We start from the raw sequence: 119,414 nt of genomic DNA, 5'->3' as shown, positions 1-119,414 counted from the left end.
GAATAGTAATGTTAGAGCCGCCCGGACGATCGAATAGTAATGTTAGAGCCGCCCGGACGATCGAATAGTAATGTTAGAGCCGCCCGGACGATCGAATAGTAATGTTAGAGCCGCCCGGACGATCGAATAGTAATGTTAGAGCCGCCCGGACGATCGAATAGTAATGTTAGAGCCGCCCGGACGATCGAATAGTAATGTTAGAGCCGCCCGGACGATCGAATAGTAATGTTAGAGCCGCCCGGACGATCGAATAGTAATGTTAGAGCCGCCCGGACGATCGAATAGTAATGTTAGAGCCGCCCGGACGATCGAATAGTAATGTTAGAGCCGCCCGGACGATCGAATAGTAATGTTAGAGCCGCCCGGACGATCGAATAGTAATGTTAGAGCCGCCCGGACGATCGAATAGTAATGTTAGAGCCGCCCGGACGATCGAATAGTAATGCTAGAGCCGCCCGGACGATCGAATTGTAATGTTAGAGCCGCCCGGACGATCGAATTGTAATGCTAGAGCCGCCCGGACGATCGAATAGTAATGCTAGAGCCGCCCGGACGATCGAATAGTAATGCTAGAGCCGCCCGGACGATCGAATAGTAATGCTAGAGCCGCCCGGACGATCGAATAGTAATGCTAGAGCCGCCCGGACGATCGAATAGTAATGCTAGAGCCGCCCGGACGATCAAATAGTAATGCTAGAGCCGCCCGGACGATCGAATAGTAATGCTAGAGCCGCCCGGACAATCGAATAGTAATGCTAGAGCCGCCCGGACGATCGAATAGTAATGCTAGAGCCGCCCGGACGATCGAATAGTAATGCTAGAGCCGCCCGGACGATCGAATAGTAATGCTAGAGCCGCCCGGACGATCGAATAGTAATGCTAGAGCCGCCCGGACGATCGAATAGTAATGCTAGAGCCGCCCGGACGATCGAATAGTAATGCTAGAGCCGCCCGGACGATCGAATAGTAATGCTAGAGCCGCCCGGACGATCGAATAGTAATGTTAGAGCCGCCCGGACGATCGAATAGTAATGTTAGAGCCGCCCGGACGATCGAATAGTAATGTTAGAGCCGCCCGAAGGATCGAATAGTAATGTTAGAGCCGCCCGGACGATCGAATAGTAATGTTAGAGCCGCCCGGACGATCGAATAGTAATGTTAGAGCCGCCCGGAGGATCGAATAGTAATGTAAGAGCCGCCCGGACGATCGAATAGTAATGTTAGAGCCGCCCGGAGGATCGAATAGTAATGTTAGAGCCGCCCGGACGATCGAATAGTGTGAAACAGTTGAGCTACGAATTGCTACGTTGATGCTACGTTCACGCTACGAAATAATTAAATTGTATAGTTGTATGGAAATACTAAATGGACAGATTTTCGTCAACTCCAGTATCGCTCTGCAACGTGTCTTATCACGTGTCAGCTGTGGGTACATTCGTAGATAGAGTAATAAAGGTAGATACAGGAAGTTTTGCTTTCTCATTCGCACTAAAAAGAGAGCACAAATAAAGTTACTAATGTGATAAACAGAGACGCAGCTAACCTATTTTTTGTCCCTTATCGTGTACCTGGTTTTTTTTCAAGAATACATACAAGAAGTTGCAAAACAAACTTTGAGAATTCGTGGCATAATTGTATTTCTCATTAGTTATTTACTTGTTTTCACATAAAAAACGTTTAATACAAATATTGTTGATCGGTTAATACAAATATTGACTACTAAACAATGGTAATAATTGTCGTGTTATTCATCGTTACGTCGTGCTATTACTGATTTATTTGATTTTATTTGATGAATTTACTGATTGTGGTCGTAATAAAACACATTAACTCAATTACTATATAAAGTGTATTGGAAAGACTAATAAATTTAACAATGATTTTACTAGATTTTAAACACGTCACCACCGATTTGAAAAAGTCACAGAGAAGAAGAAAAAAACATCGTCAACAGATTATAAACCTAGGGTTGCATTCCTTTACAACACCCACCCTGAATGCAAGCCCATACCTCTAGTACAAAACAAATGTTTATTACATATAGTCCCTTTTGTTAGTATATCAGCAATCATTAGGGTTCCTTTAACATAACAAAACATTATCGCATTATTATTGACATGGTTCTTTAAAAAATGAAATCTTATATCTATATGTTTTGTCCGAGGTAAATAACAATCATTGGTAGTTAGTCTTATAGCACTTTGGTTATCACTGTAGATTGGTAGAGCACTTTCTTGAGCCTGGCCCAGTTCTTTCTGCAGCTGCCTCAGCCATAGAGCCTCTTGTGCTGCCGAAGCCATGGCCATATACTCAGCCTCAGCAGTGGACAAGGCTACGGTTTGCTGTTTGCGCGAACACCATGAAACAGCACCTCCCTGCAACATAAACACATAGCCAGTGCACGACTTCCTGTCATGAATGTCGCTGGCCCAGTCAGCATCACAGTAGCCGGAGATTCCGGTTTCGCCATCTCTGGTATAGGTCAGCTTCAAATCTTTAGTACCTTTTAAATATCTCAGCACCCTTTTTACTGCCACCCAGTGCTCTAATTTAGGATTTTTATTAAATCTACTCAGTGTATTCACTGCATACGATATATCTGGACGAGTTCCTTGAGCAATATAGAGAAGACAGCCAATAGCTTGCTGATAGGGAAAATCTATTTCAGTTTCATCTTCAGAAATTGTTTCAAATTTTGCTGACACTTCTATAGGTGTTCTGACAGGTTTACACTCTAGCATTCCAAACTTACTTAATGTTTCTTTTATATATTTTTGTTGATCTAACATTATTTTGCCATCAGCTCTAGTAATGTTAAGCCCAATACATTGACTCACTTCACCTAGATCTTTCATTTTGAAATGTAATTTTAATTTTTCTTTTATCATGTCTTTGTCTTCCTTTTGAGATGTGAACAAAATGAGATCATCCACATAAACAGCAATGTATATACTTTTAACACTATCATAATAAATGCAGGGATCAGTCTGTGAACGTTGCAATCCAATATCCTTTAGAGATTTATCCAATTTAATGTTCCACAGCCTGCTGGCTTGTTTGAGCCCATATAGCGACTTGTGTAAGTGGCATACCTGTGAGCCCTCTTCATACAGCTGTGGCTGTGTCATATAGATTTCAGCATCAATTTCTCCCTGCAAAAATGCTGAGACAGCATCCATTTGATCAATATGTAGATTTAGTTTAACTGCCAAAGCAAATAGGTAACGTACTGAAGAATATTTCACAACTGGAGAATATATTTCTCCATAATCTATTCCTGATTTTTGAGCATAGCCTTTAATCACAAGTCTAGCTTTAAATTTTATAATATTGCCTTGTTGATCAGTTTTTGATTTAAACACCCACTTGCATGGTAAAGTCTTTTTATTGTCTGGAAGATCTGCCAAGCTCCATGTATTATTTTCTATCAATGATTCATACTCTTCATCCATAGCCTTTTTCCACTCGGACGCATTCACTGAGGATAAGGCCTCTTCGACAGTTTGTGGGTCAGTGAGGTTTGTCATAAGACATAAAAGGCTAGATTTACCCTTTTCATCGTTAGACCTATTTCTTGGCCTTAGAGTGATGTTTCTGTGTATCACTGGTCCAACAGGGGGTGAAGGGTAATATGTCTGATCATAGTCGCCTGTATCTGTTTCATACTCACTTGAGCCCGGACCATCCTTTTCTACTGAGGTACTCGGCGAGTCTGAAATATCAGGAACCTGGTTCTCTATGGATTTCTCTGACAGATTATCTTGTAACAAATTGCCTGTGCTGCATGTGCTCTGCTTATTAATCTCAGGCTTGGACTTTTCACACAGAGGCACAGTGTAACATTCATTTAATTTTTCTAAAAACACAACGTCTCTACTTTTAATTACTTTATGTGTCTTAGGGTCCATTAATCGGTAACCCTTTGAATTCTCACAATAGCCTACAAATATCATTTTATGTGACTTACTGTCCCACTTAAGGCGCCTTTCCTTAGGGACATGTACCATGGCCTCACAACCAAATATTCTTACATGAGACAGGTTTGGCTTTTTACCACTCCACATTTCATATGGTGTTTTATCACCTAGTGACCGTGTTGGTGAACGGTTCACAATATATGCAGCTGTGGCAACACTCTCAGCCCAATACCGTTTATCCAAATTTGCATAGCAGAGCATACTTCTTGCTCTTTCTACCAATGTACGGTTCATCCTCTCTGCCAGTCCATTTTGCTGAGGAGTGTAGGGGGTACTTGTTTGATGAGTTATGCCACAACTGGACAGATACTTTTGTAATGTACTGTTACAGTATTCCATGCCATGAATTATCTTAATCTTATTATCCATCTCATTTTCCACCTTCATTTTAAAATCTTTAAATATTTCAAGCACACTCATCTTATCTTTCATGAAGTATACGTACACCTTTCGTGTAAAGTCATCAATAAAAGTTATAAAGTATTTCATACCTCCATAAGAGAGATTCTCCATTGGGCCGCACAGATCAGAATGTATCAGTTCTAATGGCTTCGATGCTCTAGTACCAAGATTGTTAAAAGGCTGTCTTGTTTGTTTTCCTTCCAGGCAACTGGGGCAGATGGTGGTGACATTGCTTTTCTTCTGAGCCAGAGTCACACCTTCGGTGCATTCGGGCAACTTATTTAAATCTGAAAAATTAAGATGACCCATTCGAGTATGCCATAGAATACAATTATTATTAGCGGCTTCATCTGTGGAGGTTAGGTGGACAGAGAGTTCTTCTACATTTAGACTGTATAATTTATTGGAAAGTGTCGCTGAACATAAATACTTCCCGCTGCAGTCACATATTTCACAGCCTTTATTATTGAAGGTTATTTTAAACCCATTGTTTACAATAGTGCTCACTGAGAGTAAATTAGCTGCCAGACCAGGTACATACAGAACATTTCTCACCTGAATGTTTTTATTACCGGGTAAACTAATATTTACATCTCCCATAGCTTTCACTGCCATCTGCTTCTTGTTGGCTGCTGTCCATAGGTGGCTCGGTGACGTTGTACAACCAATTCTTCCTGTTCGTCATATGCATGGATGCACCAGAGTCTATGTACCACTTGTTGCTGCTCTCACCGATGGTTGCTGAAAAAGATAATCTTCTACACTAGTGCTTGATTCCAGATTTGTATTAATTAAATCCCTTAAGAGACCCACTCTCCGTGTCAAACCACTGTCGTCAAAGGCCTTTTCTAGGCTTAGCCACACTTCCCTCGCAGTCTTACAATCCTGCACATGTATATAGTTCTGAGGATCTAGTAACAATATCAATTTTGCTCTGGCTTTGATATCTTTGTTAGCATCGAAAGGTTTCGTCGCATCAATGCAATGCCATAAGTCTTCGTGCTCAAGGTATGTGCGGACACTAAACTTCCAAGTAGCAAAATTGTCACGCCCCGTCAATTTCTGTATGTTGAACATATTATTACTGTTGTTACTATTCATTTTCAATGTTGCGCAGCCACGTTGTAATTACATGTAACCTCAAATCAAAGTTCGGATGTGTCAATTATTTTTCCGTAACTCAACCACGCTCTGCTACCATGAAAGAATTTACTGATTGTGGTCGTAATAAAACACATTAACTCAATTACTATATAAAGTGTATTGGAAAGACTAATAAATTTAACAATGATTTTACTAGATTTTAAACACGTCACCACCGATTTGAAAAAGTCACAGAGAAGAAGAAAAAAACATCGTCAACAGATTATAAACCTAGGGTTGCATTCCTTTACAACACTATCACTATCTCATACGCAGTTACACAGTACTTAAATGTACCTATTATTCTATCTACGGGTACATTGCACTGGTCGTCCGGATTAGGAAATAGGAAGTGATTCGCGCCGTGTCACGCCGTGCCTCACTCGGTGCGACACGGCGCGACACGGCGCAACACGGCGCGACACGGCGCAACACGGCGCGACGCAACCGACGCGCCTCCAGGCTGACACGACAATACGAGTTGTACCGACTGTTGGATCAGAGCTCTGCACTGCGTTTAATGGCTCCTGCATTATTCTAATAAGATTAATTTGTATTAACTGATGGTCAAGACTTCTTCTTTCACAAAATTGGTCAAAATTGGTGTTTACGATCTTTGGTCACAATTAGTCATCCGCTTAGCCATACAAAACTTTTTGAATTTATCAAATTAATATCAGTTCTTTTTGATTTTAAAAAACATAAACTCAATAGAAAAGTATAGGATTTTTTATCGTTAAGGAATCCCAAATTGTTGCATGTAAGTTATCGTGTTTTTTTTTTTTCATATTATGTAAAACCGTAGATAGTTAAATTTTATAACATTCAACAAGCTATGTAAATAACTAATTCACAGTTAAATGTAAGTTGTATAAACGACAAATTGTTTAAATTCGTTAGTTTCGTGTATAACTGCATACAAACAAGTTACCCAGCCTCCTCATCAACACAGAACACAGCTGCTATATGTTAGCTACTAAATACAAATTTAAACTCATTTCCAAACAAAACGACCTAAAACTGTACTAAATTTGAGTCCAAAGTTCATGATTTTGATCAAAACGGTATAAATTGTAGTACAGAAGCTTTCATCCAGTTTTTTGGTGCTCCTGTAAAATGTTATGCCATTCCATTTCACTGTTTCGTTCACCAGCTCATCAATTTTAGCCGTCACCATTGATGTATAAATATGAGGCCCATGATGCTTTTTATTGGTAAAAGTAGAACGCTAACCGTAACGGAAGTTTAACCGCCTGTCATGCAACTGGTCCGCAGTCAGTCACGTCCAGTTAGGCCCCGCGCCGCGATCTAAGCTCGTGACTCGTTGGCAGTTCGCGGCAACTCGCCGTCGTATCACAGCGCCGCTGTTGGGACAACAACAACAACAACAACAACAACAACAACAACAACAACTACCGACAGTAATTACTTTGTACAAGGAGTCATTGTAGTTGAGTAACTCAACGGTTAAGGAGCGGACTGAATTCCGAAAGGTCGCCGGTTCAAACCCCATCCGTTGCACTATTGTCGTACCCAATCCTAGCACAAGCTTTTCGCTTAATTGAAGGGAATATTAGTCAATTGACATGGCTAATATTCTTTAAAAAAAAGTAGTTTACACTCATCGAGTAATCAAGTCTTTACCTACGGGACACTCGAACACGAGCGGACGGACCCCTCACTGCGATAACTTGCTGCGATAAAACCTTTAGTTACGTGTTAAAAGTTCATTTCTAAAGGAAGAAAAAATATTCACGATCTATGTTTTGTACATAGTCGCTAACTATAGGCCTCAAAAGAAAGCTCAGAGCCACTCAGCGGGCGATGGAGAGAGCACCGGAGTGCTCTGACATTATTACGATACTACCAGAGGAACAGCTTATATAAAACAAAACTTAGTACATCACTGACTGAATGTTTCTGTACATATTTTAACAAGTTTTGTCGGTGGCGTCGCCCATGGGTGTCGCGGTCGGTAAAGTTGTCATCAACCTCAGAACGTGAACTTATTAAACTCAAGGTTTAGAGATATAAAAGAGGTAATAGATCTGAGCTCGACTTTATACATAGCATTTCTATTGGAGGAAGATTGAAAGAAAGAAAATCGCTATTTAGTTTAAATTCCCCTCGAGCGGCGGCGTGTGAGAGGGGTTCCAACCGCTTCATTTGATTTGTTACGGAGCTCCCCCGGTGGGGGGGGGGGGGGGGGGGCGGTACGAACCGGTATACTACCCCAGTGATAGATAAAGAAATTAAACGTTCGAACACAGTTCAATTTAAGATGAGAAGATTAAATTTATGCATAAATTCGCATCAAAAAATCGTTTTAAATTAGGTAATTATTTCCATACGAGTAAACATGTTCTAAACTAAACTGCACTCTACATTTGTAAGTGTTTGGAGCCTGCGCCGCCGCCGTGACCCGCTGACACGTCAGCCGCGCCGCGCCGCCGTGACCCGCTGACACGTCAGCCGTGTCACACAGCACACTACACTGCAGAGCGCAAGCTGCCACTTTGTGACCCTAGCCCTACACTAATAAGTATGTAACGTAGTGGAAGGCGCCTGGGCCTCAGCGCGTCTTCACTACCTACATTAAAATAGGGTTCGAACCTATATTCGAGGTTTTCCCTACTTTGTGGGGAGATTAGAAATTGTCTCATGAGGATGCATTCTTTTAGTGCATTTGCAACTGTTTTCGATGTTGCGGTCCGTAATGGTTTTATTTCCGACCATTTTGTGAATTTATCATGGAAGACTATTATCCACTGGAATCCTTTGGTGGATCTGGGCAGTGGTCCTATGAGGTCAGTCGTTACTACTTCCCAGGGTTCTCCTGCGTTCTTGATGTGCATTAGTCCTGGTTTTTTTTCCTGTGAGGTTTTATGTTTTTGACAGATCTGGCATTTGTTTATGTATGTGGCTACGTCTCTGAACGATCCTGGCCAGTAGTATCGTTGTGCTACCTTATTAAATGTCTTGTATATTCCTAGGTGTCCTGCATTTGGCTCATCGTGATTTTGTGCTAGGACTCTGTGTTTATCTGTGTTTTTTACGCATAGCTTCCATTCTGTCGCTGGGTCTAATTTTCCCCCATATTTTGGGTTGCTTATTCTCCTGTAGAGTTTTCCTTCTTCAATCCGGTAGTCTTGGTCTGTTTCGGGGTTGTTCTTTATTTTGCTGAATTTTTGTGTGTACCAGTCTCTGTCTTCGATCGTTGTTGCACAAACTGGGTTCCTTGACAGTTCGTCGGCTATTACGTTTTGTTTCCCTGGTCTGTACACTATATCAAAGTTATACTGTTGTAGCTCCAATGCCCATCTTGCTAACCTGCCTGATGGATTTTTCAGGGTGTTTAACCACCTAAGAGCTTGGTGGTCTGTTATCACCGTGAAGTGGTATCCTTCTAGGAACGGTCTCATTTTCCTTATTCCCCATATAACTGCGAGGCATTCCTTTTCTGTAGTTGTATATCTGGTTTCCGGTGGTTGTAATGTTCGGCTCGCGTACATTACTATCTTATGTTCTCCTTCGTTTTCTTGCATAAGTACTGCTCCCAGGCCTGTGTCGCTCGCGTCTGTCTGTAGTACGAATGGTTTGGAAAAGTCTGCTCGTGTCAGTATTGGGTCTTCCATTAATAAGGTTTTTATTCTCTCGAATTGATTTTGCTGTTCTTCTCCCCAGTCGAACTTTGTGTCTTTCTTTAATAATTTTACCAACGGTGCTGTCACCTCTGCATATTTCGGTATGAACTTCCTATACCATGAAGTCATTCCGATGAATCGTCTGACGTCTTTGGTGTTACTAGGGGCTTTTAGTTCCTTAATTGCCTGGATTTTTCCCTCGTTCATTTTTAGTCCTTCTTTTGTAACTATGTGACCCAGATATTCTACTTGGTGTTTGCAGAACTCGCATTTTTCTTTATTAATTCTTAGGCCTGCTTCTCGAATTCTTCGGAATATTTCCTTTACGTGTAATATGTGCTCTTCGAACGTCTTACTACATACTATTATGTCGTCTAAGTACACATATGCGTTTGGTTCTAGTTCTGGGCCTATTACCCTGTCTAGTAGTCTTTGAAATGTTGCGCCGCTCGAGTGTAGTCCAAAAGGCATTACTTTGAATTGGAATAGTCCTTTTCCCGGGACTGTGAATGCTGTGAGTGGTTTGCTCGCGTCGTCTAGTTTGACGTTCCAATACCCGTTCTTTAGGTCGAATTTGGAGAAGTATTTTCCCTTGTTCAATTTCTCAAGTGTGTTATCTATCTGGGGTAGTGGGTACGCGTCTTTTTCCGTGATTTCGTTCAGTTTTCTGAAGTCTATACAAAATCGATATTCGCCGTTGTCTTTCTTTGCCATGACTATCGGTGAACTGTATGGACTGTCTGATCTTTCTATGATTCCTTCTGTTAACATTTTGTTCACGTGTTCGTTTATTTTTTCTTGCATTTTCGGATTTCTCGGATAGTATTTTTGTTTAATGGGTTCTTTGTGTTTTAATTTTATTTTATGTTTTATCCAGTTGTTTCCTTTTGGGCTTTTATCGGCCTTTTCAAATTCTTCTTGTAATACGTTTTGTAGTTCTTTGTATTGTTTTGTTGTTAGGTTCGTCTCTGTGTCGACCTTAGTTTCTGTTTTTTCTATGTTTGTTTGTTCGCATGTTGTCTCGGTCCAGTTTATTGCGAGTCCTAGTCTGGATAGGAGGTCCATGCCTATGATCATTACCGTCGTCGATGGTAGGTAGATTACTTGGTGTGTTATGGGCCGTCCTTTTATGTCTATTTCCACGTTTAGAGCTGCTTTTGTTTCTATTTTTGATCCATCTGCCAATTTGATTGTGTGTGTTTTATTTATTGTTCCTTTTACCCTGTCTTTGATGGTGTCCATTATTTCTTTGTTGATGTATGAGTTAGTTGAGCCCGTGTCTATCAATGCTCTGAAAGGTTTTCCGTATATTTTCACGTCTATGAATATTCTATTGTCCTTCTTGTCTTTGGTTTTTGTTGTGTAATTTTCTGTTTTTCCTTTTTCTTTTGCATTGCAACAATCTCGGGTCAGTTTTCCTAGCAGTCCACATCGGGTGCAGAAGATCACTTGCTTCGCTTGGCATTCTCGCCTTGTGTGGTTTCTTCTTCCGCACTTGTAGCAGCATGTCTCTGGATCGTAGTTAGCATGGATTTTTTTTCCTTCTGTCTTGTGTTCCTCCGGTCCTTGGTATTTCGTATAATTGTTGGTATTTCCTGCTCGATTTTCTCTTCTTGTGTATCCGGATCTTCTATATGTGTCCCTGTATCGGTCTACATTTATTCTCTCGTAATCCCCTGTCAGTTGTATTAGTTCCGCCATTGTATTGAAGTCCTTCCTCTTTATGTAGTATTGGTAGTTTGGTTTCATGTTGTCATAAATCCTTTCTAACTGTTCGGTTGGAGTTAATTTCCCGTACCTCCGTATCAGTGTTTGTATCTCGGTTAGGTAGTTTACGAATTTTTCTTGCATTCGTTGTCTTCTGTTGATGATTGTTTCTAATAGATTCCTTTCATAATTACTTGGGTAATAGTAAAGTTTGAAGGCGTTTGTGAAGTCGTCCCAGTTTTCCCAATGTTGTTTATTATTTCGGTACCACTGTGATGCTTTTCCGTGAAGACATCTCGGTATTACTTGTACTATTTTGTTTTTATTGACCCCTAGGGTCTCGGCCAGTTCTTCCACTCTTTCTAGGAATTCTACGGCGTCCCATGTCGTGTCAAATTGTATTTTCCATCGAGATATTGCTTTGTCGAATTCTTTTATTTCGCTTTCGCTCGACATGTTACTCTCTTGAGATGTTTCGTCCTCGGTCTTGATTATCTGTGACCACTGTTTGCGTAGTTCCTCTACTGTACTTGTGGTTGGGACTTCGATATTCCTGGTTTCTAATTCTTCGGTCAGTTCTTGTTTGTTAAGTTTGTATATCCAAGCTGTGGGCATGTTTTTGTTCTTGTTTGTTTGTTAGTAATTACTATCTACTTTATTTATACTATCTTGGGTTTTTATTGTATTTTCTTACTCGGCTTACTAAGTACTATATCTTGTTAAAAAAAATCTTCTTCCTAGTTATCTGTTTAACTTATTTCTACTATTTTAGAGTTTATTCTACTGTCTACGTTTCTTCTATGTTTCCAATTCGCGGACTGTATTATTTATTTTTATTTATTAGCGCCTACGCGCTGCTAACGGTTTGCCTTTGGGGCGCTCCCGGTCCCTAATTCTTCCCCTCTGAATTTTCGAGCGCTTTTGTTTATCTCGACGGGATGTCTATCCTTTTTCTTTAAGAATAGGTATCCTGTGTGCGGGTATCAATTTCCTATTCGCGTGGTTACTTTATTTTTAATACTCCCGGCCGGATATTTACCCTTATGACCAACCCTGAACAACCGGTGAAGCTAGTCGTCCCCTTCGGGGCGGCTAGTGTCTCCAGTGTCTGCGAGTTCCCACTCAGTATCGGCACCCCGATTACGATCAGGCCGAGCTTCCTGAGTGGTCACTAGCTGACTTTGTTGACAGGGTTTTTTCCAGCGTCCACAGGTACCACCTGGTGTCGACCCTCGATTACGATCAGGCCGAGCTCCCCAGATAGTCGCGAGTGGACCACTTGGAGGGTTTATATCCGTTTCTAAGTAGTGCCACGAAAAATCTACGGTATTTAAGCGTGCTATGCTTTCTAGATGGTTCGCCCTATACCGGTGACACCACTGCGTACGTTCAGTGCGTGCCTATTTATTTTATACGGGTTACAGACGTGGCGCGATCTAGCTTTCCGCGTCCCGAAACCCCAAACGGATGGGTTTTTTTGGTTGGGCGCCAAATGTAACGTAGTGGAAGGCGCCTGGGCCTCAGCGCGTCTTCACTACCTACATTAAAATAGGGTTCGAACCTATATTCGAGGTTTTCCCTACTTTGTGGGGAGATTAGAAATTAAACATTGGTAACACGGACAATAACTATGTTTTATTCCCTTAACAACTAACGTACATATTCTATCCTTATCTGCTACCGCACCGGCTCTGAGGGAGCCGGGGAGATTTTCCCCTGGCAGCGGGCAACACTGCCAGGTTTGATGCGCGAGCTGTCAGCCGCCGTCGGCTGCTTACGCGGTACGCGGGGTGTGCGCGGAAGGCACCTACGAGGGGACGAGGGGGAGTGGCGGACGGTGTTGCTACGCAAGCCTGGCTTCTGAAGCCGAGGTATGACTAGCACCCCCAGTGCCCACGAGAACTGTCTGGTATCGACCCGCGATTAAGATCAGGCCGAGCGCCCCAGACAGTCACGAGTGGACTGCCTGTCCGTGGACGGGCTCAGCTATTTATAGCCGGCTGCAGGCAGGCAAGCCGGCGCGGTGACGGTGGTGTGCTAGGCGCGCGCGGGGCGTACGCGCGGCGCGGGTAGCGGGGCAGTGAAGCTTCTCGAAGTTTCTCGCAGCGATGACGCGCGGCCCGTCCCGTCGGCCGCCTCGTTACGTCATCGTTGCAAGTAGGTGTGTTCCTTCTTGTCCACGTCAACATCCGCACAGCAAGTACTTAAGTGCAAGTTAACAGCAAGTAAGTGCAAGTCGACAGCTATTTGATCGTGTCAACACAATCCAAGCTGTCGCCGTGTCGCGTGTCGCGTGTCGCGTGTCGCGTGTCGCGTGGTATGGCTGCGAAGTCAGATGCGGAGTTATCCATGGTAATTTATTCCACTTCATTGGAATACCTACCTCTCCCGCCGTCGAAGTATTCCAATATCCACTTTGTGCGGCGCTGTGCGGTGTTGTGCGGCGCTGTGCGGTGTTGTGCGGCGCTGTGCGGTGTTGTGCGGCGCGGATTACAATAATATTATTAGGTGTATTGTATACAAATAAATAAGATAATAAGGAGAGTACCATTGTAGAAGAGCAATCTTTTCAAAGTTGGAACCGATGTAGAATATTGAGAGATTGATTGTAAAGAGCTAAATCCATAGACTTACCTACTTAGGTATTCTCACTTTATTCAGCATTATTATAAACATTTGCTAAGTATTGTAATGTTTTGTTCAGATCAGATTGGAATCAAACTTAAAAGTCAAAAGTCAAAAGTCAAAAGTCAAATGATTTATTCAAAATAGGTAATAAATTACTCTTATTGATTGTCTGGTATAGTGTTAGATTTGTAAGATAATATAGTGGTGATAATTATAACGCAAACTTAAAACTAAAGCTACGAGGGCTACTACTACTAAAGCTTATGAGAATGAAATAGCGATGGTGCCCTAATTAGCAAAAAGTGAAACATTACGCGGCGATGAAACCTCGTTGGCGGCCGATCGTTGTCCAATGTCCAATGTCCAATGTCCAATGTCCAATGTCCATACCCCTCAGAGTCAAAACTAAATACAGACAAAGTGCAACAGGCAGCGCACCTTACTATACCTAGCTATGCCACAGTTTCGCTTCTACAAGGTGTTCCACGATGTACCTCGCAATACCTCGCGGGTCTTTGTACTTGCGATGTATCCCCACGCCCCAGTGTGTAACGAGTCCGTACCCTCGCTCCGCGACGTTGTACTTGCGATGTATCCCCACGCCCCAGTGTGTAACGAGTCCGTACCCTCGCTCCGCGACGTTGTACTTGCGATGTATCCCCACGCCCCAGTGTGTAACGAGTCCGTACCCTCGCTCCGCGAACTTGCGATGTATCCCCACGCCCCAGTGTGTAACGAGTCCGTACCCTCGCTCCGCGAACTTGTGATGTATCCCCACGCCCCAGTGTGTAACGAGTCCGTACCCTCGCTCCGCGAACTTGCGATGTATCCCCACGCCCCAGTGTGTAACGAGTCCGTACCCTCGCTCCGCGAACTTGCGATGTATCCCCACGCCCCAGTGTGTAACGAGTCCGTACCCTCGCTCCGCGAACTTGCGATGTATCCCCACGCCCCAGTGTGTAACGAGTCCGTACCCTCGCTCCGCGACGTTGTACTTGCGATGTATCCCCACGCCCCAGTGTGTAACGAGTCCGTACCCTCGCTCCGCGACGTTGTACTTGCGATGTATCCCCACGCCCCAGTGTGTAACGAGTCCGTACCCTCGCTCCGCGAACTTGCGATGTATCCCCACGCCCCAGTGTGTAACGAGTCCGTACCCTCGCTCCGCGAATTTGCGATGTATCCCCACGCCCCAGTGTGTAACGAGTCCGTACCCTCGCTCCGCGAACTTGCGATGTATCCCCACGCCCCAGTGTGTAACGAGTCCGTACCCTCGCTCCGCGAACTTGTGATGTATCCCCACGCCCCAGTGTGTAACGAGTCCGTACCCTCGCTCCGCGAACTTGCGATGTATCCCCACGCCCCAGTGTGTAACGAGTCCGTACCCTCGCTCCGCGAACTTGCGATGTATCCCCACGCCCCAGTGTGTAACGAGTCCGTACCCTCGCTCCGCGAACTTGCGATGTATCCCCACGCCCCAGTGTGTAACGAGTCCGTACCCTCGCTCCGCGAACTTGCGATGTATCCCCACGCCCCAGTGTGTAACGAGTCCGTACCCTCGCTCCGCGAACTTGCGATGTATCCCCACGCCCCAGTGTGTAACGAGTCCGTACCCTCGCTCCGCGACGTTGTACTTGCGATGTATCCCCACGCCCCAGTGTGTAACGAGTCCGTACCCTCGCTCCGCGACGTTGTACTTGCGATGTATCCCCACGCCCCAGTGTGTAACGAGTCCGTACCCTCGCTCCGCGAACTTGCGATGTATCCCCACGCCCCAGTGTGTAACGAGTCCGTACCCTCGCTCCGCGAACTTGCGATGTATCCCCACGCCCCAGTGTGTAACGAGTCCGTACCCTCGCTCCGCGAACTTGCGATGTATCCCCACGCCCCAGTGTGTAACGGAGTCCGTGCCCTCGCTCCGCGAACTTGCGATGTATCCCCACGCCCCAGTGTGTAACGAGTCCGTACCCTCGCTCCGCGAACTTGCGATGTATCCCCACGCCCCAGTGTGTAACGGAGTCCGTACCCTCGCTCCGCGAACTTGCGATGTATCCCCACGCCCCAGTGTGTAACGAGTCCGTACCCTCGCTCCGCGAACTTGCGATGTATCCCCACGCCCCAGTGTGTAACGGAGTCCGTACCCTCGCTCCGCGAACTTGCGATGTATCCCCACGCCCCAGTGTGTAACGAGTCCGTACCCTCGCTCCGCGAACTTGCGATGTATCCCCACGCCCCAGTGTGTAACGAGTCCGTACCCTCGCTCCGCGAACTTGGCCGCGAGCTTCCTCCACCAACAGCTTAACCGAAGCTACTTAGTAAACTTGTCTTCATTCATCGTCGGGCTCTCGCTCGGGGAGTACTTGCCTTCACACACTACACTCACTGCATCCTTTATTTCACAATTTGTTTTATTTTTGTAAACGTAGATTTCTTTTAAATAAATGAATAGGTAAGTAACTTTAATAAAATTGACGGCCAGCAATGAAGGTAAGAGCTTTAGGAAGTGCCAAATGGCGACAAATCAGGTACTCTATTTATTTATTTTATATTATTTTACACAGTATTTTTTAAGTTTCGGTCTAAATGTTTTTTGTACTTTTATTTCTAGGTAGCTATGGTGAACTGCACGCGGCCAGCAGGGTGAACTGCACGCGGCTAGCAGGATGAACTGCACGCGGCCAGCAGGGTGAACTGCACGCGGCCAGCAGGGTGATCTGCACGCGGCCAGCAGGGTGAACTGCACGCGGCCAGCAGGGTGAACTGCACGCGGCCAGCAGGGTGAACTGCACGCGGCCAGCAGGGTGAACTGCACGCGGCCAGCAGGGTGAACTGCACGCGGCCAGCAGGGTGAACTGCACGCGGCCAGCAGGGTGAACTGCACGCGGCCAGCAGGGTGAACTGCACGCGGCCAGCAGGGTGAACTGCACGCGGCCAGCAGGGTGACCTGCACGCGGCCAGCAGGGTGAACTGCACGCGGCCAGCAGGGTGAACTGCACGCGGCCAGCAGGGTGAACTGCACGCGGCCAGCAGGGTGAACTGCACGCGGCCAGCAGGGTGAACTGCACGCGGCCAGCAGGGTGAACTGCACGCGGCCAGCAGGGTGAACTGCACGCGGCCAGCAGGGTGAACTGCACGCGGCCAGCAGGGTGAACTGCACGCGGCCAGCAGGGTGAACTACTGGCGTTTGACCACTCGCTAGTTGTACTGCACTTAGCTTACCAAGTTATATTCTAGTTATATTCTAAACACAATGAACCTTATAAGTATATGAAAATAAAGGTTTTTGCGTGGAGCCTGGTGGTCTTGCTTTTGTTACAAATCATTAGTCAAATCAAATTAGAAACACATTGTATGAGAGAGAAAAAACATAATTTTTATTTTCACTTTACTAAAATTTCATCTAAGTAATGAAAACTGATGATAAGGCCGAAGGTTGGGCACGCTTGTTAAGAATTCACAGTTATGATACCCGGGTTACAAGAGTAGACAAGAGAACACTAGTCTATACCCGGGTCACAAGAGTAGACAAGTGAACACTAGTCTATACCCGGGTCACAAGAGTAGACAAGAGAACACTAGTCTATACCCGGGTCACAAGAGTAGACAAGTGAACACTAGTCTATACCCGGGTCACAAGAGTAGACAAGAGAACACTAGTCTATACCCGGGTCACAAGAGTAGACAAGAGAACACTAGTCTATACCCGGGTCACAAGAGTAGACAAGAGAACACTAGTCTATACCCGGGTCACAAGAGTAGACAAGTGAACACTAGTCTATACCCGGGTCACAAGAGTAGACAAGAGAACACTAGTCTATACCCGGGTCACAAGAGTAGACAAGAGAACACTAGTCTATACCCGGGTCACAAGAGTAGACAAGAGAACACTAGTCTATACCCGGGTCACAAGAGTAGACAAGAGAACACTAGTCTATACCCGGGTCACAAGAGTAGACAAGAGAACACTAGTCTATACCCGGGTCACAAGAGTAGACAAGAGAACACTAGTCTATACCCGGGTCACAAGAGTAGACAAGAGAACACTAGTCTATACCCGGGTCACAAGAGTAGACAAGTGAACACTAGTCTCGAAAGTGTGTGCAACCGCCGAGTTTCTTGCTGGTTCTTCTCGGTAGGAACGGCATTCCGAACCAGTGGTAAATTAAAACTACCTGACTATTCATAAGTACTTGTAAAAAGTTTACATGAATAAAAAAACATTCTATTCTATTCTATTCTGTGCGGAAAGTAGCCAAGCTAAATCCATCAAGTGACAAATTATAAAGATACGTGACGTCATGTATCCATACGTTCATAGAATTCATTCTCCATACTGATATAATATTATAAATGCAAAATGTATCTGACTGTTTATTACGTTTTATCGACTCAAGCGCTGAACCATTTTGATGAAAACTGGCATTCAGACGAAGACATGATATATCCCGGGAAATTAAAAAGCTCCCGCAGAACTTTCAAAACAAAAATCGAAGTCGCAGGCATTAGCTATTAAGTCCATAAGTACTGAGGCATTGTGCTCCGCTAATACAAACTAAGTATTGTATCGAGCTGATCGCCGAACAGCGCTGGGACCGGAGGAGAGGATTACGAAGAAAGCTCGTCGAAACATTCACAAAAGTTTGTATTATCTCGGATATCGGCTTTCGTTCGCGATTCCATTTCGCGCAAACGATAATTCCACTATAATCATACGAGTATTATGATTTCGCTGCGTCTCGCCCGCTCCCGCCCGCCCCCGCCCGCCCTCGACCCCGGCTTCCCGTCCGTGTTGCTGTGGCCTTATATACAATAATGTGTTGCCAGGAATTCCAGACTTGAAAATATCTTCCAAAATTTTTACTTACTAGAGTATTCCTTGAAAGTGGACCTTATTGTCTTTTGCTCTATTTAGAGAATGTGTTTGATTTGAAGCTTCTTATTAAAAACCTGACCCTCGAGCCATTTATGAGTTCAATTCAACTATTGACATTCAAAAAGTATGCAGTGTTAGTCACGTTAGATAAACACTGACTTTGCCGACTTGGCGTGGAGTAATTGCTCTTGCTCTTCGATATAAAATGACAGATTTTCGTCACGCTCATATCACGTTTAGCTAAACCTGCCTACTCACGTTAACTTCTGATCTGAATGTAAACACTCTGATTGAAATCTGTTACAGATTGCACTTACAGCTTTTATCAAAACCAAGCAAAGAGCAAATTACCGAAAAAATGTTGAATCCTTGCATGATCAGACAGACAGACAGACAGACGCTGGAATACTCGTGAAGTATTTTTCTTACTAAAATTTAAAACGTTTCCAAACCCTGCTTTGGAAATATTGTTCTTGAAAATAATTTATAAACACCTGGTTGGTAATATTAATGATATGCACGGCACCAGCTCCGAGCCGTGAGCCGCGCGTGCCGCATCCCGCACACGCAGCCCATGTCGGCACCTGCACACCTACACACCTGCACACCTGCACACCTGCACACCTGCACACCTGCACACCTGCACTGCCAGGGGAAAGTGATAGCCCTTCTAACTCTTCTAAACTCTGGACGGACTTATGCAACATGGATCCAATCCACCAAATTATACTTTTTAAGCTATAGTCGTAGATCTATTCTCTGTAGAGGGAATAAAAATATATGAATGTTTTAAGAGACCTGGCACATCAAACTAAACAAGTCCTTTTTATTTTACTTAAACATTAATCTTCTTAAAATAATTGGCGCAAATTGGTACAACGACTTTGCACTCTCCACATGACGGCGCCACGCCCGCGCCACGTCCGTCACATCGTAAACACCAGTTTTAATCCATCCATCCAGCGGCTCCCTGCGTCTCGTCTGATGTCGTCCGTCCACCTAGTGTGTAGGTCTTCCAACGCTGCGCCTTCCGGTGCGAGGTCGCCATTCCAGCACCTTGGGACCCCAACGTCTATCGGTTGTACGAAGGTTACTCTAGTTCTCCTACGGATCTCCTCGTTTCTGATTTGATTACGTAAAGAAACTCCCAGCATAGCTCTCTCCATCAGCCGCTGATTCTACTTACAGCCTACTATTATTCTCCCACTGCAGGGCGTAGGTCAATTTCAATTTCAATTTCAATTTTTATTTATTGCATTTCCATAACTCATTACATCATATTAAGCATGTATAAAGTATTATGGATACCCAGTTTGGGTGTCGCAATTTGGTCCTTAGACCTTGGTAGGGAGACCGATATTATTATTTATTTTTATGTTCGTCGTTTAGGAAATCATTTACGGCATAGTAGCCCTTTTCTAATAAAAAGTTTTTTAATATTTTGTTGAATTTATTTTCATTGTTTATGTTACGAATTTTGTCTGGTAAATTATTATATATCTTTATAGACATTACGTAGGGACTCGAGGTATGCAGTACTAATTTTGATTGCGGAAGGTTTAATTTATTTGCATGTCTTTCGGGAAATCGACGGGATTTGATTTCTTTTTTTGTGTATAAGTGTATATTTCTTTTTACAAATTTGCATATTTCGAGGATATATATGGAAGGTAGGGTAAGAATTTTTAATTTTTTGAAATGAGGTGAACATGAGTCTGTAATTTTTATATTGACTAGTATGCGTATGCACTTTTTTTGTAGTATAAACAGATCATGGGCATTTGTGCTGTTTCCCCAGAGAATAACACCGTATCTCAAAAATGCGTAGCCATAAGCGTAATACGCGGCTAGTGCGGTTTTTAAGTTGGTAGTTCTTTTTAGTTCTCTGAGTCCATATATAAATTTAGATAGCTTTGTTTTTGTTTTTTCGATATGGCTCTTCCAATTTAAATTGCTGTCAATTTCAATGCCTAAAAATGTTAGCCTGTCAGTACATTCGATGTCCGTGTGTGACGTTGTAAATTTTGAACTACTAACTAGCGTTTCGCTTTTAATAAAAATCAATTTTGTTCAAAGTATGTTGGTGCCACCTAGCATCAAGGTGCAGAACTACGCGTGGGTCGATGTTCAGAGTTCATTCGAGCCACAATAGATGGCGTTTGCTTCGTTGTCAATTGTCGTAAAAATAAAACAAAATAATTAAATAAAACCATAATATCATTTGTTTATTGTTAAGTCATTAACAAAACGGTTCTTATAATATATCCTTAGGTTCCGCAAACATTCAAAAATGAATTGGCTTCATGATCAAACTAAATGAGAGCGGCCACACTCGGGTTGCGTCTGGCAACACCGATTGGTGAGATTTAGAATTTTTCTGGAGTCAACATGTGAAGACGAATTTTTTCGTTCCAGGAAAATCTCACTCTTTTTCGCCCATGGCTTCGCCTGGGAAAATACAATAGTTATAAATTTAGTCATCCTAACGTATTTCAATGTTTCATCAATTATGGTGAGTGAAAAATCAAGTAATGTGGATTCGACAAAATGGCGGTTTGGTTAGAGAAAATCCTAATTTCATGATTTCCCTTTCAGTTCCAGTTATTTTATCTTCCCAAATAAATGAGGATAATGGGTTGTGGGTGGACTCCTGAAAACCATTGGTGGCCAGGAGTTCAATAGGTGAGTTGTGTTTGATCGGGAAAATTCCACGTGTCGAAATTTTCACACAGCACAAATTATAATCTTGTTTTTCTTTGTTACAGGGTTTTCCGTTTGCGTTTCCGTTTGCGTTTCCGTTTTTAGTTTTCGGTTTTCGTATTTATTTCTTTTGCACATTCACGTTGGCAACTTAATTTCTATGGATAAGACTTGGTGAAAATCTTTGTAATGAAACATTTCGGTTGTGAAGAATCAAATAAATTGAGTTTTGGATCTTGGCCGATGCCGTCCAGCTACCTTGCAGTCTTCGCACCTACAAGTAAGCAAATGTTTGTATCCTGGAACAGTTTAGTGAACCTTCTTAGTGTATGTGTACAGTAAGAACCCTGTCTTTACTACTGAGCTTTTATTTTGAAACAATTTTATGAATTTTACTGTGTCATTGTCTATTCCATGCCAATGGCATCTTAAATTTAAAACATAGATTTTATGTACTATCTACCAAAGGCATTCTAATGTATCTAAATTAAGTCTTGGCATTAAGCTAGAATAACTAAGCATTATTAGCCATCACTATGTATTAAGCGACCCCGGTAAAAGTTACATTAAAAACAATTTTGCCTAACATCTAGCAAATTTCATTTATAACACCTCATATGCATTACAAGGGAGTCGACGGCTAGCTTCTATTCTTTACTAGGTAGATAGATCAAGTAAAGTAAATTAAAATTATTTTTTTTCCTCTAATCTTTGTAAGGTGGTAGATTATTCCGTATCCGGGTATATTTCCATTCCGCCCAATTTACCACCCTTACAAATGGCGCCCGAACGTTTTTTTATATAGTTATTTCAGTATATTTTGAGAAATTTTGTGAATTTTATGAAATGTACTCCGCTGATTGTACAATTTTCTAAGTAGTGACACATTGCAAAGAGCACTAAGCTGTTTTTTATGGTTAACTAACTAAATAATAACTAATAGTTAGAAATTTTGTTTGATAGTTTAAGTAATTTTCTGAGTATAGTCCAACATTGGTTTTTTTTTCTTATCTAATTAACACATTATAAATGGTGCTTATGCCGTTCAATTATGTTATTTGACTTACCTTGGAGGTGTATAAGTGAATGTTTGCCTTCAGTTTAGTAATAAACATTGCTTAACTGAGTTGTTGTTGGGTATTGCTTTCAATAGTAAGTACATCTTATGTTTGAAATTTCCGGTAACTTAGTATAATTAAAGTTTTGAAACGCTATGTGCCGTTAACTAGTTACACACATACATTTATAAATACTAAGAGTTACAACTTGTGAAACTAAATATATAAACTACATTCAGAGATTACATTAAGTTCAAGTATGAAGTTATGAACAATTTTTTTTCAGTGACTTGATACTTCATTATTTTGTTGAAATTTTGTTTAGAGCTGTGTTAAGGTTATGATAAAAGCTACTTCACACACAAAACATGTTAAGTTTAAGTGAATGCTGGTAGTTTAAAGTGACATTTAGAAACAGATTTTGTTGTATTTTAGGTTATGTGTTAAAAGTGTAAAGTAACAGCCATCAAACCATTGCACAATCTCTTTGTTTTTTTTAAAGATAATATGCTATTCAGAGTTCATTGCAACTTTGTTGCCTGTTTACTTTTGTAATTGTAAAGGTTGTAACACACTGTGTACTCATAAAGGTGATACTGCACCTTACAATCATTTATTCAATTTTGGGAAGTTTATTTTGTTATATTTTGTTTACTATAGTAATAATATGTGCTTGTATTATTAACAATATTTTGGAATAGGAACATAATTGATAAAATAGGTTAGGATAGACTTAAGAATATTGTTTTTGTTGTGTATTTTGCTTGTGTATATTTAATAGTTTAAATAACTTCTTTTGTGTTTGTGTTTAACCAATTGGTATAAGGCTAAACATAGACAGTTACACAAGCTCGATATTTTGTTAAATGTGTTTTGACTTAACACAATGGAACAGACTTTTGCCCAGTTTCATTCACTTTTGAAGGACGAATTGTGTTATGAGGTATCCATTCGTTCCGAAACTCCAGCACCTACAGTGCTAGGTTTAAAGAAACAGTTAAAACAATTAATTCAGGAAATTCCTTCTGAATCAATTTTAGAGACAGATTTCTCTTCTGAAAGTGAGTTAGGGGTTATTACTAAAAAACTTCAAGACTTAGAAGATTTATTAAAAAAGTGTTCTGACACTAAAGATAGACATGCCCTCTGTAGGTCTAAAGCTTTAGCTTCACATTTGTACTTTAGAATTTTGAGAATACAGTGTTCCGAACTCAGCTTAATAAGTAGGAAGAGTGAATTACATACAAAGTTGCAGAGTTTGATTTCCAGATTAGATGCTGACAATGAGTCGTCTCACGACGAATCACTGGATTCCGAGAGTACCGCCGTTGACTGCACTGGTGATAAAAATGTTGCCAAGTGGAAGTTAAATTTCAACGGACAGGGTGATCCGCGCAGTTTCATCGAACGCGTTGAGGAATATAAAAGATCTTATGGCGTTTCAGATGGAAAATTATTTGTTTCTGCATTTCATCTTTTTACAGGCCGAGCATTGTTATGGTACAGAGGCAACAAATGTCAAGTTTCGTCTTGGTCAGAATTGAAAACTTTATTTTTAGAGGAATTTGATGCAGTAGATTATGACTACAGGTTGCTAGGTGAAATTCGAGCAAGAACACAAGGCTCTGAAGAACCTGTGTCTATCTATTTCGCTGTAATGTTTTGCATGTTTTCAAGGTTGTCAACACCACTTTCCGAAGAACAAAAGTTACAAATTTTATTACATAATATTCGCCCTTTTTACTCAGAACAATTAGCTCTTGTTGACATTAAGTCTGTCGCAATGTTGAAGGAAAAGTGTCGCAAACTAGAGGCTGCGAGGCAGCGTTCCGCCTTATTTTCTGAGTCTACTAACAGTAAGGCAACTTTAAGTTCAGAGTTTGCTTACAAACAAGTGACAAAACAGATAAACACACTTTCAGTCACACCTGCACCTAAGGTTGATACAAGTAAAGGCACTGATTTTACGAAAACAAATAAACAACTATGTTACAAGTGCGGCAAGGGTAACCATTCCTTTAAATTTTGCAGGACAGTTCCGAAATTTATTAGATGTTTTTCGTGTGGACGTCAGAACTTTACAGTAAAGACATGTCCAAGTTGTAGTAAAAAGGCGATTAGTAAACCCGCTCCGGACAAAAATTCAAAAAACTAATTAGTAAGAACTGTGCAGAGACACAAGTAAAGAACTTGGTCATTAACAACAAAACATCCCTTTTACCTGACACAGTTCTGTATTCAGTGGATAAACGAGACTTTAGGCCACATTTAAAGGTTTTTGTTGACGGTTTTGAGATTACAGGTTTACTAGATTCCGGTGCTTGCGCGTCAATTTTGGGTAACCAGGCGCACAAGGTTTTTTTGAGATTCGGTTATAAATTGCATAGCAGTATTGATACCACATTTTCAGTGGCAAATGGAGACAAACTTGATTGCATGGGTTATATGTTTATTCCGATTACTTATAATTCCGTAACTCACATAATAAAATTTTTTGTAGTACCCTCTATAATAGCGGATGTTATTTTTGGCTGTGACTTTTGGAAAACATTTCAGTTAGCCCCTGGCATTTTTGATAATTTAGAATTAATTAAGGCACCTTCTCAATTTTACAATATTTGTGCGATTGATAATGAACAAATTCATACCATCACTTCTTTTGAAAACTTATCATCTCAACAGAAAGAATTAGCCCAGTCTGTAGTAAATAAATTTTTAGATATTTCTTCAGAGAAAATAGGATTGGGTAGAACAAAATTAATTGAACATGTTATTGACACCGGTGATGCCTTGCCAATAAAAATAAAACAATATCCACTTTCTCCCGAAAAGAAGGAAACTTTAAGTAAAGAGTTAGATAGGATGCTGGAAATGGACGTAGTTACTCCGAGTGAAAGCCCTTGGAATAACCCAGCAATTTTAGTGAAAAAGGCAAATGGAGACTGGAGATTTTGCCTAGATTGCAGGAAATTAAATTCAGTGACAAAGGGGGATTCATACTCAATACCGTACATTCCACAAATTCTAGATAGCTTGAAAGAGGCAAGGTTTTTATCATCGATTGATTTAAGTTCAAGTTTCTGGCAAATTCCATTAGCTAACGACTCTCAGGAAAAAACCAGTTTTACAGTTCCTGGTAGAGGGTTATTCAAATTTAAAGTCATGCCGTTTGGCCTATGCGGTGCACCAGCACGACAGCAGAGGTTAATGGACCAGTTATTTAATCAAAATTTTTGTAGTGATATTGAAAATGGAATAGTATTTTGTTATATAGATGATATTGTTATTTGTTCTGCTGATTTCGAAACCCATTTAATTTTATTAAACAGAGTTCTGGATAAACTAAAAATGGCTCAACTATCCATAAATTTTGATAAATGTAATTTTTTTCGAAACTCTTTGAAATATTTAGGGTATATAGTGGATGAATTTGGTTTACGCACAGATCCTGGAAAAGTTGCCGCAGTTTTGAACTTTCCGACCCCAAAAACTGCACAGGAGGTAAAGATTTTCCTAGGCACTTGTTCTTGGTACAGGCGCTTTATTAGGAATTTTTCAACCATCGCTGCACCACTCAATAAACTAACGAGTAAAGGAAAGAACGCACCTAAATTTGAGTGGAGCGAACAGGCAGAGGTAGCATTTAATACATTGAAGAATGCGTTGGTAACCGCACCTGTTCTTGCGGTACCGAATTTTGAAAAACCATTCAAAATACATTGTGATGCTTCTGCATATGGTGTTGGCGGTATGCTAACGCAAGAAACCGATGGTTGCGATCATCCCATTGCGTATGTCAGTAGGAGCCTAAATAAAACGAAAGGAATTACAGCGCGACGGAACGCGAGGCTCTAGCTGTGATTTTTGCAGTGGAGAAATTTCAGGCTTATTTTGGTTCCAAGCCAGTCACAATTATCACAGACCATGCATCCCTAAAGTGGTTCTTAAATTTAGAAAATCCCTCAGGACGACTCGCCAGATGGGGTTGTAGATTATCACAGTATAATTTTGTTATCGAACATAGGAAGGGTTGTGATAATGTAGTTCCGGATACCTTGTCGAGACTCATACACGTAGATGTAGTTGGTGATCGTAATGATAACTCTAGTCAACAAGTTTTGGTAGATGACTGGTATGACAAAACATTTAATGGCTGTAAAATCAATCCAGCAAATTTTCCGAATTTTAGTATTTTGAACGATAAACTATATCGTTACAGTAAATGTAAATACCAGCTTCTCAGTGAGTTCGACTGGAAAGAGGTAGTCCACAAGAACGACATCCTTAGAATTATGCAACAAAACCATGCAGATGCAACTGCAGGTCATTTTGGTGTGTTCAAAACTCATCGCAGATTATCCCTCAGATATTTTTGGCGTGGTATGTATAAGGACGTGGTTGAGTACGTTAAGAATTGTGATACTTGCTCTGCGTATAAACACACGACATCAGCCACTCCAGGTCTGCTAGGGAAGCCTAAAGTCTGCGAGAGACCTTTTCAGGTCATTTCGGCTGATTTAGTCGGACCTTTGCCTAGGTCTAAATCAGGATTTACATTTCTTTTTGTGGTGACGTGTTGTTTTTCGAAATATACAATGTTGTTTCCGTTACGGCGTGCCACAGGTGCCGCTGTTGTTAAAGCGCTAGAGAATTTTGTATTTTTGAACCATAGTGTTCCAGAGACTGTGATTGTGGACAATGGGTCCCAATTTACAGGATCTGAATTCCGTAATCTCATTAAGCGTTATAATATTCCGAAATTACACTACACACCACTGTACACTCCGCAAGTTAACCTTGTTGAGAGGTACAATAAGGTTGTTATGACTGCTGTAGCCGCTTTTGTGAAAGATAACCACAGGTCCTGGGACGAAAACCTGTACAAGGTCCAGTTCGCCATAAACAGTGCGGTTAATGAATCCACTGGATTCTCCCCGTTCTTCCTTGTCCACGCTAGAGAACCGGTTTTAAATGGTTCCTTCTATAAGGACACGGATAAGGAGTACGAGGCCGGAATTCCAAGGGAGGAATACGCAGGAAAGTTTGGAAATTTGGAGGACATATTTGGTCAGGTTAGGAGAAATTTGTTTCAGGCTCATGCAGAGTATGCAACGCATTACAACTTGAGGCGTAGGTCTGCAAGCTATTCTGTTGGGGATATAGTGTGGAAAAAGACCTATCCACAAAGCGACGCTACAAATTTTTTCGCAGCTAAGCTGGCACCTAAGTATGAAAAGTGCAGGGTTGTCAAGGTTTTGTCACCTTTGGTTTATGAACTAGTTAGAGTAGCTGACAACCACCCAATAGGCACTTGGCATATTAAGGATATTAAGAAGTAGATATTTGCCATTACTTAGTTTGGTCTAAACTGTTTGAATATTTAAGTTATCAATATTCAATTAGGAATTTGAATGAGTGTAGTGATGTTCTGAGTTAACAGTTACATTACCATGGTTCAGTTGAGGAGGAATGTAGTGGATGTATGTAGGGATGAATATGTGATGATTGGAATGCTTGTGGTAGACCAACCGGTTGAGAAAGTAAAAATGCAAATATCGTACTTTGGGGATAACGAAAAGGGGGGGGTTTTGTGTTTTGTTTTCGTTTTCCTTCTAGATAATGGATCATTTCTGTTATTTTTCCGATTCTGTTCCGAGATCTATTTTCTAGGAGAGTTATTTCGTTTTTTTTTTCTCATATTCCGATTTTGATTCGGTTTTATTTTTCCGAATGGGATAGAGAACGGTTGCCATATCAGATGGACCCGTTCACAACCAGATTTTCCGTATTTGTTGAGTAACAAATATTACGATGGTAGTTTAAAAGAGTGAACCACCGTAGGCCTAGACGCATTCTATCAGTCAGCTGAAGAATGATGCCAAGATGTTTCCACTCAAGTGTCTTAGACACCATGAAGTTTTTTGTATATATTCTTTTTAGAAGTCAGGGTTGTGTAGTTAAGTATAATGTATAAAACCTTACACTGTTTTCAGTATATTTATTTTGTTAGACAATTTTCCTTGTTAGTAGTAGATGTGCGTTCACGCGTAACTTCTGTGTTTTTTTTGTTTGTTTCAGGCAAATTGTTAGTAGTTGTTGGATGACGCTGAGGGCAGCGTGGTTCAACCTGTTGAACCTTTTCGTAGGAGGGGAAGTATTGTGACGTTGTAAATTTTGAACTACTAACTAGCGTTTCGCTTTTAATAAAAATCAATTTTGTTCAAAGTATGTTGGTGCCACCTAGCATCAAGGTGCAGAACTACGCGTGGGTCGATGTTCAGAGTTCATTCGAGCCACAATAGATGGCGTTTGCTTCGTTGTCAATTGTCGTAAAAATAAAACAAAATAATTAAATAAAACCATAATATCATTTGTTTATTGTTAAGTCATTAACAAAACGGTTCTTATAATATATCCTTAGGTTCCGCAAACATTCAAAAATGAATTGGCTTCATGATCAAACTAAATGAGAGCGGCCACACTCGGGTTGCGTCTGGCAACACCGATTGGTGAGATTTAGAATTTTTCTGGAGTCAACATGTGAAGACGAATTTTTTCGTTCCAGGAAAATCTCACTCTTTTTCGCCCATGGCTTCGCCTGGGAAAATACAATAGTTATAAATTTAGTCATCCTAACGTATTTCAATGTTTCATCAATTATGGTGAGTGAAAAATCAAGTAATGTGGATTCGACAAAATGGCGGTTTGGTTAGAGAAAATCCTAATTTCATGATTTCCCTTTCAGTTCCAGTTATTTTATCTTCCCAAATAAATGAGGATAATGGGTTGTGGGTGGACTCCTGAAAACCATTGGTGGCCAGGAGTTCAATAGGTGAGTTGTGTTTGATCGGGAAAATTCCACGTGTCGAAATTTTCACACAGCACAAATTATAATCTTGTTTTTCTTTGTTACAGGGTTTTCCGTTTGCGTTTCCGTTTGCGTTTCCGTTTTTAGTTTTCGGTTTTCGTATTTATTTCTTTTGCACATTCACGTTGGCAACTTAATTTCTATGGATAAGACTTGGTGAAAATCTTTGTAATGAAACATTTCGGTTGTGAAGAATCAAATAAATTGAGTTTTGGATCTTGGCCGATGCCGTCCAGCTACCTTGCAGTCTTCGCACCTACAAGTAAGCAAATGTTTGTATCCTGGAACAGTTTAGTGAACCTTCTTAGTGTATGTGTACAGTAAGAACCCTGTCTTTACTACTGAGCTTTTATTTTGAAACAATTTTATGAATTTTACTGTGTCATTGTCTATTCCATGCCAATGGCATCTTAAATTTAAAACATAGATTTTATGTACTATCTACCAAAGGCATTCTAATGTATCTAAATTAAGTCTTGGCATTAAGCTAGAATAACTAAGCATTATTAGCCATCACTATGTATTAAGCGACCCCGGTAAAAGTTACATTAAAAACAATTTTGCCTAACATCTAGCAAATTTCATTTATAACACCTCATATGCATTACAAGGGAGTCGACGGCTAGCTTCTATTCTTTACTAGGTAGATAGATCAAGTAAAGTAAATTAAAATTATTTTTTTTCCTCTAATCTTTGTAAGGTGGTAGATTATTCCGTATCCGGGTATATTTCCATTCCGCCCAATTTACCACCCTTACACGTGTCATTAAAAGTATATTTAATATTTAATGATTCCTTTTGGTACGGTCGAAATTGGATTATTTTTGTTTTATTATAATTTATTTCTAATTTATGGTCATTCATCCAGTCAGTAATGTCACTTAATAGTCTAGTAATTTTTTCATTAAAATTATAATTTTTGGATAAAGGAAATAATAAAGAGATGTCATCCGCAAATAATACACAATATTCGTCAAACGTTTTCGGCAAGTCGTTTATATAAATTAAAAACAAAATACACCCAAGGACACTTCCTTGGGGTATTGAGTTAGTCATGGTTGTCATGTCAGATCTGATGTAGCTTACTAGTCCTGTTTTTTGGTCACAATTTTCAACGTCAACGTACTGTTCGCGGTTTTCTAAATACGATTTAAACCATTCGTGTGGTGTACCTCGTATACCTATGCCGTATAGTTTATTCAATAATATGTCATATTGGACTTTGTCATACGCCTTTGACATGTCCAACATTATCCCTATTGCATATTTTTTGTCATTTAGGGTGTTATATACTTCTTGAATATATTTATAAACGGCTAATGTCGTACTCCGATCTTTTCGAAAGCCGTATTGGCTTTCGTCAAAAATTTTAAACTTTTCACAAAACGAGTTTAGTTGTCGACACATAGCGGTTTCAAAGACTTTTGACGCTGCAGGGAGTAAGGCTATAGGACGATAATTGCTTGGGTCCGTTTTTTCCCCCTTTTTTTTATAAACTGGCCTTATAATGCATTTTTTAAGGAGGTCTGGGAATACGCCATCTGTAAAAGATTGGTTAACAAGTAGGTATAGTGGTAGTGTCAGCTCTTTTGCACATTTTCTTAATAACGAGGGTGGCACTTCGTCAATTCCGCAGCTGTTTTTATTTTTTAGCGAGCGTATGATATCGTACATTTCACGCGGCTCCACTAGGCGCAGGAACATACTATTCGCCACCGGATTGTGAACTGGACGGCCCGCGGTCGAGTGATAAGTCGGGTGGCCGCTGCATGCGCCCCCTCCGACTGAAGCAAAGTAGGTATTGAATGCATTCGCTATCTGCTTTGGATTCGACGTAAGTTTATTGTGGATCTTTAATGTGATGTTTGATCGGGGTTTTATTTTATTTTTATTTGTACTATCTCTTACTATTTGCCACATTGATTTTGTGATGTTTTTTGACCGCGCCATTTTCCTAATATTATCGATCTTTTTGGATTGTATAACTGCTTGTTTGAGTAATTTGGTGTATTTTTTATAGTCCTCTTTAAGGATTTTATTTTTAAAATGTACAACGAGAATATTTAGCAATCTTTTATTTTTACACGAAACTTTTATACCTTTAGTTAAGTAAGTTTTCCTTTTCATATTTATCTTAATTTTTTTGATAGGTATACACCGGTTTAGAAGATCTGTGATAATTGTATTAAATAATTTGTAGTTTTCATTTATTGTTTTTGTAATTGGCAATATTTTATTCCAATCAATTTTAAGTAACTCTGATTTAAAGTAGTTTATGTTATTGTCGTTGTAGATTCTTTTCCTTATAATTTCTTTATTTGTTTCTTTATTTTGTAGCCCTTCTTTTTGATAGATTGTTCCCTTATGATCTGAAAACCCGTAGTCGTGTACATAAATTTTGTTTTCATCTTCGAAGTTTGTAAATATAAGGTCTAAGCAGGTTGAGGTAGTTTTTGTGACACGGGTTGGTTCGTTAATATGTTGGAGGAAGTTATATTCTAACATAAGGTTAATTAAAGTGTTGGATTTATTTGAATTTTCCATGATATTTATGTTAAAATCGCCGCCAAGTATGATTTTCTTTTTAGTATATTTAATAGCAGTTAATTCTAGTATTTTTCTTAATTGCGTTAACATAATATCGGTCTCTCTACCATTACAATACATACATATGTATTGTAATGGTAGAGAGGTCTCGTCCTCATTATATTTTGCTAGAGGAATACAGAAGTTAGGCTGCTGAGAGGCTTCGGATCACGATGCGCTGCGGGATCCCGCGCCTCGCGACCACTGTGCCACGACCACCTCTGCGACGTAGTAGCAACCGTCGCCGCACGCGACACGCGACACGCGACACGCGACACGCGACACGCGACACGCGACATCGGTGTGCACATTGTACATGGCTCGTCACTGCGGCTCCTTCATCTCCCTCAGGCCTCGGCCGTAATGACACGCTGTGCCACTACTGCAGCTTCAGATACATCGTTTACATTTTTTTATTACACGTATAAACATAAAAGTATTTAAAAATTACGTTATATAATAAAGCAGAACTCCGCCAAGTAGATTGTAGCAATTCAAAGCAGTTGTTCATTTTCATTCTATCCTTGATACATTTAGAAAAAATGCTAATAAATAAAAACGTTGCGACGACGACACGGGCACGCCGAAACCCTCTGTCTGACATTTCATAGAATAGAATTAAATATGTTTATTTAAATAAACTTTTACAAGTGTATAGAATTACTAAATGTCTGGTCGGAGAAAATATACGAAGAATATTGTAGAAGGTTTTTGTTTTTATGTTACCCATGTACACTTCCGTAGGTAGGTACTTGTTTAACTTAATTCAGCTTACTGATTTATGTTAAAGCAATTACTTGTGCCTATTTATCTCCATCGCAATCAGTCAAGGTTAAACATTTCCACTCGCCAGTTATTGCCCTCGCGTCACCGCAAGTGGCGCCACTGTCGTGTGACGGTCTCCCCCCGCCCCGCGCCGCCCCGCTCGCCCCCTCAGTAGATATTCACAATGGAGCCTTTGAAGCCGCACTTAATTGACAACCCTCGACGGCCATCCGATGCCTGCCATGTTTGAGCAGATTACCGCCAATATTGATTTGAGGACCTTTTATGCCCCATGCCCAGTGTGCCCTGCCCCATTGCCCCTCCGCTGCCATTGCGATCTAGATCGTCCTACATATTATAATATGAGAACGTGCTTTGTTTCGAGAATCGTTCGAAGTTTGAATTACTTACAAATTACAATTACAATGATACGAAAAGAAATTTGTATTATGAAATAATTTTCGACCGCATTATATTACCCTTTTCCCATTTAACTAAGCGACGAGCACAATACTGTAGACCTAGCCTTAGCATAATACTGTAGACCTAGCCTTAGCATAATACTGTAGACCTAGCCTTAGCATAATACTGTAGACCTAGCCTTAGCACAATACTGCAGACCTAGCCTTAGCATAATACTGTAAACCTAGCCTTAGCATAATACTGTGAACCTAGCCTTAGCTTAGACACGGCGACGCCGCGTCAAACCTAGCCTTAGCTTAGACACGGCGACGCCGCGTCAAACCTAGCCTTACCTTAGACACGGCGACGCCGCGTCAAACCTAGCCTTAGCTTAGACACGGCGACGCCGCGTCAAACCTAGCCTTAGCTTAGACACGGCGACGCCGCGTCAAACCTAGCCTTAGCTTAGACACGGCGACGCCGCGTCAAACCTAGCCTTAGCTTAGACACGGCGACGCCGCGTCAAACCTAGCCTTAGCTTAGACACGGCGACGCCGCGTCAAACCTAGCCTTAGCTTAGACACGGCGACGCCGCGTCAAACCTAGCCTTAGCTTAGACACGGCGACGCCGCGTCAAACCTAGCCTTACCTTAGACACGGCGACGCCGCGTCAAACCTAGCCTTAGCTTAGACACGGCGACGCCGCGTCAAACCTAGCCTTACCTTAGACACGGCGACGCCGCGTCAAACCTAGCCTTAGCTTAGACACGGCGACGCCGCGTCAAACCTAGCCTTAGCTTAGACACGGCGACGCCGCGTCAAACCTAGCCTTAGCTTAGACACGGCGACGCCGCGTCAAACCTAGCCTTAGCTTAGACACGGCGACGCCGCGTCAAACCTAGCCTTAGCTTAGACACGGCGACGCCGCGTCAAACCTAGCCTTAGCTTAGACACGGCGACGCCGCGTCAAACCTAGCCTTAGCTTAGACACGGCGACGCCGCGTCAAACCTAGCCTTAGCTTAGACACGGCGACGCCGCGTCAAACCTAGCCTTAGCTTAGACACGGCGACGCCGCGTCAAACCTAGCCTTACCTTAGACACGGCGACGCCGCGTCAAACCTAGCCTTAGCTTAGACACGGCGACGCCGCGTCAAACCTAGCCTTACCTTAGACACGGCGACGCCGCGTCAAACCTAGCCTTAGCTTAGACACGGCGACGCCGCGTCAAACCTAGCCTTACCTTAGACACGGCGACGCCGCGTCAAACCTAGCCTTAGCTTAGACACGGCGACGCCGCGTCAAACCTAGCCTTACCTTAGACACGGCGACGCCGCGTCAAACCTAGCCTTACCTTAGACACGGCGACGCCGCGTCAAACCTAGCCTTAGCTTAGACACGGCGACGCCGCGTCTAACCTAGCCTTAGCTTAGACACGGCGACGCCGCGTCAAACCTAGCCTTAGCTTAGACACGGCGACGCCGCGTCTAACCTAGCCTTAGCTTAGACACGGCGACGCCGCGTCTAACCTAGCCTTAGCTTAGACACGGCGACGCCGCGTCAAACCTAGCCTTAGCTTAGACACGGCGACGCCGCGTCAAACCTAGCCTTAGCTTAGACACGGCGACGCCGCGTCTAACCTAGCCTTAGCTTAGACACGGCGACGCCGCGTCTAACCTAGCCTTAGCTTAGACACGGCGACGCCGCGTCTAACCTAGCCTTAGCTTAGACACGGCGACGCCGCGTCTAACCTAGCCTTAGCTTAGACACGGCGACGCCGCGTCAAACCTAGCCTTAGCTTAGACACGGCGACGCCGCGTCTAACCTAGCCTTAGCTTGGACACGGCGACGCCGCGTCAAACCTAGCCTTAGCTTAGACACGGCGACGCCGCGTCTAACCTAGCCTTAGCTTAGACACGGCGACGCCGCGTCAAACCTAGCCTTAGCTTAGACACGGCGACGCCGCGTCTAACCTAGCCTTAGCTTAGACACGGCGACGCCGCGTCTAACCTAGCCTTAGCTTAGACACGGCGACGCCGCGTCTAACCTAGCCTTAGCTTAGACACGGCGACGCCGCGTCAAACCTAGCCTTAGCTTAGACACGGCGACGCCGCGTCTAACCTAGCCTTAGCTTAGACACGGCGACGCCGCGTCTAACCTAGCCTTAGCTTAGACACGGCGACGCCGCGTCTAACCTAGCCTTAGCTTAGACACTCCTTTTATAATTGTACAGATAGTATTAATTAGATTTAAAAACTATAGCAGAAGATGTAAGAAAATTCCTAATATAAATTCACGACAGTGCTAATGCCTAGTAGAGCCGGTACTCCGTACTAAGTAGAGTAATAACTACAAAGTTCTCGCGGCGAGTGCTCGGCGTCCTTTGACCCGACGAGCGAGCGCGGTCGCAGTTCAAAATCATAAGAGATCTGGTGAGCCATGAATATTCACGACGCGCTCCGCCACCTAACTAGCGCCCCCCGAGGGGACACCGGCCACTGACTCGCAGAGCACTGAGGACTTGGGAGGTCTAGGGGTAACTTGTGTGGACTTCAGCTCACTAAGTTTCTTGCCGGCTTTCTTAGTAGAACCTGCTTGCTGAACCTGTGGGACAATCCTCACATAAACCATACGAACCATATTAAGACGTTGACCTACATGAAAGTTGACAACAATATCTTTGAAGTCTGAGTCAGATCCAGCACGCTGAATGACATCCGCCGAGCTCATTTCAAATTGGGTGCTTCTGGTACTGCCGCTTTATTTAGTAAAATTGTTTTTTTTAGTTAACCTTCAATGGGTTGGAGTTTGAAAGCAAAAAGAAATGGCACTTAGCAAAGTTGCAGTGCGGCGTTAGCATCGCCAACTAAACCACTGCGCGAGCAGCTCCGCCGGCTACTTACTATCTGCTCACTCTTTCAGAATATAATATCAACAACTTTCAAGATCAATTGCGAGTATAGTTTTATTTATCATCATAGTAGAAGTTCTTCGGCAAAAAATATTAAGTAGATAGTGACTATTAAGTAGACTTATAACATCAACAAAGGTATCATCACACCCTGGGACCCTGAGATACAGGTTTTGCAAACTTACTTCAGGGTCCCTGGCACAATTTTAAAAAGACCTTTTAAAACAAATAAATCATTTTATTTCAAATCATCACAAATTCCGAATCACTCGCAGTTCTAGACTTTAGGTTTAACATAAAAGGATTACGCATCGAATACTGGTACCTACACAATTATCGCCTGACAGCAAAGTGACAGCAAAGTGAGAGCAAAGTGATCGAAACCTATAAAGAAGACCTTTTGCCGCTGGAGCCGACTTCCTCTGCGGCGAGTTGTAAGAAAGTGCGGCCACCATCCACAAAGACGAAGCCATTTGCTTATTAGCCGCGAGCTGCGGCGGTCAGCCACAAAGACGAGTTGCAAACAATGTTGTACTGTACCTACCCACCTACTCGCCACTAGCGGGCGGGGAGCACAAAGGCGCCGCCCTGAGGACGCGCCACAAGTGGGCTCTGCAGTTCACCTTGCGATGCTTGTGCTCGGTAACTTTACTCACCCACCTAAGTTGATACGATAGTTCACGTGGTCTTAACTGTTAACTAAGCTTATTACTGGTAAGAGTATTATTGATTATTTAAATTACTTAAAAACTTTGATAGCATGTTATAAGTGTATTAATTACAGGAGATAAGTACCTACTAGAACGTGTAGGACGTGTTTGCCGCTGGGCGCTGGGCGCTGGGCCCTCGGCGGTGGGCGCTGGGCGCTGGGCGCTGGGCGCTGGGCGCTGGGCGCTGGGCGCTGGGCGCTGGGTGCTGGGCGCTGGGCGCTGAGCGGTGGGCGTTGGGCGGTGGGGTAACTAGCCACGGCTGAAATTTCCGGCCAAAGAAAGAAAAGAACTCTTGCATTTCATTATTTTGGACCCGTTACTTATCTTTCAAATTCCTGAGACACAATATACCTGGGTAAGTAAATGTCGACAACTGAGTTAATGGTCGTGAGGAAAGTTGACTTCCGCGCTGCCACAATGTATCTTAAATAATTTTCAACCGATAAACTAAAATAAAGCCTGTTATTCACGAGACAAACCCCGTCAGGCCGTCACAAACGGCAGGAACATATTCGCTCCAGTTTTATTGCTTTGTGCAGTTCGCAGAGAGCTTTAGCCATTAAAACTACGTTTGACGTTTGTATTTTTTTATCTGTATTCGAGCTTTTCGACTCGTTTTCTTGTCCTGTATCCTGTATCCTGTATCAAAAGCTTGTGAATGAGCAAAACATTACTTCCGAGCGCTGCGACGGAGGACGATTTTAACATTCTCTCTGTCTTTGCTCGACGCCGCGAAAAGAAGTTCGTTTTAAACTTTCATATTCCTGAACCTAAGCTACGTTTTATGTTTACGATCACGACCGTCTTTGTAACTATGTAATTGATTTATTGACCGGCAATACTAATCTCATCGAATTGATCACTTGCCAGCAGAGTTGACGGCAGCCAAGCGCTGGTCGTAAATGGAAAAAAAGATTTTTGTTAACTCAAAAAATCATGCCAGCATTAATGATTATAAAATTGATAAAATTACTTGCAGCGGCACTCAAATTTATGTGAGAGCTATATAGCTCTGTCTCGTTTTAATTAAACTTAAGTAACGATTAAGCGACTCTGAGTGCGGCAGTTAGTGTTTGTTGAGACAAAATTAGCAACTAACCACGCGCGCGTAGCACTGCTACACATGTAGCACCGCTACACACGTAGCAACTTTGTAGCAGATGTAGAGCTGTAGGCTGTAGTACTAGTAGCTATAGCAAGCAATGCTCGCTGTTATGCGTAGAATGTAGATACTATTTTAACTTTTTACTGTATGCAGAACTTTATTGATGTAAAAGATTTAACTATTTATAAGTATAATATATGAAAGGGTAGAATGACTGACTAACATATACATAACATACGTCTCAAACCGCTCGATCTAAGCACTTGAGATAGTACATATAGGAAGATTTTATAACATAGACACTCACTAAGAAAGCTTTTTAAGAAATTCTAACGAAATATTTTTGTTCAGATGAGTAATACAAATACAAAGTAAATAATATATAGTTTTGCTTCAATCATAGATTTACATACAAATTAATGCATCGCAAAAAAGAGGCATTAAATTGTCGAATATTTTAAACTTTATATTATAAATGTCACAGTTAACGACGGCTGCTCGTCGCGCCGCGTGTGCCGCCGCGTGTGCCGCCGCGTGTGCCGCCGCGTGTGCCGCCGACTGTACCGCCATACTAGTGCTTTATGGGCAAGTACAACCCGGAAACTTTGCACTTTTTCCTACTCATCAAACAAAGCTTAGGTATAGTACGCGACAGGTCGAAGTGGCACACACCCGCACAGCCCTCGCGCTGACTCGGTGCGGGATAGTGGGTGACGTGCGGATGTGCGGGACGTCCCCCCGCCTCATACCCCCCAACTATAGGTTAGCTCGTTTCCATCTCATTATTGAGCAAGTCCTGCACGCTACACTACGACATTGAGGCGAGATTGCAGTTAAGGGTAACTTGTATCTGAATAAAATGAAATAAATTGAGGCTAGGCCCGGGCAGCTCAGGTACAGCTGCAAGCTACCGGGACGCGGCGGCGCGCAGACTACCTGCCTAGTGCCTAGTCGCAGCACAACTCATTAACTTTTCATTTCCTCGCCGTTGTTTGCGCCGCACTACGCAAGTACAAATAAAGCTACTACTGTGGGAACTTTTTACGTTTCCAAATTTTCGCTAAGTACTCTAGTAGCTTAAAAAACTACTAGAGTCAACTACATCATAATATTGTAATTGTTGCAAATGTCAATGTTAGAAACTACTTAATTAAGTGTTCATTGTAACGAGATGAATATTAAAGAAGCTTTAATTTTATACAAATTGGTTAAAAACATTAAAACATTTTTTTCAGTCCGAGGTTTTTTCATATTATTACTAGATGATGCCCGCGACTTGGTCCACGTGGACTAAAGTTTTTTAGAAATCCCGCGGGAACCCTTTGATTTTCCGGGATGAAAATTAGCCTATGTTCGTTCCCGGGATGTAAGATAGCTCTGTACCAAATTTAAAACCAGTTGAACTGTTGGGCCGTGAAAAGCTAACAGACAGACAGACAAGATATGGATGTCAAAATGGACTGAAGTAATCGTTTTTGTACAAGATCAAAATATTGAAGATATACTACTTAGATAGTTGCATTACAAAAAAAATTCAGAAAGAAATAAAAACCGACTTCAATAACCACAAACACTGAAAAGTAAAAAATAATTTAATTTATTACCTAATATATTACGTATACAAGAGTTATTGTAGTTCTATAGTAACATTTTTTGGAGCCGGTGCCAATTAGCCGCACAAACCGTTTATCTACTCTTCATTTATTGTTTTATGACTCCACATTGGCACCTCATTGGTGAAGGCGCATCACGTCGGGTTTGGAGTTGTTTCGTGATTTAAAGACTTGAATTACATGGAGATTTGTTTAATTTGCATTAAGTTTGCAACAATTTATAACGAGAATTACATATTATTTCATTTAGCTTCCAACCACTTCCAACAGAGAGAAAAACAAAGAACCGTCAAACGTCAATGTTCGTCACAGAGCGGCGACTGTCTCGCGTCACGTCGCCACAGAGTAAAATGAGCATAGATGGTTTGTGTGCGCGCACAATTGGCACCGACTCCAAAAAATGTTACTAAAAATAGAACTACAATAACTCTTGTACACATAATGGGGCGCTAGAAAGGAAATTAGAACACGCTATCTCGAATAAAATATTCCCAAAAGCACATTATAACATGTAATAAATTTGAAATATCTTGAATGGCTTGTAGCTTGGGAGGGCGGAGGGGGGAGGGGGCTCTCACTGTGAGACCGTCTCGCTTCCTTTCCCTGGCTATTCGATACGAATCATGCAATGTAGGTACCTATTTAGATTAATTAATACTTAGTAATCTCGAGGCGCCAGGGTGGCCTTGAGGTTAGAGAATACAACTAAGGATCAAGGATAGTTGACTCTTCGCCAGGCAATTTAGAGTTTTGTGTGAAAACTTGCACTAAACATTCACGTATCACGTTATTTGCACATCAAATATACTTGTGTACCGTTTATGGTTTTGAACTATGTGTTTCCGGTTTCCGGTTTCCGCCGACACTGAAGCAACAGCGCCACTGCTGCTGCTGCTGCTGCTGCTGCTGCTGCTAGTACATATAGATAGATACCTAAGCTTTGATCGGCAAAACGTGTCCGACAAATGAACGCTCACTCACATTAGTTGTAGGTTTACTTTACGATATACCACGAATGTATTCTTGGTCCATGCGATATACCTACCATTGTGACATGAACGTCTTAGCGTGCTGCAGTGTGATTTAACAACACAATTCATCTAAATATATAAAATTCAAAGTCCTGACTGACTGACTGACATATATATCAACGCACAGCCTAAACCGCTGGTCCTAGAGACATGAAATTTGGAGGGTGTGTTCTTTGTAAAGAGTAGGTATCCACTAAGAACGGATTTTTTGAAATTCCATCCCTAAGTGGGTTAAATAGGCGATGAAAGTTTGTATGGAAGTCCGTCATTTTTCAAGTTATTTGCATGAAAATTGGTTTGTGGGTTTTCGGTCACAATTGAAAAAATACGTGTTTTAGGATTTTAGGAAATTCAATCCCCACCTTGATTTATAAATTCCACCCGAGCGAAGCCGGGCGGGTCAGCTAGTACAGTAATATGAAGTAAATTAATATAATATCAGTACTACCCGTGCGCCACAAGTTGAGACTCGCCTGGAATGCAACCCTCCGCCCTCCGCCCGCTTGCCCTGTAACTTCCCTCAAGCTCCCGTGTTGTACTGTATTGTACAACGCCATTTTTTTAACATCTTAGTCTCGTACTTGCTTACGTCACGCAACGACGACGCGCTCCGATTTTTGTCTACAGTACAACCACGCGTCTGTGGCGTCACCGCCCCCAGGTCTCAACTTATGGCGCACGAGTAGTACCTACCTACCATCCTACTGTCATTTAATGGTTAGTTTGTTTGTCCTCGGATCACGCCGCAACGGAGCAACGGATCGGCGTAATCTTTTGCATCGATAAAATATTATACCTACGTAGATATATAGTTGAAAGGCTGGCGAGTGGCATATATGGCTGTTATTCCGGAAAATCAAACAATTCCCACGGGATTTTACAAAACCTAAAGCGACGCGGACGATGAAACCACGAGGCAACCCTCAGGAGCTGATTCAAGAAACCTAACACGCTGAGAACATCATTACTCGGAGCGGAATAGCAACTCGTAGCGTCGTCATAATGCCGCCATTACGGGATGCTAATTTCCTGCCCTAGAGCCGGTGCTTATCGCGGCGCAGGAGGGCACGCAGCGGAGCGGAGCGGCGCGACACGGAGCGGAGCGGCGCGACACGGAGCGGAGCGATCGGTGACGCGATATTATCCGCCAAATGAGTTTCAAATTGTAACAACAGTCGAGGGCTTGCATCGCGAGTTATCACTGGCTTAGCTACTTACGTCTACCTACTGCTGTGGTAATCGGTCAAATGCGAGTCTGACTCGCACGAAGGGTTCCGCACCATCGTACAACAAATACCTACTTCATACTTTTTATTTCTTTATTTTTATGGCTGCCATTTCTAAATTTTTATTATTTGTTGTTATAGTGACAATAGAAATACATATTCTGTGAAAATTTCAAGTTTCAACTCTACCTATTACGGTTCACGAGATACATCCCGCTGACGGATGGACGGACGGAGGCTCAGTAGCTCAGCTCAATAGCTATAGGGTCCCGTTGGCACCCTTCCGGTACGGAACCATAAGAAGGATCTCAAGTGGACGCTATTTCCATTCTTTTTACTATTGATCTTCGAATCGAAAGAATTCATTCTTTCAAAATCGATATCGATTTGGGCTATAGTTAGGTCAGGTAGGTCAAAACGCCAGCCACAGATAATGTGCCAGGTACGAATACAAACAAAGTTGCACTTCTTTCGCATGTTAGCTATGTAGTGGCGTTGGTGTATCTACGACAGACGACTACACTACACTACACTACACTACACACCAAACATATTTTTGGCAACAGTCATTGGTTAAAAAAAATATGTATATCTATATAGCTATACTATACTAAGTTGAAATAACAATTATTTATTAAGTTATCATTGCTGATTGCTGATTGCTGATTGCTGCAGGCTACAGGTATACGGGCTCGAAGGGTTAAGGGTTAACCTTTAGCTTATTATTATGTCATGAGACAATAATTAGAAATCATGTATATTAGTGTCATTGCTATTATTTTTTAAGGTGTTATTCAGTTTGTTTGAATATATTTAGTAGGCAAGTGTAGGGTACTCACCCGGGCCGGCCTGGCCGCGGCGTGCGCGGCGTGCGCGGCGTGCAGCGCGCGCGCGGGCAGCGTGGCGGACGCGCTGCGCGGCGCCGGCGTGCGACAGCGCCGCGCGCCCGACTCTGCGCACACACACACACACAAGCTATACTCTTCTCTGGCAACTGGAGAGGTTGCATTGATCTGGGCTCATTCCGCTTCTAAATAAACATATTAGTGTGAAATGATCACGAATGAGAAGTAGCGACGAGCAGGTTGTGATGCATTGGATTGGACGGGCCGTCCGCGTCGCGCTGATGCATTGGATTGGACGGGCCGTCCGCGTCGCGCTGATGCATTGGATTGGACGGGCCGTCCGCGTCGCGCTGATGCATTGGATTGGACGGGCCGTCCGCGTCGCGCTGATGCATTGGATTGGACGGGCCGTCCGCGTCGCGCTGATGCATTGGATTGGACGGGCCGTCCGCGTCGCGCTGATGCATTGGATTGGACGGGCCGTCCGCGTCGCGCTGATGCATTGGATTGGACGGGCCGTCCGCGTCGCGCTGATGCATTGGATTGGACGGGCCGTCCGCGTCGCGCTGATGCATTGGATTGGACGGGCCGTCCGCGTCGCGCTGATGCATTGGATTGGACGGGCCGTCCGCGTCGCGCTGATGCATTGGATTGGACGGGCCGTCCGCGTCGCGCTGATGCATTGGATTGGACGGGCCGTCCGCGTCGCGCTGATGCATTGGATTGGACGGGCCGTCCGCGTCGCGCTGATGCATTGGATTGGACGGGCCGTCCGCGTCGCGCTGATGCATTGGATTGGACGGGCCGTCCGCGTCGCGCTGATGCATTGGATTGGACGGGCCGTCCGCATCGCGCTGATGCATTGGATTGGACGGGCCGTCCGCGTCGCGCTGATGCATTGGATTGGACGGGCCGTCCGCGTCGCGCTGATGCATTGGATTGGACGGGCCGTCCGCATCGCGCTGGACGGCTCATCGGTGACGCATCTTAGTTTGTCTATCTATCTGTATTCTGCAGGATATATTTTGGAGAATGTACCCGAGAACTTTTTTCCTAGCCTAGCTTCTCCATCACCTTTCTTTTCTCGTACTGCAGTCTGCAAGGCATCGCAAGATCTGCACCCGTACGTAATCGAAATGGCACGAACACATACGATGTGGTTCGGCTTCGGCTCTTCGGAACGCCGTTCCGGCAGCACTTTTTAGAATTTTAATATAGGTACCTTCGAGTCAAGAGTGAATATGCATCTTCGAGGCGAGCGCTCCATCTTGGGCTGCATCATCACTTGCCAATAAATCTGATTGCAGCCAAGCGCTAACCGCTAGTCTATAAATAATAAAAAACAGTTTTGCAACGCGTCAATCAAAAAGGTGAATATTTGCAAATCGTTTAGATGACAAGTCACGTATCGGCTCGTGCTGACCCGAGGTGCGGACTTCTGCTGCTCATGGTGACGGCTCATCGTGACGGCTCATCGTGACGGCGCGGCGCCTGCAGCTGGCGGTACAGCTGCAGCGACAAGGACGCAGTACGCACCATGTCTGCGGGGCGGCGGCGGGTCGGGCGTGCGGCTGCGGCGCGGCGCCTGCAGCTGGCGGTACAGCTGCAGCGACAAGGACGCAGTACGCACCATGTCTGCGGGGCGGCGGCGGGTCCGGCGTGCGGCTGCGGCGCGGCGCCTGCAGCTGGCGGTACAGCTGCAGCGACAAGGACGCAGTACGCACCATGTCTGCGGGGCGGCGGCGGGTCGGGCGGGCGGCTGCGGCGCGGCGCCTGCAGCTGGCGGTACAGCTGCAGCGACAAGGACGCAGTACGCACCATGTCTGCGGGGCGGCGGCGGGTCGGGCGTGCGGCTGCGGCGCGGCGCCTGCAGCTGGCGGTACAGCTGCAGCGACAAGGACGCAGTACGCACCATGTCTGCGGGGCGGCGGCGGGTCGGGCGTGCGGCTGCGGCGCGGCGCCTGCAGCTGGCGGTACAGCTGCAGCGACAAGGACGCAGTACGCACCATGTCTGCGGGGCGGCGGCGGGTCGGGCGTGCGGCTGCGGCGCGGCGCCTGCAGCTGGCGGTACAGCTGCAGCGACAAGGACGCAGTACGCACCATGTCTGCGGGGCGGCGGCGGGTCGGGCGTGCGGCTGCGGCGCGGCGCCTCGGGCAGCGCCAGCAGCTGGCGGTACAGCTCCAGCTCGTGGTAGAACTCGGGCGACGCGGGCTGCGCGCGCGCTGCGCCCACACCGCCCACACCGCCCACACCGCCCACGTCGGCCGCGCCGCGCGACACCTCCGCCGTGAGCCCGTTGAGCACGAGGCGGCGCGCCGCCATCGCGCGCGCGGCCGCGCATCCGGCCTCCGACTCCGACCACTCCGACCACTCCGACCACTCCGACCACTCCGACCACTCTCACCTATACGTACTTTAACACTTCACTATACTTTTTCGCACTCATCTCTCTACCTTAGTGTTCGCACGTTCAATTTATACACGGTAGGTATCCACCAAAAAAAAAAAAAAAAAAAACCAACAAGACTTCAAAAGTGAATTAAAAATCACAAGTCGACCTACTCACTACTCACTACTCACTACCTACTCTTCTGTTCGTACTTTATACCCGTCAATAGTACAATATTATTCACCATAAATATAAATTACTTATTCATGCATAGATCTACCAAATTATTGAGTCTGAAATGGCCCGTGAAATTTTGGGACAACAGATTTCCTACTCTGGTAGGCCGAGCACTTGGCGCGCCCAATCGAGTCTCATCCAGCACTCCGCCCGCGTGGCGCCACGCCACGCCTAGCCACGCCACGCCACGCCACGCCTAGCCACGCCAGGCTGCGAGTTCCGGACTCCGGTGCTTATCATGAATGAATGAGCAATTACGTGCATGCACCGTTGCTATTATTCTTCTTCAGGCGCATGTTTAGATTTTCCCAAGGGTTTTCCGATACGATGTAAAAGTAAATTATTGAAAATAAATGATTTATTTATGCGTGGATATTTGTTTAAACGCTATATATATAGGTACCTAGATCCTTGCGACTCGTCAACAAACTACAATGCAAGGCCCGAGTAGTACTTACATATATAGGTACCTAGATCCTTGCGACTCGTCAACAAACTACAATGCAAGGCCCGAGTAGTACTTACATATATAGGTACCTAGATCCTTGCGACTCGTCAACAAACTACAATGCAAGGCCCGAGTAGTACTTACATATATAGGTACCTAGATCCTTGCGACTCGTCAACAAACTACAATGCAAGGCCCGAGTAGTACTTACATATTATTATGGTGAAAACTTTAAATGTAGTAACGTCAAACTTATGCTTCATTCATTCATTCGCGCTTCATTTTTGGCACAGCAAAAATTTTTTTTTTTTTTAAATTTTCTGAAATTCTTATATTATTTCAAACTAGCTGATGCCCGCGACTTCATCCGCGTAGAATTAGGTTTACAAATCCCGTGGGAACTCTTGATTTTCCGGGATTAAAAGTAGCCTATGTCACTCTCCAGGTCTTTATCATCTACACCAATGCAAAAAATCACGTCAATCCGTTGCACCGTTGTGACGTGATTAAAGGACAAACCTACAAACCAATAAACAAACACACTTTCGCATTTGTAATATGGGTAGTAACTAGTAATAATATGGGTACCAATTTTATTTTTAAAAAATATTTTTTTAATCTGAAATGTTTAGTAACTAGACGATAAACGAGCCGAGTAGATACCTACCTACTAAAAGTTTTAAACAAAAATTATTATTTAGTAAGTACTTACCTACTTATCGTTTCACAAACTTGTCCAGTGTCGTCTCGTAGGTAACTAATGTAGTACCAATCATTATTAACTATTAGTTACAACATTGAAAAAGTTTGTGAAACTTTTTCATTTTATCATCGAAATACATTTTTATAAACATAAACAACCTTATAATAAATAATACAGCAATAAATAATACGTAATAAATAAAGTTTTCATCAGTAAGTTTTCGTAACGTAAGTGGAACTCCGCGGGTTCCGCCGCGCGCCGCAGCAACGAGCGACGTGTCCTCGGCGGGCGGCGCGACTCGCGACACTGCTGTTCTGCTGTTGCTGCGCGCCGCCGCCGCGCCGCACCGCCGCACGCCGCCGGACGAGTCGTAATTACACCCTGTTGCTTGCAAGCCTTCCGGGGAGTTAGCAGCGCTGTGAGTACTCTGTGTACTACGTATACATAGTGCACTGTGGTGAATTATTTATATTCACATAGGTATAATAAAAATTTCAAAATGACCGCAATGTAAGTACCTAAATTAGCTCAAATGTAAGTACCTCAAGGATCACATCTAGGTCCCACGTTCTTTTTAATTTTTATAAATGATTTGGCACTCAAGTTAAATTCTAAATTCAAAATGTTTGCAGACGATATGAAAATTTACAAAACTATTAACAGCCAAGCTGACGTAACAACACTACAAAATGATATTGATGCTGTTCACTCTTGGTGCACCAATAATGGTATGTCCTTAAATATTGAAAAGTGTTTCCACATTAAATTCACCAGAAGAAAAAATCCGTTAGACTGTGTCTATAAAATAAACGAGGTTATTCTTAAGGAAGTTTACAGTATGAGAGACCTTGGTGTAATTGTAGACTCCGCTTTAAGTTTTCGTCCACATATCGAGCAAATAACATCGAAAGCATCAAAGATATCTGGACTAGTCTTCAGACAAATGAAAATATTTAAGGATCCCAGTTTATCTATTCTCGTCTTCAATAGAATTGTCCGTAGCATCCTTGAATATTGCAGCACGGTATGGAGTCCAGGGTATCAAATTAATTTCGATAGAATAGAACGAATTCAAAAACGGTTTCTATACCATCTGTCTTACAAGGACTTCAAATGTAACAAATTGTTTTCGTATGATTCTCGTCTCTCTTACTATAAAATGAAATCGCTAAAGGATCGTAGAAAGATTGCGGATGTCATTTTTCTGGCAAAGCTAATGAAGGGTCTCATTGATGCACCTGAATTACTTGAACGCTTAAAGTTCGTTGTGCCTCGTGACCGTAGCCGCTTACACAATCGTAAGACTTTCTGTTTGCCTCAAGCCAAGACCAATCTCGGACATCATAGTCCGCTATATAGAATGCAATTCCTTGCAAATTGTTATAGAGATGTTATAGATATCTTCTGTGACAGTATACCCACAATAAAAAATAAATTAAGTACCTTGATAAGTTAGTAAATTGTAATAAATTAAGTACCTACCTTGATAAGTTAGTAAGTTAGGAAATCTGTGAATTGTTAGTTGTAAGTTAACTTTCTTTTTGTTTGTTAGAAACTATTTGTACAAGTTTTGTTCTTGTTTAGTTTGTTTTGATAAGTGTGTTTGTTGCGCTGTAGTTATTGTACCACCTAAACGCATGCCACGTCCACATCTAGTAGACACAATTAACAACTAATATTTCTGTATATCTATTAACTTGTTATTGTTGAGTTTTATTGTATATTAGTTTTTAATTTTACGGATCATTAAAATGAAACCATTTTACTTGGCGTCCAATAGACCACAGACAACTTTATTTTTCTTAAATATCTTAAACTAACTCTTTACTCTATTACCATAGATTCGCTTAGATAGACTAGATATTTTTAAAGGCAAAGGAAATAAATTAATTTCTATCACACTCCCCTAATTTTGTTTCCTTTGTCTTTTACACAATTTTCTTTTTTAACACAAAAACAATTTTTTTCTTTTATACTAAGTTACACAGAAATTACTTATTCAAAATTTTAACAATGTTGGTTTTTTCACTTATTTATTAAATGACAATTATATAAACAAAAAGTTGTTTTATTTTCCTTATACATAGTTTTTAGTTTAGTTACTACATTTACTAAGTTATTACTTATTACTAAAACATTCTTAAGATAAAGTTATACAATTTTAGATTAAAACAAAAGTTATATAGAATTCCTACTTTGAATTAAGTTTTAAGCAATATTTTTAAATTTTAAACACAGAATTTAATTTATACAACAATCTTATTAGCATGATAATTAAATTTGATTCTGGTTAGTACTTTAGTAAAAATGTCAGCTGTTTGTTCACTAGTTGGACAATATTTTATCATCAGATCACTGTTTTTCACTTTTTCATGGATAAATTTGAATCGAACGTCTATGTGTTTGGAACGTCTATTTATAACTCCATTCTCAATTAGTCTAATTGCACTTTGATTGTCTATAAACACTGTCACTTTAACACTAGTTAAGTCCAAGAGTTCTTGAATCACTGATTTTAAGTATAATAGTTCTTTGCAACATTCAGCTGCGGCAATGTATTCAGCCTCAGTGCTAGAAAGTGCTACTATAGGTTGACGTCTCGTGCACCATGTTACTGGGCAGTTGCTCAGGAATATTATATATCCCGTTGTGCTTCTCCTTGTTTCAGAATCTCCAGCATAGTCTGAGTCACAATATGCTGTTAGTTCGATATCTTGTTTCTCTTTCTTGTAAATAAGACCTTTCTCTTTAGATCCTTTGAGATATTTCAATATCTGTTTCAAATTGTGTACATCTTGATCGGTTGGGTTTTCTACTTTTCTGCTGCAGTAGTTAACAGCAAAACTTATGTCGGGTCTAGTTTTATTTGAAATGTATGTTAAACTTCCGAGTAGTTCTCTGTAAGGAAATTTAGTGTTCTTTGGTGATTCTATTACTTTACTCGATTCTATTGGTATCTGTGATATTTTTGTTTCCATCATATTATAATCGTTTAAGAGGTTTTCTATAAAATTTTCTTGTTTTAAGTTTAACTCATCTTCCTTTTGTATTATTTCCATACCAAGGTACTTTTTTGGGTTGTTATCTACTTTAGTTATAAATCTGTTTCCTATTTTTCTTATTATTGTGTCTATTTCTTTTTCATCTTTCCCAATTACTATTCCATCATCTACATGGATGCCTAAAAATATTGAATTTTCCTCATTTTTGAAAATACATGGTTCTGTTTTAAGTTGTAATAAACCTTGACTGTTCAAATAATTTGTAAATGTTTTATTCCACTTAAGAGGAGCTTGTTTCATGCCATACAGGGCTTTCTCTAATTTGCATATACCGTTAATATTCATTCCCTCAGGTGGATACATATAGATTTCTTCATTGTCCAATCTGCCATATAAAAATGCAGTTTTAATATCAAATGTTTTGATTTTTAAATTGTTTAGAGCAGCAATTGCTAAAATCATTCTTAAAGGACTACTGTTTATTACTGGACTGAAAATCTCATTATAGTCAATTCCCTCTCTTTGCTCAAATCCTCTGATCACAAGACGAGCTTTGTATGTGCCATCATCTTTAATCTTTAATACCCATTTATTACTTAGAATCTTTTTTCCTTTAGTCTCTTCTTCACTTACAATTTTCCAAACTTCATTTTTAATCAAAGAATTCTTTTCATCTTCAATAGCCTCTTGCCATTTATGTTTGTCTTTACCACTAATTGCTTCACTATATGTAATCATAACATAATCTTCATATCTTTGCGGTGGTTTTCGTTGTCTTTTACCTTTTGAACTTTCTGTATTGTCATCATCCTGATTTGTATCTGTTATGTCATCGGGTATATTTATTTCTTCTTCATTTGTTTTTGGTTCTTCTTCATATATTTTTTGGATTTCATTGTCTGTTTGTGTCTGTGTTGTTTCATTGTTCTTAGTGTTTTCTTCATTCATAACTTCTTCTATTTCTTTTTCCATATTTTCTTTATTTTGTAATGAGCTATGAGTTAATTCAACTATATCTTCATCATTTTCTAGGTTATTACTTTTTACTTCTTTTTTGCTTTGAACAAATTTGACATCTCTTCTTATTATTATTTCTCTGTTTTCAGAATTCCAGAGTCTATATCCAGTCGGAGCGTATCCAATCATTATAAGTTTTTCACTTCTCTCGTCTAATTTTTTTAGGGGTTTTAATATTTTTGTATAGACTTCTGAACCGAATATTTGAATATTTGTCACATTTGGTTTTTTATTTGACCACATTTCTATTGGAGTTAGTGTTTGATTATCTCGTGGAGTTCTGTTTAACAAGTAGGTTGCTGACAGTACAGCTTCGCCCCACATTTCAAATTCTAGGTTAGATTCATATAGCATAGCTCGTGCTTTCTCCATCAAGGTGCGGTTAAAACGTTCAGCTTTGCCGTTAAGTTGTGGACTGTAGGGTATTGTATAGTCTATTTTTATACCTTTGTTTTTACACCATTCTTTCAGGTTATTACTAGAATATTCTCCACCACCATCGCAGCGTATGATGCTGATTTTTTGGTTTGTGTGTCTTTCCATTTCTTGAACGTATTGTTTTAAATACATAAATACTTCACTTTTATTAGATAATAGATAGACTTGAGTATAATTTGTATAGTCATCAATAAATGTTAATATATATTTCTTTTCATCCCACGTTATGGGTGAAATCGGCCCACACACATCTGTGTGTATTGTATGTAATTTTCTTTCAGATTTTTGTCTAGTATGAAATGGTATTCTTGTTTGTTTTGCCTTCATACATATGTCACAAGTAGAGGTAAGTGTATCTATTTCCTGACTTGTTATATTTATGCCATTTACTGATTTAATAATATTTTTCAATGTTTCTTTTCCAGGATGGCCATATCTACGGTGCCACTCTTCAGCTGTTTCTTTTTTATATGAAATCAAGACATTTTCTTCAGTATTTGTGTTGATATTTATGTTATATAAACCTTTAATATTTTTTTCGCCTTGTAGTATTATTTCATCGTCCTTTTTAATAATAACATTATCTTTTGTGAATATGACAACTCCGTCTTTCTCCGTTATAGCATTAACTGACAGTAAGTTTTTTTCAAGTTTTGGAACATAAAGCACATCATCAAAGTTGCAGTTTTTAGTTTCTATTGTGCCTATATTACTTGCTGTTATTGTGTTATTCTTTTCTGCGGTTTTTATTTCTATTTCACATTGTTTTTTATTATGTAATATTAAGTCGTTATTTGTCATGTGACTGGTACAGCCTGAATCGATTATGAAATTTTCATTGACGGCCAGAAAAGATACTTGTTTCTTTTTCCAGAAGCAATCTTTTTCTTGATGATTGTTCTTCTTACAGACAGTGCAAAAGGTTTCTTGTTTTTATGAAAGCAGTCTTTTTCTAAGTGATTATTTTTATGACAAAATTTGCAAGATTTGAACTTTCTATTGTTATTGTTTTTATTATAGGCTTTAAATGCAACATTTTCAGTATTATTCGTGTTTGACAAGCGCTTTTCTTCAGCTAATATTCTTGAAATTAAATTGTTAATAGTTTTGTCAGAGGTTATAGTTGATTCCCATGCTGTTATGAAGCTATTGTACTGCTCAGGTAATGTGGACAGAATTTTTGAAATGAGCATGTTTTCATTTATTTGTTCACCAAGACAATTCAGTTGGTATGCTATGTTTTCAAGCGAGCTAATATGGAAGGTCATATCATGTTGTTTGTTATAAGAATATTGGAAGAATTCTTGTAAAGTATTACATTTTTGTTGGTCACTTTTCTTTTCGAAGATAAAGCATAGCTTGTTATACATTTGAGATGCAGTACTGCATGATAGTAATAATGGTAGGTGTTTACGGTCAACTGTACTGGTGATAATTTTTTTAGCTTGGGCATCTTTTTTTATTTCTTCTTTGGAGGTGTACGTTTTGTCTGTCGGATCAAGTGTGATTTCATACAAATCAGTACTTCGGAGATGAATATCTATTTGAAATTTCCATAAGGTAAACGTTTTTTCATTTGTAAGCCTTTGTATACGAGAAATTTCGTCTTTTTCCTCCATTTTGGTTTTCACGAGTTTTCACAACTCACAACTTTTTCTTACACAGTTTTATGTTTATTATTTTTACGGTATAGGTGTTTTATTATTTATTTTTACGTTTATCGGAACCACTGGTCTGCTACCATGTTGAGTTTTATTGTATATTAGTTTTTAATTTTACGGATCATTAAAATGAAACCATTTTACTTGGCGTCCAATAGACCACAGACAACTTTATTTTTCTTAAATATCTTAAACTAACTCTTTACTCTATTACCATAGATTCGCTTAGATAGACTAGATATTTTTAAAGGCAAAGGAAATAAATTAATTTCTATCAGTTATCATACAATAATTGTAGTCAGTTTTGTGGACTAATAAAAAAAAAAAAAAAAATGCAGCCCGCTGACAGACAGACGGACGGATGGACGGACGGACAGCGGAGGCTTAGTAATAGGGTCCCATTGGCACCCTTCTGATATGGAACCATAAAAACCTTTAAATGAATGAAGTATATTCTTTTTAATTCTCGTGAATTTTTCATAATTTAAAGAAAATTTCATGATTAATTTTGAATTTAAAAAGTCACTCATTTACTTTGGAGACCGTTTACATTTTTTAGGTTCTAAAGTGGTCCATAAAAGTTTTTAGAAATTGTATTTAATGGGTGTTAGAGGTCAGTAAAATACAGGAACTGAACTTAAACACTTATTTAATTAATTAAAAACTGGAGACAATTCCGGGACACGTCACACCAAACCAACAATAATACGAAGAGAAATGTCCTGTTGTAGAAAAATAGCCAATAAAGTTCTTGCGCTATTGCTCGCACTATTATTGCAGGCGAATGTCTTGAACAGAAATCATGCCATTGGCGCCATTTTTTAATCTTTTTGTCTTGAAGTTTTGTAACTACTGCGCTCGAACAATTATTTTGAACTTTTGATAAAATTTTAGTCATGTTCCATTTAAATCGTAATTTTTAAGGTCATACTTAAGTTCATGGTTACTAATTACCACATAAAAAAATTGTCCAAGAACGTTCTACATAGAGATTAAAAAAAAAAAAATCATAAAAAAATTCATAGCTCCTAAACTACTGAAAATCGCTGAACATACATAGGGGTGATTTAGATACCCCTTAATATAAGGTATTACTTAACAGAAGGGGATGGCGGGGTCTGTAAGACCCCGCCATCCCTTTCGTAGGTTATTTCTTTTTTTACCACCCAGAAAAAAGTCGTCGCCGGGCCCCGATCGACGAGGAGAGACCACCCACTATGGTTAGGGGTCTCTTCCCTCCTCCCAACTCCATTATGTTCATGATATCAAAAAAAATTACAAAAACATAACCTCAAAATAAGATTTTTAAAAATTCATACGGTTACGATTGCAGTAACTATGAGTTACAACAACCTTGCTCGGGATTCGAACTCGGCACGTTTGCTCTCCTGTCGCAACAACAACTGTTGTTGTACGTAGGTACAGCAACAACTGTTGTTGTACGTACAACAACGTAAGCTGCTTAGCATTAAAGGAAGTAAAAAACGAAACGAGCGAATGATTGCAGTTATATTTTATTGTTGTCACAACATAAAATATATTTTTATTTACTTATCATAATCGTACATCGGTAGTACATTATCTATACTATAATACTATCGCCTATCGAGCGTCTGTGAGGATGCGGCGGCTACAGGCGGCGCGGGTCGAGCGCGTGGGGCGCGGCCTGCGCCGGCCAGCGGTGCGCCAGCAGCGCCAGCAGCGCGGTGGCGGCGCACAGCGCGGCGGCCAGCGGCAGCAGCGCGGGAACACGGACAGCGCGTGGTGCGCCGGCAGCAGCTCGCGGTCGGTGTCGTCTGTGAGGATGCGGCGGCTACAGGCGGCGCGGGTCGAGCGCGTGGGGCGCGGCCTGCGCCGGCCAGCGGTGCGCCAGCAGCGCCAGCAGCGCGGTGGCGGCGCACAGCGCGGCGGCCAGCGGCAGCAGCGCGGGAACACGGACAGCGCGTGGTGCGCCGGCAGCAGCTCGCGGTCGGTGGCGTCTGTGAGGATGCGGCGGCTACAGGCGGCGCGGGTCGAGCGCGTGGGGCGCGGCCTGCGCCGGCCAGCGGTGCGCCAGCAGCGCCAGCAGCGCGGTGGCGGCGCACAGCGCGGCGGCCAGCGGCAGCAGCGCGGGAACACGGACAGCGCGTGGTGCGCCGGCAGCAGCTCGCGGTCGGTGTCGTCTGTGAGGATGCGGCGGCTACAGGCGGCGCGGGTCGAGCGCGTGGGGCGCGGCCTGCGCCGGCCAGCGGTGCGCCAGCAGCGCCAGCAGCGCGGTGGCGGCGCACAGCGCGGCGGCCAGCGGCAGCAGCGCGGGAACACGGACAGCGCGTGGTGCGCCGGCAGCAGCTCGCGGTCGGTGTCGTCTGTGAGGATGCGGCGGCTACAGGCGGCGCGGGTCGAGCGCGTGGGGCGCGGCCTGCGCCGGCCAGCGGTGCGCCAGCAGCGCCAGCAGCGCGGTGGCGGCGCACAGCGCGGCGGCCAGCGGCAGCAGCGCGGGAACACGGACAGCGCGTGGTGCGCCGGCAGCAGCTCGCGGTCGGTGTCGTCTGTGAGGATGCGGCGGCTACAGGCGGCGCGGGTCGAGCGCGTGGGGCGCGGCCTGCGCCGGCCAGCGGTGCGCCAGCAGCGCCAGCAGCGCGGTGGCGGCGCACAGCGCGGCGGCCAGCGGCAGCAGCGCGGGCGCGCGGCGGCGCGGGAACACGGACAGCGCGTGGTGCGCCGGCAGCAGCTCGCGGTCGGCGCACTGCGCGCACGCGCCGCCGCGCGCCGCGCCCCACGCGCCGCGCCCGGCCGCGCGCTCGGCCGCCGCCCACGCCACGCCCAGCAGCCTGCACACACACAGTCACCGCTTCACCAAAGCGAAGCAAAACTATTTGAATTTAAGACAACGAATTGGCATAAGTATCTCATTTCATTGGCAGGCGAATTGTTCAGAAGCACGTGCTCGGGCGGGAACGTGAGCACGTCTTACCTGAGCGCGCCGTCGGCCGCGCGCCAGTGGCGCAGGTGCCAGAAGGCGTAGGCCACGGCCTCGCTGTCGCCGCGCCGCAGCACGTGCTCGGGCGGGAACGTGAGCACGTCTTACCTGAGCGCGCCGTCGGCCGCGCGCCAGTGGCGCAGGTGCCAGAAGGCGTAGGCCACGGCCTCGCTGTCGCCGCGCCGCAGCACGTGCTCGGGCGGGAACGTGAGCACGTCTTACCTGAGCGCGCCGTCGGCCGCGCGCCAGTGGCGCAGGTGCCAGAAGGCGTAGGCCACGGCCTCGCTGTCGCCGCGCCGCAGCACGTGCTCGGGCGGGAACGTGAGCGCGCGCAGCTCCAGCAGGTACTCGGGCACGTGCGGGTTGTAGGCGATGGCGCGCCGCAGCGCGTGCAGCGCGTGCGCCTCCGCCGCCGGCGTGCTGGCGCAGCGCGCGCGCAGCAGCGCCGCGCCGTACGCCACGGCGGCCGAGCGCGGCGCGGGCGCGTCGTCCAGGCGCGCCAGCAGCGCGTGCGCGTCTGCCCACGCGCGCTGCTCCAGCAGCACCTCCAGCAGGTTCTCGTGCAGCTGCAGCGCGGCCAGCGCGGGGTGCGCGTCGCGCGCCAGCTCGCGGAACAGACGCGCCGCGTCGCGCAGGCGGCCCAGGCGCCGCGCGCACATGGCGGCGCGCCGCTTCACGTGCGCCAGCACGGCCGCGTCGCGCCGCGCGCCCGCCACGCGCGCCGCCTCGCCCGCGCGCCAGGCACGCCGCAGCACGCGCTCCGCCTCCGCCACCGTGCCCGCCTCCTCCTCGGCCAGCAGCAGCAGCGCGGCGGCGCAGTCGGGGCGCAGCGCCAGCGCCGCGCGCGCGCACGCCACGCGCGCCGCTGGCTCGCGCTCGCGCCACGCGCGCGCCAGCGCCCCGTCCGCGCCCTCGGCCTCCGCGCCCAGCCCGAACCACGCCTGGTGCTCCTGCCCCCCACACACACACACACACACACACACACATCAAGGAAAGGTTTAGAGCCAATGAACCAAACTAGTTTTTGCTCACTGTGAAAAAAGGTGTTTTGAAATTAGAATGCTAGATAGATTGGCAATTCTTCAATTCATTGTCTCAAGAAATGTTCGGTTTGTAAAATAATATTATACAGGGTTACAGGAAAATAGGACACGACTCTGTGAATGGGTTATATATAGTACAGAACATTAGCTATCAAACAACACCTAAAGTGCTTATGCAAAAGTGTATCGTTTTCGAGTTATTCATTTTTTTTTCTTGGTAAAGGGGTGTTTGCCACTTTAAAAATTAATAAAAAAAAGGAACAACGTATTTCATCAGATTTTTTTTTATTTCTTGCTAGTACATATCCTTGTCAATAATAAACAGTTATGAAACAAGAAAAATCTTCAAGCATTTTAAAATTACAGCCCAAAAACTGTATAAGTTTTCGATTTTTAAATTTAATTCTTTGAATAACTTGCATCTGTAAAAATTACTACGGCACTTATCCTGCGGATTATTTTGAAAACATCTACGTTTCGTTAGCGATCCAATGTACAAATAAGTTACAGAAGAAATCATAAAATCAAGAAAAAATTACACAACAAATAGACCTGGTAGAAAATTCTAACAAATGCTATTGCCAAAAAATTTAATCAGAATCTATGTAAAAACGAGTTTAATGCATTCAATCATTGAAGATTATTTTTCAATGAGGTCAAAAGGTAATTTAAAATCAGTCAAGTGCGAGTCAGGCTCGCACACGAAGGGTTCTGTACCATGTCGTGAAGAAAGAAAGAAAAAAATTTACCAAGAAAAAAATAAAAAAATGAATAACTCGAAAACGATACACTTTTGTGTAAGCACTTTAGGGGTCGTTTGATAGCTAATGTCATGTACTATAACCCCTTAACATCAGTACCTGTGCGGACAAGTTCATGTCGTAGTAGGTGAGCGGCGCGCGGCGGGCGGCGCTCCACAGGCGGCCGTACTCTGCGCCGCGCAGCAGCGACATGGGGTTGCGCCACACCTTGCACTCCGCGGCCTCCGCCTCCGCGCCCGCGTCGCCCGCGCCGCTCAGCCACGGGCCCAGGTGCGTCAGCGACACCTGCACCACACCATGGACGTCGTTACAGGGAAACAGCAACACCTGCCACGATACTAACAGTATCCTACCTCGCCCATAATATACAGTATTGTTAATAATCGTCGACGATTCAGATCGTACAGATATAGTAGAATATTAACCAAGGGGATAAAGCAGTGTCTTCTGTTGCTGGTGAAGATTTAAACCGCGAGCGTAACGAAGGACTCGAGGTTTACTCCTGAGCGTAGCGAGGGTGTTAAAAACTTCGCTCGTGAATTTAAGACGAGTCCAGAGTGTAGCGAGGGATTTAAGTTCACCCAAGACTAAGACAGCTTTATCACTGAGGTAAATACTCTACTTTTCGTACCATTTGCGAAAAAATTAACACAATAATAATATGAGATAAGCATTTATTAAACGTATTTCTAGAACATTAACTTATTTATAAAAATAAATTAAAATAAACTTAATGTTTATGTACCTGTTTGAAGAAAACAAGCAATCTCATACGGCCTCGTTGGTTTTCGTAATTTTATTTAATAATCATAACTGCATAATAAATGTGTATTCCTTTTTCAAAAAGATGTATAATGCTTTATATACAAACTCAATGGTGTAAACCAAATGTAGTCTGTCTGTCTGGTGGGAGGCCTCGGCCGTGGCTAGTTACCACCCTACCGGCAAAGCCGTGCCGCCAAGCAATTTAGCGTTCCGGTATGGTAACCAAAGGTGTATGGGTTTAATAAAATCTGCCATACTCCTTCCAGGTTAGCCCGATCCCACCTTAGACTGCATCGTCACTTACCATTAGGTGAGATTGCAGTCAAGGGCTATCTTGTATCTGAATAAATAAATAAAAATGAAATAAAAATGAAATAAAAAGTTTAGTATAAATTTCGCTTGAAATTTCGGTACCTAAGTATTCCAAATTTAAATCACATTCTCTCCCTAGGGGATGAATGAAATTCAGTACAATTTTCTTTCCCTGTTTTTAACAGATTAAAAATGACTATTGTTATGTACGCTTTTTGTGGCATTGAATGTCACTTTTTTGAGCAAGTGGTACGAAAAAATACATTTATCCCTAGTTAAAGGCACACCACCGGTGTCCAAAGTTCCGATAGGAATCATTCTGACAGACTGACCTGTTCGATGAATGAGGTGCCATACTTGCGAAAGTACCACCACTCGAAGATGAGGATGAGGCCGGAGATGAGCGACGAGGTGCCCGTCAGAGCTACGTAGAACTTCGGCGTCAGCGCGCCCAGGAAAGTCGACGAGTCCCACATCGCAGCCACCCGCCGGCCGCCCGTCCAGCAGGTAGGCAGTAGGCACCAGAACAGAACTCTCAATGTATGCGTAAAAACCCAACACAGCCTCTACTAGTTTGTCACTCAATAAACCAGCATTTCAATACATTTTCTCATTCATAAGGTACAATAAACAAAATCAAATTATAAAATATGTTTTGATGGATCCATTAAACATCAATAACACAGCAGTGCGATTGTCTAAAACCTGCATCAATCATTATTACATTCTCAATTGTTCTGATTGGCTGAATTTGTGCGATTCTTGTTGCAACAATGCATTGTGGCCAATAGTGAGCGAGCATTAACCAATCAGAAATGTTTGCGATCGTGACATTGTAGCTGTCAAACAACCGCGGTAGAGCCACAGATTAATAGGGATACTAATCAAGCGAAGCGATTGTGTAGATCATAGATGACAGCTACAATGTCACGATCGCAATCAGCTCGGATTGGTTGATGCTCGCTCACTATTGGCTACAATGCATTGTTACAACAAGAATTGCACAAATTCAGCCAATCGCAATAATTGAGATTGTAATAATGATTTATGGGTTTCCCGCAATCGACAAGAGGTGCCTCTGCTGTCTAATAAAAAATAAAAAATAAAAACCGACTTCGTTACATAAACACTAAAAATTGAAAAATAATTTAATTTATTACCGAATATATTATGTATACAAGAGTTAATATAGTTCCATAATAATACTTTTTGGTGCCGGTGCCAATTAGCTTTAGCTGCGCGAATCGTCTAGACTTCATATTTTTATGGGACTCCACAATGGCACCTCATTGGCACCGACCCCAAAAAATATTATTATGGAACTATATTAACTCTTGTATACATAATATATTCGGTAATAAATTAAATTATTTTTCAATTTTTAGTGTTTATGTAACGAAGTCGGTTTTTATTTTTTTTGTAAAAAATTTTTATTTCACAATTTTTAGTGGCCCCATGGAATTGTGCTATGCCTGGTTAAAAATCTACTGTTTACTAAGCTATTACACTGATCGCGAGCAATTTACTCTTATCCGTTGAGGAGTTCCAGTATCTATCTTCGAAGATGTTCATCAGATCTTCACCAAATTGAAATGGGACCAACTTTGAAGTATACCCTTTCAAACAAAAAAAGAATTTTCAAAATCGGTCCAGGCGTTTTTGAGTAATCGGGGAACATACATAAAAAATAAAAAAAAAAAAAAAAAAAAAAAAAAAGATTCCGACGAATTGAGAACCTCCTCCTTTTTTTGAAGTCGGTTAATAAAAAGAACATTACCTACAGAGTAAAATTTGCAAGAGATTATTATTTTTTAGTCTATAGTACAGTGCGACAAGGCTATCTTGGCGCGTGGCGAAAATCAGAACTAACGTTTTGTTCTTGTTTGAAAGCCTTTGTACTCCACAGATATGTCCAGATTTGCAACTAGCGTGGCCCGCTCAGTCCCTCTCACTCAGCAGATTTTCTTACTTGTGAAATTTCATTCCTTCTATGTTCCTTCTACACTTCACGTTGTTTGTCAAATACTCACGTACCGTACTAAATACATTTTGGCAAACAAAAAAAAGTGGCCACGGTGATAAGGACAAAACATAATCATTTTGTCATTTTGGTCCTCTTAAGGGGCTTCTTCATTAACCGACTCGTCGGTCGCCACCCCTCTTACGAATGGTCTAGTGGGTTTCAAATCTGCTTAGCATTCATTTCGTCTACCCCATCCCTACATACTACCATATTATCCTAATGATACCTACAGCAACCCAAAGGCTCTTGTGAAAGATTTTGAAACATCACTCAGACCGCCAAAAAAGCGGGGGTTGGAAGACGAAGAAGCGCTTAGGAGGTACCCTAAGACGAGCAATCGTTACCAATTCAAAAAAATCTCAACCAATCTTTACACATAGTCAGTTTTGTCACGTTCTAACAAGAGCTTAAATGCATTTAAATATCTCGCTCTAACAGTAAGTGTCACAATACGGCTACTTCTTACATTTCGAGTTGTGGTTGTACTCCAATGACAAAATTAAAATAAATATTTAAAATTGTCAACTTGACATTGACAGTGCGAAGGCAAGTACTTAGTACAACGTAGATAGAGTAATAAAGTTAGATTCAGGAACGTTTGTTATCTCATGCACACTAAAAAGAGAGCACAGATAAAGTTACTAATGTAATAAACAGAGACGCAGCTAACCTATTATTTGTCCCTTGTCGTGTAACCGATTTTTTTCAAGAATACCTACGAGGAATGCAACTTTAGTTGCAAAACAAGCCATGAGAATTCGTGGCATAATTGTATTTCTCATTAGTTATTTACTTTTTTTCACATAAAAAACGTTTAATACAAATATTGTTGATCGGTTAATACAAATATTGACTACTAAACAGTGGAAATAATTGTCATGTTATTCATCGTTACGTCGTGCTATCGCTATCTTATACGGTTACACAGTACTTCATTCTACCTTTATTACTCTATCTACGTAGTACAAGCAAGTTAGCTATATTCAATAATATTCAATGACCAATGTACTCTGTGCAAGTTAGTCTGTGGTCTGTCAGTGTGGTGTGGACATTGAAGGTGAAGGATTTTTTATTCGTGAAATTTTTACGTAATACAAAAAGCGCTTGAAGTTATTCTCAGAACCGAGATGCTGGGCAGACTGGGCAAGAAGCAGATGGAGATCGCGGCGAGCTTCGCCACGTCGGCGGCGGGCTACGGCGGCTGCGCCTTCCTCGCGCTGCTCTACGTGACGGACTGGAAGGTGTTCGTCACCAGGATTCCCTACTACGGCTCCAAGTTCAAGGACCTGCCGCCCGAGGAGTAACCGCCGTGGATCGAGTGATTCTGTTCGTTCGACTAGTGTTTAATATAAGTTATAGATGTACCTCACTGACTTTTCATTTGCTTCCTTTTAGCACACCTTTAAAGTATTTTACATCACGTAGTAGTCATCCTGAAATAAATGACCAATGGGTCACATGCGGGGCATGCTCGGGGGAGTCCGTGGGGTTATTCCTCGTAGAGCAAAACAGGTAAAATGTCAAGTTTCTAAGCTGGAGGACAGGTACGTCGCTGTCGGACAGCTATTAATTATCCTTTTATAATTATTCTGTACAGATAAATAGAAACCTACGTAATAGGTATAGTTTCAATCGATCAAATTCAAAGTGGTCTTTCTGTAAAAGCTTGTTTTAGGATGCGTGTGTGTTGAGTGCCACACGTCGTCATAGCCAGTGAACATGCACTGTTGAACTAAACCCTTCCCTAATAAGCACCACCACCTTCCTCATGCTTTGGGCTATGTTATGTCAGCGACCTCTGCTCTTCTGCTGATCTCCTTTGCGGAAACTCCTAACATAGCCATCTCCATAACTCACTCTGCAACCCCTTTGAAAGAAGCGAGGGTGTGCTTCTGTGTGCACAGTTCAGCACATAAGTAGGTACCTACAAGTCTACACCTTGTAGCTTTAGTTAAGTTTATGTAAGTAAGTAATCAATTATTATCATCTTACAAATTCCACAATAATTGACAATCAAAAGTGTACAATCATTATCATTGACGATGATGATGAACACATTTTAATTTTTAGGGTTACCTCAAAAGGAAAATGGGGCTATTATAGGATCACTTTGTTGTCTGTCTGTCCGTCCGTCAAGAAAATCTATAAGGTAACCATTGACCTAGAATCATGAAATTTGGCAGGTAGGTACCTAGGTCTTTCCTTTCTTACCGTAGAACGTACCACTACCTACCGTACCTACCTTTACGTATTCCGTGCCTTTACGTAGAACACCTAGTAGGTACCTACCTTTACGTATTCTGTGCCTTTACGTAGAACACCTAGTAGGTACCTACCTTTACGTATTCTGTGCCTTTACGTAGAACACCTAGTAGGTACCAAGCTTTACGTATTCTGTGCCTTTACGTAGAACACCTAGTAGGTACCTACCTTTACGTATTCTGTGCCTTTACGTAGAACACCTAGTAGGTACCAACCTTTACGTATTCTGTGCCTTTACGTAGAACACCTAGTAGGTACCAACCTTTACGTATTCTGTGCCTTTACGTAGAACACCTAGTAGGTACCTACCTTTACGTATTCTGTGCCTTTACGTAGAACACCTAGTAGGTACCAACCTTTACGTATTCTGTGCCTTTACGTAGAACACCTAGTAGGTACCAACCTTTACGTATTCTACGGTACCTACATAATATGCAATTTTTTTATAGTACCTATGTATTATGTATCAGCTGCTGTAGGGACCTACTAAGTAGGTATATTGTCAGTCGCGAGAACATAATGAGACACACGTGAATTACTTTATTTATTTATTTAAATTAAACTAGTGAGATTTAAAAAAGTGCAAATAACCTTTGATGTTATCATTTTTACACAAATTTTGTTTTATTAAGTACATCCCTTATTTTACTTAAATAGGCAGTTCAAGTTGCTGAAACTGAATGTGATGCTCAGTGCTGAAGACGAGATGACTTACCACAATATTACGATGTCCTATAGTTAACTACATTACCGACTATATTCATATTGAACATTCATAAGCTTGTTACATACGTTCCTTCTATTGAAGTCATTTACTGTTAGGTATTACAACGTGTTACACTCTATCCTTAACTAATAAAGGCTCCACATGTCTACATAACATTATCCTACCTTACATAATATAACCATTCAACACCAGACACTGCAGCCGGCAGCGAGCGACTCGCTAGTGGTAGGTGGTAGGTGGTAGGTGGTAGGTGGTAGGTAGGTACCACACAAACATCTCCAACTATTCCCAAGTTCATACTAACTATACACACAGGTAATACATAGGTACAACTATTGCCGAACATTTTAATTTCAAAATTTTAATATGAAAATATTCTCCCATAATCTTTTACTTTATCAAAGTTGTAACATTAAATAAAATATCATAGGCCTGTCCGCCTGTACGTCAACGACTTAATTACTTTGACTCTTAGTAATAGTTCAGCTAAAAAACAAAGAAAGTAGGTTCCATAGTAATGTATTCACCTAAGCGACGCGACGTCTAGCCTCAGCCTGCTAGCAGCTAGTTGCTAGTTGCTAGTTGCTAGTAATGCTAGTTGCTACCCACTGAAAGAAACAATTGCTGTCGTTTAGTATTAGTAGACGGGGATCGGCGCAGGCGCCCTCTGCCGGCGCGCGGCGCAAGGCGCGTGCACGAAACGATATCTGCAAAATACGAGACGTTTTCATTAATAGGATATGTCTAGGCACTTAATAATTAAACACTGATTTATTCATAAAGAACATTATTACATAAGGTACCTACCTAAATAAATATTTACCGTTCGATATTAATATGGTTAAATAAATAGACATACTACTATTGTTTTAGAGATAAGTGCTTCTCTGTCCACTTTTACTCTCTTTTTCTCTTTATTGTAAATGTTTTTGGTACAAATTAAATTAAATAAAGTAGAAGAATTTTAATACGTCTGTGTTAGCTCACGGTTCTGTATTTGCGTTTTAACTTTAAGATTCACACTTATTACCGTTAAACCAATAAAACTACGATAACCTTTAAAAACAGTGTGTTATATTTTCTGAAAATCACGTTGTACAAGTCACTGACAGTGTCACATACACTAATGTCAATCGCTGCGAGTTAATATCCTAGATTTCATGGACAGCGACATCTATGAACAACATATCTAAACATTCCGCCCACCAAGGACTTGTCCTTCAATATAACGCTAAACAAAAAGTGAAACTTAACCAAAAAAGAGTGAGCAGAATAGTAATTGTTACAATCTCAAACAAAGTTAAACTGAATCTAAATAAACTTTTAAACAATAATATCAATATTGATAGTAATAGTACAAACAATAGTACAAAAAAGCAACAATAACAAAAGAAAAAGTAAGTAAATCAATTAACAAAATATTTAGCGAAATTAAACGTTTGATAAGAACTTAAACTAAATTATAACTACAGCACCGCCCACCGTGAGAATATATTACATTGCACTTTTAGTGAGAACACAAATCTTATTTAGTGGACGTTTGTAACATCCGTTCTTACATTTGACAGTTACAACACGGGTTAGCATATCACGACCGGGGTGCTTGGCTATGATTTTACCTAATAACCATTTAGATGGTGGCAAAAAATCATCTCTTAATACGACAATATCATTTACATCAGGTTCTGGTTTCTTAGAATTCCATTTATATCTATGACTTAAGTTTAACAAATATTCTTTTGACCATCTCTTCCAAAATTCATTTACCATTTTTTGTGTTACATTCCAACGTTCAATACCAGATATGTTTTTATTACAATAATTAACATCACTAACGTTAAGTAATGGTTCACCTACTAAGAAATGGCCTGGTGTCAAGGGCAGTGGATCATTAGGATCGTCGCTAAGGACAGACAAAGGACGTGAATTTAAGCAAGCTTCGATTTGAGTCAGTGCTGTCGACAGCTCTTCGTAAGTTAATGTGCTATCACCGATAACTTTCTTTAAATGTGTCTTAACTGACCTTACACCAGCCTCCCACAGTCCTCCGAAATTTGGCGATTGAGGGGGTATAAAGTGCCATCGTGTGTTTTCTAAAGTCAATAAATGTGCAATTTCACGTGGAAGTTCAGATTTGGCATCGTTAAGCATAGCTTGTAGCTCCTTGTTTGCCTTGACAAAGTTCGAGCCATTGTCACTGTGTAAATCCTGACAATGGCCGCGCCTCGATGTGAAACGTCGAAAGGCTGCGATAAAACCTTTAGCACTTAGATCAGTAACTGCTTCTAGGTGTATGGCACGTGTTACCATACAAACAAATAAGCAGATGTAGCCTTTATATAATTTTGATCCGCGTCCAGGAGAAAAACGTATATTAATAGGTCCTGCGTAGTCAACGCCTGCTGATTTGAAAGGTTTGCTTGGTTTTAACCTCGCTTCTGGAAGTTGACCCATCAATTGATTTGTAACCTTCGAATGTCTCAAACACACTACGCATTTTCTGAAATGTTTCTTTACTTGGTCTCTTGCTCTAATAATCCAATACTTTGTGCGTAAATGATTAAGCATGAGTTGTGGCCCACCATGCATAGTTTTGGTGTGAGCATCAGCAACTAATAACTGAGTAAGATGACTATTACTCTGCATAATTATAGGGTGTCTCTCATCAAAAGTTGCACTGGCATGTTCAATACGTCCACCAACTCTTACAATCCCGTTTTGATCACAAAAGGGGTGAAGAGTGTAAAGTAAACTCCCTTTTGTTAGATGTCCTTTTGTCTTTAACTTCTTTAACTCATCACCAAACTCTAAATTCTGAACTTGTTTAATACACATTTGTAGCGTTTTCTCTAATTCATTAACTGTAATGTAATTTGGTAATATTTCGCGTTCATTCTTCGGAAGATTATAATTTAAAAATCGTCTGCAATATGAAATCACTCTCAGCATTTTACCTAAACTGGAATATTTAGTCCATACAAAATCTTCTTCTTGATGAGTTAAGGTAGTTAAAGATTTGGTTCTCTCTTCTTCATGTGTTTCTTCAATCTTAATTTTCTCTGTGTTAATAGTTGGTTCTGACAACCAGCTCGGTCCATTCCACCAGAGTGTATGATTTTTTAATTCGTCAGGCTTAAGGCCTCTTGACGCGCAATCTGCGGGATTCGCGTTCGTTGATACATATCTCCACTGATTATACTCCGTCATAGTTAAAATCTCTGATACTCGGTTACTCACGAATGTGGCCCATCGACAAGGTGGTCCTTTTAACCATGCCAGGACAACAGTAGAATCAGTCCAAGCGTGCAAATTTTCTTTTGGGATGTTCATCACCTGTGAGACTTCGTGCAACAACTTAGCTGCGAGGACTGCTCCGCATAACTCCAACCTGGGTATAGATGATTCCTTGTCAATTGGTGCAACTTTTGTTTTAGCCGTCACTAAACTCACTTTAATGTCGTTTTCCTCGTTCTCAACTCTAATATACACCGCAGCTGCATAAGCAACTTGAGATGCATCTGAAAAAGCGTGTAATTCTGTTTTGCAACCTCGTTCGCTATTCAACCATCTTGGAATTAAAATGTCTTTTAAGTTCACTAAATCTTCTCTAAATTTAATCCATTCTGCTAATAAACCATCAGTAATTTCATCGTCCCATTCTAATTTTAATTTCCACAGTTTTTGTATAAAAATCTTGGCAGTAATAACCACTGGTGATATCCATCCAATCGGGTCGTATAGTCTCGCGATATCAGATAATACTTGCCGTTTCGTAATTGGCTGTTTAGATTCAGGTAAATTAACAGTGTATTCAAAATTGTCAGTTTCTCTGTTCCAACCAATGCCTAACACTTTCATCATATTGTCTACTTTAATTGGAACGAGTTGATCACTTCTGTGTTTTTCTTTGTCAATATATTTTAAAAATCTCGAATCATTACTACTCCACTTCTGCAATTGAAAACCACCAGAATTCATCAATTTGTTCATTTGTTCGTATATCTCTACAGCTTCTTCGAAACTGTCGCAGCCAGTCATCAAGTCATCAATATAATAGTCTTTCTTAGTTATTTCGGATGCAATTGGATAGTTTGACTGTTCAACATCCGCTAATTTTTGTAAAGTTTTTACCGCTAAGTAGGGTGCACATGCAGTACCAAAGGTCAAAGTTAATAGTTTAAAATGTTGTATAGGCTCATCAGGATTGTTTCTCCATAAAATTCTTTGGTAGTTAGCGTCTTCCTCAGTAACTCGGACTTGCCTGTACATTTTTACCAAATCAGCAATAATGCATACTCGAAATTTCCGCCATCTCATCAGAAGATGTCTCAGGTCTTGTTGAAGTTTAGGTCCAACTAGAAGGTCGTCATTAAGTGAAACGTTATTTACTCCTTTGGACGAAGCATTGTAAACCACTCGGACCTTCGTAGTGTCTTTATCTTCGCGCACTACCGCGTGATGTGGAAGATACACAGATTTAGGATTTTCAATGTCTTCCCCTTTGATTGGTGACATATGATTCAGAGTCAAATATTCTTGCATGACATTTTGGTACTCAATATATAGTTTCTCATCTTTTAGTAATCTCTTTTCTAAACTCAGTAGTTTTCTTGTAGCTATTTCTTTTGTTTGTCCATACTGGCTTCGTGGTTCTTCGTCTTTAAATGGTAGTTTTACTACGAATCTTCCATCTTCATTTCTTGTTGTAGTTTTCTCATAAAGTTCTTCGCATTTAAGTTCTTCCTCCGTTAGCTTTTTTTCTAGGCTGTTTGGCTCATTCTCCCTATCCCAGAATTTTCTTAAGAACTCGTCTTCTCTAATTTTGATGTGCATACTCGCAATTTCTCTTCTCGCTGAAGTTGTATCATGTGTCGCTCTTCCTGATATGACCCACCCAAGGATTGTATTTTGTGCTATAAGATTTCCTTGTGGATGCTTAATCATGTCATTGAGTAATACCTCTCCATATACCTCAGCTCCTAGCAAAATGTCAATTTTGCCGGGTGTTGCAAATCCTGGATCGGCTAGTGTAAGGTTCTCTAATTCTAACCAATCAGGTGTGTGAATTGTACTTGTCGGTAACAGTGACGCAAGTGAACTCATAACGTACGCATTTACCTGAATTATGTTTTGTGGATTATGAAAGGACTCAATGACTAAAGAAGTCATGTGTTTAATTTTCACCTGTCCGTTCCCTATCCCTGACACCAAACCATTAATAGGTTCTCTTTTTAACCCAAGTAATTGTACCGTGGCTTCTGTTACAAAAGAAGCTCGTGATCCCTGATCAAGTAATGTTCTAAAAACTAATTTTGTTCCGCACTTAGATCTAGATTTAACAATTGCAGTAGCCAGTAAAACGTTATAGCTGTGTAACTCTCCTCTCGCAAAGTTAGCTACTACTCTGTTCTCTAGTGTAGTTGTATCTGAATTTTGTTGTTTGTTCTCCTCTCTCTGTGGCTCAGTCTGTTTGGTTATCGTGTTGTTCGTGTTCCTCTCATGATTTTCTTTCTCAAAATGGAGTAACGAGTGATGTCTCCGTCTGCACCTGTGACGTTGTAAATTTTGAACTACTAACTAGCGTTTCGCTTTTAATAAAAATCAATTTTGTTCAAAGTATGTTGGTGCCACCTAGCATCAAGGTGCAGAACTACGCGTGGGTCGATGTTCAGAGTTCATTCGAGCCACAATAGATGGCGTTTGCTTCGTTGTCAATTGTCGTAAAAATAAAACAAAATAATTAAATAAAACCATAATATCATTTGTTTATTGTTAAGTCATTAACAAAACGGTTCTTATAATATATCCTTAGGTTCCGCAAATATTCAAAAATGAATTGGCTTCATGATCAAACTAAATGAGAGCGGCCACACTCGGGTTGCGTCTGGCAACACCGATTGGTGAGATTTAGAATTTTTCTGGAGTCAACATGTGAAGACGAATTTTTTCGTTCCAGGAAAATCTCACTCTTTTTCGCCCATGGCTTCGCCTGGGAAAATACAATTGTTATAAATTTAGTCATCCTAACGTATTTCAATGTTTCATCAATTATGGTGAGTGAAAAATCAAGTAATGTGGATTCGACAAAATGGCGGTTTGGTTAGAGAAAATCCTAATTTCATGATTTCCCTTTCAGTTCCAGTTATTTTTACCTTCCCAAATAAATGAGGATAATGGGTTGTGGGTGGACTCCTGAAAACCATTGGTGGCCAGGAGTTCAATAGGTGAGTTGTGTTTGATCGGGAAAATTCCACGTGTCGAAATTTTCACACAGCACAGATTATAATCTTGTTTTTTCTTTGTTGCAGGGTTTCCGTTTTTAGTTTTCGGTTTTCCGTTTTTCGCTTTCGTTTTCCGTATTTATTTCTTTTGCACATTCACGTTGGCAACTTAATTCTATGGATAAGACTTGGTGAAAATCTTTGTAATGAAACATTTCGGTTGTGAAGAATCAAGTTAAATTGAGTTTTGGATCTTGGCCGATGCCGTCCAGCTACCTTGCAGTCTTCGCACCTACAAGTAAGCAAATGTTTGTATCCTGGAACAGTTTAGTGAACCTTCTTAGTGTATGTGTACAGTAAGAACCCTGTCTTTACTACTGAGCTTTTATTTTGAAACAATTTTATGAATTTTACTGTGTCATTGTCTATTCCATGCCAATGACATCTTAAATTTAAAACATAGATTTTATGTACTATCTACCTAAGGCATTCTAATGTATCTAAATTAAGTCTTGGCATTAAGCTAGAATAACTAAGCATTATTAGCCATCATTATGTATTAAGCGACCCCGGTAAAAGTTACATTAAAAACAATTTTGCCTAACATCTAGCAAATTTCATTTATAACACCTCATATACATTACAAGGGAGTCGACGGCTAGCTTCTATTCTTTACTAGGTAGATAGATCAAGTAAGTAAAATTATTTTTTTTCCTCTAATCTTTGTAAGGTGGTAGATTATTCCGTATCCGGGTATATTTCTATTCCGCCCAATTTACCACCCTTACAAATGGCGCCCGAACGTTTTTTTATATAGTTATTTCAGTATATTTTGAGAAATTTTGTGAATTTTATGAAATGTACTCCGCTGATTGTACAATTTTCTAAGTAGTGACACATTGCAAAGAGCACTAAGCTGTTTTTTATGGTTAACTAACTAAATAATAACTAATAGTTAGAAATTTTGTTTGATAGTTTAAGTAATTTTCTGAGTATAGTCCAACAGTGGTTGTTTCTTATTTAATTAACACATTATAAATGGTGTTTATGCCGTTCAATTATGTTATTTGACTTACCTTGGAGGTGTATAAGTGAATGTTTGCCTTCAGTTTAGTAATAAACATTGCTTAACTGAGTTGTTGTTGGGTATTGCTTTCAATAGTAAGTACATCTTATGTTTGAAAATTCCGGTAACTTAGTATAATTAAAGTTTTGAAACGCTATGTCCTGTTAACTAGTTACACACATACATTTATAAATACTAAGAGTTACAACTTGTGAAACTAAATATATAAACTATATTCAGAGATTACATTAAGTTCAAGTAGGAAGTTATGAACAATTTTTTTTCAGTGACTTGATACTTCATTATTTTGTTGAAATTTTGTTTAGAGCTGTGTTAAGGTTATGATAAAAGCTACTTCACACACAAAACATGTTAAGTTTAATTGAATGCTGGTAGTTTAAAGTGACATTTAGAAACAGATTTTGTTGTATTTTAGGTTATGTGTTAAAAGTGTAAAGTAACAGCCATCAAACCATTGCACAATCTCTTTGTTTTTTTGAAAGATAATATGCTAGTCAGAGTTCATTGCAACTTTGTTGCCTGTTTACTTTTGTAATTGTAAAGGTTGTAACACACTGTGTACTCATAAAGGTGATACTGCACCTTACAATCATTTATTCAATTTTGGGAAGTTTTATTTTGTTATATTTTGTTTACTATAGTAATAATATGTGCTTGTATTATTAACAATATTTTGGAATAGGAACATAATTGATAAAATAGTTAGGATAGACTTAAGAATATTGTTTTTGTTGTGTATTTTGCTTGTGTATATTTAATAGTTTAAATAACTTCTTTTGTGTTTGTGTTTAACCAATTTGTATAAGGCTAAACATAGACAGTTACACAAGCTCGATATTTTGTTAAATGTGTTTTGACTTAACACAATGGAACAGACTTTTGCCCAGTTTCATTCACTTTTGAAGGACGAATTGTGTTATGAGGTATCCGTTCGTTCCGAAACTCCAGCACCTACAGTGCTAGGTTTAAAGAAACAGTTAAAACAATTAATTCAGGAAATTCCTTCTGAATCAATTTTAGAGACGGATTTCACTTCTGAAAGTGAGTTAGGGGTTATTACTAAAAAACTTCAAGACTTAGAAGATTTATTAAAAAAGTGTTCTGACACTAAAGATAGACATGCCCTCTGTAGGTCTAAAGCTTTAGCTTCACATTTGTACTTTAGAATTTTGAGAATACAGTGTTCCGAACTCAGCTTAATAAGTAGGAAGAGTGAATTACATACAAAGTTGCAGAGTTTGATTTCCAGATTAGATGCTGACAATGAGTCGTCTCACGACGAATCACTGGATTCCGAGAGTACCGCCGTTGACTGCACTGGTGATAAAAATGTTGCCAAGTGGAAGTTACATTTCAACGGACAGGGTGATCCGCGCAGTTTCATCGAACGCGTTGAGGAATATAAAAGATCTTATGGCGTTTCAGATGGAAAATTATTTGTTTCTGCATTTCATCTTTTTACAGGCCGAGCATTGTTATGGTACAGAGGCAACAAATGTCAAGTTTCGTCTTGGTCAGAATTGAAAACTTTATTTTTAGAGGAATTTGATGCAGTAGATTATGACTACAGGTTGCTAGGTGAAATTCGAGCAAGAACACAAGGCTCTGAAGAACCTGTGTCTATCTATTTCGCTGTAATGTTTGGCATGTTTTCAAGGTTGTCAACACCACTTTCCGAAGAACAAAAGTTACAAATTTTATTACATAATATTCGCCCTTTTTACTCAGAACAATTAGCTCTTGTTGACATTAAGTCTGTCGCAATGTTGAAGGAAAAGTGTCGCAAACTAGAGGCTGCGAGGCAGCGTTCCGCCTTATTTTCTGAGCCTACTAACAGTAAGGCAACTTTAAGTTCAGAGTTTGCTTACAAACAAGTGACAAAACAGATAAACACACTTTCAGTCACACCTGCACCTAAGGTTGATACAAGTAAAGGCACTGATTTTACGAAAACAAATAAACAACTATGTTACAAGTGCGGCAAGGGTAACCATTCCTTTAAATTTTGCAGGACAGTTCCGAAATTTATTAGATGTTTTTCGTGTGGACGTCAGAACTTTACAGTAAAGACATGTCCAAGTTGTAGTAAAAAGGCGATTAGTAAACCCGCTCCGGACAAAAATTCAAAAAACTAATTAGTAAGAACTGTGCAGAGACACAAGTAAAGAACTTGTTCATTAACAACAAAACATCCCTTTTACCTGACACAGTTCTGTATTCAGTGGATAAACGAGACTTTAGGCCACATTTAAAGGTTTTTGTTGACGGTTTTGAGATTACAGGTTTACTAGATTCCGGTGCTTGCGCGTCAATTTTGGGTAACCAGGCGCACAAGGTTTTTTTGAGATTCGGTTATAAATTGCATAGCAGTATTGATACCACATTTTCAGTGGCAAATGGAGACAAACTTGATTGCATGGGTTATATGTTTATTCCGATTACTTATAATTCCGTAACTCACATAATAAAATTTTTTGTAGTACCCTCTATAATAGCGGATGTTATTTTTGGCTGTGACTTTTGGAAAACATTTCAGTTAGCCCCTGGCATTTTTGATAATTTAGAATTAATTAAGGCACCTTCTCAATTTTACAATATTTGTGCGATTGATAATAAACAAATTCATACCATCACTTCTTTTGAAAACTTATCATCTCAACAGAAAGAATTAGCCCAGTCTGTAGTAAATAAATTTTTAGATATTTCTTCAGAGAAAATTGGATTGGGTAGAACAAAATTAATTGAACATGTTATTGACACCGGTGATGCCTTGCCAATAAAAATAAAACAATATCCACTTTCTCCCGAAAAGAAGGAAGCTTTAAGTAAAGAGTTAGATAGGATGCTGGAAATGGACGTAGTTACTCCGAGTGAAAGCCCTTGGAATAACCCAGCAATTTTAGTGAAAAAGGCAAATGGAGACTGGAGATTTTGCCTAGATTGCAGGAAATTAAATTCAGTGACAAAGGGGGATTCATACTCAATACCGTACATTCCACAAATTCTAGATAGCTTGAAAGAGGCAAGGTTTTTATCATCGATTGATTTAAGTTCAAGTTTTTGGCAAATTCCGTTAGCTAACGACTCTCAGGAAAAAACCAGTTTTACAGTTCCTGGTAGAGGGTTATTCAAATTTAAAGTCATGCCGTTTGGCCTATGCGGTGCACCAGCACGACAGCAGAGGTTAATGGACCAGTTATTTAATCAAAATTTTTGTAGTGATATTGAAAATGGAATAGTATTTTGTTATATAGATGATATTGTTATTTGTTCTGCTGATTTTGAAACCCATTTAATTTTATTAAACAGAGTTCTGGATAAACTAAAAATGGCTCAACTATCCATAAATTTTGATAAATGTAATTTTTTTCGAAACTCTTTGAAATATTTAGGGTATATAGTGGATGAATTTGGTTTACGCACAGATCCTGGAAAAGTTGCCGCAGTTTTGAACTTTCCGACCCCAAAAACTGCACAGGAGGTAAAGATTTTCCTAGGCACTTGTTCTTGGTACAGGCGCTTTATTAGGAATTTTTCAACCATCGCTGCACCACTCAATAGACTAACGAGTAAAGGAAAGAACGCACCTAAATTTGAGTGGAGCGAACAGGCAGAGGTAGCATTTAATACATTGAAGAATGCGTTGGTAACCGCACCTGTTCTTGCGGTACCGAATTTTGAAAAACCATTCAAAATACATTGTGATGCTTCTGCATATGGTGTTGGCGGTATGCTAACGCAAGAAACCGATGGTTGCGATCATCCCATTGCGTATGTCAGTAGGAGCCTAAATAAAAACGAAAGGAATTACAGCGCGACGGAACGCGAGGCTCTAGCTGTGATTTTTGCAGTGGAGAAATTTCAGGCTTATTTTGGTTCCAAGCCAGTCACAATTATCACAGACCATGCATCCCTAAAGTGGTTCTTAAATTTAGAAAATCCCTCAGGACGACTCGCCAGATGGGGTTGTAGATTATCACAGTGTAATTTTGTTATCGAACATAGGAAGGGTTGTGATAATGTAGTTCCGGATACCTTGTCGAGACTCATACACGTAGATGTAGTTGGTGATCGTAATGATAACTCTAGTCAACAAGTTTTGGTAGATGACTGGTATGACAAAACATTTAATGGCTGTAAAATCAATCCAGCAAATTTTCCGAATTTTTGTATTTTGAACGATAAACTATATCGTTACAGTAAATGTAAATACCAGCTTCTCAGTGAGTTCGACTGGAAAGAGGTAGTCCACAAGAACGACATCCTTAGAATTATGCAACAAAACCATGCAGATGCAACTGCAGGTCATTTTGGTGTGTTCAAAACTCATCGCAGATTATCCCTCAGATATTTTTGGCGTGGTATGTATAAGGACGTGGTTGAGTACGTTAAGAATTGTGATACTTGCTCTGCGTATAAACACACGACATCAGCCACTCCAGGTCTGCTAGGGAAGCCTAAAGTCTGCGAGAGACCTTTTCAGGTCATTTCGGCTGATTTAGTCGGACCTTTGCCTAGGTCTAAATCAGGATTTACATTTCTTTTTGTGGTGACGTGTTGTTTTTCGAAATATACAATGTTGTTTCCGTTACGGCGTGCCACAGGTGCCGCTGTTGTTAAAGCGCTAGAGAATTTTGTATTTTTGAACCATAGTGTTCCAGAGACTGTGATTGTGGACAATGGGTCCCAATTTACAGGATCTGAATTCCGTAATCTCATTAAGCGTTATAATATTCCGAAATTACACTACACACCACTGTACACTCCGCAAGTTAACCTTGTTGAGAGGTACAATAAGGTTGTTATGACTGCTGTAGCCGCTTTTGTGAAAGATAACCACAGGTCCTGGGACGAAAACCTGTACAAGGTCCAGTTCGCCATAAACAGTGCGGTTAATGAATCCACTGGATTCTCCCCGTTCTTCCTTGTCCACGCTAGAGAACCGGTTTTAAATGGTTCCTTCTATAAGGACACGGATAAGGAGTACGAGGCCGGAATTCCAAGGGAGGAATACGCAGGAAAGTTTGGAACTTTGGAGGACATATTTGGTCAGGTTAGGAGAAATTTGTTTCAGGCTCATGCAGAGTATGCAACGCATTACAACTTAAGGCGTAGGTCTGCAAGCTATTCTGTTGGGGATATAGTGTGGAAAAAGACCTATCCACAAAGCGACGCTACAAATTTTTTCGCAGCTAAGCTGGCACCTAAGTATGAAAAGTGCAGGGTTGTCAAGGTTTTGTCACCTTTGGTTTACGAACTAGTTAGAGTAGCTGACAACCACCCAATAGGCACTTGGCATATTAAGGATATTAAGAAGTAGATATTTGCCATTACTTAGTTTGGTCTAAACTGTTTGAATATTTAAGTTATCAATATTCAATTAGGAATTTGAATGAGTGTAGTGATGTTCTGAGTTAACAGTTACATTACCATGGTTCAGTTGAGGAGGAAGTGTAGTGGATCCAATTTACCACCCTTACACACCGTCTGCAAGATTTGATTTGTCTGCACCGGCTCACTGAATGTGTATTTGAAAGGCAATTGAAGCATAGGCCGTTCTCTTGTACATATTGCTGTCTCTCTCTCACTCCCTTCTGTCCAAACTCCTTGCAACTGAATATAAAGTGTGGTCCGTTACATAAGACACATATGGGTTGGTTTTCATTAGTTAGAGCGGAATGAAATGATTTTGTTTTTAAAGTAGGTCTATTAGAGCTTTGTTTCCCAGTATCCATCATTTCAAGGCTTCTAAAGCGAGATTCTAAAAATTCAACAAGGTGTGACCAAGTTGGTAATTCATCTCCGCACATGCTCTGTTGATGTTCCCATAACTTCCGCGACTCAATATCCATTTTAGAGACAACAAAGTACACTACAATAGCATCCCAATTACTTACATTTACTGCAATATTACTTAAACTTTTTAAACAGGATGATGTCGTATCTAATAACTGTTTCAGTGCAGCGGGCGACTCAGTAGTAATCTGTTTTTGTGAAAAAAAGGTTTTTAATATGGCATTACAGTTGAACCTTATATTGTTATATCGTTTAGTAAGCTGTTTCCATGCTTCTGCATAATTAAGCTCCGTTGTAGCAAAATTTCTTATTAATATTTCTGGTTCTCCGGACAGACTTGTTTTTAAATAGTGAAGTTTTTGTACTGCTGATATATTCTTATTGTTATGAATTAATGATGTGAAGATGTCATGGAAAGTTTGCCACTCATGGTATTTGCCGGTAAAAGTTGGTAAAGTGATTTTGGGCAACTTTATATCACAAAATGGGTCAGAGTTGTGCGCTACATCGGTTGACAATGATGAACTCTGTTTAGTTTCACTTGAAACACCAGCAAGTGCCTCCTTTAGTGTGCATCTGTAGTTTGTATATAGTTCTTGGAACTGATCGAATTTATCAGAAGTAAAATATGATAAACTTTCCTTACCTTTTTTGTCAACAATGGAAATTAAATCTTTGTGACCTTTCTTGAATTCTACCCAGATATCTTCCAATATTTCCAATCTAGTTTCGATGTACGCTTGTTTAAGTCTTTCCTTTGGAGATTTTTTATAGTTATACTCCGCTTTTTGTAATTGTTTTAACAGTTCGTCTTGATTTGCTAGTAACGGATCCATGGTAAGTTTGCAAGTTACACTAAAACTTTTTGTTTCACAACAATTCCGGTTTCGGCACCAAATGTTAGCTCACGGTTCTGTATTTGCGTTTTAACTTTAAGATTCACACTTATTACCGTTAAACCAATAAAACTACGATAACCTTTAAAAACAGTGTGTTATATTTTCTGAAAATCACGTTGTACAAGTCACTGACAGTGTCACATACACTAATGTCAATCGCTGCGAGTTAATATCCTAGATTTCATGGACAGCGACATCTATGAACAACATATCTAAACAGTCTGTGTAGAATATAGGTACCTATCGTGTATACCTACCTAGCCGCGCGCGTCACACGCCCCGCGCCCCGCAAAACATCAGGGAGGCCATGTTTATGGCGGTTATTTGCCTAGCTGCCTAGCTGCCTACCTGCCTAGCTGCCTAGCTGCCTACCTGCCTAGCTGCCTACCTGCCTAGCTGCCTAGCTGCCTAGCTGCCTACCTGCCTAGCTGCCTAGCTGCCTACCTGCCTACCTGCCTAGCTGCCTAGCTGCCTAGCTGCCTACCTGCATCAGATTCCAGAGTGAGGATAGGCGCTAACAACACTTCAACTTGTGGGCATGCAATTTTTTTATAAACACTTCCTGTTTATACTTACAATGCCTATAGGTACAATCAAGATAAGTTGCGCTCCGCTCGGCCGCTTGCGCTCCGCTCGGCCGCTTGCGCTCCGCTCGGCCGCTTGCCGTCAGATTACGTCGCGACTTACACCGACATGCTGGCTGTTTGGATAACATTATCTACAAAATGTAGATAATTTTATGTCTGACGGACAATAGTATTGAGTGCGCTCACCGCGCGGCTCAGAAGCGCAGCTCGTTGTCGTCGTCGCCGTCGCCGTCGCCGCTGCCGCCCACGTCCTCGTCGTCGTCGGGCACGCCGTCCTCGCCCGCCGCCTCGCCCGCCGCCTCGCCCGCCGCCTCGCCCGCCGTCTCGCCCGCCGCCTCGCCCACGCTATTGTCCGTCTCGTTCTCACCTGAAACGTATCCGAGAGACATCTGGTCTATAATAAATAAATAAAAATAAGCGTCGGTGAACGCCTTATGGTGAACGCCCACTAAAGTGAAGGGAAGTACGAGAGTGACGTACCGGGGCACAGCGGCGCGCCCTTGGTGCGCGAGCCGGCCCGCTCCACGCCGTGCGCGTCCACGCACCAGCACACGCCCAGCGCCGCGTGGCACTGCCGCGCGCGGTACCAGCCGCGCGCGTCGCACGCCGGCACGTACGCGCCGGGCGGCGGCGCGGGGTGCGCGCGCGCCAGCGCGGCGCAAGGGCGCGCGGCGCGGCGCAGGCAGGCGCACCACGCGGCGCGCGACACGCCGCGCCCGCCGCGCGCGCCGCACGTCGCCAGGAAGGGCCGCAGGCAGCGCTCGCGCTCGTCGTGCCCTGCAAGCCGACAGCGCCGTCAGTCACACTCCGGCCGCCGCGCGCGTCGGACGCGGCAGCAGCGGTACGTACGCAGCGCGTAGAGGTCGGCGGGCGACAGCAGGCCGTCGCGGCCCGCGTCCAGGTGCTCGAACATCCAGCGCACCTCGGGCTTGCAGTCGCGCGGGAACCCTGCACACACGCGCTCCACGTTACTGCTGCTAACTATCGATATTATGTCGATAACATGTACAGATAATGGGCTAATTCTTTTGTACCCGAATTCGGAAGCCCCTACAAACTTAAAAAGTAAAAAAATCATTTTCTATATAAGTAGGTAGGTATATGTTTTCGAAATGTGCTAGATAGGCCATGTCGATATATTACTATATATCGCTAGATGTTCAGTAGGGCTGCGCGTACCGTCGGGCGGCGGCGGCGCGGCGGCCGCGTCGTCCATGAGCACGGCGAACCAGTCCAGCAGCCGGTCCGCCATCCGCTCCAGCGCGCAGCCCGCCTCTGCAACAACACAGGCGCTATAGCGGCGGCCGAGAGCGACGCGGCGCTGCGCGGACTGCGGCACTCACCGGGCGCGGGGCGGCGCGCGCGCGCCCGCTCGGCGTACACTTCGTTGTGCGCGTCCAGTCGGCGCCGACGCTCCCGGGACGGAGCCACCTCGACGTCGGGCGCGCGGCGCTTGGCGGCGGCGGCGGCGGGCGCGCGGCACGGGCAGAAGCCGCGGCACGCGAGGCGCACGGGCGGCGCGGCGCGGCGCACGCAGTTGTGCAGGTCGAGGCGGCACAGCGACGAGTACGTGCGGTTGTCGGAGCCGCACAGGAAGGCGCCGCGCGCCGCGCGCGCGCAGCCCACGCACCGGTCGGGCTCGGCGCGCTCGGCGGCGGCGCGCGCCTCGTAGAACACGTCGTCGTCGTCGCCGCGCTCGCCCGGCGCCACGATCGCGTCCCTGCGCAACAAACGGCCCGCTGTAGCTACACGTCCGTCGTCGACGCCAGAGGGCAGGGCGGCAGTTACCCGCGGGCGCGCACGTCCTGGCGGCGCGCGCACAGCGCGGTGAACGCGTCGCGCAGCAGGCACGCCTCGCGCGGCTTGCACACCAGCGCGCGGCACATCGGGTCTGCGGGAGAGAACATCACATGAGGTGTGCTGCAGACTGCAGTTCACTTCACACGCGCTACGAGCACTACAAGTGAAACCTTCACAAACTCTTCACATTGAGAGATGACACGAAGGCAGATTATCAGGAGTAGGATCATTAATTGTAGTTTAAGTTTTGATTTTTTTAAATAATTAAGCACCAAGTTTAAATGGGTACAAGGTACTTAGCTATTTTGTTCAACAAGATAGCAAAGTATGCTTTTGTTAGTGCCCTAGTTTGTTCCACAAGATAGCAAAGTACCTTTTTGTTAGGTGCCCTAGTTTGTTCCACAAGATATCAAAGTACCTTTTTGTTAGTGCCCTAGTTTGTTCCACAAGATAGCAAAGTACGTTTTCATCTCACTCGCTCGGAAACAATTCTTTTGCCCTTTGAAATCTGAGTGGAAAGTGATAATTTTGCTCGCTAGCGCGCAAAGTACAAGTTAAAATTCGAACGTGACGACTGTGGTCTATTGTTGCGTACCTACTTACTTTTTTCTTTCTATTAAAAATACCACGTGATAATGAAACGTTCAGAAACGCGGTTCGTCCTTAGTGTTTTTATTATTTACTAAGTAGGTAGGAACATTTTATTTTTTTAACTAAATTAAACATAATACCAAGGTACTACTCCGCTTCAGCTTTATTGAGTAAAGTTCGTTGAATTATGAAAATGTTTTTTTGTTCTAATAATTTTAAATGTGAATTCTAAACGCACTCGAAAAAAAACTTCATTCATATATAGAATCTTCTTGAAGTAGAACCTCCCATACAAATAACTCCCCTGATGTATAAATCGAACTTCAGGTGGTGCCTGGTGGTCACCTTGCTCTTCATACAAATAACTCCCCTGATGTATAAATCGAACTTCAGGTGGTGCCTGGTGGTCACCTTGCTCTTCATACAAATAACTCCCCTGATGTATAAATCGAACTTCAGGTGGTGCCTGGTGGTCACCTTGCTCTTCATACAAATAACTCCCCTGATGTATAAATCGAACTTCAGGTGGTGCCTGGTGGTCACCTTGCTCTTCATACAAATAACTCCCCTGATGTATAAATCGAACTTCAGGTGGTGCCTGGTGGTCACCTTGCTCTTCATACAAATAACTCCCCTGATGTATAAATCGAACTTCAGGTGGTGCCTGGTGGTCACCTTGCTCTTCATACAAATAACTCCCCTGATGTATAAATCGAACTTCAGGTGGTGCCTGGTGGTCACCTTGCTCTTCATACAAATAACTCCCCTGATGTATAAATCGAACTTCAGGTGGTGCCTGGTGGTCACCTTGCTCTTCATACAAATAACTCCCCTGATGTATAAATCGAACTTCAGGTGGTGCCTGGTGGTCACCTTGCTCTTCATACAAATAACTCCCCTGATGTATAAATCGAACTTCAGGTGGTGCCTGGTGGTCACCTTGCTCTTCATACAAATAACTCCCCTGATGTATAAATCGAACTTCAGGTGGTGCCTGGTGGTCACCTTGCTCTTCATACAAATAACTCCCCTGATGTATAAATCGAACTTCAGGTGGTGCCTGGTGGTCACCTTGCTCTTCATACAAATAACTCCCCTGATGTATAAATCGAACTTCAGGTGGTGCCTGGTGGTCACCTTGCTCTTCATACAAATAACTCCCCTGATGTATAAATCGAACTTCAGGTGGTGCCTGGTGGTCACCTTGCTCTTCATACAAATAACTCCCCTGATGTATAAATCGAACTTCAGGTGGTGCCTGGTGGTCACCTTGCTCTTCATACAAATAACTCCCCTGATGTATAAATCGAACTTCAGGGTGGTGCCTGGTGGTCACCTTGCTCTTCATACAAATAACTCCCCTGATGTATAAATCGAACTTCAGGTGGTGCCTGGTGGTCACCTTGCTCTTCATACAAATAACTCCCCTGATGTATAAATCGAACTTCAGGTGGTGCCTGGTGGTCACCTTGCTCTTCATACAAATAACTCCCCTGATGTATAAATCGAACTTCAGGTGGTGCCTGGTGGTCACCTTGCTCTTCATACAAATAACTCCCCTGATGTATAAATCGAACTTCAGGTGGTGCCTGGTGGTCACCTTGCTCTTCATACAAATAACTCCCCTGATGTATAAATCGAACTTCAGGTGGTGCCTGGTGGTCACCTTGCTCTTCATACAAATAACTCCCCTGATGTATAAATCGAACTTCAGGTGGTGCCTGGTGGTCACCTTGCTCTTCATACAAATAACTCCCCTGATGTATAAATCGAACTTCAGGTGGTGCCTGGTGGTCACCTTGCTCTTCATACAAATAACTCCCCTGATGTATAAATCGAACTTCAGGTGGTGCCTGGTGGTCACCTTGCTCTTCATACAAATAACTCCCCTGATGTATAAATCGAACTTCAGGTGGTGCCTGGTGGTCACCTTGCTCTTCATACAAATAACTCCCCTGATGTATAAATCGAACTTCAGGTGGTGCCTGGTGGTCACCTTGCTCTTCATACAAATAACTCCCCTGATGTATAAATCGAACTTCAGGTGGTGCCTGGTGGTCACCTTGCTCTTCATACAAATAACTCCCCTGATGTATAAATCGAACTTCAGGTGGTGCCTGGTGGTCACCTTGCTCTTCATACAAATAACTCCCCTGATGTATAAATCGAACTTCAGGTGGTGCCTGGTGGTCACCTTGCTCTTCATACAAATAACTCCCCTGATGTATAAATCGAACTTCAGGTGGTGCCTGGTGGTCACCTTGCTCTTCATACAAATAACTCCCCTGATGTATAAATCGAACTTCAGGTGGTGCCTGGTGGTCACCTTGCTCTTCATACAAATAACTCCCCTGATGTATAAATCGAACATCAGGTGGTGCCTGGTGGTCACCTTGCTCTTCATACAAATAACTCCCCTGATGTATAAATCGAACTTCAGGTGGTGCCTGGTGGTCACCTTGCTCTTCATACAAATAACTCCCCTGATGTATAAATCGAACTTCAGGTGGTGCCTGGTGGTCACCTTGCTCTTCATACAAATAACTCCCCTGATGTATAAATCGAACTTCAGGTGGTGCCTGGTGGTCACCTTGCTCTTCATACAAATAACTCCCCTGATGTATAAATCGAACTTCAGGTGGTGCCTGGTGGTCACCTTGCTCTTCATACAAATAACTCCCCTGATGTATAAATCGAACTTCAGGTGGTGCCTGGTGGTCACCTTGCTCTTCATACAAATAACTCCCCTGATGTATAAATCGAACTTCAGGTGGTGCCTGGTGGTCACCTTGCTCTTCATACAAATAACTCCCCCTGATGTATAAAAATGACATTAGGGCCGATTCTCTTGTACACAATTTCTAAACTAAACTAAATTAACAGGTCTACATTTAGTGCTAACCTTTTCCGCAAGCAACATTATGAAAGGGGTAGCAATAGAGTTAGACGTGCCATTTTAGTTAAGTTTAGAGATTGTGTACAACGGAATTAGCCACACTATCAGAATTCCACCGAATTAAAAATCAGAGTATAGTATAGTACCTACCTACCTATAGTACGCGACAGGTCGAGATGGCAATCGTAGTGAGTACGCGCCGCACACCCGCACAGCCCCCGCGCTGACCTGGGATAGCGCGGCTGTGCGGGGCGTCCCCCGCACACCCGCACAGCCCCGCGCTGACCTGGGATAGCGCGGCTGTGCGGGGCGTCCCCCGCACACCCGCACAGCCCCGCGCTGACCTGGGATAGCGCGGCTGTGCGGGGCGTCCCCCGCTGCATCCCCCGATTGCAATCTCAAGCTGCCGTGGACTAGACCTAAGATTACTTAGATCTATACATTATCCGCGTGACGGGTAAAGGTCAGTGGTGCCTGTGTGGTGTCGTGTGGTGGTGTGGAGTGGCGTGGGGTGGTGTGTGGTGGTGTGTGGTGTTGTGGGGCGGCGCACTCACTGTCGGGGTCGTACACGTAGCGGCGCGGGCGGCGCGCGTGCTGCGGCGCCTCCTGTAACAGACAGGACAGAATTTATTTCTACATTTTTGATCTGGTCTGGTGGGAGGCTTTAGCCGTGGCTAGTTACCACCCTACCGGCAAAGCCATGCCGCCGAGCGATTTAGCGTTCCGGTACGATGCGGCGTAGAAACCAAAGGGACATGGGTTTAATAAAAACTGCCATACTCCTTCCAGGGCAGACCGCTCCCATCTTAGACTGCATCATCACTTACCACCAGGTGGCAAAAGCGCCAAGAGTGAGTCATGTTGCGGTGCAGAAGACACGCAATATTCAGTGCGTGGTGTTCGAGGACCAGAGAACTGAAGCCCAGGGGGAAGGCGAGGCAATAACTCGCAATATTCAGTGCGTGGTGTTCGAGGACCAGAGAACTGAAGCCCAGGGGGAAGGCGAGGCAATAACTCGCAATATTCAGTGCGTGGTGTTCGAGGACCAGAGAACTGAAGCCCAGGGGGAAGGCGAGGCAATAACTCGCAATATTCAGTGCGTGGTGTTCGAGGACCAGAGAACTGAAGCCCAGGGGGAAGGCGAGGCAATAACTCGCAATATTCAGTGCGTGGTGTTCGAGGACCAGAGAACTGAAGCCCAGGGGGAAGGCGAGGCAATAACTCGCAATATTCAGTGCGTGGTGTTCGAGGACCAGAGAACTGAAGCCCAGGGGGAAGGCGAGGCAATAACTCGCAATATTCAGTGCGTGGTGTTCGAGGACCAGAGAACTGAAGCCCAGGGGGAAGGCGAGGCAATAACTCGCAATATTCAGTGCGTGGTGTTCGAGGACCAGAGAACTGAAGCCCAGGGGGAAGGCGAGGCAATAACTCGCACTAATCTTATTCCTCGTATATGCTTTTACGTGAATTACAGTAGAACGCATGCGCTGAAATGCTGCGTGCTATCAGCTATGGCCTATGGGGAAACAAGAGTTCCAAACAAAAACATCTGATGTGAAATCATAAGGTCAATTTCCTATCAAAAAGTACCTATGTATGATGTATGGTATCACAAGGTGACCGAGTTAGTTATCACGATAAATGGAACCAAACAGTTTTACAATGTCGGTACATAATCTTCTTCGACTTTATGCTGTCATCGCATTCCTATGGATCCTGTTAAAATATGTTCAAATAATAATTTATGCCTGAATTGAAGAAACACACAAACACTCGCGAATTGTTTCGAGTAAATAGACATTTGACACCGCATTGCATGCGCTAGGTGGCTATATAGACGGTAGACCGGAACTCGCCCTCTGGCGAACTGTCGTGCGCCTCGACACAGGCATAGACAAGACAATGCCACTTCCAGATCCTACCTGAAGACGAAGGGGAGGTACCTATAGTCAGTAGACAGGCCGTCGATCGGCGTCTCCGATAGAGCCGGGCATCACTTACCCGAAACACTCTCTCAAGCTTGCTCTCTGTGACTATTGTCCTCCACTTGAGACGAAAAAAAGGGTATAAGGTAAGTATGTATTAGGTTAGCCGTTAGGCAGATATATAGGCAATAGGCAGGCCCACTGCCTACTACCTACTATGGCAGTAGGCACCTACAACCTCCTTTATTACGGTTAGGTAGCCTAGATAGGGATTAGGTACAACCGGTCGCGCTACAGCCCGCAGCGAGCAGGGAGCTATCCTACGTGAAAATCAATACACGAGACGACGCGGATGTCGTGCAGGGACGCTCGTACCGGCGCGTCGTCGAACTCGAAGTCCTGGTCGTGCTTGCGCGGCGAGGCGGCGGCGGCGGCCAGCGCCCACAGCGCCAGCAGCGCCGGCAGGGCGCGCGGGGCGAAGCGCATGGCGGGCGTGCGGACTGCGCGCCGCGGCAAGCGACACTGCCGCCCCGCGCCGCCGCGCCGCCGCGCGCCGCGCCGACTACCCCTACCTATTGTGCATAGAACATAGGGCGCTCGCGGCGCGCTCTGTAAATCAAATAAATACTTTTGAATCCTAAGTTTGAATCTATATCTATACTGATGTTAGTACTTTATTACTACATAATAATCTTCTTAAAACTGCGAAAAATATGATAATAGATCCTCATTCACTCTCCTTGCAGCAGTACAAAAAATGCTGCATCAGTATATTGATGCAGCATTATAAACTCGTATGCTTCTTCGTAATTTTTCTTATTTTTCTTGTTTTATGTAATACTTACTTATTACTATTGTAAATTGCAGTGTTTTTATTTTTTATTTTTTTCATATTTATATTTTTAGCTTTAAGTTAACTGGTAATCCCGCACTTGCAAACCTTTATAATGCATGCCGGTTTGCCAGTAATTGGGTGTACACTCTAAATTTTTTCTCTGTGAATTGTAATTGTTATTTTATAATATTATGTGTACTATCTGTTGGCAAACCAATAAAATAAAAAATAAAATATTATTTATTATTTTATTACCTATTTATTATTTTATTATAATATTATAAAGAGGTAAAGTTTGTAAGTTTGTTTGTAGGAAGTATCTAGAACTACTGAACAGATTATGAAATTTTTTCTCCAGTAGAAAGCTACAGTATTCCTGAGTGACATAGGCTATATGTATTTACAAAAAAAATTAGAGATTCTTACGAAAATTGTAATAAGCCACCCGTGCGAAGCCGGGTCGGGTCGCTAGTATAATATATATAAAAGGATAAGCTGACTGACTGATCTATCAACGCACAGCTCAAACTACTGAACGGATCGGTTGGGCGTGCAGATAGCTATTACGATGTAGACATCCGCTAAGAAAGGATTTTTGAAAATTAAACCCCTGTCATTTAAGAGAACAATGTGGCTAATTCCGTTGTACACAATCTCTAAACTAAATTAAAATGACACGTCTAAATCTATTGCTATCCCTTTCATAATATTGCTTCATAATAATGTTGCTTGCGGAAAAGGATAGTACTGATTTAGAACTGTTAATTTAGTTTAGTTTAGAGATCGTGTACAAGAGAATCAGCCCCAATACCTACTTAAATGAAAAATCGAAACCTATAAATAAGCATGACGCCCTGCTGTCCATACAGGTCCTCGCGCGTTCAGTGTAAAGTTGTGCAGCCCTACCATTGTCATTGTCAGTCTGTAGTGAAGTAGTTAGTCTCCCAAGTCCCCGGGCGCGCTAGGCAGGTAGGCGTCGCGGCGGGTCGGCGGCGGCGGCGGCGGCGGCGGGGGAGGCTCCTCGGCCGGACCGGTCTGGCGGCGGCGCGGCGGCGCGGCGCGCGGCGCGCGGCGGCGCACGATCGATCGATGCGCGATGTAACAGCTTAGTAAACAGTAGGTTTTTAACCAGGCATATCATATTTTAGTACGATGGGGCCACTTAAAATTGTGAAATAAAAATATTCAAAAAAAATAAAATGCACGAACCGTCTATCTACTCTTCATAGTGTTTTGCGACTCCAAATTGGCACAGACTCCAAAAAATATTACTATAGAACTACAATAACTCTTGTATACATAATAATCTTTTTAAAACTGCGAAAAATATGATAATAGATCCTCATTCACTCTCCTTGCAGCAGTACAAAAAAATGCTGCATCAGTATATTGATGCAGCATTATAAACTCGTATGCTTCTTCGTAATTTTTCTTGTTTTATGTAATATTTAGTATTTAATATTTAGTACTATTGTAAATTGCAGTGTTTTTATTATTTTCATATTTATATTTTTAGCTTTAAGTTAACTGGTAATCCCGCACTTGCAAACTTTTAAAATGCATGCCGGTTTGCCAGTAATTGGGTGTAGGTACACTCTAAATTTTTTCTCTGTGAATTGTAATTGTTATTTTATAATATGTGTACTATCTGTTGGCAAACCAATAAAATAAAATAAAATAAAATAATATATTGGGTACCTAATAAATCAAATTATTTTTTACTTTTTAGTTGGTGGTTATTAAAGTCGGTTTTCATTTTTTTTTTATCTGTTGTTATAGCGGCAATATAAAATACACATTCTGTGAAAATTTCAACTCTCTCCCTATTACTACGGTTCACGAGATACAGCCCGCGGACAGACAGACAGACAGACGGACGAATGGACAGCGGAGACTTAGTAATAGGGACCCTATAGTGGTTCGGAGTTTCAAAAGTATAAAATAATGATGTACCTACTTACTCGTAGTTCGTGAACTATGAGAATGGAGACTACTTGTAAGGTTTAAAATGAATAAGTGGGGCACATGTAATAAATAAATAAGTAATGGACTAAGAGCCAGCGCGTGCCAGACCTTCGTTATTTTTTAAAAGCTGAAAGTTTCTCTGCGTACGAACGATCAGCGACTATGAAGTTGGAATCATGATGGCTTTGGGAGATAACAGGTAATAAAGATGCAAAAAATCTTACGTCAAAGTATAAAGTCTAATTTTTTTAATATGCAGGCTCGTTACCACCAGAAGTATGTTATTATGATTGAGATTGGTGACTAACCACTAACAGTAACCTTAGGTAATGGTTAACCAGTTACGTCAGGTTTACAACCTTTAGATTAACCGAGCCTTCGTGGGCGCACTGACAATATTCTCGCACACTACGAGAGACAACACAAACTACCCTCGACGATAACTATAGCAACCCTCACTAACTATCAGTCATGACACCAACGTCTACTATGAGTATAGACAACACTACCTAGGTCCCTACCTACACCGGCTCCTCCATCCCCATACCGGTCCCAGACCAACTAGCTAACCTAGCACACCACAACCTAGTACTATTACCTCAACGTCTTAAACCACATAAGGTCACAACAACAATTATAATAACCTACAGTACGACACATAGTGTCTACTAAGAAATGCCCTCGGCAAGAGCCACACGAATAATGAATCACTGCAAACGGCGTATCCGATTTTATAATCTCACAACGACGGTGGGGACGATGACGCGATGTTTAATGAGCAAAGTGTTTACAATTAAATGGCGGCGCGCCTGCTAATATGATGTAATGTGTATACTGAACTACACTAAGTGTCTGGCAGGTATTTTTTATTTATTTTTTATTCAGATACAAGTTAGCCCTTGACTGCAATCTCACCTGGTGGTAAGTGATGATGCAGTCTAAGATGATAGCGGGCTAACCTGGAAGGGGTATGGCAGTTTTTATTAAACCCATACCCCTTTGGTTTCTACACGGCATCGTACCGGAACGCTAAATCGCTTGGCGGCACGGCTTTGCCGGTAGGGTGGTAACTAGCTACGGCCAAAGCCTCCCACCAGACCAGACCAGAAATTTAGAAATTATAAAATTCCAAACCCCTGCCAGGAATCGAACCCGGGACCTCCCACTATTAAGACCACAGCGCTCACCACTGCGTCAGGGGGTCGTTAATGCATGATTTAATATGATGTAATGTGTATACTGAACTACACTAAGTGTCTGGCATGTAATGCATGATTTAATATGATGTAATGTGTATACTGAACTACACTAAGTGTCTGGCATGTAATGCATGATTTAATATGATGTAATGTGTATACTGAACTACACTAAGTGTCTGGCATGTAATGCATGATTTAATATGATGTAATGTATATACTGCACTACACGAAGTGTCTGGCATGTAATGCATGATTTTTTAATAAGTATACTATTCTGAAGAAAATATAAAAAATTGGATGTTATACGTTGACGTAAATATGTAGGTAGGTACACGTTTATTAGATATCTGCCAAACCACCGCCACCGCGACCCATACTTCATAGTCGCCGATCGTTCCTCCCTGTGCTAGGGAAAATACGCAGAGAAACTTTCACTGGCTCCCTCTATAATAAAGAATGTACCTCCGTACCTAGCATTCACCCAAGGCAGCTAGCGTGTACCTAGTCACTAGTGACACAAGTCTACAGCGTGTACCTAGTCACTAGTGACACAAGTCTACAGCGTGTACCTAGTCACTAGTGACACAACTACAGCGTGTCCCTAGTCACTAGTGACACAATTCTACAGCGTGTACCTAGTCACTAGTGACACAAGTCTACAGCGTGTACCTAGTCACTAGTGACACAAGTCTACAGCGTGTACCTAGTCACTAGTGACACAAGTCTACAGCGTGTACCTAGTCACTAGTGACACAAGTCTACAGCGTGCACATCAAGGCCGCCCCTGGGGATTTCGTTGCTAATTTTTCAAGTACCCACTTATAGCCCGTTTTAATAAATAAATATACAATTATTTAAGAACTAGGAATCTCATCAAATTCATGGGTCATTTCCGAGTGCAGCTTATTATTAGTGATTCAGAAAATTAAATTATGTAATTTTTGCGATGGCTGCGATGACTTCCGGAACGTAAAGCCGACATAGCTAGTTACCTTGTCGCATCCTGATCCGTGACGCGCGCCGGGATATAGTATTATTTGTAAAGCCAACATAGCTAGTTACCTTGTCGCATCCTGATCCGTGACGCGCGCCGGGATATAGTATTATTTGTAAAGCCAACATAGCTAGTTACCTTGTCGCATCCTGATCCGTGACGCGCGCCGGGATATAGTATTATTTGTAAAGCCAACATAGCTAGTTACCTTGTCGCATCCTGATCCGTGACGCGCGCCGGGATATAGTATTATTTGTAAAGCCAACATAGCTAGTTACCTTGTCGCATCCTGATCCGTGACGCGCGCCGGGATATAGTATTATTTGTAAAGCCAACATAGCTAGTTACCTTGTCGCATCCTGATCCGTGACGCGCGCCGGGATATAGTATTATTTGTAAAGCCAACATAGCTAGTTACCTTGTCGCATCCTGATCCGTGACGCGCGCCGGGATATAGTATTATTTGTAAAGCCAACATAGCTAGTTACCTTGTCGCATCCTGATCCGTGACGCGCGCCGGGATATAGTATTATTTGTAAAGCCAACATAGCTAGTTACCTTGTCGCATCCTGATCCGTGACGCGCGCCGGGATATAGTATTATTTGTAAAGCCAACATAGCTAGTTACCTTGTCGCATCCTGATCCGTGACGCGCGCCGGGATATAGTATTATTTGTAAAGCCAGCATAGCTAGTTACCTTGTCGCATCCTGATCCGTGACGCGCGCCGGGATATAGTATTATTTGTAAAGCCAACATAGCTAGTTACCTTGTCGCATCCTGATCCGTGACGCGCGCCGGGATATAGTATTATTTGTAAAGCCAACATAGCTAGTTACCTTGTCGCATCCTGATCCGTGACGCGCGCCGGGATATAGTATTATTGTAAAGCCAACATAGCTAGTTACCTTGTCGCATCCTGATCCGTGACGCGCGCCGGGATATAGTATTATTTGTAAAGCCAACATAGCTAGTTACCTTGTCGCATCCTGATCCGTGACGCGCGCCGGGATATAGTATTATTTGTAAAGCCAACATAGCTAGTTACCTTGTCGCATCCTGATCCGTGACGCGCGCCGGGATATAGTATTATTTGTAAAGCCAACATAGCTAGTTACCTTGTCGCATCCTGATCCGTGACGCGCGCCGGGATATAGTATTATTTGTAAAGCCAACATAGCTAGTTACCTTGTCGCATCCTGATCCGTGACGCGCGCCGGGATATAGTATTATTTGTAAGCCAACATAGCTAGTTACCTTGTCGCATCCTGATCCGTGACGCGCGCCGGGATATAGTATTATTTGTAAAGCCAACATAGCTAGTTACCTTGTCGCATCCTGATCCGTGACGCGCGCCGGGATATAGTATTATTTGTAAAGCCAACATAGCTAGTTACCTTGTCGCATCCTGATCCGTGACGCGCGCCGGGATATAGTATTATTTGTAAAGCCAACATAGCTAGTTACCTTGTCGCATCCTGATCCGTGACGCGCGCCGGGATATAGTATTATTTGTAAAGCCAACATAGCTAGTTACCTTGTCGCATCCTGATCCGTGACGCGCGCCGGGATATAGTATTATTTGTAAAGCCAACATAGCTAGTTACCTTGTCGCATCCTGATCCGTGACGCGCGCCGGGATATAGTATTATTTGTAAAGCCAACATAGCTAGTTACCTTGTCGCATCCTGATCCGTGACGCGCGCCGGGATATAGTATTATTTGTAAAGCCAACATAGCTAGTTACCTTGTCGCATCCTGATCCGTGACGCGCGCCGGGATATAGTATTATTTGTAAAGCCAACATAGCTAGTTACCTTGTCGCATCCTGATCCGTGACGCGCGCCGGGATATAGTATTATTTGTAAAGCCAACATAGCTAGTTACCTTGTCGCATCCTGATCCGTGACGCGCGCCGGGATATAGTATTATTTGTAAAGCCAACATAGCTAGTTACCTTGTCGCATCCTGATCCGTGACGCGCGCCGGGATATAGTATTATTTGTAAAGCCAACATAGCTAGTTACCTTGTCGCATCCTGATCCGTGACGCGCGCCGGGATATAGTATTATTTGTAAAGCCAACATAGCTAGTTACCTTGTCGCATCCTGATCCGTGACGCGCGCCGGGATATAGTATTATTTGTAAAGCCAACATAGCTAGTTACCTTGTCGCATCCTGATCCGTGACGCGCGCCGGGATATAGTATTATTTGTAAAGCCAACATAGCTAGTTACCTTGTCGCATCCCTGATCCGTGACGCGCGCCGGGATATAGTATTATTTGTAAAGCCAACATAGCTAGTTACCTTGTCGCATCCTGATCCGTGACGCGCGCCGGGATATAGTATTATTTGTAAAGCCAACATAGCTAGTTACCTTGTCGCATCCTGATCCGTGACGCGCGCCGGGATATAGTATTATTTGTAAAGCCAACATAGCTAGTTACCTTGTCGCATCCTGATCCGTGACGCGCGCCGGGATATAGTATTATTTGTAAAGCCAACATAGCTAGTTACCTTGTCGCATCCTGATCCGTGACGCGCGCCGGGATATAGTATTATTTAAAAACTAAAAATTAACATTATTTAATGCGATTAGGGTTGGATTTCAAATGAAAGGCTGTTTACAAAAATAGTTATAATATAATAGCTTAAATAAGTTAACAACAACTTGTAACATCACTCGCTGACGCGGCCGGGTTCACTTACTCTTACACTCTACTGCGGCTGCCGTGTCGTGCTGCAGCACGGCGCCGGCTGCCGTGGCGTGCTGCGACGCCGCAGCGCGCTACAGGCTCGACACGTAATGCCACTTGTCCACTGCAACAGATTACATATTTGTTAGTCTTCACGTAACCATTACAAAGGATTACAATCTAGTTTCACTACACTAATGTTTTTGACTGCAAGGGTAAGTGATGATGTAGGAGATGAAGGCGAACTAACTTGGAAGGGCATGGTTGTTTTTAGCGTTCCGTACCTCAAAAGGTAAAAAGGAACCCTTATAGGATCACTTCGTTGTCTGTCTGTAGAGAAACTTATAGGGTACTTCCCGTTGACCTAGAATCATGAAATTTGGCAGGTAGGAAGGTCTTATAACACAAGTAAAGGAAAAAAACCGAAAACCGTGAATTTATGGTTACATCACAATAAAAAATATATAGATAATTACATAATCTACACTTTTATCTAACCTACTTTTATGATAAAACTTACCGTTTGGCTGAAAAACGCAAAAAACCCATATTTGCGAACTTTGACCTTGAATATTTTTTTTACAAATGTCAGATCGATGGGGATTGGGGACATTCATCATAGATTAAGGATTAAATATATAAATAAACATTATAAAAACCGACTTCCAAACCTCGAAAAAATCGATGTAGGTACCTACATACATAAAAAAAAGAAACCGGCCGAATTGAGAACCCCACCTCCTTTTTGGAAGTCGGTTAAAAATGTGAGATCTACAGACCGTTTACTATAATTTGTCCCCTGCCATCACGTTGGCACCATTGGTTTGCTTGCTATATTAGAACTTAGGGTTTATTATTGTGTGATTTGCAATGGTGCCAACATAACGTCAGGGGAAAAGTTATGGTGAACGGTCTGTAGTTGTGTACGATGGCACTGACCGTGCGGCGGCGGCGGCTGCGGCGGCGCGGCGGGCGGCGCGGCGGCCAGCACGCGCGCCGCGTCCGCGCGCTCCACGCGTGCAGGACTGCCCTCCACCGTCACGTTCATCCTGCGCACACGCACCTCCATATTAGGGCCACGATGCCGAATATGAGATGGTTGCCAAATATGAGATAGTGAGGTTTTGGCGTCTAATTAATCACCGCCGCTATTTGGCTTTACTGTCGTTAGAAGCCGCGCGGCAACAGATCAAAACGTGTCTTAGTGCTTTCCAGTCTGAGGCGAAGTTAAGTTGTGTACCTACGCGCGGGCTTTTACAGAACCACAAAACTAGATTTTCGACATCAAATGTTTACAAGGTATGTCACAACTTGATAACTGCACTAAATGATTTAAATTTATAGTCATTGGTTCAATTATAAGATTAGTTTTACTAGGCATTTGCAGTTTTGTTACATTTTCTTTGCCAAAAAATAATAGGCAGCCATTTTGTTCAATGTAGATGTTTTCCTAACTTGAGATACGTGGGGGCTCCTTAAATGAGATATCTTATATTAGGATATAGTAAAATATGACTATTCAAAAATAGGTTTTCTAGATTTTCTAGATCTTACCTGATCTTGCAGACAGCAGCAGTGATTATGAACTGTAGCGGAAAGGTTTCAGAAGACAGGACAGGCTGGTTCAAGTGGACTTGTGGGTATTGTGGAGAAGTTAATATAGGTAAATTATTGTGTTCTTTGTATTTTTTTATCTAAGAATTAATAGATACTTTTAATTTTGTCGTAATTAGTTGATTTTTGATACTGTTTAATGCCATTTAAAAATCACTGTGATTAAGTTGAATCTGATTTAGATTATACCTATGAAACACCTATGTACGTAATTAATATGGCCGATAAAAGTTAAATTTGAATTGATTTCTTTCCTTTTCCTCTAAATCTATACTCAAACCAAAAAAAATTTAATATGAAATACTATCTCATATTCACAACCCTTAGTATCTCATAATATGAGACTGTTCAAGTCTCTACCTATTAGGGTTCACGAGATACAGTCCACTGACAGACAAACGGACGGCCGGACAGACGGACGGACGGACGAACGAACATGAAATTTTCACAGAATGTGTATTTTTATGGCCGCTATAACAACAAATACTAAAAATTACAAAATGGCCGCCATGAAAATTTAAAAAAAATAAAAATTGTTATTTCTTGTACGATGGTACGGAACCCTTCGTGTGCGAGCCCGACTCGCACTTGACTGATTTTATATTACCTTTTGACCTCATTGAAAAATAATCTTCAACGATTTTGCAATAAACTCGTTTTTACATTGATTCTGATTTAATTTTTAGGGTTCCGTACCTGGAAGGAAAAACGGAACCCTTATAGGATCACTTTGTTGTCTGTCTGTCTGTCTGTTTGTCCGTCTGTCTATCAAGAAACCTACAGTCTGAAAACCGTGAATTTAGGGCTAGATCACACAAAAAAAAATTGTGGTCATGAACTAATAATTAGTATTTTCAACTTTCGAAGTGAGTGACTATATTAAATGGGGTATCATATGAAAGGTCTTCACCTGTACATTCAAAAACAGATTTTTATTTATTTTTATGCATCACAGTTTTTGAATTATCGTGCAAAATATCGAAAAAATACGACTGTAGTACGGAACCCTCATTGCGCGAGCCTGACTCGCACTTGGCCGGTTTATTTGGCAATAGCATTTGTTAGAATTTTCTACCAGTGCCCTGTTTATCAAACGTTACAAGTCTTGTATTACAAGCGTTTCTCTTGTAAATTTGTGTATTTTTACAAGAATGCGTTTATCAAAACTACACTTGTAAACTACAAGCTACAAGTAATATCACTTGTAATACAAGTGTTTTTAACACTTGTATTTGTGGTTTTGTTCATCAAAAATGCCTTTGTAACTTGTAGCTTGTAACTTGTAACGAAAAAGTTGGAGAGCCTCCGTTGACTCTTAATTTATTTTACAAGTTGTATGCAAGTATGATATTGTATAAAAGAATAATTAAATTATCTAGTACGTAGTAGTAAATAGGTAAAATAACTACAAAATAATTCAAAGGTGTAATTTTATTAAACTTATCCATGTTGCTCTTTTTAAATTTGGCCAAAACGTGTCTCATATACATACGAGTATGCTGGCATAATCTTTTTCGGCAGATACAAGTCCAAACGACTGACATAGCAATAGTATCTCTTTCCACTCTGCTATTTTTTGGTCTTTAGATAATTTATCAGTAAATGCGCCAAATAAAATATCTTTTTTGTCACGAATTACTTAATTGAAGAATAATTGTAACTTTCGAATCAGATTTCGCCATTTTTTGCAATGTAATTCGAATAGCGAAAATTTTTGAAGTCTATCTATTTTTCCAAATTTTAAGTCTAACCTTAATTCACGAAAAAGAATGTAATATTTTTAATTTAAACTTTTTGTGTAGGTACTTCCTGTTGATGTACCGAAATAGAATAAATAAAAGTAGGTAGGTAAATAAAATAAGAAGCAACAGGTTTTACAAATAGGTTATTTAACACAAAATTAAATTATTTGAAAAAATAAAATATTTTTAACAATAACTTGACTACTGGTACCGTACGTTCTATTTTATCGACATTTATTACGATTGAAAAATTATTTTGCAATTTAGCAAAAATAAAGTGTTATAAATTTAAAATACAAGTTCTACAAGTCTACAACTCTTGTAAAATCCTACAAGCCTTGTGAAATTATTTGATAAACATAATTTACTGTAGGTTACCTGAGCTTCAGGCGGTCGCTGGTGAGTGGGATCTGCTCCTTGCTGATGATGACCTTTGGGATGACCTTCCGATATACTTAACTGCACTGATTTTATTAAAGGGAGTTTCGATAGCAAGATTAATTAGCGATGATATGTACACGTCATAGGTTAATTTTGCTCTTTATATAGGCACCTATTTTGCTTGATTGTTCAGATCACTTGTATTAGCGGTTTAATTAGCGTTTATTTATTAGTTTAGCGGATTCACTTGATTTTGCGAGTTTACACACTTTTTGAACTTTTATCGTGTTAAAACGGTAGCGGAGCCGAGCGGGTGTTATAAATTGCGTGGCACATTTGTTGTGCAAAACAGGAGCGGTTTTCAGCGTGCGTAAGCGCCAGAATGCGGAAGCGGACTGAAGGGGGAATTTGAAAGGAAATGTCATTGCGTACATGCTTATGTGTGAGTTTGAATGTGCGTGTGTGTGTATTTATAATAGATTACTTGAAAATATAATAAATACCAAGAAAAACCTTTACCAAGAAAAAATAAAAAAATGAATAACTCGAAAACGATACACTTTTGCATAAGCACTTTAGGGGTCATTTGATAGCTAATGTCCTGTACTACATATAACCCCTTAACGGAATCGTGTCCTATTTTCCTGTAACCCTGTATTTAACACGGATGTTTGGAAAATATTGCAAAATAATATTATAAATCGCACGGTCGCGGTGCGCGAAGGCGGCGTCCTCGACCTCGGCGTCGAAGGCGTCGGCCGAAGAGCACCGGCCCATGACTCACTTGTTGATGTCGCCGGCGTCGGCCTCCCCGCTCACCAGGCCGCGCCAGAACTCGTGCACCTCGTCCACGACGCGGTGCGCGAAGAGCACCGGCCCATGACTCACTTGTTGCTGTCGCCGGCGTCGGCCTCCCCGCTCACCAGGCCGCGCCAGAACTCGTGCACCTCGTCCACGACGCGGTGCGCGAAGAGCACCGGCCCATGACTCACTTGTTGATGTCGCCGGCGTCGGCCTCCCCGCTCACCAGGCCGCGCCAGAACTCGTGCACCTCGTCCACGACGCGGTGCGCGAAGAGCACCGGCCCATGACTCACTTGTTGATGTCGCCGGCGTCGGCCTCCCCGCTCACCAGGCCGCGCCAGAACTCGTGCACCTCGTCCACGACGCGGTGCGCGAAGAGCACCGGCCCAGGACTCACTTGTTGATGTCGCCGGCGTCGGCCTCCCCGCTCACCAGGCCGCGCCAGAACTCGTGCACCTCGTCCACGACGCGGTGCGCGAAGAGCACCGGCCCATGACTCACTTGTTGATGTCGCCGGCGTCGGCCTCCCCGCTCACCAGGCCGCGCCAGAACTCGTGCACCTCGTCCACGACGCGGTGCGCGAAGAGCACCGGCCCATGACTCACTTGTTGATGTCGCCGGCGTCGGCCTCCCCGCTCACCAGGCCGCGCCAGAACTCGTGCACCTCGTCCACGACGCGGTGCGCGAAGAGCACCGGCCCAGGACTCACTTGTTGATGTCGCCGGCGTCGGCCTCCCCGCTCACCAGGCCGCGCCAGAACTCGTGCACCTCGTCCACGACGCGGTGCGCGAAGAGCACCGGCCCATGACTCACTTGTTGATGTCGCCGGCGTCGGCCTCCCCGCTCACCAGGCCGCGCCAGAACTCGTGCACCTCGTCCACGACGCGGTGCGCGAAGAGCACCGGCCCATGACTCACTTGTTGATGTCGCCGGCGTCGGCCTCCCCGCTCACCAGGCCGCGCCAGAACTCGTGCACCTCGTCCACGACGCGGTGCGCGAAGAGCACCGGCCCATGACTCACTTGTTGATGTCGCCGGCGTCGGCCTCCCCGCTCACCAGGCCGCGCCAGAACTCGTGCACCTCGTCCACGACGCGGTGCGCGAAGAGCACCGGCCCATGACTCACTTGTTGATGTCGCCGGCGTCGGCCTCCCCGCTCACCAGGCCGCGCCAGAACTCGTGCACCTCGTCCACGACGCGGTGCGCGAAGAGCACCGGCCCATGACTCACTTGTTGATGTCGCCGGCGTCGGCCTCCCCGCTCACCAGGCCGCGCCAGAACTCGTGCACCTCGTCCACGACGCGGTGCGCGAAGAGCACCGGCCCATGACTCACTTGTTGATGTCGCCGGCGTCGGCCTCCCCGCTCACCAGGCCGCGCCAGAACTCGTGCACCTCGTCCACGACGCGGTGCGCGAAGAGCACCGGCCCATGACTCACTTGTTGATGTCGCCGGCGTCGGCCTCCCCGCTCACCAGGCCGCGCCAGAACTCGTGCACCTCGTCCACGACGCGGTGCGCGAAGAGCACCGGCCCATGACTCACTTGTTGATGTCGCCGGCGTCGGCCTCCCCGCTCACCAGGCCGCGCCAGAACTCGTGCACCTCGTCCACGACGCGGTGCGCGAAGAGCACCGGCCCATGACTCACTTGTTGATGTCGCCGGCGTCGGCCTCCCCGCTCACCAGGCCGCGCCAGAACTCGTGCACCTCGTCCACGACGCGGTGCGCGAAGAGCACCGGCCCATGACTCACTTGTTGATGTCGCCGGCGTCGGCCTCCCCGCTCACCAGGCCGCGCCAGAACTCGTGCACCTCGTCCACGACGCGGTGCGCGAAGAGCACCGGCCCATGACTCACTTGTTGATGTCGCCGGCGTCGGCCTCCCCGCTCACCAGGCCGCGCCAGAACTCGTGCACCTCGTCCACGACGCGGTGCGCGAAGAGCACCGGCCCATGACTCACTTGTTGATGTCGCCGGCGTCGGCCTCCCCGCTCACCAGGCCGCGCCAGAACTCGTGCACCTCGTCCACGACGCGGTGCGCGAAGAGCACCGGCCCATGACTCACTTGTTGATGTCGCCGGCGTCGGCCTCCCCGCTCACCAGGCCGCGCCAGAACTCGTGCACCTCGTCCACGACGCGGTGCGCGAAGAGCACCGGCCCATGACTCACTTGTTGATGTCGCCGGCGTCGGCCTCCCCGCTCACCAGGCCGCGCCAGAACTCGTGCACCTCGTCCACGACGCGGTGCGCGAAGAGCACCGGCCCATGACTCACTTGTTGATGTCGCCGGCGTCGGCCTCCCCGCTCACCAGGCCGCGCCAGAACTCGTGCACCTCGTCCACGACGCGGTGCGCGAAGAGCACCGGCCCATGACTCACTTGTTGATGTCGCCGGCGTCGGCCTCCCCGCTCACCAGGCCGCGCCAGAACTCGTGCACCTCGTCCACGACGCGGTGCGCGAAGAGCACCGGCCCATGACTCACTTGTTGATGTCGCCGGCGTCGGCCTCCCCGCTCACCAGGCCGCGCCAGAACTCGTGCACCTCGTCCACGACGCGGTGCGCGAAGAGCACCGGCCCATGACTCACTTGTTGATGTCGCCGGCGTCGGCCTCCCCGCTCACCAGGCCGCGCCAGAACTCGTGCACCTCGTCCACGACGCGGTGCGCGAAGAGCACCGGCCCATGACTCACTTGTTGATGTCGCCGGCGTCGGCCTCCCCGCTCACCAGGCCGCGCCAGAACTCGTGCACCTCGTCCACGACGCGGTGCGCGAAGAGCACCGGCCCATGACTCACTTGTTGATGTCGCCGGCGTCGGCCTCCCCGCTCACCAGGCCGCGCCAGAACTCGTGCACCTCGTCCACGACGCGGTGCGCGAAGAGCACCGGCCCATGACTCACTTGTTGATGTCGCCGGCGTCGGCCTCCCCGCTCACCAGGCCGCGCCAGAACTCGTGCACCTCGTCCACGACGCGGTGCGCGAAGAGCACCGGCCCATGACTCACTTGTTGATGTCGCCGGCGTCGGCCTCCCCGCTCACCAGGCCGCGCCAGAACTCGTGCACCTCGTCCACGACGCGGTGCGCGAAGAGCACCGGCCCATGACTCACTTGTTGATGTCGCCGGCGTCGGCCTCCCCGCTCACCAGGCCGCGCCAGAACTCGTGCACCTCGTCCACGACGCGGTGCGCGAAGAGCACCGGCCCATGACTCACTTGTTGATGTCGCCGGCGTCGGCCTCCCCGCTCACCAGGCCGCGCCAGAACTCGTGCACCTCGTCCACGACGCGGTGCGCGAAGGCGTCGGCCGAAGAGTACCGGCCCATGACTCACTTGTTGATGTCGCCGGCGTCGGCCTCCCCGCTCACCAGGCCGCGCCAGAACTCGTGCACCTCGTCCACGACGCGGTGCGCGAAGAGCACCGGCCCATGACTCACTTGTTGATGTCGCCGGCGTCGGCCTCCCCGCTCACCAGGCCGCGCCAGAACTCGTGCACCTCGTCCACGACGCGGTGCGCGAAGAGCACCGGCCCATGACTCACTTGTTGATGTCGCCGGCGTCGGCCTCCCCGCTCACCAGGCCGCGCCAGAACTCGTGCACCTCGTCCACGACGCGGTGCGCGAAGAGCACCGGCCCATGACTCACTTGTTGATGTCGCCGGCGTCGGCCTCCCCGCTCACCAGGCCGCGCCAGAACTCGTGCACCTCGTCCACGACGCGGTGCGCGAAGAGCACCGGCCCATGACTCACTTGTTGATGTCGCCGGCGTCGGCCTCCCCGCTCACCAGGCCGCGCCAGAACTCGTGCACCTCGTCCACGACGCGGTGCGCGAAGAGCACCGGCCCATGACTCACTTGTTGATGTCGCCGGCGTCGGCCTCCCCGCTCACCAGGCCGCGCCAGAACTCGTGCACCTCGTCCACGACGCGGTGCGCGAAGAGCACCGGCCCATGACTCACTTGTTGATGTCGCCGGCGTCGGCCTCCCCGCTCACCAGGCCGCGCCAGAACTCGTGCACCTCGTCCACGACGCGGTGCGCGAAGGCGTCGGCCGAAGAGCACCGGCCCATGACTCACTTGTTGATGTCGCCGGCGTCGGCCTCCCCGCTCACCAGGCCGCGCCAGAACTCGTGCACCTCGTCCACGACGCGGTGCGCGAAGGCGTCGGCCGAAGAGTACCGGCCCATGACTCACTTGTTGATGTCACCGGCGTCGGCCTCCCCGCTCACCAGGCCGCGCCAGAACTCGTGCACCTCGTCCACGACGCGGTGCGCGAAGAGCACCGGCCCATGACTCACTTGTTGATGTCGCCGGCGTCGGCCTCCCCGCTCACCAGGCCGCGCCAGAACTCGTGCACCTCGTCCACGACGCGGTGCGCGAAGAGCACCGGCCCATGACTCACTTGTTGATGTCGCCGGCGTCGGCCTCCCCGCTCACCAGGCCGCGCCAGAACTCGTGCACCTCGTCCACGACGCGGTGCGCGAAGGCGTCGGCCGAAGAGCACCGGCCCATGACTCACTTGTTGATGTCGCCGGCGTCGGCCTCCCCGCTCACCAGGCCGCGCCAGAACTCGTGCACCTCGTCCACGACGCGGTGCGCGAAGAGCACCGGCCCATGACTCACTTGTTGATGTCGCCGGCGTCGGCCTCCCCGCTCACCAGGCCGCGCCAGAACTCGTGCACCTCGTCCACGACGCGGTGCGCGAAGAGCACCGGCCCATGACTCACTTGTTGATGTCGCCGGCGTCGGCCTCCCCGCTCACCAGGCCGCGCCAGAACTCGTGCACCTCGTCCACGACGCGGTGCGCGAAGAGCACCGGCCCATGACTCACTTGTTGATGTCGCCGGCGTCGGCCTCCCCGCTCACCAGGCCGCGCCAGAACTCGTGCACCTCGTCCACGACGCGGTGCGCGAAGAGCACCGGCCCATGACTCACTTGTTGATGTCGCCGGCGTCGGCCTCCCCGCTCACCAGGCCGCGCCAGAACTCGTGCACCTCGTCCACGACGCGGTGCGCGAAGAGCACCGGCCCATGACTCACTTGTTGATGTCGCCGGCGTCGGCCTCCCCGCTCACCAGGCCGCGCCAGAACTCGTGCACCTCGTCCACGACGCGGTGCGCGAAGAGCACCGGCCCATGACTCACTTGTTGATGTCGCCGGCGTCGGCCTCCCCGCTCACCAGGCCGCGCCAGAACTCGTGCACCTCGTCCACGACGCGGTGCGCGAAGAGCACCGGCCCATGACTCACTTGTTGATGTCGCCGGCGTCGGCCTCCCCGCTCACCAGGCCGCGCCAGAACTCGTGCACCTCGTCCACGACGCGGTGCGCGAAGAGCACCGGCCCATGACTCACTTGTTGATGTCGCCGGCGTCGGCCTCCCCGCTCACCAGGCCGCGCCAGAACTCGTGCACCTCGTCCACGACGCGGTGCGCGAAGAGCACCGGCCCATGACTCACTTGTTGATGTCGCCGGCGTCGGCCTCCCCGCTCACCAGGCCGCGCCAGAACTCGTGCACCTCGTCCACGACGCGGTGCGCGAAGAGCACCGGCCCATGACTCACTTGTTGATGTCGCCGGCGTCGGCCTCCCCGCTCACCAGGCCGCGCCAGAACTCGTGCACCTCGTCCACGACGCGGTGCGCGAAGAGCACCGGCCCATGACTCACTTGTTGATGTCGCCGGCGTCGGCCTCCCCGCTCACCAGGCCGCGCCAGAACTCGTGCACCTCGTCCACGACGCGGTGCGCGAAGAGCACCGGCCCATGACTCACTTGTTGATGTCGCCGGCGTCGGCCTCCCCGCTCACCAGGCCGCGCCAGAACTCGTGCACCTCGTCCACGACGCGGTGCGCGAAGAGCACCGGCCCATGACTCACTTGTTGATGTCGCCGGCGTCGGCCTCCCCGCTCACCAGGCCGCGCCAGAACTCGTGCACCTCGTCCACGACGCGGTGCGCGAAGAGCACCGGCCCATGACTCACTTGTTGATGTCGCCGGCGTCGGCCTCCCCGCTCACCAGGCCGCGCCAGAACTCGTGCACCTCGTCCACGACGCGGTGCGCGAAGAGCACCGGCCCATGACTCACTTGTTGATGTCGCCGGCGTCGGCCTCCCCGCTCACCAGGCCGCGCCAGAACTCGTGCACCTCGTCCACGACGCGGTGCGCGAAGAGCACCGGCCCATGACTCACTTGTTGATGTCGCCGGCGTCGGCCTCCCCGCTCACCAGGCCGCGCCAGAACTCGTGCACCTCGTCCACGACGCGGTGCGCGAAGAGCACCGGCCCATGACTCACTTGTTGATGTCGCCGGCGTCGGCCTCCCCGCTCACCAGGCCGCGCCAGAACTCGTGCACCTCGTCCACGACGCGGTGCGCGAAGAGCACCGGCCCATGACTCACTTGTTGATGTCGCCGGCGTCGGCCTCCCCGCTCACCAGGCCGCGCCAGAACTCGTGCACCTCGTCCACGACGCGGTGCGCGAAGAGCACCGGCCCATGACTCACTTGTTGATGTCGCCGGCGTCGGCCTCCCCGCTCACCAGGCCGCGCCAGAACTCGTGCACCTCGTCCACGACGCGGTGCGCGAAGAGCACCGGCCCATGACTCACTTGTTGATGTCGCCGGCGTCGGCCTCCCCGCTCACCAGGCCGCGCCAGAACTCGTGCACCTCGTCCACGACGCGGTGCGCGAAGAGCACCGGCCCATGACTCACTTGTTGATGTCGCCGGCGTCGGCCTCCCCGCTCACCAGGCCGCGCCAGAACTCGTGCACCTCGTCCACGACGCGGTGCGCGAAGAGCACCGGCCCATGACTCACTTGTTGATGTCGCCGGCGTCGGCCTCCCCGCTCACCAGGCCGCGCCAGAACTCGTGCACCTCGTCCACGACGCGGTGCGCGAAGAGCACCGGCCCATGACTCACTTGTTGATGTCGCCGGCGTCGGCCTCCCCGCTCACCAGGCCGCGCCAGAACTCGTGCACCTCGTCCACGACGCGGTGCGCGAAGAGCACCGGCCCATGACTCACTTGTTGATGTCGCCGGCGTCGGCCTCCCCGCTCACCAGGCCGCGCCAGAACTCGTGCACCTCGTCCACGACGCGGTGCGCGAAGAGCACCGGCCCATGACTCACTTGTTGATGTCGCCGGCGTCGGCCTCCCCGCTCACCAGGCCGCGCCAGAACTCGTGCACCTCGTCCACGACGCGGTGCGCGAAGAGCACCGGCCCATGACTCACTTGTTGATGTCGCCGGCGTCGGCCTCCCCGCTCACCAGGCCGCGCCAGAACTCGTGCAGGTCGTCCACGACGCGGTGCGCGAAGAGCACCGGCCCATGACTCACTTGTTGATGTCGCCGGCGTCGGCCTCCCCGCTCACCAGGCCGCGCCAGAACTCGTGCACCTCGTCCACGACGCGGTGCGCGAAGAGCACCGGCCCATGACTCACTTGTTGATGTCGCCGGCGTCGGCCTCCCCGCTCACCAGGCCGCGCCAGAACTCGTGCACCTCGTCCACGACGCGGTGCGCGAAGAGCACCGGCCCATGACTCACTTGTTGATGTCGCCGGCGTCGGCCTCCCCGCTCACCAGGCCGCGCCAGAACTCGTGCACCTCGTCCACGACGCGGTGCGCGAAGAGCACCGGCCTATGACTCACTTGTTGATGTCGCCGGCGTCGGCCTCCCCGCTCACCAGGCCGCGCCAGAACTCGTGCACCTCGTCCACGACGCGGTGCGCGAAGGCGGCGTCCTTGACCTCGGCGTCGAAGGCGAAGGCGTTGGGCGGCTTGCCGTCCGGCACCTTGTACAGGCGGAACCACTCCACGGTGGCGCGCAGCAGGCCCGGGAAGCGCGCCTCCACGTCGGCCGGGCCGTGCAGCGCCGCGGCGGCCGGGTCGCGCGCGTCGATGGCCAGCAGCTTCCAGTCCGTCTCGCCCTCGTCGATGAGCGCCAGCACGCCCAGCAGCTTGACGCGCAGCACGTCGCCGCGCGCCGCCACGCGCGCGCCGATCTCGATCACGTCCACGGGGTCGTTGTCGCCGCGCGCGCGCGTGGCCGCGTCCACGTGGCGCGGGTCCTCCCACGTCTGCGGCAGCGCGCCGTAGTTCCAGATGTAGCCGTGGTGCGGGAACACGTTGGCCACGTAGCGCAGCGCGCCGCTCTTCACGTCCTGGCGGATGGGGTTGAGCGGCTCGGCGAGGCTCAGCTCCATCTTGGCGTTGCTCCAGCGCGGCACCTCCACCACCATGTGCGCCAGCCGCGCGGCGCGGTCGGCCCACAGCGGGATGTCGTGCAGCGGCGAGATGGGCCCGCTGGCGTCCTCTGCGGACAACGTACTCACACGACAATGGAAACTGAACTCGAGAATCACTCAGGAGACTATTTTATTTATAAATAACTAGATGATGCCCGTGGCTTCGCCCGCGTGGGTTTAGGTTTTTGAAAATCCCGTGGGAATGTTTGGTTTTCCAGGACAAAAAGTAACATATCGGTAGTAGCTCGTCCCCGTCATGCGACTTGCGAGATTATCTCAGTACCAAATATCGTAAAAACATTTAAACTTTAAGCATTCTTGTCATTCAGGAATAATGTAGCTTTCTACCGGGGAAAGAATTTTTAAAATCGGTTCAGTAGTTCAGAAGTATAGATTATAATATTAGTATAGAAGTATATATATATAATTTTTTTTTATTTTTTATTTAGACAAAAAAAAAAGCGAATAATTCACACCACACTTCCAGACCAAAGCACTAGACAAAAAGCCGCGACTGGTGTTGGCAGTTTGCAGCCCAAATAGACCGTAAGGGAAACGCTGGTATAGTCGTCAGTGTACCGATACCCGTCAGATTGTAAAAAATGGTCACCTATTAATTTCTAGCAAAAACTAAATGAAAACTTTTTATGGCAACATATTTGTGATAGTATTTTCCATAAATTAGTATAACAACATTTAATCCAAACTATAATAGCGTTGGAGAAAAACGCATTCAAAGTTAGCATTTTCAAAATTTGTGTTTTTAGCCCGGTTTAGTCACTCAATCGTAGTCCTACATGCTAGTATTCGAAGAAAGTTTTGAAACATCTATTGGCCACTCTGGTAAATCTGATTATTTTATACAACAGTCAAGTTAATTTTCTAACGAAATAATCTATAAAACTGTGTTTATTTTATTATTATTTATGATTTAACGCATGTGACATCTATTGGTACTTTGAAATCCCTACTTGACCCAATACTCGTCAAAATTCATACTATTTTGACGGTTACTGGGACACAGTAGAAAAATGAACGTAATACCGACACTGTTCAATTGTAAACCTTATTGCAACGTGATAAGAGTTTCAGTTGCGGTACACAGACAGTGACTGTTTTGGACAGTTAATCTGTACTTAAATTGACCTTTAAATTGAAGATGCAATGTTTTTATTTTTTAACCTGACTACGACGAACTTAAAGTTTTATAATTTTAGCATGCTGTGTAATGTTTATCTGTTCCCGTATATATTTGACCGAGCGAAGTGAGGTCTCTGAGTCTACTTGAATGAAATTGCACTTGTCCGTCTGTCCGTCAGAGCCTTATAACTTCTGAATTGCTGACCGCAATTACTTCAAATTTAAACATAATATGAAAACTGACGGCCTTTAGCCGAATATTACAAAAATACATACAAAAATATAAAAGCTTTATTTCAACGGGGCTCTCATATGAAATAGGGAGTTTTAAAGTGGCGATTGAATTCGACGCTATATGTCGAAAACGGTGACATATTAGAGATTGAAACGTGTGTATAATTTCAGTTGTATCGTGCATCGAGACCAATAATTAATCTATGATATCGTGTACTTGAACAACAACGAAATTATTTCATTTTTAATGGGCATCAGTATTTTTAACATAACTTTACAATAATCTTAATATTAGGTTACGGAAAAAGTTTTTTTGGAATTTTTAGAAAATTCAAAACAAAAAATTAGTATAGTTTATTTACATTTAACTAAGGTATGTAGGTACCATTTTGTTCGATAACTTTTTGCCATCTTGTAGGTAGGGACATGATCCCATTGCTATAGAAATTTTGGGACTTCTGATCAAAATACCGCGACAAGTGGTTTTGGCAGTCCTCTAGTGATGTTGTAACCTGACACTGCCTAAAGAATTCTGAAGAAACCGAAACAGCTGGAAATCTGAAGGTGCAAGGTCAGGACTATACGGCGGATGCATTAACACCTCCCAGCCAAACTTTTTAACTTTTGCTGAGTGGCTAAAGATGTGTGAGGTCTAGCGTTATCATGGTGAAAAACCACACCCCTTAACTGTTGATTAATTCCAGCCGCTTTCTCTCAACTTCTTGCTTTAATCTTATCAGTTGTTCGCAGTAGAGTTCAGAATCGATGGTCCTGCCTGGTGATAACAGCTCATAATGAATAATGCCCTTCCAATCCCACCACACACACAGCATCTCCTTGTTGCGAGTTAACCCGGGTTTCGCCACAGTCTGTGAAGCCTGACCGGCCTTTGACCACGACTTTCATCGTTAAAGCAAGTGATTTAATGATTTCAAGCTTATTTCGTGGTTTAACGACATATTATTATGTAGATAACGGCTACATTCCACGATTCGTTTATTAATTTTATTTGTCGATATCTCGACCCAATTGTACGATCTTTGCAATTGGGTCTGGGCGATGGAGAGACTCTGAGCTTTTTTATGAAGTTCATAGTTAGCAATCATGTCTCAGAACCATATGTCAACAGGTATACATACCTACTCGTCTACAATGTCGAGTGCAGAGCTCTTAATGATTACTGGGTGGGGCAGGACATGAGCCTTAGTCATGATTTTTGTCTTACTCATGTCCATTTCTAGGCCCACCTGTTCTGAAGCTCTGCTGTCATTGAGCATTGCATTAAGGTCTTCCAGAGTCTCTGCAATAACGACTATACATTGTCATCGGCAAATCAAAGGTGATTGATGTACACGCCATTAGTGTTAATGCCAAGACCGTTCCAATCCTGAAACTTAAAACAGTCTTCTAAAGCAGCGGTAAAGGGCTTCGGGGGGGTTACGACTCCTTGCCTGGTCCTCAATGCGGAATGACATCGTGGCGGTTTTCGTACACTTCAGCACTTGAATATGCCAGTAGTCGATTTGGCACCTCTATGGCCATCTCAATACAGCCTATGTTTCCAAGGAATCTAAGGCTTTTTCATAAAAACATTAAACAAAGTGGCCGATTATATTCTCAGTCTTCTGTATAACCTGCCACAGCGTGTGGAAGTGATCCAGGTCCTGAAGCCCTTTCCGTATTTTTTGCTATCGAATTGAGTGGAGTTTCAAATGAGAGAGCGAGAAAATTTGGGGTTCATAAATATAAATATTAAAATATAACAAGCAACAGAAAAACAATTTTAAAAAGATGCCTATTTGACTAGTAGTCATCATCCCTATTTGAACAATATCTAAAAACAACTTGAACAATATAGTAGGTAATGCTACCTATTATATTGTTATGTTGGGTCCACCTACTCGTAGGTGGACCCCCCACCACGTGGACGGACGATATCAAACGAGTCGCAAAGAGCCGCTGGATTCAAGTGGCGCAAGACCGTGGCGTGTGGAAGTCCCTACAAAAGACTTATGTCCAGCAGTGGACGTCTATCGGTTGATGATGATCATATAATATCATAGACAACGTAAACGGCCAAGGACGAGGCGCGGATTTCCCGCCATGGCTTGAAAGCCCAGAATCCAATAGTTTTTCATTTAAAACGACTAGTTAAATTTATATTTTACACATTTTCTCAGCTCGAGTGGCGATGTAAAAAAAATCACAACTTGAAAATGAAATTAAAATAAACCTTATGTCTACAGCAATAGAGTTTAAATTATTGTTAAAAATTGACGAGTTCTGGGACACATTGACGATAATTAGGACAAATCTGACGGATACTGGTACAAATCACTCATTTTTGTATTTTTTAATTATTTAATAACATTAATGAAACTTATTAATTCCATAATTATATTTAATAAATACATTATAATATCTGCTTTCTTTTCATGTAATTTGTTTTGTTTTAAATTCACTAACAGCAACGTGGCAAAGCTGCAAAGTCAGCTGAATTGAGAAACCGACGAGTATTGGGACATTTCCCTTAGTCTGTGCTAGGGCTGACAAATTATAATATTAGTATAGATTTTAAAATTACATCAAAAATTGCGAAACCGGCAGGATTCGAACCTGCGTCTTCTGCGTTCGCGCCCGACGCACGCTTCGACCGCTAGCATAGACGCAGGTTCGAATCCTGCCGGTTTCGCAATTTTTGATATGTATTTGAAATTATTTAGAAATTTCCTTGAAGGGTATGTAAAAAACACTATCAAATAGTATTTAAACTACCCCTAAATAATTTTGATAAATTAGGAAGTAACATACGAACAGTGGCGTGCATAGGGTTTAAAGCCAGGGTAAGCAGTAGTTAGGTAAGCCAGTCAAAGAATAATGAGCATTGAGCCATTTCAACCGAGTTAACTATTTCTTGGGTAAGCAGCGCTTTTATGCCTCTATGAGTTGCACGCCACTGCATACGAACATACGTTACTGAACGAGAAAACAAATATCAAAACAAGTCAAGCTTCCACATTATTGACATTATCATTTATTGAACAAGAGGTCAAGGTTGAAATGAAAAGGAACTTAAATACTGTTTAGCTGTATCTATGTGTCTACTCCTATGTAGCTATGTACAGCTCACATCAGGTTGTTGCATAACTCGTTATATACAACTGCGCCGTGCGCCGTGCGCCGTGCGCCGTGCGCCGTGCGCCGTGCGCCGTGCGCCGTGCGCCGTGCGCCGTGGGTCACTGGGTGCACATTGCCAAACATTGCTATTTACTGTCACTGAGCAGTGCAGCACTCAGGCAGAATGTATTGTAGGCGAGGTCAATTCTAAATCAATTACTCCACAAGGGCACAGAAAGTTCAATGTAGGTAGGTATTACTTATATTGAAAAGAAAAATTAATCTAAATAGTGAATACTAAATAAAATATCATAAAAAATGAATTTAAATAAGAGGTATTAACCACTGCTCTTTGATATAGCGCTCTATATTTGATATAGACTAATAGCTCGATAAGGAATAATGTCTAATGATAACAATTCTTTCCAATAAAATTCATATTTTCTAGATAGTTATCTCGTGTAAATATAGATAATAATGATTGTTTGTAGTTGTCCTGCCACGAGCACTGTGGAGACTTCCTCATTGTTCAGCAAACATGACGTTGGAGTACCTCGCTACACATTCTTGTTGGCTGTTATGTTTGTTTGTAGTTGTCCTGCCACGAGCACTGTGGAGACTTCCTCATTGTTCAACAAACATGACGTTGGAGTACCTCGCTACACATTCTTGTTGGCTGTTATGTTTGTTTGTAGTTGTCCTGCCACGAGCACTGTGGAGACTTCCTCATTGTTCAACAAACATGACGTTGGAGCACCTCGCTACACATTCTTGTTGGCTGTTATGTTTGTTTGTAGTTGTCCTGCCACGAGCACTGTGGAGAGTTCCTCATTGTTCAGCAAACATGACGTTGGAGTACCTCGCTACACATTCTTGTTGGCTGTTATGTTTGTTTGTAGTTGTCCTGCCACGAGCACTGTGGAGAGTTCCTCATTGTTCAGCAAACATGACGTTGGAGTACCTCGCTACACATTCTTGTTGGCTGTTATGTTTGTTATCTGCAATGAGAGCTCGAGTGCGGCTGACTGAAGTCATTGAAGCTTACAAACTTACACACAACTTAAAACAAACCCTCATTTTGGTTTTATAGAAACAAAACTTGGCCTGTAACCAATTTACATGAATCCTCCTCACCTCGGGGATTACAAACTGTTCAGTTAGTGTCGGGGTGCTCAAGGATATGTTATGTAAATACACAGAAACAGCTCCCCATGTCTACTACTATTTTGAAAAAAACCTGAAGTTCCCCGCAGTGAAAATTATGATAAGGTCATCAGATAGGAACTGTCCTCTAGGAACCTTGGTTTGTGGCAAACCCTTTTGTGACAGAACATGGCTGTTGCATGTAAGTACCTACCAGTCCATGCCAAGTTCGTGATGTTCTAAATATTAGAGTTTGAAGTGACTCTTACATCTGATCCTATAGTGTTGACTGTTTTGTTTATTGACTGTGATAACAGTTACCCAGAACTTCATTATATTTTGTGCATTTACTTCACTTAATTCCATCTTTATTAACAATAATTATTGTCATTACCATTGTAGGATAACTAAGTAATATATATACATACATCTATCCCTGCACACTAATTACTATCTAAATATGTAAAATGAAAAGATGACTGATCTGTCACGCCCAGCTCGAACTATAGGATGGATCGGGTCGACATTTGGCATGCAGGTAGCTTTTGAGATCTAGGCATCCACTAAGAATGGATTTTTAAAAATTCAACCCCCGAGGGGTTAAATAGTGAACTGATTTGAAATTCGTGTAGTCCACGCGGACGAAGTCGCGGGCATGAGATAGTGCACAAAAAAGTAACATGGACCCTACGCCAGAGTGGCACAATGTTAGGTTGTCTCCAATATGGACTTACAAAGATTTAATCTCTATAATGGAATTAAAAAGAACTAAAAAATCCTGAAATCTCTACGGAGGTCTTCAGACCACATTCATCAGTGGCTTGCAGCAGTAGGTAGTGTTCAGATGCTATCGTAACTAGGAGCTAATCTTGTATCGGGTATCTAGAGGTGTGTGCGATGCAGTGACGCGACCCCGACCCGGACGTGCGCGTGTGTGGTGTGCACTCACTGAAGTAGACCCGGTAGTCCGGCGAGTAGGGCGAGCCTCTGTCCTCGGCGACGTACATGCTGGCGCTGGCTGCTGACGTCACACTGGGGCGCGCACAAGAGACCACGAGCGACCTGCACAGCTGCTTGCCGAGTGATACAGCGCGCCGCGACGGCGCCGCAACACACCAGCGTGCCGCTGACATTCTTTCCCTTTCACTGCGACATTGACAGGAGACAGTTGACATCTCGAGCGAGTGCAAAGAATTTGAAGATTTGGCATGATTTTACTAGGTAGGTAGGTACCTACTAATCTGTGAAGCGAGTGCAAAGTCTATAGTCTCTGTCCATGGTCTATGGTCTACAATCGAGCGCATGCAGTGGCAACAGGTAACATTGTAAACGTGACAAACATTGTGAAGGTCAGTGTTAAGGGATAACTTAACAAGTTTTTTCAACATATTATTATAAAGTGTATTTTGCTATTTTTAAAAGTAAATAATAGTTATTATGTTCATTCAAAAGTTGCACATTGATTGTTTTCGCCCCCCTAGTTCAAAAAGGGTGCCTTTGCTGCATAAAACCAGTGAGTAAGACTACTTTACTCTTGTGAGAAAAAGTGTTTTGAATAATAATTTAGAACACATTTCTTCAATAATAATTATATTCATTGTCTCAAGAAACTTTCGGATATACTTAACTACAGAAAGGGTGGCGTGAGTTCGTCATATCAATGGATATAACCACATAACTATTATTATTTTATAATACCTACTAGCAGTTGCCCGTGACTTCGTCTGCGTAAAACTCAAGAGATTAGAAATATTCCCGCTGCAAAAGGCCTCACTTACTAGGTACTCACTCAGGCTCAACCCAGAATACCTACCTACTTAATTGTCGATTTTCACATATCTAACTTCAAAAACATGGACTTTCATATTAGTTATGTGGCGGGTGCCACAATAGAAACTAGATGGCGCTGTTCAATCGATGACATAGTCCCGAACAAATGTACCGCCGACAGTACTCGCACTAACAGAGTGTTCTGCAATCTGGACTATATATAGAAGTTCCAAGACATAACCGTCGGCCCAGCTGGCGCTACCGAGCACAACCAACTGCTCGGTGGGAGATCTCCCCTTTGGTACGGTCGAGCCTGCACACCGCTCCCGTACAGGTATAATGTTACGACCCTTATTTTCCCCCTTAGGAATGGATTTGCGCAAAATCTTTTCTTAGCTGATACTTACCTACACCCTTATTAATACGTCAGGAAATGCCAGCCGCATACCCTTCGGGGGAAACGGAGGGCTATGTTGGGCTTGCACCCTGTGTTCGTCCCTCGACAGACTGGGACAGACTGGCACAGACTGGCACAGACTGGCGGCTGCGCGGGTGTCACTTAGTAGGCGCAGTAGGTACACGGTCAAAAGTGATGGACATCGATCTTTAGAAGGAGATAGCAGATTTGTAGAGCACTGGCAATGGTAACATAATTATGGTTATGAGTGACAGAAACAACGCTCTACAAACCTGAAATGCCATTCTAAAGGCCGATGTTCATCACTTTCAGCCGCGTACTGTAAGTAGCGCCTATAGACTATTGCTACCGCGCTCCCGCCAGGTTCTGACCCTAGCCTGACCCTAACTGGCAGGCGGGTCCCATCGCTAGCCTGCTGCCTGGCTGCTCCCAAACCCGTCTCGGAAGAGCGCCCGGAACACGGCGCGCTACCTCCTCACCTGTTTGTATTTCGGTTGACGAACGCCCCTCACCGCGTCATCACCGCCACGAACTGGCCGGCGGGTCCTTACATAATATTGTCTTCAAGACCCTGCGATTCAATTACGCATCACGAATCTAAGCGTCAAAAATGCCACGTACTAAAGTAAACAAAATATTGCGATTTGCGGAGTCCAAGTAAAGTTTAGGCTATAATATCTTCCATAACAAATAATATATTTTTTAAAATCTATTTTTACACACAACATTAAACAATAAATAAAGTACTTAGTAATTTGAATAAGTTTGCTAATGACACCTTATTCTGAAATAGCTTTCTAGAGCGTCATCCAACCGAAGCTATGACTGCTCGAAAATACCACGAAACGCTTCTAGAAAAGGTACGTACGTAGTGCCCTGTCCTTTAGTTTGGCTCGTCTTGGCTGAGACACTGCCGTGCCCGCTCATAAATTCAGGAGTTATATTAACCAGGTTAATAAATAAAGCAACAAGATTAAAACGTTTGCCCAAACCCTACTAATTACCGAGATATGCTTGACCAATATAACGTGTAGCGAACTACATATAACATGTACGAAAAAAACCGCACAGTTAACTTGGTAAACTTGGCCACACAACACAACCGTTAGGTTACGTGCGGTTAGGTTACGTGCGGTTAGGTTACGTGCGGTTAGGTTACGTGCGGTTAGGTTACGTGCGGTTAGGTTACGTGCGGTTAGGTTACGTGCGGTTAGGTTACGTGCGGTTAGGTTACGTGCGGTTAGGTTACGTGCGGTTAGGTTACGTGCGGTTAGGTTACGTGCGGTTAGGTTACGTGCGGTTAGGTTACGTGCGGTTAGGTTACGTGCGGTTAGGTTACGTGCGGTTAGGTTACGTGCGGTTAGGTTACGTGCGGTTAGGTTACGTGCGGTTAGGTTACGTGCGGTTAGGTTACGTGCGGTTAGGTTACGTGCGGTTAGGTTACGTGCGGTTAGGTTACGTGCGGTTAGGTTACGTGCGGTTAGGTTACGTGCGGTTAGGTTACGTGCGGTTAGGTTACGTGCGGTTAGGTTACGTGCGGTTAGGTTACGTGCGGTTAGGTTACGTGCGGTTAGGTTACGTGCGGTTAGGTTACGTGCGGTTAGGTTACGTGCGGTTAGGTTACGTGCGGTTAGGTTACGTGCGGTTAGGTTACGTGCGGTTAGGTTACGTGCGGTTAGGTTACGTGCGGTTAGGTTACGTGCGGTTAGGTTACGTGCGGTTAGGTTACGTGCGGTTAGGTTACGTGCGGTTAGGTTACGTGCGGTTAGGTTACGTGCGGTTAGGTTACGTGCGGTTAGGTTACGTGCGGTTAGGTTACGTGCGGTTAGGTTACGTGCGGTTAGGTTACGTGCGGTTAGGTTACGTGCGGTTAGGTTACGTGCGGTTAGGTTACGTGCGGTTAGGTTACGTGCGGTTAGGTTACGTGCGGTTAGGTTACGTGCGGTTAGGTTACGTGCGGTTAGGTTACGTGCGGTTAGGTTACGTGCGGTTAGGTTACGTGCGGTTAGGTTACGTGCGGTTAGGTTACGTGCGGTTAGGTTACGTGCGGTTAGGTTACGTGCGGTTAGGTTACGTGCGGTTAGGTTACGTGCGGTTAGGTTACGTGCGGTTAGGTTACGTGCGGTTAGGTTACGTGCGGTTAGGTTACGTGCGGTTAGGTTACGTGCGGTTAGGTTACGCGCGGTTAGGTTACGCGCGGTTAGGTTACGCGCGGTTAGGTTACGCGCGGTTAGGTTACGCGCGGTTAGGTTACGCGCGGTTAGGTTACGCGCGGTTAGGTTACGTGCGGTTAGGTTACGTGCGGTTAGGTTACGTGCGGTTAGGTTACGTGCGGTTAGGTTACGTGCGGTTAGGTTACGTGCGGTTAGGTTACGTGCGGTTAGGTTACGTGCGGTTAGGTTACGTGCGGTTAGGTTACGTGCGGTTAGGTTACGTGCGGTTAGGTTACGTGCGGTTAGGTTACGTGCGGTTAGGTTACGTGCGGTTAGGTTACGTGCGGTTAGGTTACGTGCGGTTAGGTTACGTGCGGTTAGGTTACGTGCGGTTAGGTTACGTGCGGTTAGGTTACGTGCGGTTAGGTTACGTGCGGTTAGGTTACGTGCGGTTAGGTTACGTGCGGTTAGGTTACGTGCGGTTAGGTTACGTGCGGTTAGGTTACGTGCGGTTAGGTTACGTGCGGTTAGGTTACGTGCGGTTAGGTTACGTGCGGTTAGGTTACGTGCGGTTAGGTTACGTGCGGTTAGGTTACGTGCGGTTAGGTACGTGCGGTTAGGTTACGTGCGGTTAGGTTACGTGCGGTTAGGTTACGTGCGGTTAGGTTACGTGCGGTTAGGTTACGTGCGGTTAGGTTACGTGCGGTTAGGTTACGTGCGGTTAGGTTACGTGCGGTTAGGTTACGTGCGGTTAGGTTACGTGCGGTTAGGTTACGTGCGGTTAGGTTACGTGCGGTTAGGTTACGTGCGGTTAGGTTACGTGCGGTTAGGTTACGTGCGGTTAGGTTACGTGCGGTTAGGTTACGTGCGGTTAGGTTACGTGCGGTTAGGTTACGTGCGGTTAGGTTACGTGCGGTTAGGTAACGTGCGGTTAGGTTACGTGCGGTTAGGTTACGTGCGGTTAGGTTACGTGCGGTTAGGTTACGTGCGGTTAGGTTACGTGCGGTTAGGTTACGTGCGGTTAGGTTACGTGCGGTTAGGTTACGTGCGGTTAGGTTACGTGCGGTTAGGTTACGTGCGGTTAGGTTACGTGCGGTTAGGTTACGTGCGGTTAGGTTACGTGCGGTTAGGTTACGTGCGGTTAGGTTACGTGCGGTTAGGTTACGTGCGGTTAGGTTACGTGCGGTTAGGTTACGTGCGGTTAGGTTACGTGCGGTTAGGTTACGTGCGGTTAGGTTACGTGCGGTTAGGTTACGTGCGGTTAGGTTACGTGCGGTTAGGTTACGTGCGGTTAGGTTACGTGCGGTTAGGTTACGTGCGGTTAGGTTACGTGCGGTTAGGTTACGTGCGGTTAGGTTACGTGCGGTTAGGTTACGTGCGGTTAGGTTACGTGCGGTTAGGTTACGTGCGGTTAGGTTACGTGCGGTTAGGTTACGTGCGGTTAGGTTACGTGCGGTTAGGTTACGTGCGGTTAGGTTACGTGCGGTTAGGTTACGTGCGGTTAGGTTAGGTTAGGTTAGGTTAGGTTAGGTTAGGTTAGGTTAGGTTAGGTTAGGTTAGGTTAGGTTAGGTTAGGTTAGGTTAGGTTAGGTTAGGTTAGGTTAGGTTAGGTTAGGTTAGGTTAGGTTAGGTTAGGTTAGGTTAGGTTAGGTTAGGTTAGGTTAGGTTAGGTTAGGTTAGGTTAGGTTAGGTTAGGTTAGGTTAGGTTAGGTTAGGTTAGGTTAGGTTAGGTTAGGTTAGGTTAGGTTAGGTTAGGTTAGGTTAGGTTAGGTTAGGTTAGGTTTTTTTTTTTTTTTTTTTTTTTTTTTTTTTTAATTACTAAATAGATCTTTTCGGATTCTATTTAGGCAGCTTTTTCCCCTGACATAATGTCAGAGACCTTTTTTAGTTTTAGTTTTATCAGACTGTACGAACTTCGCGACTGTTTGAAAGGAACAGAACAGTTTAATTTGGACCCATGTTAATCGTCGTATTCTATAATACTGGACAACATTGTGTCCTTGTCACCCTGTTCTGTTCCTCTTAATAGCTATTCCTGCTATTTTAGAGCAAAATAGCAGGAATAAGCTCCGACTTGCGTCGCACTCCAGAATGGCGGGGACGGAGTCCCTACACAGTTCCACCCTAATTTGTTGGTGGAGGTCCTCTCGGATTCGGCTGTGCTGTGGACAGTCGATGAGTAAGTGCAATATTGATTCATCGACCGTTTCATCACAGACACAGCCAGGACCGTCTTTACACTTAAACCTGTGTAGGTACTCCGAAAACCCGCCATGTCCGCTGAATATTTGGACCAAAAGGGGTGTGAGCTTAATTTTCTTCAAAATTTTATGTGCCTTTTCAACTGACGGCAGGAAGGTCTTGGTCACGGACGCCGTCACACCCTCCCTGTAACGCTCAGACCATTTCATGACAGTGTCCTCCCTTATGGATCTCTTTATATATGAAATTGGACAACTGTCATAAGCCGGCCTGGTCTTGAGCTTTGTGACAGCCTCCCTGGCCAAGTAGTCAGCCCTTTCATTTCCGACCACTCCTACATGAGCTCGCACCCAGAAGAGGCTGACCCTCTTATTTTTTGCCCTCAGAAGAGCTAAATTTCTCCTAATGTCAAAAGCCAAGGGGTGGAAGGTTCCAGTGCTCAGTATTTCTAAAGAAGACCTGGAGTCACTGAGGATATTCACAGAGCAGTCCTTGTCTTTTAAAGCCAGTTCTGTTGCTTTAAGGATTGCGTACAGCTCTGCCTGGAACACTGTGCAGTAAGGCTCGAGACGAAATTTCCTACTCAGTGTTTCCTCTCCATCCCTCCAGCACGAGAGAGCTGCACCCACTCCGGCGTCCATTTTACTGCCGTCTGTGAATATCCTCAGACCGGTCATGTCATAGTCTGCGATGGTGGCCTCCTCCATGTCCTCTAAGCACCGGAACCCCACGACAGCCTCCTCTGCGGGATGCGGGGCGTTCAGGAAACATACTCTCTCTTCGACCTCCCTGCCATTCAGTATGGGCTGCGGTCGGCCCCTTTTGGCCTCATAAAGCTGAGCCGCCTCTTGTATCCGTAAATCAAGTGGTATGAGACCGGCCAGCAGAAGTGCTGCGTTCAGTGACACGGTTCGGTACGATTTGCAGATTTTCTGGGCAAAACCCCGCTGAACCGTGTTTAGCCGCTTTTGTGTCATCAACTTCCGTGTGGCCGGTGCCCATACACTGGACGCGTACATGATAATGGGCTCAATCACGGCCACATAAATAGTTCTGATAGTCTCAGAGTTCAGTCCCCAGTTAATTTTTGCTGCCCTTGCCAATGGTTTGTAAATATTGGTAGCTTTCTGGCACACAGCCTTTACATGATCATTAAATGTTAATTTGTTATCTACCAACAGGCCTAAAATCTTAATTTTGTTTACAATTTCTATTTGAGTGCCACCCATGCGTATGTAAGGGGTGTCGCATTTAAGCTTCTTGGTTACTACCATCGCATTTGTTTTGTGAGGTGCAAATTTCAGCTTATTTGCGAGGCCCCACTCATACACACGGGTCAGGACTTGGTCGGCTTGTTGCTCCATTTGAGCAATGCTGAACCCTGAGAAGACCAGAACTATGTCGTCAGCGAACGCTTGACAGTGTACGTCGCGTTCGCTGATTTCGTCTAGTAGGGGGTCTAAAAGTGTATTCCAAAATGTTGGACCACTTATAGACCCTTGTACGCAGCCCTTCGTTGTTGAGGTACAGAACTCTTCGTCCGCATACCTCACTCTTACCCTCCTATCTTTAAGGTAGCTGTCGACTATCCTGCGCAAGGTGAGGGGGCATTTCTTTTCGGCTAATCTGCATTTTATTGCCGGCCACCATGCGCTATCGAAAGCCCCCTCAATGTCTAAAGACACCACGATATTTACCTTTTTTGCACGAACGTTCTCTCGGATATGCTGGACGAGGTCATAGAGAGCGTCTTCTGTTGAACGTTGGGGGACAAAGCCGTACTGTCTCGTGTTTAGTCTGGGTAGCAGGTGCCAACGAATCCTTTTTATCATAATCTTCTCTAATATCTTACCGAAGACCGATAGTAGTCCTATGGGCCTGTATGACTTAGGCTTTGTATAATCATCTTTGCCTGGCTTCCGCAGGACTACTATCGTTGCTTCTTTCCACAATATCGGAAAATATGTCAAGGCGAAGCACCTGCTCACCAGACCAAAGAACACTTGTGCGTTCGCTCTGATAGCGGCCAAGCATATATCAGCTGT

The 119,414-nt window shown here is 44.3% G+C and overlaps 8 protein-coding genes across 10 annotated transcripts; 2 read left to right on the top strand and 6 right to left on the bottom strand.

The window, feature by feature from the left end:
- Positions 1–39,909: 39,909 nt before the first annotated feature.
- Positions 39,910–43,127, bottom strand: LOC138403129 (KH domain-containing protein 3-like). Its single transcript, XM_069502368.1, has 3 exons — positions 42,458–43,127; positions 42,187–42,299; positions 39,910–40,002 (listed from the first exon to the last, which is right to left on the bottom strand). Exons 1-3 carry the CDS (start codon positions 43,125–43,127, stop codon positions 39,910–39,912), a joined length of 876 nt encoding a protein of 291 aa, XP_069358469.1.
- Positions 43,128–43,663: 536 nt separating this feature from the next.
- Positions 43,664–46,245, bottom strand: LOC117987151 (serine/arginine repetitive matrix protein 1-like). Its single transcript, XM_034974113.2, has 2 exons — positions 46,129–46,245; positions 43,664–44,647 (listed from the first exon to the last, which is right to left on the bottom strand). The coding sequence occupies exon 2, from the start codon at positions 44,513–44,515 to the stop codon at positions 43,664–43,666; it is 852 nt and encodes a 283-aa protein (XP_034830004.1). The 5' UTR covers positions 44,516–44,647; positions 46,129–46,245.
- A 7,464-nt stretch (positions 46,246–53,709) lies between these two features.
- LOC117987150 (eukaryotic translation initiation factor 3 subunit A-like) lies at positions 53,710–55,092 on the top strand. Its single transcript, XM_069502367.1, has one exon. It carries the CDS (start codon positions 53,710–53,712, stop codon positions 55,090–55,092), a length of 1,383 nt encoding a protein of 460 aa, XP_069358468.1.
- On the bottom strand, positions 54,906–58,649 carry LOC117987149 (protein ST7 homolog). The gene is made up of 3 exons (XM_034974111.2): positions 58,261–58,649; positions 56,951–57,136; positions 54,906–55,997 (listed from the first exon to the last, which is right to left on the bottom strand). Exons 1-3 carry the CDS (start codon positions 58,402–58,404, stop codon positions 55,266–55,268), a joined length of 1,062 nt encoding a protein of 353 aa, XP_034830002.2. The 5' UTR covers positions 58,405–58,649; the 3' UTR covers positions 54,906–55,265.
- A 2,318-nt stretch (positions 58,650–60,967) lies between these two features.
- LOC117986848 (uncharacterized) lies at positions 60,968–61,315 on the top strand. Its single transcript, XM_034973773.2, has one exon. The coding sequence runs from the start codon at positions 61,079–61,081 to the stop codon at positions 61,253–61,255; it is 177 nt and encodes a 58-aa protein (XP_034829664.1). The 5' UTR covers positions 60,968–61,078; the 3' UTR covers positions 61,256–61,315.
- Positions 61,316–62,746: 1,431 nt separating this feature from the next.
- On the bottom strand, positions 62,747–86,507 carry Cow (Proteoglycan Cow). Of its 2 annotated transcripts, none has more exons than XM_034974109.2 (10): positions 86,484–86,507; positions 85,118–85,351; positions 83,372–83,423; positions 79,319–79,421; positions 78,874–79,250; positions 78,710–78,805; positions 78,380–78,478; positions 78,011–78,307; positions 77,717–77,897; positions 62,747–63,647 (listed from the first exon to the last, which is right to left on the bottom strand). In XM_034974109.2, exons 1-9 carry the CDS (start codon positions 86,490–86,492, stop codon positions 77,725–77,727), a joined length of 1,440 nt encoding a protein of 479 aa, XP_034830000.1. In that variant the 5' UTR covers positions 86,493–86,507; the 3' UTR covers positions 62,747–63,647; positions 77,717–77,724. The 2 variants fall into 2 exon arrangements, with proteins under 2 accessions (XP_034830000.1, XP_069358322.1); XM_069502221.1 differs by having other exon boundaries at positions 62,747–63,548.
- Positions 63,578–76,880, bottom strand: LOC117987148 (uncharacterized). Its single transcript, XM_069502365.1, has 4 exons — positions 76,691–76,880; positions 66,178–68,141; positions 64,964–65,112; positions 63,578–63,647 (listed from the first exon to the last, which is right to left on the bottom strand). The coding sequence occupies exons 1-4, from the start codon at positions 76,878–76,880 to the stop codon at positions 63,578–63,580; spliced, it is 2,373 nt and encodes a 790-aa protein (XP_069358466.1).
- Positions 86,508–92,358: 5,851 nt separating the features above from the next.
- Positions 92,359–111,994, bottom strand: Nurf-38 (Inorganic pyrophosphatase Nurf-38). Of its 2 annotated transcripts, none has more exons than XM_069502038.1 (4): positions 111,776–111,994; positions 104,740–105,260; positions 93,371–93,480; positions 92,359–92,555 (listed from the first exon to the last, which is right to left on the bottom strand). In XM_069502038.1, the coding sequence occupies exons 1-4, from the start codon at positions 111,957–111,959 to the stop codon at positions 92,447–92,449; spliced, it is 924 nt and encodes a 307-aa protein (XP_069358139.1). In that variant the 5' UTR covers positions 111,960–111,994; the 3' UTR covers positions 92,359–92,446. The 2 variants fall into 2 exon arrangements, with proteins under 2 accessions (XP_069358139.1, XP_034829999.2); XM_034974108.2 differs by having other exon boundaries at positions 104,597–105,260; positions 111,776–111,993.
- Positions 111,995–119,414: the final 7,420 nt, after the last annotated feature.

This window comes from Maniola hyperantus, chromosome 12 (genome assembly GCF_902806685.2).
Source record: "Maniola hyperantus chromosome 12, iAphHyp1.2, whole genome shotgun sequence".
In the NCBI taxonomy this organism is placed as follows: Eukaryota; Metazoa; Arthropoda; class Insecta; order Lepidoptera; family Nymphalidae; genus Maniola; species Maniola hyperantus.
This window is presented reverse-complemented; position numbering and strand designations above follow the sequence as displayed.

Excerpts from the sequence above, each read along its gene's own strand:
- LOC117987149 (XM_034974111.2), bottom strand. The coding sequence starts at position 58,404 with ATGTGGGACTCGTCGACTTTCCTGGGCGCGCTGACGCCGAAGTTCTAC. Across the intron at positions 57,137-58,260 it reads GCACCTCATTCATCGAACAG|GTGTCGCTGACGCACCTGGG; the intron begins GTCAGTCTGTCA and ends GGTGTGGTGCAG. Across the intron at positions 55,998-56,950 it reads ACATGAACTTGTCCGCACAG|GAGCACCAGGCGTGGTTCGG; the intron begins GTACTGATGTTA and ends TGTGGGGGGCAG.
- LOC117987148 (XM_069502365.1), bottom strand. The coding sequence starts at position 76,880 with ATGGATCCGTTACTAGCAAATCAAGACGAACTGTTAAAACAATTACAA. Across the intron at positions 68,142-76,690 it reads TTCCATTGTTGACAAAAAAG|GGATAGGGAACGGACAGGTG; the intron begins GTAAGGAAAGTT and ends GTTTGGTGTCAG. Across the intron at positions 63,648-64,963 it reads CTGTGGGAGGCTGGTGTAAG|ATATCGTTTCGTGCACGCGC; the intron begins GTCAGTTAAGAC and ends CGTATTTTGCAG.
- LOC138403129 (XM_069502368.1), bottom strand. The coding sequence starts at position 43,127 with ATGCATCAGCGCGACGCGGACGGCCCGTCCAATCCAATGCATCAGCGC. Across the intron at positions 42,300-42,457 it reads GCATCAGCGCGACGCGGACG|AGTCGGGCGCGCGGCGCTGT; the intron begins GCCCGTCCAATC and ends GTGTGTGCGCAG. Across the intron at positions 40,003-42,186 it reads CCGCGGCCAGGCCGGCCCGG|CAGCAGCAGCAGCAGCAGCA; the intron begins GTGAGTACCCTA and ends TATATGTACTAG.
- LOC117987150 (XM_069502367.1), top strand. The coding sequence starts at position 53,710 with ATGCGGCGGCTACAGGCGGCGCGGGTCGAGCGCGTGGGGCGCGGCCTG.
- Cow (XM_034974109.2), bottom strand. Across the intron at positions 78,806-78,873 it reads CGCGCGCCGCCCCGCGCCCG|AGGCGGGCTGCGCGCTGGAG; the intron begins GTGAGTGCCGCA and ends GTGTTGTTGCAG. Across the intron at positions 78,479-78,709 it reads CGCGCCGCCGCCGCCCGACG|GGTTCCCGCGCGACTGCAAG; the intron begins GTACGCGCAGCC and ends GCGTGTGTGCAG.
- LOC117986848 (XM_034973773.2), top strand. The coding sequence starts at position 61,079 with ATGCTGGGCAGACTGGGCAAGAAGCAGATGGAGATCGCGGCGAGCTTC.
- LOC117987151 (XM_034974113.2), bottom strand. The coding sequence starts at position 44,515 with ATGGCGGCGCGCCGCCTCGTGCTCAACGGGCTCACGGCGGAGGTGTCG.
- Nurf-38 (XM_034974108.2), bottom strand. The coding sequence starts at position 111,959 with ATGTCAGCGGCACGCTGGTGTGTTGCGGCGCCGTCGCGGCGCGCTGTA. Across the intron at positions 93,481-104,596 it reads GACGCCGGCGACATCAACAA|GATGAACGTGACGGTGGAGG; the intron begins GTGAGTCATAGG and ends GCGTGTGCGCAG. Across the intron at positions 92,556-93,370 it reads GCAGCCGCCGCCGCCGCACG|TGGACAAGTGGCATTACGTG; the intron begins GTCAGTGCCATC and ends AATCTGTTGCAG.